The sequence below is a fragment of the Mirounga angustirostris genome, unplaced genomic scaffold (assembly GCF_029215605.1).
Source record: "Mirounga angustirostris isolate CCGP_5_RB_7025 unplaced genomic scaffold, mMirAng1.0.hap1 SCAF_5, whole genome shotgun sequence".
Classification (NCBI taxonomy): Eukaryota; Metazoa; Chordata; class Mammalia; order Carnivora; family Phocidae; genus Mirounga; species Mirounga angustirostris.
Window position 1 is genome coordinate 178,148,797 of NW_026991713.1, and position 141,884 is coordinate 178,290,680.

The window sequence follows — 141,884 nt, forward strand, 5'->3', positions numbered from 1 at the left end:
CTTCCTTCCTTCTTTCCTTCCATCCATCTATCCAACAAGCAGTGATTAAGTTCCTACCATGTGCAGGTGCAGGGCTCCAGCCCTACATAGATAGATTGCCTCATGGATACAGCTGGGGAGACGTTCAACATATAACAACACAAATAATTTTAAGTGTGATAAATGCTGGAAGTGGAAAGCATGGGGTACTAGGAGAGCAGACAATGGGAACTGGGCCTAGTTTGGTGGGGTATGTCAGGGGGGGAAGTTTGGGGTCAGGAAAGGCTTCCTGAGAAAGTATGGTTTGAGCTCAGCCCAAAGGGGTGAACGCCTGGGAGAGAACTGAGGGCAGGACAGTTTGGGGAGCTGAGGGAGTAACAGGAGGGAGGTCCTGAGGCAGGAGCAATCTCCAGAATATGAGCCAGAGTCGCTAGATTCTCCAGAGTGGACGGGCTTGAGGGGGGCAAGGGGAGGAAGGAATGGTGACTCTATTCCTAGTCCCACAAAGGGGGAGACGCATGATGCCATAAAGGGGGCACAGGGTGCCAAGGGAGTTGGAAAGACAGGGGTGAAATTCTGGCTTTGCCACTTCCTTGGTGTGTGATTTTGGGGGAGAGACTTTACATTGCCAAGTGTCAGTGTATAGAATATGAAGGTAATGATAGTAATAATAATTAACATTTACAGAGACCTTACTTTTTGCACGCCTTTCTTCTTAGGACTTTACAGATCTCATCTAATCTTCAATAATTTCAACTCTGTTGTACTATCACGTCATTATTGTTCTCACTTTATGGATGAAGAGAAGCAGGGCACAGTGAGATTAAGTAATTTGCTCAAGGCCACACAGCGAGTAGAGGATGGAGTCAGGATCAGAATGCAGAGCCATGCGGTGGACTATTACACTGTATCACCACCTGGTGGTTGTAGCAGTAAGGATATGCTAGGTTAGGAGGCAATAACAAACAACCCCATGATCTTTTTTTACTTCATACTGTAACAAACAAGTTTAACAAGCTGGCTGTTTGTTTAGAAGGTCTATTTCTAATTTCTAAAACTTTGGATATTATTAATGTTAACAATATCAAATTTAACTTGACACATTTTTTTTTTTAGATAGTAATATCAAATTTAACTGCAACATGGGCAGAGAATGAGATCTGGATGACACCGATCCTTGAAAATGTATTGAAACTTGCCTTCTAAGCTCCTTTGTAGTCAATTTTGAAAACGTTCCTTGTATTTGAACAGAATACTTATTCTGTAATTGTTGGGCTCGCGGTTCAACCTATCTGTAGTAGGTCAAATTTGTTCATTGTCGCTTATCTATTGGTGCATAACAAGTCAGTCCAAATCTTAGTGACTTAGCACGTCGTGTGGTCATGACTCTGCAACCTGGACTCAGCCAAGCAGCTGTGCTGGTCCTTCCCTTAGCGCAGTTCAGCTGCGGGTTGCCTGAGGGCATGGCTCAGCTGGGATGCTGGGGTGGCTGGAGCAGTCTCCCTTTGCAGGTAGTCCTGGGGTCTTCACCTTTTCCCACAGTCTCTCCAGCTCAGCAGCTGGACTTGTCAAGGCAGCACAGGGTTCTGAATGCACAAAAACAGAAGCTATCAGGGTTCCTTAAAGCTCAAACCTGAAACTGGCAGAAGATCACCTCTGCCACACTCTATTTGTCAACACATGCCCCACATCCAATCCAGATTCAAACCAGAAGTGGTTCTTTTGGGGGCTCCTGAGGTAACAGACTCCCACAACTGTATTTTTTTATTTCTTGAACTATTAATTACTAGCAGAGGTATGTTTAACCCACACCCTCACCCCAGCGGTGATGGTGGATTCCTCTGTTTCTCCTCAAGGTTGTGTCCACTCTTTCCTTTCAATGTTTGAGGCTGTTATTAGGTGCATACAAGTTTAGAATTGTTATATGTAGCAGTGACATAAACCTTTTATTGTATAAAATGACTCTTCATCACTAGCAATGCTTTCAGAATTAAAATCTACTTTGTCACCTATTAATATAGATATGCCAGACTTCTTTTGTTGGGTATTTGCCTGGCAAATCTTCCTTCACTCTTTTACTTTGATCTTTTCTGGGTCATCAGGTACGTCCTTTAGGAGTAGGCAGCTGGACCTTGTTTTTATTTCATCCAGTCTGACAGATTTTGTCTTTGAACTATTTTAGTCTGTTCACATTTACTTTTATGAGCCATATATTTGGATGTATTTACACCTTATTCTGTCCCATTCGTCCTGCTTTTATTCCTGTGTTTCTTTCTTCTTCGTTCTTCACATTCTTTTGTCTTGGTTGATTTTTGCTTCCTCATTCCATTTTTCCCCTCTGCTTGTGTGGAATTTATACACTCTATTTCTCTTCTTTTTGTGTTTACCCTAAAATTTTCAGCATGAATATTTAACTTGACAAAGTTTAGCATTAATCAAAATGTTTATTCTCCTCTCAAACAATTAAAAGATCTTAGGACACTTTATGATCGTCCCCTCCCTATATATATATATATATGCCTTTGGTGTCCGGTGTTTTAGTCCTATTTTTTCCTTAACTCCACAAGTTAAAATTATTATTGTTATTTCATATAATCAGCGATAAGAATTACCTGTGTGTTCACAAACTGTCCACTCTTTCTTTCTGTATGGCAGACCTTCCTTCTGAGATTATTTTTCCTCCTTCTTGGTGCACATTATAGTAGATTGCCCATGCTGCCATAGCAAAAATACTACAGACTCGATGGTTTCACATCGAAATTAAATTTCTTACATTTGTGGAGGCTAGAAGTCCAAAATCAAGGTGTTGGCGAGTTTGGTTTCTTCTATGGCTTCTCTCCTTGGCTTATAAACTGGCCATCTTCTTCCTATGTCTTCACATGGTCTTCCCTCTGTGTGCATCTGTGTCCAAATTTCCTTTTCTTATGAGGACACCAGTCATGGGGTCGCAGCCCCACCTAATGACCTTGTAACTTAATTACCTTTTTAAAGACCCTATGCCCCAATAGAGTTACATTCTGAGGTCCAGGGGATTAGGAGTGCAACATATGAATTTTGGGAAGAAGGCACAGTTATGTGCCCATAATGCACATTATATAAAGTAATCATCTGTTTTTACTTGTTTGAAATGCCCTCATATCCTCCATTTTCTTGAAATATATGTTTACTGGGTTTACCATTCTAAGTTAATGGTTATATCCCCTCAATGCTTTTAGATATTAATTCCAGTCTAGCTTCTACCTTCACCATTGAGAGATCAGTTCTCTGTTCCTGTGGTTGCTTCGTGGGTTGTGTGAGCTAGTACATGCAAAATGCTTAGAACAGTGCCTGGCCCCTAGTAACGATCATATAAATAGTAGTATGATTGCTTTCTCTCTGGCTGTTTTTAAGGTCTTCTCTTGTCTTTGATGTCCTTCAAGGTCATGATGGTGTATCTCCATCTAGATTTCATATATCAAGCTGAGCATTTTGTGTCATTTGTCAACTTAAAATTCTAAGCTGTGATTTCTTCAGATATTGCCTCTTCTTCTCCCTAGCCCCTCTGGAACTCTGGTTAGATATATATTCAGTAGGTCTTTCCTGTCTCTTACTCTCCATATTTTTGTGTTGTATTCAAGGTGATGTTTTTAGGTCTGCATTCCAGTTTCCTCTCTTGATCTGCGTCTTAGTCTACAACTTAATATACCCATTACATTTCTATTTCAATATAGTTTTCATTTTTAGATGAATTATTTGGTTCTTGTTCACATCTTCCCAAACATTTTTTATATTCTCTTATTCCTTATTCATACTTTCAATACCTTCTTTTATTTCTTTTTTTTTTAAGATTCATTTATTTATTTTAGAGAGATAGAGCATGTATGCACGAGGGAGCAGGGGGAGGGGCAGAGAGAGAGAATCCCAAGCAGACTCCCCACTGAGCACAGAACCCAACACAGGGCTTGATCCAAAGACTGTGAGATCACAACCTGAGCCGAAACCAAGAGTCAGATGCTCAACTGACTGAGCCGTCAAGGCGTCCTTCCCTCTTTTATTTCTTTAGAGATATTAAGCATATTTATTCTATCATCTGTATTTGACAAGTCCAATATCCCACATTTTTTAGTCTATAGTTTGGGCTGTTGTCTATAGTTTGGGCTGGTTTTCATTCATGATGCCTTATTTTCTTCTGTGTTCACTGGCTGTTAAAAAAATGTACACTCACTTCCCTTGGAACTTAATCTGTTGATAAATGATTGACATCCATACTGTTGATTTTACCAGCTCTTTCACTGAATATGTAGTCCTTGCTGGTCCTCGGTTTACGCAGGTGTCTTCTATCAGACTCTCTACCTTTAACGATCTTTAGGTTTTTATCTCTTGCAGCCAGGAAAATAGAACCCTAAACTTCAGGGGTTCAGCAGATGTTGTCAGGGAAGCTGGTGGCTTCACCACTAATATGCTTAACTTTGAATTTTTTTTTTAAGATTTTATTTATTTATTTGAGAGAGAGAATGAGATAGAGAGAGCATGAGAATGGGGAGGGTCAGAGGGAGAAGCAGACTCCCCGCTGAGCAGGGAGCCCAATGCGGAACTCGATCCTGGGACTCCAGGATCATGACCTGAGCCAAAGGCAGTCGCTTAACCAACTGAGCCACCCAGGCGCCCTTAACTTTGAATTTTTGTTTCCACTTTGATTTTGGCCCCTGAGCCTTCCTTAATCAGATCAGTGACTCTTAAAAAAAGTTTTGAATAGTTTATAAGGCATTTTTAATTGTTGTTGCAGAACAGTTGGTCTGAGTATTTGGTCTACAATACTGTCAGAAAAAGAAGTGTCTTTATTGCTTCTCTCTTCCATCTCTTTCCCTCGTCCTTCTAGAACTCTTAGCATTCCCATGTAACTCTCCCTTCCTTCCTCTCATGATTTCCGTCTCTTTATACTTGTCCTCTGGGTTTTGAGATATTTCTTTTACTTTATCTTCCAGTTCTCTCATCTTGTTTTCAACATTTCTCAATGGTTACCATTATCATTTGCTGTTGTACAATGCCATTTTATTATTATTATTTTTTTAAAGATTTATTTATTTGAGAGAGAGAGTGTGTGAGCAGAGGGGAGAGGGAGAGGCAGAGGGAGAGAGAGTCTCAAACAGATTCTGCATTGAGCACAGAGCCTGATGCAGGGCTTGATCTCATGACCCTGAGATCACGACCTGAGCTAAAACCAAAAGTCAGATGCTCAACCAACCATGCCACCCAGTTGCCCCTACAATGCCATTTTACACCATGAACAGCTCTCCTAAAGTGGAATGATGATGGTGGTGATGGTGATGATGATGATGGTGATGATGGTGATGATGATGGTGATCGTGATGATGATGGTGATGGTGATGATGATGGTGATCGTGATGATGATGGTGATGGTGATGATGGTGGTGATGATGATGGTGATGATGATGGTGGTGATGATGATGGTGGTGATGGTGGTGATGGTGATGATGATGGTGGTGATGATGATGGTGATCGTGATGATGATGGTGATGGTGATGATGGTGGTGATGATGATGGTGATGATGATGGTAGTGGTGTGATGGTGATGATGGTGATGGTGGTGATGATGATGGTGGTGATGATGATGGTGATGATGGTGATGGTGGTGATGATGATGGTGGTGATGGTGGTGATGGTGATGATGATGATGGTGGTGATGATGGTAGTGGTGTGATGGTGATGATGGTGGTGGTAATGGTGATGATGGTGGTGGGATGGCGATGGTGATGATGGTGGTGGTGATGGCGATGGTGTTGATGATGGTGGTGGTGATAATATTAATGGTGATGATGGTGATGATGATGGTGATCGTGATGATGATGGTGGTGGTGATGATGATAGTGGTAGTGGTGGTAATGGTGATGATGATGGTGGTGGTGATGGCGATGGTGTTGATGATGGTGATGATGGTGGTGGTGATAATATTAATGGTGATGATGGTGATGATGATGGTGATCGTGATGATGATGGTGATGGTGATGATGGTGATGGTGGTGATGATATTAATGGTGATGATGGTGATGATGATGGTGATGGTGATGATGGTGATGGTGGTGATGATGATGGTAGTGGTGGTGGTAATGGTGATGATGTAAAGCTTTCATCCATTTACCATTAGTTGAGATGTTTGTTTCTTCTCTCTAGCACCTCGGTCCCCTTAAGCTCATTCAGACTTCCTTTTTCCCGCTCAGAACCCTTTGGCTTTCAGGGAAAGCTCTGAGAGTCTCTTTATAGTGATGAAATATGAGGTAACAGGCAAGATGTTGCTTCTCTGTGAGCACAGAGAGGAAGCTCCCACGTTTCAGCAGTTGTGGCTGTTGGCAAGCTCCCATTCTCAGAGACGGGAAATCTTTCAGCCCCTTTGCCCATGCAGCTCTCCCACACTCTCCCCAGGCCAGAGAAGACATCACACGGAGACTACATTCAGAGGAGTAAAGGGGAGTTTATTCCTTTTGGGAACCCCAGATTCCTGGGCCTTATCCCAGACCTTGGAGCTGCTAATCTCCTCACTCCCACCCAGCTGGAGACTGAGAGTCCTGTGGCTGTTCTCTTTTCTAGAGATTCCGGAGAAGCTCACTCTTCTACATATGCATTCCAGGCCCTGCCATTGGACCCTCCCTCCTGGCTGCTGCTTAGCTCAGGAGGTGGAATTGAACACAAGTTGGGAAGAACATTCAGGCCACCCCTCCCATCCCTCGACCAATCTTTAAGCACATGGTGGCCATCTGTTTACAAATTTTGGTCTTGCTTATTTTTAGGAACTGTATGTTATTTCACCTATATGGCTGTACCTTAATTTATTTAACCTGATCTTTCCCCAAGCTTTAGATTTTAATATCATACAGTGTATTGTCCTTATGGATTCTTCATCATCATGCCAGTATTATTGTTCTAAATTTCTAGCACTGGATCCCTAAAGCTCCATGATAATGATAATAAAGTTAGAAATTACTGAATGTCCCTTACATGTTAGGGCCTTCTTTATATATGTTAGCTTATTCAACATTTATCACAGCCCTATTTTTCCTGATTTTACATATAAGGAAACTAAGTCTCAGAGAGGTTAAGCGACTTGTTCAAGGTCACATAGCTAGTAGGCGGTAGAGCCAAGCTTCAAAGTTCTCATGCTTTCAGCCATTTCATACTGCACGTGGGAAATACACTGGGTCAGGTTTCCAACTGTATTTCCCCTGACATGCGGCATGAGCTTCCTGGGACCCAGATTCTTCTGTTACAATAATCTCTGCCTTGCCTCCCTCCCAGCAGGTTTCAGAGGACAAATGAGATCATGTATGTGGAAGCACTTCAAAAACTATAATGTGTCATACAAATATAAGGGATAATTAAGAGACTATTATTAAGTACAAGATAAGCTTGTTTACTTCAAGCACCTGAGCCCTTTGACAAATGTAAAAGATATGTCCAGAGACCTTATCAAATCCCCAAATTGGATGCTACATAATAATTAGATAAACACAGACACAAAGTTATTTATAAAGATGTAAAGTTATTTGTAGCTTGCTCAGAGTGCTTTGTGAATCACCTTTTCATAATTTCTTTTAACTGAACGAAGAGCTAACTCTGGTCCACTGCTGAAGTCTACATTTTCCTCTTTATTTGTTCAAAATTCCTATTTTCTGTTTAAGAAACATTGCTTTCTGAGGTTCCAGCAAGTTCTTTCCGCTTCTGTCCTAACACACGTGTTTTGTCTTTCTGCGGAAGGCCATTTTCACAAAGAAACAAGACTTTCTTTTTCATCATTTTTGAAGGATGACAGAGTACTAGATAATATGTTGACTCATAGGTGATACAAATTCATGCCTCTGTAAATGACATTGCCACACATCATTAGTACTTAGGATCACTGGGGAGTTGAGATCCTTGAATACCCTGATTCTGGGGCAGAAACTAGAGGTTCCTGTAGTCTCCACTCTGCTCTGTGCCTTGAGCAGCCTGGCTCCCTAACTAACGTGGAAGTTTCTTGACACAAAGAATGCATCTTTTCCACCTTCAGCTTCCTCTCCTAAAGCCCCAGTGCCTGACGTTTTCATGAGTACGCAAACATTATTTGTAGAACGGGATGACATAACACTCACAAATCACTTTTTCTATCACTCTCCCCTCTCTAGTCAGAGACACTGACACAGTGAGAGAGCAGGGCTCCAGTTGATCCTGTGTGGAACCTGGAGACTTGGGTCAGTCGTTTGCAAGCTGGTTTTTATTTTATCCACCTGGTGAGAAGGGCGGTTTGGGGACGGGATCATCTTTAAGACTTGGTAAAATAATTCAACAAGGAGGCCATTAGACTAAAGCGGCTTTAATGCAGTGATGGTTTAGGAAAACAAACCAAAATTGAAACCTGTAAATGCTTCAAGGTTACAAAATCAAAACGCTAAAGACAACCAATCACAAACAGCCAACTAGCCTTTAAGCAATAGCCAATCAATTTCCTTTCTTTGCTCCTGGCAAGTTCTCTATGTAAGTCTTTCCCCTGGCCCACTTCGAGGAGCATTCTTAACCACTTCTGGTTTGACGCCTCCGGATTTGAATCAATTTTCGCTCAAATACTGCAAACTCTTAAAAATTTTAATATGTTTCAGTTTATTTTTTATCGGACCATGGTTCCCAAGTCTGGCCAGTCACCTGGAGATTAAGAGATATCTGAGCTCCTTCCAAGAGGTTCTGACTCACGCTTCATCTGGGACAGGTACGAATCTGTAATAAGGTCAGCTAACTCTTTGCAAGAACCTCCTTGGGTCTCGGCAGCGTGCGAAGTGTTTTTACAAATCCATGTTCTCAGTTTATGTCTTCATAGCCATGTGAAGTAGTTGCTATAATCGCCCCCATTTTGCAGAGGAGATTGAAGCTAAAAACAGGGTTGGAGGGGTGGGAGCTGCTTTTAAGGTTCTGCAACCAGTTAAGGGATTGAGGGGAGATTCCAACTAAGACCCAGCAAATGCAGACACCAATCACTGTGCTACATAAGACTTTTTCGGGGGGAGGAGGGGGTGCTTCTGGTGATCTGGATGCTTAGCCAGCTTTTAGAGAAGGCAGATGCCCAGAGGCCATGCCACTCTCAAAGTGTGCATTTGTTTGAAAATGTGTGTCCCCTTGCCCCGTGTTTCTGGAAGGAAAATGGTTCAGGAACAGCTCTCTCTGCAAGCCTAAAACGAGCAGCTGCATCTCCTGTCGGCATTTTCGGGCAACGCGAAGTGCACTCGCGAGCCTCCTGGTCTCACAGGTTGACCCAATCTGGGAACCCAGGGCGAATCTTTCTGTACACCTGGCACTTCTGGTCCCGCCCGGTTTCGCCAATGCCCCAGTCCCAAGACCGTTCGCTGTGATTGATGTGAGCCCAGAGCAATCATAATTGGCCATGGCGGAGGCCGCTCCGCCTCCCCAGCGACCCCTCCTCCCTTTCATTCTGAAAGAAAGAACCTCATCCCGGGCGCCCAATGGGAAGCGCCCCCACCCCAAAGATCCCGCCTCTTTCGGCTCCGGCCCCTCCCCGAGGGCCGAGGGACGCCCGCCTCCCGGCGCGGCGCGGGCCAATCGGAAGGCGCGTTCTCCCGGACGGACGACAGCAGGCCCAATCGCCGGGCTGCAGCGGCGCGCGCCCCGCCCCTCCGCCGCGGCCGAGCGGCGGGCGAGAGCGGGCCTCGGGGCGGCGGCGGCGGCGGCGGACGGACGCGGCCTGAGGGAGCGGCCGGCTGCCGCGCGGGGCTCGCCTCGCCCGCGGCGGGGTCCATGGCCTGAGCGGCCATGTCCGGCGTGGTGCGGACCCTCAGCCGCTGCCTGCTGCCGGCCGAGGCCGGCGGGGCCCGCGAGCGCAGGGCGGGCGGCGGCGGGGCCCGCGACGCGGAGCGCGAGGCGCGGCGGCGCAGCCGGGACATCGACGCGGGGCTGGCCCGCGAGCGGCGCGCCGTGCGGCGCCTCGTCAAGATCCTGCTGCTGGGCGCGGGCGAGAGCGGCAAGTCCACCTTCCTCAAGCAGATGCGCATCATCCACGGCCGCGAGTTCGACCAGAAGGCGCTGCTCGAGTTCCGCGACACCATCTTCGACAACATCCTCAAGGTGCGCACGCCTCCGCGTCCCCGCCCGCGCACCTGCGCCCAGGTGCGCCCAGGTGCGCGCAGGTGCGGCCGCAGCTGCCGGCGGCGGCGGCGTGGGAGGGCGCTGGCCGGGGGAGGGGCGCTCACCCCGTCCCCGCGGCAGCCCGAGCGTGGCCTCCGCCGCCGCCGCCGCCTTCTCGGGGCCTGGGCGACGCAGAAGCGGAAAAGCCGGCCGGCTTCGGGGCAGTGGGACGCCGGGTCGGGGACGCGCCCTTGCAGGATGGCTTCTGCGCGCTTCCCACGGCCAGCCCCCTGGGGCCGGGGAGCCCTCCTTTTCCTGCCTCCCAGTAAGTGCGGACGAGCGGTGTGACCGGAGGGGAAACCGGCCCAAGCCTCTCGGTGGAACTAACTGCTTATTTGGAAAATCTCAGACCTACCCAAAGTCCGGAGAAGAGAACGAGCCGTAGCACCCACGCCCCCTCCCCCACCGTCGGCGCTGCGCTGTTCCCTGCCGCTGGGTTCACCTAGACCCCTGCCCGTGGCTTGTAGCAAATCCCAGGCATCGGGTAGCTTCGTTAGAAAGTCTTCAGCGTATGTCGCCAGAAGATAAGACATCATTTTCAAAAACGGCCGCGGTACCCTTGTCAGACCTGCGGATTAGTAACTCCTTAATATTCTCAGCTGTCCAGCCTGTGCTCACATTGCCTCCCCAGCCCTGTAGTTGTTTTGTCTGTCTGCATCTGGATACAAATTAATTCCTTGCTTTGCAACTTTCATGTATCTCTTAATGGTGTGTAATCTTCTGGCTCTCCTATTGCTTGCTCCTCTTATTCTTGGCAGTTTGGGGGGGAAAAAAAAAACAAAAAAACCTGTAGAGTTGAGAAAGTCTGGGTTCTAGTCTCTCTCTACTGTGAGTCAGTGCCGAAGGGCCCCAAAGAAAGGGAATCTGGAGAAAACTGACCATGAGCAGCAGAAAGTAGATTCTCTCCTGCACCCAGGGTCATTTCGGGGGTTTTGTTTTGTTTGTTACTCCTCTCCCTGTCCTCTCACCTACTCTTTCCCCGGGCCCATTTTGGGGAAAGTAAATTACAGGTATGTCTCAAAGCAGAGGTAGAGGAGTTTGTCATACCAGACAGCTGTCTGGAGACTAGATTTTATGGTGCCCCAAGGGACTTTAAATTTAGCAAGAGGGCTGTAGAAACGCATCTGGCATCTGGTACGTTTCTTTCGCTTCACCCATGAGGAAGAAGCTCCAGGCCTTGGGGGAAAGTGCCTCCTCGTTGGGACCTGGATGCTGGAACCCTGGGTCTGGTCTCCCAGGCCTTCCTCCCTCCAGGCGCTTTCACTGGGATTCCCACTTTCTGTATTTGTTATTAAAATAATTTATTTTAATAAAAATAGCTCCTTTAGAATCTTGCCGGGAATGAAAGGAAGAGAATAATTTGAATGATAAAACACTCCTTCCCTTTTCACCTCTTTCAAAAGCCTCTCTGTGAGTCAGCTCTGGCCAGTACTTACTTCATCAACTTTAAGGCTAGGAGCCCAGTGTGATTCAAGGGGATCCACTGTGTGCTTAAAATTCCCCTCATCTTCTGGGGTAAAGTGCATGTCATTGTCTTTCTCTATCACAGAGCCAGATTGTATTTTTGCTGCTTTTCTGAACCTCCAAAGCAAGCAGGTATAAAAGTATAAGGATTTCGCTGACTCCCTCCACTTTCTTTTAACTCCGGAGGTGGAGAAAATGTTTAGAAACAGAATCTTAAATCTAAGTCATCGTGTTGAGTGCATTTTAGAAAACTCCGTCTTAACCTTTTCCCATTGCACAAAAACCTTTAACTTTTATTGACTTCCTAATCAACAGAAATAAGATATGTTAACCAGTATCTTATTTTCCTTCCCAACTTTTTACTAACTGTAGTTCCATTTTAAACCATTTTATCTGTTGTGACTGTTTCAATGACTAGTTAGAAATTTATCTTCTGATTTTTTTAAAACCAGAAATTCTTCCCCTCGCCACACCAGTTTTAGACTGATCAGTTTGGGAAGAGACCTTTTAAATTAATTGCTTTGTAATGGCTTTAGCAGTGGACCTTTGAATGATACTGTTTAGAATAATAGAATAATAATTTGTGTCTACATCGAGATTTGGTGTTAATGGGCTATTTTTGAAGTGCTCAGTATGTGCTGTGCACATTACCCTGTCCTTCATAAATGACATTTAGTTTTTATCATGCTTCAGATGGTATTGTCCCATTTAACCAATGAGAAAATTGAGGATAGAGAGTTTAAAATCTACTCAAGGTCAGCTTCTAATAACCAGGTGGCAGCGCTGGGAACCAAACCTAGTCCTTTTTTTTTTTTAAACTTTAATTTGGGGATAATTGTGGAGTCCCATCCAGTTGTAAGAAATAATACAGAAAGGCCATGTACCCTTTACTCACTTACCTTCCACGGTAATAGCTTGCTAAACTGGGATAAAGTATCACAACCAGGATACTGACAATGTGAACATCAAGATACAGAACATTCCCATCACCATTAAGGATCCCTTATGTTGCCTTTTATAGCCCCTCCTTTCTGCCCTTCCCTGACCCTGGCAGTAACTAATCAGTTATCCAATTCTATAACTTTTATTCATTCCAGATTATTATGTAAATGAAGCCATGCAGAATATGACCTCTTTTATCATTCTGCATAATTCCCTGGAGAATCACCCAAGTTGTGTGTATCAAAAATCAATAGTTTATTTCTTCTGTTTGCTGAGTGGTATCCACGGTACGGATTTACCACAGCACACCATGTAACCCTTCAAGGCCTCTGGGTTGTTCCAGTTTTCTGCCTATTATGAATAAATCTGTGAACATTCGTGTACATGTATTTGCATGTACACACATCTTCATGCATCTGGGATATGTGCCTAGGAATACAGTTGCTCAGTTGTATGGCAGTTGCGTGGTTAATAGAGTGTTTATAGAGTGCCTGTATCATTTTGCATCCCCACCAGCCATGTCTGAGTGATCCAGTTTCCCCCGCATCCTCGCCAGCATTGGATGGCCCTTTTTTATTTCAGCCATTCTGATAGGTGTGCAAGGGCTAGCTCATTGCTGTTTTAATTTTGATTTCCCTAACAGCTAATGATGTAGAACATCTTTTCTTGTGCTTATTTGCCATCCGTATATCCTCTTTGGTGCAATATCTCTTCATGTTTTTTATCTATTTTCTAGTTAGGTTGCTTGTTTTTTACTGTTTGTTGTTTATTGTGCTTTATTGTTGGTTAAATGTTTTGAGAGGTGTTTTTATACTAGATACTGGTCGTTTGTCACATATTATGTTCTGCAAATATTTTCTCCTGGTCTGTAACTTTCCTTTTCATCCTCTTAAGGTCTTTACCAGAGCAAACCTTTTTTTGATGAAGTCAGTTTATCAATTTTTTCCCCTTTATAGGTAATGCTTTTGGTATCAAAGCTAGGAACTCTTTGCCTAGCCCTAGATCCCAAGATTTTTTTTTTTTTCCTAGAAGTTTGGTAGTTTTACATTTAAGTCCCTGATCCATTTTGAGTTAATTATCCCATGAAAATGTACGAGGTTTAGGTGGAAGTGTATGGGTTTTTTGTTTTTTTGTTTTGTTTTGTTTTTTGCCTTGAGTGCTCAATTGTTCCAACACCACGTGTTGAAAAGACTGTGCTTCCTCCATTGAATTGCTTTTGCTCCTTTGTCAAAAATCACTTGGCATATTTGTATGGACCTATTTCTGGGTTCTCTATCCAGTCCCACTGATCTGTATGTCTCTCCTGCCATTATCACATTCCGTTGATTACTGTAGCTATACAGTAGGCCTTAATATCAGATAGAGTGCTTTCTCCCACTTCCATTTTCTATTTTCAAGATTGGCTTAGCTCTTCTAGGGCCTCTGCCTTTCCATATGTATCTTAGAATAAGCTTGTCTGTGTCTATTAAAAAAAGAAAACCTTGCTGGGACTTTGATAGCAATTGCATTAAACCTATAGATCATTTTGGGGAGAATTGACATCTCTATATATCGAGTCTTCCAGTCCATGAACATGGTATGTCTTTATTTCCATATTCTTTGATTTCTTTATCAGCATTTTGCATTTCTCAGCAGACAGATCTGGTATGTGTTTTGAGCTTATACTAAGTATCTTGTTTTCCTTAGAGCACTTGTAAATGATACTGTGGTTTGTTGTTTTTTCAGTTTCCACATGCTCCTTGTTCATACACAGCAATGCAATTGATATTTCTGTCTTGATTTTGTGTCCTGTAACCTTGCCGAATACACTTAATGGTTCTAAGGGCTTTCCTGTAGATTTCTTGGGATTTTCTACACAGATCATCATGTTCCTTGCAAATAGGGACAGTTTTATTTCTTCTTGAGGCATACTTTTTATTTCTTTTTCTTGCCTTACCACAGTAACTAGAACTTCTGGTATTATGTTGAATGAGAATGGTGAGAGGCATATCTTCTGTTTCTTTCCTGTGTTGGTGATTTGTGTCTTTTATTTTTGTCAGTCTTCTTAGAGGTTTATCACTTTTATTTTTTTTCCCCCTGAAGAACCAGCTTTTTATTTCGTTATCTTTTTTTTTTTAAAGATTTTATTTATTTATTTGAGAGAAAGAGAGAGAGAGAGAGAGACCACATGAGAGGGGGGAGGGTCAGAGGGAGAAGCAGACTCCCTGCCGAGGAGGGAGCCCGATGTGGGACCTGATCCCAGGACTCTGGGATCATGACCTGAGCCGAAGGCAGTCACTTAACCAACTGAGCCACCCAGGCGCCCTATTTCGTTATCTTTATAGCTTTCCTCTTTTCAATATCATATATTTCTGTTCTTATTTCCTTCTTCCTTTGGGTTTATTTTGCTCTTTCTTCCCCTAGTTTCTTGAGGTAGAGCTTTGGATTATTTATTTGAGACCTTTCCTCTTTTCTAATGTAAGCATTTTAAGTGCTATAAATTTCCCACACAGGACTGTTTTAGCTGTGTCCATATATTTTGATATGTTTTAACTTTTATTCAGTGTCATGTGTATTTTTATTTCTTTTCAGATATTTTCTTTGACCCATGGATTATTTAGAAGTGTGTTGTAGGTTCCAAGAGCTTAGAGATTTTCTTACTATATTTCTGTTGATTTCTATGACTTTATTAAGGTCAGAGAACATATTTTATATGATTTTAATTCCTTTACATACTTAAGGTTTGTTTTATGGCCCAGAATATGGTCCATCATGGTATATATTCTGTGGGCCTTTGTTGGTGAATGTTCACAAGACACTTGAACAAAATGTGTATCCGTTGTTTGGTGGAGTTTTCTACACGTGACAGCTACTGGTGTCGATGGTGGTGTTGAGTTCTGTATTCTTACTGATTTTCTGTTTAGTATTTCTGTCAGTTGCTGAGAGTGAGGTGTTGAAGTCTCCCAACTATAACTGTGGATTTGTCTATTTCTCGTATCAATTTTTGCTTCATGCATTTTGAGACTCTGTTGTGTGGTGTATAAACATCTAGGATTATTATGACTTCCTGGTGGATTGATCCTTTTGTCATTATGTAATGCCCTTCTTTGTCTCCAGTAATTTTCTTTGCTCTGAAGTCTACTTTATCAGATATTTTAACCTTTTTTTAAAAAAATGAATGTTTTCATGCTGTATATTTTCCAATCCCTTAAACCTACCCACATTGTTGCTGTGAAATGAGTTTCTTGGAGATAGCATATTGTTACATCATATTTTTTTTTTGTCAGTCCTTATTAATATGCGTATTTAGGCCATTTACATTTAAGATAAGGTAATTAATATGTTAGGGCCTAAGTTTCCCATTTTGTTATTTTTCTGTTTCTTTTATTTTACTTTACTGTGGGTTATTTAAACATGTTTTAGGATTCCGTCTTGATCAATTGGTGGTTGATTTTTGAGTATATCAATTAAAGCTTTGTTTCCTTTTCTCGGTTGCTTTGGGTTTATGATATACATGCATAGCTTACTGGCATCAGGGTTTTACGGCTGTGAGTGAAGTGTGGGAACTTCCATGTAGACCCCTTTACCCTCCCCACTTCTTAAATGTGCAGTTTTAAGTATTTATTATTATACTTTGAGTCCCACATCAGATGGTTTTATGTCAGTCATCAAATATGATTTAAGAAACTTGTGAGAAGTGGGATGGTTTTTTATATTTATCCCTATTTTTACCTGCTCTGATGGTCTTTTTTTTTTTCCTGAGGTTCTGCGCCTTCTGTTACCCTTTCCTTTCTGTTCAGAGAACTTCCTTTAGCCATTCTTAAGGGTGGCCTTGCTTAAAACAAATTCAGCTTTCCTACATCCAAGAATGTCTTTATATCCCCTTCGTCATTGAGATCTCTTTGCCGGTTATAGAATTCACAGTTGACACATTCTTGTAGTAGTTGCAAAATGTGCATTTTTCTTGCCTCCCTGGTTTCAGATGAGAAATCCACTGTCATTTGAATTGTTCTTTCTCTGTAAGTAAATGTGTCCTGTCTCGCTAGTTGCTTTTAAGATTGCTCACTTGTCCTTTAGTTTCCAAAACTATGATTTGTCTGTATATAGGTTTTTTCAGTTTATTATGTTTAGGGTTTGCTTAGCTTCTCAAATCTGTACATTTATGTCTTTTGCCAAACTTGGGAAGTTTCTGGCCATTATTTCTTCAAATACCTTTCAGCCCCACTCTTTGTCCCCTCCCTCTGAGACTCTGGTGATAGGAGGGTCAGTGGCTCTTATTACTGACCTCTAGGTCCCTGAGCCTCTTTTGCCTTGTTGAGTGGGATGTGACCTCAGTTCCCCCTGGCCTGGCTGATCCCGGGGAGTGTTAGGAGCAGCAGAGTGGCAACCAGCCCAGCCTCTCAACTCCTTTTCCTGCCCTCTGGGACTGAGTCAGGGTGGAGGCTCCTCTCCCCACTGACGCCACCCTGGTCGGGGAATTGGAGCACCTCCTGCATTTCCAGGCGGGAATAGAAGAAGAGAGCCTTGCTTGGCCCTGCCAACATTACCTAGGCCATTTGATGCTTCTTGGTTCTGCCGGGCAGGAAAGGGAACTAGGAGATCACCTCAGTGGGTGATGTGTGCAGTTTTTCTGTTGGTATTTGGCTAGAATAGGATAGGTGTTGCCCAAACAGTTTTCTATTGTTAAGACCACCCTTTTCCCAGCCCTTCTGCTAGGAAGCTTTTCTCAGAGCTCTTTCCATCTGCACCTTTTGGTTGTTGCAGCTTGGAGGCTGTGCAGCGCCCTGTCCCGGACAGGTAGGCAGTGAGGATACCTTGGACTCCCCGTCACGTGGTTCCTCAGGTCCTGAAGTCCCAGGCAGCCTGCCTTCTTGTTGCCACTGTCTTTCCTACGCTTGCTTGTTGTGTTCTGTCCAGAGCGTCCTTAGTAGTAAGGGAGAGGACCCAGGAGGAATGGGGCTACTCCACCTTGGCAGAACCAGAAGTTTCCATCATCCCGGTCTTTTGATTCCAGGTCCAGGACTCCTCCTTCAGGACCACAGTTGTGCCTGAATTTGAACCTGTCGTTTCTCTAACTTCATCACCTCATGCTACCCTCTGCAGGGATTATTTGAATCTATTCGTTGCTTTGACCTCCTGTAAATATTCCCACTTAGACTGCTTATTCATTCTTTTCATTTATATAATCTTAAAGATGCTAGTCTCTCCCTCCCTGTGTGGGCTGTCCCTAAAGTTTGTGTATGTGGCGTTTCGGAACCTGTGTGATAATGCCTCTATGATGGCAGGGGCCTCGGCATTTGTGTGGAAAAGGCTTTAGACCAGCTTGGCTGTATCTCCCAGGGTCTCCCCCCCCCCCGCCCCGCATCCGTACTCTGAGGAGCCGATTGTGAGGACCGAATCCCACATCCCGTTGGAAGTAGATACGATGTAAGCCATTTGAAAGGTTAGCATCTGTTCCATGGACAGGAAATCCCAGTACCATACACACAGTTGTGTGAGTGTATCCTTTAACCACCCAGAGCTGGACACGGATTCTGAATCATTGTTCTGGTGGCTTCGTTTCTGCTCAACTCAGTTTCAGGAGCTGACTCCCTAAGGCCTCCCACTGGCCCTCCTAGTGTATGTTTGTGGGGATGATTTAGAAACCTTGTGAAGAGTGGGATTGTTAGAATTAGTGGTCTCCTGTTGACACTGAAACAAAAAAATTCAACAAATGCTTTTGAACCGTATACCCAAGGTGATATGCTCAGTGCTGGTGGGGAAGGGGTTAGTTAATGGTGTATCCTGCCCAGTGTCTACCCTTCAGGTGGTCTGGCTAGCTGGGAGGACAGTTGCACTCTTTAATATAAAGTCTGAATGTAGATCGTGTTAAATGCCGTTGTAAAAGGAGACAGGTGGCTTGGTGAGAATAGGGAAGATTAATTCTGGCTGAGCTACCTGGAAAAGCCTATGAAGGAAGTGTGATTTGAGCCAGCCCCTGAAGGCACCATGGCTTTTTAGCAGGTGGAGAGGAACATACACATGAGACTATCTCAGTGCCCACTGTTTCTACCAGTTAGGTCAGAGAATTCTAATAGTATGGCGTAGTAATTCTAATAGTATGTAGAAGCCAGACGGAACTTTCTAGTGCAGAGGGACCGGTCATCATGCAATGGCCGGCTAGAGACCTTGGTCAGGATGCTCTTTATCTGAAAGCCATGGACCTTCTCCTTAGAAAGTTCACACACATGCACATAGTTTAAAAGGGTCCCTTGCCATCCTAAGCCTCAAAGTGGCCTACTTACGCTGTATGGACTGCAGGTTAAGAAATTTTGTGGTGGTAAGTTTCTGTAAATAAACTTTTTTAGGATTGTTTGCTGTGTCATTACTTTTTGCAAAGGCAAATAGGACTTTGAAGAAGCCTCCACTGCTGTTCTGTATTTTTTTTTTAAGATTTTATTTATTTGACACAGAGAGAGTGACAGCGAGAGAGGGAACACAAGCAGGGGGAGTGGGAGAGGGAGAAGCAGACTTCCTGCGTAGCAGGAGCCCGATGCGGGGCTCGATCCCAGGACCCTGGGATCATGACCTGAGCTGAAGGCAGACGCTTAATGACTGAGCCACCCAGGCGTCCTACTGTTCTGTATTTTTAAGCACTTTGAAACCCCTGGCCTGCAAAGTCTTTGTTTCTTGGGTTCAGAACCCCTTTGTGCGTGATGCTACAGTGGGTTTGTGTGAGAGCAGAAGCGTAAATGCACTTCCGTGGTCTGGGAGAACAGTTGGGATTTTACTGCCTTGTTGGCTAATTGCATTTAAGTAAGCAAATTACTTTTACACCTGGACACACATGGTTGGTCCTTTAATAATACCAAGAAACAAAAATCTCTCTTTCCATCGGTTAACAAAATCCAGAGGCCCCTCTGGCCCTTGTTGAGGATTCATGGCACGTGGACGGTTGGTGTTCCTCTCCAGCTTGCAGGCTGACATGTTGGTTATTTTAACCGAACCGATTTTAGGGGAGTAGTTTTGACCCTCAGTTATCTGTCATGTGAAATCTGAAATATAGCTGTGCTTGATGTTAGATGGTGTTCTGTTGACAGCTCATAATTATTTTCTGTTATTATGTAGTCGAGGACATGGATCTTATCGCTTGTAAATGGAACTGAAGATTCATACTTAAGGCTTATCTGGAGATGTAATTACAGGGCGATCTTCAAACCAACAAAGGTAATGTGTGATGGACCTGGCGTTTGACTTGCGTCACCCGGAGGGTGGTGCCCTCCCTTCAAGACACGCGGCTTTATTTCCTGTGCTAACTCTTGTAGTTTGTATTTCAATAAAAGCAGTGGTCCTCTTCGCCTCTTCTGCCCAGTGGGCTGGACGGAGCAGCTGCTTAGTTTTACCTGATGGCCCTTCGAGTGAGCAGAATGTGAAGAATAGTTGCTGACCACGTGGTTAGTTTTTTTGAATGATTTTTTTTTAAAGATTTTATTTATTTATTTGAGAGAGAGAATGAGAGACAGAGAGCACGAGAGGGAAGAGGGTCAGAGGGAGAAGCAGACCCCCCGCCGAGCAGGGAGCCCGATGTGGGACTCGATCCCGGGACTCCAGGATCATGACCTGAGCCGAAGCCGAAGTCGCTTAACCAACTGAGCCACCCAAGCGCCCCTTGAATGATTCTTTTGTGCATGAAGAGGTTTGTCTGTGTCCATTGGGGTACACGTTCAGGTGGGCCCAGGCACATTGGGGTATGGAGAGGAAACCCGGTTAGCATTCTGCCGTATGTGTCGGGAAGCCAATACTTTTGCGTTGGTTCGGCGTGCTGGGTCCATCTGGAACTTGTGGTCTGGAAGTGCCGTTGTCCGTAGGACAGAAAAGGAACAGGTAACTCTTGGGAGTATTTGGAAGTGGGTAGAAAGGAGCTGGAGAGCAGCCCTGCAGTTGTCCGGGATGCCAAGAAAGTGTTCCCCACCCCTGCTCTCTTCAGCAGAGGCTAAGTAGACAGCACCTCTCTCTGAACTTGGGCATCTGTTTTACTGTCTAGCCTAAAACCATGGCACCAGCTTTGCCTAATGGCTCCATTACATCAAGACTCAGCAGGAAGACTGATCTTAATGAATATTGACTGGTGTTAGCCAGTGAACCCAGGCCTTAGGGAGTCAGCTCCTGAAACTGAGTTGAGCAGAAACGAAGCCACCAGAACAATGATTCAGAATCCGTGTCCTGTGCAGTGTTAATATTGTCATTGCCTTGGTGGAAGGTTCTGGGGATTGTGCGTGGTATGTGTTCCATCCAGCCCTTGAGTGCGTGTCTGGGGCAGTCAAAGGGAGGTTCCCTTTGCTGTACCCAGGGAAGGCCAGGACAGATGTCAGGGCCGCAGCAAGACCTGCTCCTGACTTTCAGAGCCAGGCCCTTTGCTGTGCTGTGCACACGGCGGTGAGTCCTTTTACAGTGCTTACCTACCTAGTTGGCTTGTGGGGGCAGGAAACACAGGAGGGCAGGGCAGGAGAGGCGACATCACTGGTTAAGTCACTGGAAGGGTGGGAGTCCCAGCCGAGCTGAAGGAGGCCATCACAATTGTCTGCAGGATGTGTGATGAGATTCCCTGGGACTCGTGTCTGGGACAGATCAACCGGGCTGCTGAGCAACCTGTAACAGGCAGTTCAGTGCTGGCCACTGGTCCAGGGACACTGGTCCACAGCAGCTGTGGAGCCCCACATGGTGCCGAGTACCGGCCTTTTCAGGATAAGATGGTGCGCATCTTTGTGGACAAGTTACACAGCATTCCGGGCAAAAGACTTGACATTTACCAAGGAGGGAGAGGGAGTGATTATTCAAACTCTCACCTTGTGGCTGGTTTCTGTTACAGGTGAAAGGGAGTAGCTGCTTCAGAAGTTTGTTTTTGGAGTTTTTATTTTTAAGATTTTTTTTTATTTGAGAGAGTGAAAGAGCAAGAACAAGAGCAAGAGAGTGAGCGCATGAACGGGCGAGGGGCAGAGGGAGAGGGGGAAGCAGACTCCCCGCTGAGCAGGGAGCCCGATGCAGGGCTCGATCCTGGGACCCTGGGATCATGACCTGAGCTGAAGGCAGACGTTTAACCGACTGAGCCACCCAGGCACCCCTCTTTTTGGAATTTTTATAACACGCGATGTTTAATCTGTGTTTTCCATCGATACCAGTTCTGTATCTGCAGTTGTTGGCACAGCTGGGATGACCCCAAACTCTGTATTTGCGGCCACTTACATGTTTTCTCAAGGAAATGAAGCTCCATAATTCTTGTTTCTGGATGGGGAAGGGAAGGGTTTTCCCCTAGGACTCTGACAACTCGATTAGAGACCTGTAGGTTGAAAAGTCTGGGTGTGGAGCCATGTGGGAAAGGAGACCCTCCCTGAGAGGTTAGCTGGTCAGGATTGAGAGATGGAAGATTGGCGTTTTACCTTCTTATCAGTACATATTGATAGAATTATAAAGAAGTACGATTGTGTTTTTAAACAAACATGCCAGCACCACCAGAATGTCCTACTTCAAGCAGATGTCTTGTTAAAAGTAATCATCTTGGAAGCGGAGCCGACAGATCCTGATGAAGTGTGTGTTTATGCGGGAGATGCTGCAGAAGCCGTGAGGATGGGCCCTAGAAGGAAGAATACCTTCTCTTTGAATCGGGAGCTTTGGTTTTTGTGTTTGAGGCCCCTTCTCTCTTACCTCCTTTGGTCCTCAGTAACCCTATAAAGTCAGGTTGGGGGTTTTACTTTGGTTTGGGGGCATTTCAGCTCCAGTACTTTCTTGCCTTCCCTCCCCAGCCTCCTGTGCTGATGGGAGGAGGAGGGAGCGGCTGGACCAGTGAGTTTTGGGGAAGGGAGGACGTGCTGGTCTCTGGCCCTCAAGGCTCCCTCCCCTGGAGCCCCCCTGCTCACAGGGAGCTAGCATTCCTGTTTCGGGGGCTTAGCCGTAGGGGCGGTCCCCCCTGTGCGTCCAGCCATGCCAGAGAGTGCTAACTGCTCACCGGTTTGTGGAAACATTAGGGGCTTGACAGAACCTCGGAGTCCCTAAGTTTCTACCCTCCCCACTGTGTCCCTCAGGGCACTTCAGCCCTTCCTTAAGCAGCTCCTATGCCGAGGAGATCACCCGGGCTGCCCCCCCTTCTGGCCCTGCTTCTTGACACTGAGTTGTTACAGGTGGCCCTGAAACGCGTGGACCCGTTTGACATAATGGGTCTGTGTGGAACAGCACAAGCAACAAACCCTCCTTCTGCGTGACAGCTTTCGACTTCTTGTATTTATTCAACAGAGTCCCTGCATACTTCGGAAATAGCTAAGAACAAAACCAGGTTCTCCTTCCCCTATGGGTGGAGCTGCCATTAGCCCCGCACTGTGTCTTCATAATCCATGTACTTTGAGTTGGGGATTCTGTGACTTGAAGCTGGAAGCACTTGAATCTGGAAGGCAGGAAGGCACCAGCTCTGTAGTGAGCTGGAAGAAAAGAATTCAGGCAGAGGAATTAAAGAGCACGAGAGCAGATGCCCTGAAGCAGGAAGGCAGGAAAGAAGCTGGCTGCCGAAAGAAAGCGCTCTCGAAGTGCTGGATGCAAGGTGGAAGAGAGGACCTGATCAGATCTGGCCGGGCCACCTTGGCCAAGGTGATTCTGGTGGGAGTGGGCAGCGGTTGCAGAGTCGGTGAGCAGGAGCTTGCCTTGACTCTCTTGGTAAATGACCCATCTGCGGCAGGATGTGAGGTTGGAGCAGGTTCACAGGACCTTCTCCCATTACCTGATGGGATGCATGTGTACATATACACATATGTGTGTATCTATTTAAAATCTTACATGTGAATATGAAAAAATTCACCAGGAGTAATCATGAAAGGGAAAGAGGCCTTATTACACATGTAGGTTGAACTGTATGAAATTCTGATTTTTGACCTACAAAAATGGCAGTTTCCTATGGTCCAACCTAATGTTTCAAAAACACTGCAGCCAAAGGCAAAAAGATGATTCTCGGGCCATGTAGTTCATCTCTTGGCCTCAGCCCCAACCCCCAACAGTAATGTTGAGGGACGAAGGTGGGTCAGTGCAACCCCAAACATCCTCACTAGTCCCCTCCAGTTGGGAGAGAAGCAGACCCGCGGTCTGGAATGGAGCCCTGGGAGAAGTTAGGGAAAGCACCAAGAAGCAAAGGGACCTTGGCAAAGGCAGAATCTGTGTTGAGCCAAAGCTCAGGAGATGGGAAGTGAGCTTGAGGAACAGGACATTTCGTAGGATTTCAGAAGAAAGCCCCCTGTGCCCCAGACAGGGTTCCAGCTTCCTTCCCCTCCCTTCTCTCGGACACAGATTAAAAGCAGCATCTGTCTGCAACACTCAGCTCTGGTCTGGGAAGACAGATGAGGTAGAAATGCCATCTGGGAAACTGCCCCAGAGTCCTTCTGCGAAGAACAGGTTGGTGGAGAGACTCGGCCTGGCCACTCTCCATCCTGTATCCAAAGGGGGGTGGGAGTCGCAGGCAAAAGGCAGGTGAAAACCCGAGTCTGGAAAAGAAGGTGTGCTGTGAAAGCATTTATTGTAGAAGACCAGAGCTCAGGGGTCTGATAAACAATAACATGAGAAAAAAGGAACAACTACAGGGTTGGCGAGACCCTGAAAAGTCACACATGCCATTCTAGTCTCCTAAGTCAGATGTAGGAAGGGCCTGCGTGGAAACGTCAGGAGGCGGGGACAGGTCCAGTCCCGCCACCACTGATCTCCCCCAGTTGGGGAAGGGGCATTGGAGCGCCAGCCAGAGCGCTGCAGGCGTCTGCAGGGAGACATGCCCCTAAACCCCACGTCCAAGGAGGCCTTCCTGCTCTTGTCCCTGTGCCCCCTGTGCCCGCAGAGGTGGACAAAGGCCACGCTGTTCTCGTCGCTCTGACTGAACCATTCCGGGCAAGGACTGCCAGTGGACTCTGCTCCTACCCGACTCTGTCCCCTGTGAGCCCTTCAGACTCCGCAGCAGAGAGCGGGCCGTTCGGGTGTGGGTCTGTGCACTGAAGAAGGATCTGAGCAGAGGGAGACTTACTTCTTAGGGCACCTGCTAAGCTGAGGTCCTCGAGAGCAGGAATAGCTGCATTCGTGTTGCTTTCCTGGCATTGAATCTAGTGCGCACGCCTAACGGGAGCGGGAGGACTCGGGGGCAGGTGCCCATAGAGCTTGGTAACGACTCTGGCCCTTCTCCACCTGCCTCCGCGGTGCCATACAACGGTACTGACTACTTCTGCATGTGTGTGGCCTCACGGTCCTTAGACCTCCTGTCACACAGCTCTCTCGTTCGTTAACTGGCAGCTTCCTAATCACAGGTGGAGGGCGGGGTGGGGGCCACACTTCCGGTGAGAAAACTGCTGCTTGGCCCTTTGTAACACATGACTTTGCCTGTGGGAGTTGGTGAGCGTGGACTGTGTTGACCTACAAACGGGCGTGTTGCCGAAGCCGTGTAGTGTGTAGTTCCCTGTACGAGGACAGTAGTAGTAGGTCTGCAGACTCCAGCACAGTGTGACAGCTGTCACAGGTGAGCGTAAGCACCCCCGGATCTCACGTGGGACACCGCGCGAAACTCGGGCGCACGCACCCACCACAGCGCTTCGTGCACTATGATCTCTGTACGCATCTGTGTAACCGAACCAGGAACAAATACCAGGAGGGTAACAAAATGCCGCCTGTTTATTTCTGTGAAGCAATTATGAATTTATTTTTTAAAACATGTTTTCTACAGGAAACATTATTTTAGAGCGTGCCTTATAATAGCAATTTTATAGTATGTGTCCTTAGGAATATATCCTATGTGATTAATGTAATTAATATAACTATAATAAATATAGTTTATGTAACAAATAATCCAGCAGTGATTAAAGTCCTTTTTCCCCTATGTCAACTCTCTACACCTACAAGGACGTTTCCATTTTTAATTGTAGGTGTTTTAATTTGTGGTTTGAATCTTCCTTTAGAATTTTTGTAATCTTGAATATTTTCAGAATGTGTAAATATTTACCAAGGAGACCACAGCATCTTTAGCATTTTTTTTCAACTTTTTTTTTTAATTGGGAACTTGTCTTGTTTCTTAATGCTCAGTAACTTCAAGAAAAGAGCCACCACGGTGCCTGAGCTCTCTTTTCTCTATCTGGTACAAAGTAAAACTCTCTGACAACGTAAATGCCTTTTTCTAGCCTTCCATTAATTTTTAAAATCAATAACATTCTTAAAGTATTGGATGTAAGTTTTAAATGTAGGTGTTTTTGAAGTAGACTAAAAGACAAGTCTTGAGCCTTCTAAAAACAAAAAACTGTCCACTGTTTTTATGGGTAATCGGTGATACCTGTGAATATTTTCTTTTGTACTGTTTTTATAATTAATACTCAGGTAATTGTTTCCTTGATTATGACTTTTTCCCCCAAGTAGTTTTGACATTAATCCGTCATCTAACCTATTTTATATAAACAACATGATCCAAGAGGAGACCATTGAGTGCTCAATAGATAGAATCACAGATAGGTCACGATTAGAGAGTCTGTAGGGGTGTTGTCTGAAGGAAAGATCTTCCCTGCACAGAAACATTCTTATTGCAGACTGGAACAAGTCAAGGGTGCCAGGTGCTAATCTAATTCAGAGATGTTGTGGAGTTTCTAGTTCGTTAAATAAAAAAAATTACGTGTATCGACTAGAAAGGAAGGGACAAATTAGCATTATAAGTGGTAAATATCACCCAGAATGTTGTTGGAATTAAACAGTTCCAGAAGTGGCTGGACACAAAATAAATGTTTGTGTTTGAACATGTGTGCCCATGTACTTTCCTATAATAGAAAAATATCCTGGGGAAGGGAGGGAAAAATAAAATAAGACGAAATCAGAGAGGGAGACAAACCATAAGAGACTCAACTCTAGGAAACAAACAGGGTTGCTGGAGGGGGAGGGGGGTGGGGGTCTGGGGTCACTGGGTGATGTCCTCCTTAAGGAGGATACATGATGGAATGAGCACTGGGTGTGATAAGCAACTGATGAATCATTGAACTCTACCTCAGAAACTAATAATACACTATATGTTAATTGAATTAAAATTTAAAAAAACACATCCCATTCATAACAGCAAGTTAGGATAAAATACTAGGAATAAGCAAAAAGTGAGTAAAACCTATATGATGAAAGCCATAAAACTGTACTGAAGAAAATAAAGACTGGGAAAAATTATTTTTTCTGAGTAGAAATTCTTGATATTGTAATAATGCCAGATTATGAATTGAACACAATACCAGTCAAACCCCAATTTATTTTTCTTAGAACTTGACAGAATGATTCTGAGATTTGCATGATGAATAAATTCTGGGGGGAAAAAACGCTGTGTGTTTGGAGTAGTTACCATGAGAAATGTTGAAGTGGGGTAAAGCCGCCGTGATTAAAGCAGGGTTGTGCTGGCTCAGGAATAGGCAGTGGACTGGTGAGGTAGACTCGAATCCCAGACCGACCCACCTGTACCAGGGCCTTTAGAATATCGTGAAGAGGGCGCCTGGGTGGCTCAGTCGGTTAAGCGACTGCCTTCGGCTCAGGTCATGATCCTGGAGTCCCAGGATCGAGTCCCGCATTGGGCTCCTTGCTCGGCGGGGAGTCTGCTTCTCCCTCTGACCCTCCCCCCTCTCATGTGCTCTCTCTCTCTCATTCTCTTTCTCAAATAAATAAATAAAATCTTAAAAAAAAATAAAAATATCGTGAGGGAAGGCTTTCAGAACAGTGGGGAACGAGGGATGGTTGAAGAAATGGTGCTGTGGAAATGGCTAATCATTTGGAAAACAAGAAAGGTCCTTTTCTAATACCCTAATTCTATATGATTAAAGGCAAAAACATTAAAATCAAAATACTAGAATAAAATGGAGATGGGTAGGAAGGCCTTTCAGATTATGACACCAAAGACAGGATAAAAAGGACGGGGGATGGATCTTTTTGACTCCATAACAATTTCTTAAATTCTGCTTGGCAGAAAAGAGAATAAAGTTGAACAAACTGAGAAGTAGTATTTACAGGATATGATAAAAACGGATGTCCTTAGTCCTATGATATTCTTCCATCTGCTGGTAATTTCCAAGTTTACAAATATAGCCCTAACTGTACCCTTGGTTTCTGGACCCTCTTATACCACTGCCTTGACGTCTCCACCTGAGTGTGCGATGGGCATCTCGAACGTGACTTGCAGAACCTAACTCCTGACCTCTTGTTCCACTGTCCTCTGCCTGGTTCTGCAGTCGTGCCCTGGGTGGCCTCTGATGGAGTCCATCTGCTGGCTATGCTCTCAGTCTGGGTGCTTTAAATCAGGACAGCAGTGTTTGAATTTTGGTCAGACGTCGAAAACTTGACCGGCAAAGTTGCTTTGACATGACCTTTTTATTTTTGCTCTGCTTTTTTCATGATCGAGGTCAAAATCACATAACATAAAATTAACATTTTAAAGTGAACAGTTCAGGGGCGTCTGGGTGGCTCAGTTGTTAAGTGTCTGCCTTTGGCTCAGGTCATGATCCCAGGATCCTGGGATCGAGCCCCGCATCGGGCTCCCTGCTCAGCGGGAAGCCTGCTTCTCCCTCTCCCACTCCCCCTGCTTGTGTTCCCTCTCCTGCTGTCTCTCTCTCTCTGTCAAATAAATAAAATCTTGAAGAAGTAAAAATAAAGTGAACAGTTCAGTGGCATTTAGTACATTCACTGTGTTGTACAACCATCCTCTCTGCCCAGTTCCAGGATATTTTCATCACCCCAAAGGGAAACCTGGACTCAGTAAGCCATTGCTCCCTGTTACCCCCTCCCCCAGCACCCACTAATCTGTGTTCTCTCTCTCTTTCTCTCTCTCTTTGCATTTACCTGTTCTGAGTATTTTATATAAATGTGTAGTCTTTTATGTCTAGTTTTTTTCACTTAATACTTTTTTTTAAGTTAATAAGCCTTTTTTTTTTTAAGTATTTATTAGAGAGAGGGAGATCACAAGCTGGGGGGAGGGGTAGAGAGAGAGAAGCAGACTCCCCACAGAGCAGGGAGCCCAATGTGGGACTTGATCCCAGGACCCTGGGATCATGACCTGAGCCAAAGGCAGATTCTTAACCAACTGAGCCACCCAGGCGCCCCAATAAGCCTTGTTAAGAACAGTTTTAGGCTTACAGAAAAACTGAGTGGAAGGTACAGACTTCCCACACATCTCATCCCTCCCCTCCTCAGAGTCTCCCTGTTGTTAACATTCTGCGTCAGTATGGTACATTGTTAATATTGATGAACCAGTATCAATACCTTATTATTAACTAAAGTCCATAGTTACATTCAGGCTCACTCTTGTTGGCTACAGGTTTGTGGATTGTGACAAATTTTATCCACCATCACAGAATCACACAGAATAGTTTTGCTACCCTAAAAATCCCGTGTCCTACCTATTCATCCTCACTCCCTTCCCCCCAACCCCTGGTGACCACTGATTTTTTTTTTTTTTTAAGATTTTATTTGAGAGCGAGAGCATGAGAGAGAGAGCATGAGCAGGGGGAAGGGTTAGAGGGAGAGGGAGAAGCAGACTGCCCGCCGAGCAGGGAGCCCAATATGGGGATCTATCCCAGGACCCTGGGATCATGACCTGAGCCGAAGGCAGACGCTTAACCAACTGAGCCACCCAGGTGCCCCATGTGACCACTGATCTTTCACCATAGTTTTGCCCTTTCCAGAACATCATATAGTATGAAGCCTTTTCAGGTTGGCTTCTACCATTTAGCAATACACATTTAACATTCCTCCATGTCTTTTCATGGCTTGATAGCTCATTTCTTTTTAGTGCTGAGTAATATTCCACTGTCTGGGTGGACCACGGTTTGTTTATCTATTTACCTGTTGAAGGATATCTTAGCTGCTCCCAAGTTTTGGCCATTATGGAGGAAGCTGCTATAAACACTTGGGTGCAGGTTTTTGTGTAGATAAAAAATTTTCAATTCATTTGCATAAGTGCCGAGGAATGTGATTGCTGGTCAGTTCAATTTTGTAAAAAAAAAAATTACCCAAACGGTCTTCTAGAGCGGCTGTATCATTATGCGTTTCCAGCAGGCATGTCTGAAAGTTCCTCTTGCTCCTTACCCTCACCAGCCTCTGGTGTTGTCAGTGTCCTGGATTTTAGCCATTCTAACAGGTGCAAGGGGGCATCTTGTTGTTTTAATTTGCAGTTCCCTGATGACGTAAGATGTGGAGTATTTGTCATGGGCTCGTTTGCCATCTCTCTGGTGAGGTTCCGATCTTTTGCCCATTATTTGGGTTGTTTTCTGATTCTGGAATTTTAAGAGGTCTTTGTATATTTTGAACACCGGTCCATTATCAGATGTGCATTGCCATGATTTTCTCCCAGCCTGTGACTGTCTTCTCATTCCCTTCCACATAACGGCAGCGGGCCCATCCACAGGGCGAGTAGACCACATTCCGCTCCTCCAGTCCTCAGCGCGCGGACATGTGGGTCATTTCCCACTCTGGGCTCCTGTGGATGACACTGCTGTGGACGTTCACGTGTGGGCATGTTTTGTGTGAACGTGTTTTTGTTTCGGGTATGTACCGAGGAGTGGGATCGCTGAAACACGTACATCAGCGCTTGGAGGACCAGCGGCTGCGCTCTTTTACGTTCCGTCCCGTGCACCAGGGCTCCGGCTTCTCCTCACCAGGGCCGCTGGTGTCCGCCTTGTGCATGACACCACTTGGGGTTTTGGTTTGCGTTTCTCCGTGGCACTGAGGATCTTTTCATGTGTTTGTTTTGCTCTGCTTTTAAGACTCTTCTTTGTAACTTCTTGACTTTCACTTCCTACTTAAACCTATGGGAGGAGTCATCGTATTTTTATAATCATCATATATATATGTATATTCGAAAGTTACTGACTATTTTTGCCATTCTGATGCCAAAGAATTGGAAATAGGAAGAGACTTCAAAGAGTTTTTTTTAATTATTATTGTTATTTTAAAGAGAATGTTGAGGACCTAAAATTGGGACAAAAATACTTCCGAGGCGTGTTCTTCTCCGCTGGCTTGATTGCCTTGTGCCTGCATTTCCCCCAACGGCCATTTTCAGTTCGTCTGCTTTGTATACCTCTTCTCTCATACCCTTCACATGACTGTCAGCGTGAGCCTTCTCAGCCGGTTTTCAGAAGGCTGTGTTTCTGCTTCAGAAATTATGGTAGTCCTTAATCTCCGTTTAGACCCCGCAACTTCTAAGCCAGAACTGCTTGGCTTCTGTATATTTCCCTATAAAAGGAGGACACGCTGATTCTGGGAAAAGGGAAAGGCTTCCTCTGAGCTGCAGGTGGGAGTTCACATCTGGCAGCTTCTCTGGGCCCCTCCACCCTTTCGGCTCAGCTCTCTGCCCTGCGGAGCTGACCTGCACAGGTTTGGTGCTCCCTGGCTTCTGCTTGTCCAAGAGCCATTCTCCCACAGCCTTAGGTTTGTATTTCAGGTTCACATAGACCACCTGGTGGTACATGACCTCTCAAGCCAAGATTTTGGTCTGTGGTGATCTGGCCGCAGATGAGGGGTGGGGAGGGAACAGCATGAGATCAGGGCATTTGCTCCCCCCACGTTTTTTTCCAATGCCCCTCACACCTTTGTAATTAATCCCCAGTCTGAGTATGCTGTTTGTTTCCTGCTGGTAACCCGGATTGATTTAGGGCATACAGTAACCTCTCTTTGGAGGGCTGGCCCATGATTAAAGATGGTCATGGGCTTGTGTACCACCCGAGGCCAGGGCGTCACTCTGTGTGACCTGAGACAGGAGCCTCCCTCTGGGGTGCACTCTGGGTGCCTGCTTACCTCCCCTTGTCTGGACCCTTCCCTGTGCATGCAGCCACCGGCTGTCTTGTGAAAATGCAGAGTCCCATTCAGTAGGCCCGGGAGAGAGAGGGCCTGTAACGCGGCCTTTCTGGTAAGCTCCCAGGTGGGGTCCAGGCTGCTGCTGGTCCTCAGCACACTTTGAACAGTGAGGGTCTGCGCCGCAGTGGTGATTCATAACACTAACACCCCAGAACACCTACCTGCCAGCAGTACGGGGTACTTGGTTCAGTGGTAGCATGCACTGGGTACCACACAGCCATTGTGAAGTCATTTCACTCCTATTTATTGAACGTCCCTATGTGTTAGGTGCTCAGGACGCATCAGTGGAAAGAATCCCCGTCCTCTAGAGCTTCTCCTCTCGTTTGGGAAATAGGCGGCCAACATAATCAGTGTTAACTTCTCTAGAACATTAGAAGGTGTGAGGTGCCATGGGGAGAGGAAGAAGAGCAGAGGGAGGGAGGAGGAGAGTGGCCTGGAGAGAGCCTGCTGTCAGAGGTGACATTTGGGCAGTGGGAGGAGGCCGGGAGCTAGCAGGGGGATGTGGGGAGAGCGCTTCCCACAGAGAATATGCCTAGAGGCTGGAGCCTGGAAACTGGGTGTCAACTTGGAACCTGGGGGAACCCCCCACCCTGCCCCAGAAAGGGGAAGGGAGCTGAGAAGGGGCACAGATCCAGTGGGGCCTTGCAGGCCCTCGGAGGGACCCTGGCTTTATGTCTGAGGGACACGAGCTCCATGTGACAGTTTTCCCCAGAGGAGTGACCCGATCGATCGGAGTTGGATATTCAGGGTCACTGTCACTTGGGAGGGGGAGGCCGGGATGTGACGGGTAGAAATGGTGAGAAATGACCAGGTTCTGGGAATGGTTTGAAGGTACTGATATTGAAAATAATATATTTGAGACATGAAAACATGCTTGTGATATGTTTAACCGAAAAAGGAGTGAGCTATTATTCTTCAAGGTCCAAAGTTTTTTGTTTTATTTAAAGATATTTATTTATTTAACAGAGACAGAGAGCACAAGCAGGCAGAGCGGCAGACAGAGGGAGAGGGAGAAGCAGGCCTCCCGCTGAGCAGGGAGCCCGATGCAGGGCTCGATCCCAGGACCCGGGGATCATGACCTGAGCCGAAGGCAGCCGCTTAACTGACTGAGCCACCCAGGCGCCCCCAAGGTCCCAAGTTTGAGTGTAAAAAATAAATAAATAAATGCTGGGGGAGGGGGCATGATTCACCAAAATGTAGTGAGTAGTTACCTCTCATTAAGGGGGATTTATTGGGGCGCCTGGTTGGCTCGGTCAGTTAAGCGTCTGCCTCTGTCTCATGTCATGATTGCAGGTCCTGGGATCAAGTCCCCCATCGGGCTCCCTGCTCTGCAGGAAGCCTGCTTCTCCCTCTCCACTCCCCCTGCTTGTGTTCTCGCTTTCACTGTCTCTCTTTCTCTCTGTCAAATAAATAAATAAAATCTTTTAAAAAATAATAAAAAAATAAAGGCAATTTATTCTTATTTTCGCTTACTTATGTAAGCACATGTAGTAGTTTTATCAAAAACAAAAAACGTTAAACTGTTTAACTGTCTTTTTCTATGCAGTTTTACTGCAAGCCCTTTATTCCATCAAGATCATGCATTTGCATTGCTCTTTATAGATATTAACCTGTATTTTGCACTTCATTGTGTCTACAACATGCTTTTTAAGTTTTTTATCTTTTTAATTTTGTGTGTCTGTCCAACTAGAATTCAAGATCCTTTGAGGTTCAGGATGTCCTTTTGATTTTCTCTGTACTCCACCTTGTAGCAGATTCTTCATCCTATTGGATGAGTTGTTCCAGTTCTTTTGAGGAAGGACTGGACCCCTTCCAAAATGGCTTTCTTTTTCTAAATCTGCAGAGGTTTGTTATCGGTGTGATTGAAAGACCAAGAATGTTTAATTCTTTCCTGCTCTCCTCTCCTCCTCACATTCTCCATTCCTGTTACCCTCCCACGGTGCTCATTCTGTCCCATCAGAAAGTACTCCCTTTTGAGCTCACAGAAATTGTAGATCCGGGACACAGTTTGCCCTTCCTGCTATCGATACTTCAGTTAGATCAGTAGCCCGTTCTATAAATAGTCTTGTCCCTGCAGTTGCAGAAAAACAGGGCCCTTGGGTTTAATGGTGGGTGTGATCTGTGCTGGGGGCTGGCTCTGGACTGTTCAAACCAGCAAGTGTAGAAGAGCCCTTCCCGCAAAGCCTGCCACAGATGCCTCAGACCGGACTTTTTATCGTTACAAATATGTACGAAGAGTCACGGAGAATTAAAATTACTTGTTTCAAGGCATAGTGTAGTGGTGGTTGGTCACTGTAGTGTTCCTGAAAGGCTTATTGTTGCTAATCTCTTAAACCATATTGAATTCTGGTAAGCGTGAGGTCAGGGAACGGGCATGAGGAACTCTGATGATAAATCCAGTGCTTTTAGAAGTGGTTTTAGCAAACCATCTTGGGGGGGTGGGGGGTCAAGGATGTTAATTTTGTCCAGCTCCTTTGCAAGTCACTGTCTTTATCTTGAGTAGGGCTTGAGAAAGGGACTCCCTTAAGATAGGTCTTAGGTTTGGGAGGTACGAGTGTGCAGATCTAAGGTCCCCATTATTCAGAATTACCACTCCTGGTTATGGGACACGCACAGATGCTGGCTCAGACGGGAGGGTTGTCTTTGAGTTCTGAGACGCATGGGAGGTGATACAGACAAAAAGCATGCAGAATAGAACATCTCAGAGAAAAAGTAGTGTCCAGCAGCGGCTTCAGAATTTGCAAATTTAGCTAAAAAGTTATAAAAACAGAACATAGGAAAGCCGAGTAGGTAACATGCTAACGTTTTTTAAGCTAGATTTATTAAGAAATGGTCATGTCAATCTGAATTTTTTCCGTTTGTGTGCCTGTATATCTTTTGACCTGATTCTAGTGGGCGCGTCCTGGAATGCCCGTCCTGGGGCATGTGCAGGGACCTGACTTCACGCACCACATATCCCCGAGGCCCAGCACGGTGCAGGCATATAGTAGGCATCATATATTTGTTGGACGGACAAGTAAGTGCTTCTAGAGGAAAGAAGTCTGAGAGAACACGAAAATCAAATTTTAATTTTGATAATCTCCTAAAATATTTTTCATGTTTTAGTAACACGAAGGTTAGGACTATCCATGTATTTCCTGGAACTAGCCCTGTGCTGGCAGGGAAGGAAAGGGAAGAAGAACCACCTGCCTGGTCTTGCGTCGAGCTCTCTTGCTAAGGCGTAGTGGAAGTGGGACAGGACGCACAGGGTAGGATGGCCGGAGGCGCCACCATTACCCACTGGGGAGTGTTCAGTGGTGAGTCGCCTTGCTTTGGGCCACCCAGTGAGTTCGCGGGGAGTTTCAGCCTTGTTTCCTTATATAGAGTCCTGCCCACAGATTGGGAGTTGCAGGAGTAGCCGATAAAGGCGATTCTCTATTCATTATTCCACGTAACTGAAAACACGTGGGTCTAGTTTCTCTCTGCAGTCAGTTGGGGGCTGACATCCATTTTCTCACAGTTGTATTTACTACTGAAAGGAATGCTAGTGGATTAGTTCATTCACGTGATCTTTCTGCAGGGGGGCGGGGGAAGGGGAAAGCCTTTGAGCACCTGAGCACAGGAAGCAGCAGGTTTCCCACTGTTGAAAGAAGGAGTCTCCCGAAATAAAGCCAAAGTGATCCGGCTGCTTTGCTTTCTCAGCCTGTCTTTGTAGAACGTCGATAATCTAAGAATCTTCACAAAAAATTTTAAGCCTACAATAAGCAGAACATTAATCAGAAAATCATTGGTTCGCATCTTTCACTTAAATAACATTTTGTAGAATGTGCGGGACTCCCATGGAGTTTTGTCTGTGTTAATTAGAATGTGGCCGCAGTGGCATCTTTGTAAGTTATAAGGCTGAAGCCACAGTGGTCCGTTAACCAGGCGAGCATAACTGATTTGTGGGCACAGGTCTGGATGCCACACAGCTGACAAAGATAGAGGAAGCCAGCCCTGCTGACGTCTGTGGGGAGAGTGCTCCAGGGAGGGGGAACAGTGACTGCAGAAGCCCAGAGGCTGGGGTGTGCCCTGGGATTGGAGAGACAGGTCAGTGTGGGTGGAGTGGAGTCAGCAGTGGCAGGGATGGGGAACACCGTCTTGGAGGCCGCACTAAGGATTTCCCACTTAAAACCAAGTGTGATGGGAAGCTCCTGGAAAGTTTTCAGTAGAGAACCGAAATGATCTGACTTCTGTTTGTAAAAGGATCACTCTGTGTACTAAACAGGAGTGTGATCCAGAGTACAGGCGGGGAGATCACTTGGAGGACCTCAGGAGTCCCTGCATATCCACACCGGTAGTTCAGTTAGGCTGGGAGCAGATGTGGGGTTTTGTCATCTTGCTTGCCTCAGTATTTCCATCTGTGAAATGGGAATGATAATAGTAGCTCTCTCCTGGTTTCCCTAAGAATCAAGTGAGTTAATGCCTGCCAGACTGGCCCCCTGGACCTAGTTGGGGTTCAGTGAGTGCCGGCTTCATTCTGAGCATTACTACTGCCTGCTGCTCCCTTTCTCCCCAGACGCCGTCACTAGCACAAGTTTGGTTGTATTCAGGGTTTTGATACTTTTCGTCCCTGTTATAAAGGGCGGGGCGCCTGGGTGGCTCAGTCATTAAATGTCTGCCTTCGGCTCAGGTCACGGTCTCAGGGTCCTGGGATTGAGCCCCACATCGGGCTCCCTGCTTGGTGGGAAGCCTGCTTCTCCCTCCCCCACTCCCCTGGCTTGTGTTCCCTCTCACGCTGTGTCTCTCTCTGTCAAATAAATAAAATCTTTAAAAAAAAATGAATTTATAAAAGGGCACCTGGGTGGCTCAGTTGATTAAGCAATTCTTGATTTCGGCTCAGGTCACAATCTCAGGGTCGTGGGATCGAGCCCCACATTGGGCTCCACACTCAGCTCAGAGTCTGCTTGGGATTCTCTCCCTTTGCCTCTGCCCCTCTCCCTCACACGCATGTGCATATGTATGCGCACATGCCTGTGCACGCACTCTAAAATAAATCTTAAAGAATTTATATATATAGCATCTTGAATATATTTTAAAAATTGGTTTGCTCAGCAATAGGTTTGCATTCCGTCCATGTTGGTACATACAGATCTAGTTTGTTACTTTAACCATCATGTTAAGTCCTGCATGTCCTCGTCCACGTCTGCCGTGCACTGTGGCCACAGTTTCTCTAGAGCATGTGCTTAGACATGGACTTGACAGGTCAGTTCGGTGCACCGGCAGCTTTATGGAGTTGTCAAATGCCGCCTCTCATGGAAAGTCTTAGCGAAGCTATTAAATGAAGTGGAAAACTATGCCTTATTTCAGATAAGTGAAAAATTCCCTGTGTATGTGTTTGAGTGGACAAAGTATTAGGACTTGTCAAGTACATGAGCTGGAGGAGCCATAAAAAATCACCCAGATTTGTTTTAATCGGAAATGGTAAGACACATGGACACGGAGATAACGGTTGTGAAGGAAGAAGTTCGTACTGACAGATCTTCAGCAAAGGGGCACTGCCCACCACTCAGGGCCCCCAGGAAGAACCAGGGTCAGTCAGGAAGCAGAGGGAGAAGGAAAAGCATGGCCCGGAGCCTCAGTGGTACTTTCATGGGAAAGAGTGAGCAGAGCAGGGTGAGCAGCTGATGGGGAGATGGTTGACAGGGATGGTCCCTGCTTGTCCAGGACCTGGCCCTGGGAGTTTGGGGCAGAGGGGTCTTGCCTCCTGGGCTCTGCACTGGTTGGTTTGCCTATGAAAGGGAGTTAGCCAGCCCTGGGAGGGGCCGTCCCTCCAGGATTACAAGCCCCAGAGATGTAAGGGCATCGTGAATACAGAAAATAGAGAATGCGATTAATACAAGAAGAATCGATTCAAAGATAGTCATGACCTAGATTAGGAATGCCAGAAACATGAAATCGCTCTTTTTCTTCCCCCTGCAAGCCTGTTTCCCCTCCTAGTTCAGGTCTGCAGAGGTCACAGTGGTAGGAGGCCCTTCCGGAAGTGCCCACCTCAGACTCCACTGCCAGACTCCGATTCCTTGGGTCTGGGGTTCAGTCTGGGCACCAGGATGTTTAAAACTCCCTAGGTGACTCTCCCAGCAGCCAGGCCTGCAAAGTACTGGTCTGTAGAGAGAGAACCCTGAAAATCCATTCATGGGGGTTTGTAACATCAGCTACACCCACCTTGCAGGCAAGAAGGAAAAGTCCTAGGAGTCAACAAATGTTCTCTGTAAAGAGAGTAAATATTTTAGGTTTTGTGAGCCAGGAGTCCATATCAAGTCTATTATGAAGATATCCATGTAATAAGAAAGAAAATAAATTTCAGTAATTTTTTTGCTGATAAAATCCAATATGTAATAAGAATTGTCATGTAGAGTCCAGTGTTATGTAATACACAATATATACAAATAGAATTCTTTTGGGGGGGAATAACATTGCATTTAATTGCGGTTCAAAGTTAGTGTTCCTACCATCGAATCAAATGCAGATACTCATGTCTAAGAACCATTCTTAGCTCAGAGGCCAGAAAAGTCAGAAGACAGGATGGATTTGGCCTGCAAGCCTCAGTCTGCAGACCTGCCCCACCCCACATGAGTGGGCTGAGAGCTTGTAGTTCTGAACTAGGACCAGGAGTCCCTGCCGCTCCCTGTTTCTGCTCGCAGGCGGGACAGCGTTCCCTTGGCTCTGGGTGGTGCTCAGACCAGGGTGGCCTAGGGAAGAACATTCTTTATATTCTTTGGTATCATGATAGTGCAATATAAACCCATTTGTGGTGCCTCGAGGCTTGTGTTTTCCCCTGAGATTCAGACAACTATAGGCTGCTCACCAAAGCTCAGCTCCAGAGAATATGGAGCCTCAGATGCCGCAGAATAAAGGTGGTGCTAGAGCTTTCAGTTTGCCAGCAAATACAAGAAAACAGTTCCCTAAAGTCTCTGTTCTGCCCCGATCCACTGCTGTGTAATGAGGGTGTATAGAGAAGAACCCTCTGTTCTGTTGTCTTCTTGACCGATTGTGGGAAAATCTGAAAGTGCCTCTGTGCATGTGGATGGATAAACTGATAGCCCGAAGAGCCAAGCTCCCAAATGGGCTATTTCTGAACCCATCTTGGCATATTTTTAAGATTGTTTGGTGAAATGACACTATCGTTAACATTTCTCCTCGTTCTAAGTTACAGTTTGTAATATTTGCAAACCATAGTCCAGGAAAAGTGCCAGCACCCCGCACCTCGGCTGCCTGCGGATTCCCGCACCTACCAGGCTCCACTGCGTTCTCCCACCCCCTCCTTGCCGGCCACGCTCCAGCCCCTTGGGTGTTTGGTTTCAGTTTTTCAAAACTGCTAAGCTCAGGGCCTTGCTTCCCTTCCAGTAGGAAAGCTCAGCCTGCCACTTACTGCATGGCTGGCTCCTTTCTGTCCTCAGGGTCAGCTCGTCACCTCAGTGGCCTTCCCCGACAACCCTCCTGACAGTGGCCTCCTTCCCCATTCTCTCTGCAGATCCATCACTGCCTGGAGAGCATGCGTCCCCCCCATCTGAAGGAGGGGCTGGGATGCAGGGATTGCTTCTGTCTCTGTTGCCTTGTGATTCGTCTCTCCCCTTGCCCTCAGCATGAGCTGCAGGAGGGCAGTGGCCCGTCTGTCTCGTCTCTGCTGTGTCCCGGGGGTACCTGCCACGGTGCTGGCACCTGGTGGCGTTGAAGATGACCAGCACTGGACGGAAGGGGCTGCCCGCAGCAGGATAGAAGTGAATTCCTCGTCACCCGCGTGTGGTGTCGCGTGCCTACTGTGTGCCCGGCGGTAGAAATCAAACGGCAGGTGCCTCACAGGCGCCGGCTGAGAATACGTGGCCTAGTGGGTGCGCACAAGTCGTTGCAGGGCACCGTGGCGAGGGCGCTGGCGGGGGGGGGGTGGATGCGCACAGCACAGGAAGGTGCTTGCGGGGTTTGTGAGATAACTCAGGAACCCCTTTTCTCTCATAGGCTGATAGCTATTTACGGATAGAAAGCTGATACTTATAAGGAGTTCCTAGCTGGAGGGTGACTTGTTGCAGCACCTCTTAGAGGTCCTTCTAACTTCGAAATGCTGTGAAATTCTGTGCCATGAAAAAAGCAGGAAAGGGAAATAAGGAACTTTGTGGTGGGGCTTGTGGTTTTAAATAGGAGAGTTGGGTAAGGCCTCACTGAGAAGGTGACTCTGGAATAGACTTTATGTTTGCAAAAGAGCTCCCCTGAGAGTCTTGGTCTGTGACCCTGACTAGGTTCGTGAGCCAGCCTTGAGAGGGGCTTTATTCTAGTGTCTTGAGCTGTCCTTAGGTGAGGTTACGGGATTCGTAGAGACAGAAGTTGACTTGACGTCAGCTTGCGTCCGCCGCTGGGCCGGGCACACACACGCCGAGTGCCACCACGGCCCGGGGCTGCGCCTGCCCCCGTGCGGCGCCCAGCCAGAGCCGCTGGAGCCAGGCGCTGCTTCCGAGCTGCTCCCAGCTTGTCCGCGAGGCTGCGGACGGGCAGACGCAGCCGTGGCCTCAAAGCCCAGTCTTGTGACTAATCCCAGCGTCTCCTGCTTTTCCAGTTCTGCGCTTACACCTCACCGTGCTCAGTTGCCTGCCTTTTCATCGTGTTTTTCCCTGGCGCCCTGCTCTGCCCCACCTTCCGGGCCTGGTCAGTTTTTCCCATCTTCGTGCTCTCCCGGAATGACTGTCCTCGCGGCCCCAGCGTCTTCCTCTCGAGGGGCCGCCGATACGGTCGGTCTCTTGGTGCGAGGGGTGCTTCTCTTGCAGGGACAGCGAGTGTCTGTCCTCAGTGGCTGTAACCCCTGTAGCAGGTGGCACCCGATGGGCACTCTGAGTCCTCTGCAGGGGGGAGGGGGCCGAGGCAGCAGGGCGGGTGGGAGGGGCTAGAAGGGGCTGAAGGAGTTGGCACTGCGAGCGTTGTCCTCATGTCAAAAACCTCATCCTGCTGAGAAAGAGTGTTCTGTTTCATCAAAGCTGATGTATATTTACAATTTTGAAACTGTAGGGCACCTGGGTGGCTCAGTTGGTTAAGCGACTGCCTTCGGCTCAGGTCATGATCCTGGAGTCCCGGGGTCGAGTCCCGCATCGGGCTCCCTGCTCGGCAGGGAGTTTGCTTCTCCCTCTGACCCTCCTCCCTCTCATGCTCGCTCTATCTCATTCTCTCTCTCAAATAAATAAAATCTTAAAAAAAAAAAAAGAAAAGAAACTGTAACCTCTTCTCATTGGACATGAAGTAATTATATTTTAAAAGTCACTCGCTTCTTTTGATGTTGTGTATGTGCAGTTGACCCTTGAATAACACAGGTTTAGGCTACACGGGTCCACTTATACATGGTTTTGTGGGGTTTTTTTTAATAAATACAACAATGTACATGTATTTTTCCTTCTTTATGATTTTCTTAATATTTTCTGCAGCTCACTGTATTGTAAGAATACAGCATGGAATACACAGAACATGAAAAATATGTGATAACTGTTCATGTTCTCCCTAAGGCTTCTGGTCAAACAGTAGGCTGTTAGTAGTCAAGTTTAGGGGGAGTCAAGGTTACACAGGGGTTTTCAGCTGTGTAGGGGGACAGGGTCGACACCCCTAACCCGAACTTTGTGTAGGAGCCAACTGTATTTATCCTTGAATCCATCTACAGATGCTGAATAACTGTGATTGTTTACCAGCTTTATCCTTCGTGGAAGGTGCAGGTTTTGTGGTGGGTTGCCTTTCTTTTTCTGTGCTCCCCACCCCGCGTGTTATCTAGATGGACTTGGAAGGTCACCATGAACATTTATGCGTTCATGTGGCTTCAGCTGTGCAGTCAGGGCAATCTGCTATGTCCGAAGGGGAGCGTGAAGTCACCCAGTTTTAGCAAATTACGGACGTCTAAAGCCTCTGTTGGTGTCTTAGCAGCTTTAAAAGAAAAAGAAAGCTCAAGAAAACACTGCCTGAATGATTGATCATGATTTTGAGGAAAAGCAGATGTGTGTCCTTAAGGAGATATTCTTACTTACTTGAAAACTAAAAATAGTTTTGTTTTGTTTTTTTCATGGAATTAGTAACACAAGGATTAACTTAGTCTGCAGGTTTCTGGTGAAGAACGGTCTGAAATGCTGGTTGTGTTTAACACTTGGAAACCTCTGGGACTACCTCTCCCATGGCTGTAGTGTGTGGCATTTCTAGGGAATCTTTCTGGGAGTTTCCCTCCAACCGCTGAATAACTAATGCTTTCTGTGCTAAATGTCTGATTTCCTTTGGTTTTATATGAAAGCAGTATGTGACTTTTTACCTGGTTCTTTATGGAGGGTGCTTTTTTTTTTTTTTTTTAAGATTTATTTATTTGAGAGAAAGAATGAGTGTGAGCGGGGGGTGGGGGGCAGAGGGAGAGGGGAAGCAGACCCACGTCTGAGCACAGAACCTGATGTGGGGGGTGCGGGGGCTTGATCCCAGGACCCTGAGATCACAACCTGAGCCGAAACCAAGAGTCAGACGCTTAACCAACTGAGCCACCCAGGCGCCCCCTGGATGGTGCTTTTTAAGAACTGGACATGGGCGCTTGCTGTGGCCTGTGGGGCTGTGTTTAAATAGTCCGCGGAACCTCTTTGGGGGGAGCCCCTGCTTCCCACGTGTGCTGCAGGAACACTTGGCTGAGCGTCCGAAGCCAGCACGACGCCCAGTGCTGGCCCAGCAGGCCCTCCCTTAGGGCTGCCCAATGGAAGGGGGTCAAGTGTTGCTCATGGGGAGCTCGCTGTTCGGTAGAAATAATCCTCGTTTTACCGCCCTTCTTCACATCTCTCCGGCCTGTGGGTTTGGGCAGTCTTCTTCCAGGTACACTGATTTTACTTTGTGGTTTCTTCTCTGAGTTACTTTACTGGTCATTAACAAAAGCAGTCTGAGTAACAAGCAGCAAGCGTATTCTCCGATCCCTCTTAAACATGCTAACGATTTCGTCTGCCTTGGGGTTCCCTGTGCCGCCGTGGGTTCACCAGAGTTCCGGTAGCTTTGTTGCTCGTTGTCTTCCGAGCAAACTGGCCTGACGCCTGCAGCTGCACCTCCGGTCCAGTCGCCGTGCTTCGGGGCTGGTGTGACGGAGAGCGCTCCCTGCCAGCTGCAGAGCTGGGTCAGCAGCTGTAACCCCAAGTAGGAGCCGGGACTTCCTTTCTGGGTCTGACATCGCTGCCCGGCCCGGGCACCTCAGGCTGGGGCTTCCGCCAGCTCTTTGTTCCTGGCCACATTCTCAGCTCCTTTGCTGTTGGAAGAGGAAGTCTCCTCACCTGACTATGCGAACGTCTTCATTGCTTCTGGTCCTCTGTGCGTACTGTCTGAAAGGGCTGAGCTGCTGGCTTCAGTATCCCCTGTTGAAGGGCATCTTCCCTGGAGCCCTGCTTCCCTGTTTGTTCTTACCATCTTTCCAGGGACCGCTGGGCTGGGTCTGCTGGTCAGGAGTAGGTCTGACCCTGCAAGACTGCTCCAAGTGCATTATGCTTTTAAATAATTATTTGTATCTTATTAATCATAAAGCATTTGCATATTTGGGACAGAAGTGATACACAGATGGGGGGCATTTCTTCGACTTAAACTTTGTCATGCTGCAGTTTTAATTTACTTGCTACAGTAAATTAAGCTGTCTCTTTGGTTGAACTTTTCCTGTAAACTGGCTTTTTATCTTGGATGTGTAGAAAGGAGAGAGTTTTTAAAGGAATTTCCAGGCCCATTACACAACTAAATTACTCTCAGGTAATATATGAGCCAATATTAACTTATCAATCTCAATAATGATTCCTCATGTGGGGTAAGTTTTCCAGTGAGAAGTAAATTGATTGATGACATTTGGTTTGTGTGCTATTTGATCCGTTTAGGTACAAGACAGATCTAGTTAGTATACAGATAAATTACTTCAGGTATTCCTCGCTGTACCCTCAGAGTTATCCTTCTTTAGCAGATGAGGAACCTGAAATTCAGACATTTGTCCTCTCAACAAATAGACCACCTACTGTGCGCTGGGCCCGGAAATGGGAATATGGGAGTGAACAAAACAGACCAAGGATCCTGCCCTCAGGGGCATTCCAGTCCAGTGGGAGGAGAAAGATAATACACAAGATGAATGAGTAAACCATAGGGTCCATTAGCCAGCTACTGGTCAGTGCTTAAGAGAGCGAGAAAGTGGGGAAGGGGCAGGAGAGGTGGGCTTGGGGCGGCAGAAGGTCACAGTCATAGATAAGATGGCCAATGGAAGGCCTTGCTAAGAGGCTGATCTTTGAATAAAGAATCAAAGGAGCTGAGGGAGTGCATTATTTAAGGCAGTCTAGGGATATCTGGGGCCAAAGGGTTTCAAGCATCAGGAACCGGAAGTGCAAAGGCCCTGAGGCAGAAGCAGAGAGGCCAAGTGATTGTAGTGGAGCCAAAAGGAGAGAGGAGGAGGAAGTGAGGTTGGAGAAACAACAGGGTCAGGTCATGTGGGACCTTCTAGGCCTTTATAAGGACCTGGGCTCTTACTCTGATGAGACAGGGGTTCTTGTAGGGTTTGAACAAAGTGCCATGAACTGACTTATTTTGAAGATAGACTGGAAGGGACGCATGCAGATGTGACCTGCAGAGGGCCCTGAGGGAGCTTCCCCGTGGGCGGAAGGGTTGCCGAAAGCACGTGCTGCCAAACGAGCAGCTGAGCTATGCTGCTCTGTGTGCGGTGCCAGACCCCACTGCACGTTAGTGCCACTTCTGTATCTGAAGAAGGAAGTGGTGGGGTGTGAGTCCGTAGGAAACGCATGCACAGATTCACGAAATACATAGTGAAAATCGTGGAGGCCCCAAGAGCAGGGCCTCCATGTAGCAGCTAGAGCACCAGACTGCAGGAAGGGGCCTGACTAATAATAGGGCTCGAAGGTGCTTTGACTTTGTTTAACCGCAGCTCCTCCGTGGGGCCGGGAAGCCGGGTCTGCGATGTTGCAGGAGCTCCTGATGCGCCAGGAGCTGCCTCCCCCTGTCGCTCCTCTGCCCAGGTGTGTGTACGCCTGAGACTTGACCCAAAAGGGTCTCAGCGGTTTAGCGGGAGTCTGCCTCATGCTGGTCTTGGATTTATTGACAGGCCCACATGCATTTTTGGTGCTGTTTATGTTCTGCAGTAGTAATTTTACTGTCTTTTCTCTTTTCTCCAGTTAGTCTTGTAACCAGCCTCAGACTTGCCATCGGATAGCTTTGGAGACAGGAATGAAAACCGTCAGCGGGCCGGTGTGCTGTCCAGGCGATTTTTCTGCCCTTTGCACTTTATCTTAATGCCTCACTATTTCAAGGGATTTCTGTCTGTACAGATAAGAATTGACCTTAACTCTCCCATCAAATTCAAGGCTCTCCTGATGGGGAAACTTCTAAGATCTCAGGCTAAAGGTTTACATCTTCTCTCTGCCTTCATGCAAGATGCTTTACGGGAAGTACTGGCTGATCTTCCTTCTCTGACTGGAAGCGAGAGATTTTAGAAATTCACGCATGTTTATTAACGGTTACTTCATGATTTTATCTCTTTTTTAATTAACTCACTTTTACTCATCATTTATTTGGCTTATTATTCGTGTTTTATTATTAATAGGACTTAGAGGAAAAATGCTTCTGTAAAAGCTTATTCGAACTATAGAAGCCAAATACTTATTAATTTTCTATTTTTTCCTGACTTTGGGTTGTGCACACACACACACACACTAAATTTGCTTCATTTTTTTTTTAAGATTTATTTACTGTAGAGATCATGAGTGGGTGGAGGGGCACAGGGGGAGAGAGAATCTCAAGCAGACTGTGCTCAGCACACAGCCCAACGTGCGGCTTGGATCTCATGACCCTAAGATCATGTCCTGAGTTGAAATCAAGAGCCAGATGCTCAACCAATTGAGCCACTCAGGCACCCCATAAATTTGCTTCATCTTCAGTTGGTAATGTTTGGGATTTTCCTTGGAGCTATGGTTTGAGGATGTGACTGGTTAAATATTATTGTAGGACAATTTTAGCAAAGCCAAACAGACCAATTAAAAAAACAATTTTAGGAAAATGAAAAGTTAACCAGCTATAAATGTGTACTTTGGTACAGCCTTTCTGGAGAGCAGTTTAGTAATACTTATCAGAAGCCTCAAAAATGTGCGCATACTTTTTGACCCAGCAATTTCATCATGCAACTTTGAGGAATCTGTCACAAGACAGTAGTCAGATACGTGCAGATGTGCCCGTCCGGGGAACTTCCGGCCTTGTTGTTCATACTTTCCATGCTTTGGAAACAACTTAGATGTTCAGCAGCAGAGGATCAGTTTAATTACAGCTCTCCCCATAGGTGGGATTACTACACAGCAGTTACAAGTCCTGAGGTTTTGAAATAGTTAATGACATGGGGAAATGTTTGTGATATATTGCTAGAAATGTTTTTGAAGATTTATAAGATGTTTATACATACATACACAAGGAGAATTCTATAAAGAACGAGACCGATAACATTCTGCATTAACAACAGTAATATTCTTGAGGACTTAATTTTCTTCTTAGTGCATTTCTGTGTTTCCTCTGTTCTCCACGCTCAAAATATTTTTGTAATCAGAAAGAAACAAATTCCATCTTAAGAAATGTTCCCATATAGTGATTCCGTCCAAGAGTGTACTTTAAATTAGCCACACTAAGAAAGGTAAAGCAAAATTAATATATTTTGATAACCCAAAATATCAAAACATTATCATTTCAACATGTGATCAGTACTAAAAACTAAAAGATATTTACATTTATTTTTCATAAGTCTTTGAGAGCCAGTATGTGTTTAGAACGCATCTCAATTCGGACTGGCCACTCGTCCACCGCTCAGTAGTCACTGGTGCTAAGGACCTCTGTGTTGGATGGAGCAGCTGTTGAATGTTCTAATTCTGCGCTGCTAAGGTCGTTTACATGAGTGAAAGGTTTTTACTGTTCGGAGATTAAAGTATGATCTGAACTCACGAAATTTTCTCTAACTTAGCCAGGTGTAAGCATATCCCATGCTTCTAGATTTTAATAACTGTTTTTTAAAAAATCTTATAGGGAATACCAGAAATGTCGGGTCCTCAAAGGTCAGCTCAGATCTGATTGTAGTCTTGGGCCTGCTGTCAGCTGTGTGAAAGACAGGAAGCAGACAGCTTCTGCCTCCTGCCTTTCTTTGTGCCTTCACTTCCCTGATAAACCCATAAAGGAATAGAATATAGATAAAAAAAACCCACCAGCGGTAGGACCACAGAATCACATTTAACTGGCTGTGTGATTGAGCTTCAGTTTTTCTCATCTGTAAAATGGGCACAGTACTGCTCACCTTACAGTGTTAACAAAGTGGAAATGAGCTAGTGGATGTTAAGCACTTGACACAGTATTGTTCACATGGCAAGTACTTTAGTATGAGCAATGGTAACATGTTATTGTAGCGTCCCTGAGACGACGTCTGGATTGCTGAGAGAGCATGACTTTTGTGCATGTCTGCATCTGCTCGTTGGACACCCTGATAAGAATGGAAAGGATTTGTGGAAAGGATAGCATTTTTGTGACCTCTGTGCTGTTGTTTCCCACAATATGCAAGGCCCTGAGCTTGACCAGGCTGGACGCAGAGACTTATTCAAGGACTGGTTTCTGTGTGTGCGTCAGACACCCGACCTCAGGACAAGTCAAGAGGTGGTCTTTCTGCAGCCCATGTTAACTGCTTGTCCTGACCAATGTCTGCAGGGTCGAAAATATCATGAGATGTGTTCCTGGACCTCACCTTGCTGCTCAGGATGACCCTGAGAGATCGGCCAAGGTTGTGTTTCCTCAAATGCAATCTAGTGGCCTGATTTTTCTCACACCACTTTCCTCAACCTCTTTCCACTCTGTTATCCATTCTTCCCCAAGCCCAGCTCATTATTGTTTGGAGTTCTGAGCCTCAGCTCAGTCCTGTTAGCTCTGAAGTGGCAGAGGCACAAGAGAGGGCCCACCCTAGAGCAGACCCTGCAAGAATCTGGCCCAGTGGCTCTCTGAGCATGGTGCACGGTAGAAAATACATTTTACCCAGTGTAGCTGCATGTGTGGGCGCCTGGAAATACACAGACACATCCGTCTGTGTACTCAGATCTTGCTTGAAAGCATAATTTTTTTTTTTTTAAGTAGGCTCCACACCCAGCATGGAGCCCCACGTGGGGCCTGAACGCTTAACCGACTGAGCCACCCAGGCGCCCCTAACACAGAATTTCTATAAATCACTTGCTGCTACTATTTACAGATTATTCCGATATTTACCATTATGTTCTATTTCATTTTTTAAAAGCTCACTACATGATTTCACTGTGTGGATCCTGACTTGAATTTTGAAAACACTGAATTAGCACATTGAGCTGTGTTATCTGTGTGTAGTGTTTATGGGATGTTTCCCCCCTTGGAATGATATTTAGTATTTATTCTCGAATGTCTTTGTTATTTACTGTACTTCAACAGGAAGGCTTCATTCCCCCTTGCGCCAGTGTTTGTCTTTAGAACATTTAGTGGATGTTTAGTCCAAGCGGACTCCAGGGTTTAGAGCCTGCCACTTGAAAGAGAAGAGGAAAAGTTGCTCCCTGCGTGGCTCCAGGAGGTGACTTCAGAAGTCTGCAGCCTGCCGGCTCTTGAGTTCTGACATTCAGCATGGATTTTCACATTACATTTGAGGAGATCTGAGGAATTCTGAACTGATGTTGAATTCCTTGTCTATTTATTTTAGCTTTAAGGAGCACCAGCCTTTCCTGGGTACCCGGAAAAAGCTCAGGATTGACAGTTCACTTCTCCTGTACATTTCCTGAACCCAGAGTTTTTCTTACAGTTCTATTTCCTCGAAGTGTTGCCTTGGATTTCCTGCTGTCCGGTTAAATTTAATTTGTCTTAAACCTCCCCAGATCTCCCCCCCTCCCAAGCCAAACAGTCCTCTGGACTCAGCTCTGGAGAGCTGGTTGGTGGTCTGGTTGTGCACTCTATCTGCTTGCCCCGCTATCCACGTTCGGTGACTTCTTTCTCTTGCTATTACCTTTCATCTTCCTTGGGGGGGGGAGCTTCTGACTGCTCCCCCCACACCTGCACTGGTGCCCTCCCACCCCTGAGTCTGGAGGCAGCTGCTCCTTTCCAGACCCCCATCCTTTCCTGCTCCCTCGGAGTAAATCCCCCCTTCGCAGCTCGCCCCCTTGCCGCCCGCTGGCTTCCGCTGGCTCCTCTCCCGGCTAGTGGGTCGTGCCCACCATTCTCCCCTGCCTCTGATTATAGCCCGCGCACTCCGTGCTCTGCGCTGCTTCTGTGTCCTGAGAGCTCTTGGAGCAGGCGCCACGTTTGCCACCTTTGTGGTCCCCCCACCGCCTCCCCTGGCACTGGTCTTTGCCTGAGGGGCGTCTCAGTGTAGAACTCCGGAGGTGGCCTTCCCGGAGCCTGTTCTGGTAGTGGGGAGGCGCCGTGGGGGAGGGGACTGGCCCAGGAGGCCGGCGGTCCTGTCCTGAAAGTAGCGGTGCTCTGAGGACCGGGCTGTCTGCTTGCTGCTTCCCCTTCTCACTTGTCCTCTGACCTCTCAATTAGAAGCTCTCTTCCACTTCGGTTTCAGAGAAAAACTAAGAGGAGCCATCTGCCTTTGCTTGCTGGACTCATTAACTTAAAGAAATGTATCCTGTTTACATTTCTGGCAGCATTTCTTTTATTTGGATGGTGGCCAAAGGCAAACAAGTCGGCCCTAGTGGGTTTAAAAAAATAATAATATATATATAAAAAAAAAAGAGCTTTCCAATAGATACGCTGTTATCTGATTGGGCGAACACTCTAAACCTTAACATTTTCTTAATGTCACTGTTTCATTCTGTAGAAAAAGTTAATTTGATCTACTAGCATTTTAGATCTATCTCGGCTTTAGTATTTACTGTGGGAAGATTTTAGTAAGGAATGACTGAAAAGATTTGGTTTGATTAGGGGCTAAACTAACAACATTTATTTTGAAATGAGATAACAGGATTTGCAAGTTTTGGTCTCCATCCAGTAAAACCAAACCCCCCCCCCAATCTACATCCCCAGCAGACAGGGAATCTCTTCTTTGACTGGAAGTTTAAATTGCTGGATTTATAAATTGTCTTAAAAATGTGCTCTTTGAACAGTCTAAAGTGTTACATAGTATCGAGATGAAGTCACCAAACTGCATACGACTTAAACTGTTCATATTTGGGTAACTGAATAAGATGTATGGTTCTGAAAAAATTAATACTTCCGTAACATTGTTACTGAAAGAAGAGCTCTCCTTAAAGCCATTAGTGAGACAAGCAAATTGTCTTCTGCCCTAATTTTTTTTCTTTGTCTTCTGAGTGTATATGGATTTTAGGATTTTCTGGGCTTTGTGTTCTGGGAAATAGGTCTTTCATTACAAAAGAATGAGGCAAGGTGTTTTGTAAAATGCCTACTGTGTAGTATTATCTTTCCTCTAAGACAGCAGCAGCTCTGTATAACGGTGGTTCAGTGAACCCATGTAGTGTCAGTTCTGCCAAAGTATAGTAAATAGAACATTTCCAAAGACTTCATGCTCTCTCGAGAAAGCAAGAAAAAGAAGACTCCAATTTTAGGCAGAAACCTCTCCTTTATCTCGATTTTTTGGGTGTTCAGAACAAAGTTGGCAGAGAGTAGTTTTTCACTAGGATAAATTGTAAAAAGCAAGAGGGACCTCTTTTTTCCTGATGCTTTTTTTCTTCCAAATGAAGGGACTAGGGTACAGAAAACAGACCATAGCTAACTGGTATAATTCAAAGTTCATCGGCAGTTTTGTCAATTTCCCTGGATTTTTAAAAAGAGAAATAAGGAGCCTTTTCTTCGTGTTTGGGAGCAGTTAATTTGGGCCGGTTCCAAGCTTGCCTGGGTGGCAGCGTGTGCAGGGAACACAGGCTGCTTTTGGATAGACTAGGGTTTTTTAAGCCAAACCTGTGTTCACCCCAATAATTAGGGAAGGCCTGGTCTGTGCAGTGTTGAAAGCAGGCTTGGAAATGATCACTCAGTCTTCCAAGTCCGTTTTGATTCCCTGCCTTCATCTCCAACATATAAAAACGAAATTCCCCAGGGGGCAGAGGTTCAATTTCCCTTGTGAGGGAGGAGGTGCTCCTTGTGAGGCTGAACTTTCTTCGTGCGTGAAAAGGGCACTGACGAGATACCTGGTGTGTCAGACCGAATTTGCTGAGTGTGACTTGTGCAGACTGGGCCATCAGGAATGGTAGGTGGGTTGGTTACCTGACTTGGGGCTGGGGCTGGGGGTGGGCTGAGATCCTGACCCAGCTCTTTTGCCGGGCGAGGCACTTCATGTGCCAGGACGGCTTTGTCTGATTTGCACAAAGGTGCTGTGACCCTGTGCCAAGAATCTTACCGGAGAGATCTCTTCTACCTTCTCTGTATGCAGATATTTTTTGTTGTTGTGCAGCATGTGGAGAATATGAAACATCTTTGTTTTCTTGGGTTCTTGTCCTTTTGGGCAGATGGGAGTTTGGTGTGAAGTTGTCAGAGAAAGTAGGGAGATGTGAAGGACCCAGAGGCAGGAATGGGGTGCTTGGAGCCCAGAAGCAGGAGAGCTAAAGATTTATTCAAGTCCTGTTTCCCCACTGGGTGGGTTCTAACCCACTGTTGCCACTTGCTGACATTGACCTGCACTTCAAAAGCTCACTTGGAGACCCATCCATCTCGCTTTTCCTACTGGCCCCTCGTAAACCTTCCCTTTCCACGCCACGAAATTGGAGCATTTATTGTCTCGGCTGCTGGTTAACTTTTTTTTTTTTTTTTAAGATTTTATTTATTTATTTGAGAGAGAGAGAATGAGAGAGAGCACATGAGAGGGGGGAGGGTCAGAGGGAGAAGCAGACTCCCTGCCGAGCAGGGAGCCTGATGCGGGACTCGATCCTGGGACTCCAGGATCATGACCTGAGCCGAAGGCAGTCGCTTAACCAACTGAGCCACCCAGGCGCCCTGCTGGTTAACTTCTTAAAAAACTTTTTATTTTGAAATAATTATAGGTTCTCAGGAACTTGCAAAGATGATGGGGAGAGGTATCACACAGTTTCCCCTAGAGGTTACGTTTTCTAGAACTGCAGTGCGAGCTCACCACTAGGAAATTGATGCTGGTGCTGTGTGTGCGTGTGTGTGTGTGTGTGTATGTGTGGGGGGGGGAGGGAGGGAGAGATTCTGTGACGAGCTCTCCCACGTGAGGGTCTGTAGCCAACACAGCTCAGCTCCATCACCTCCAAGACCCTATCACTGCCCTGGCACAGTCACCTGCCCCCCTGCTTCCCCTGCCATCCCCAGTCCCTGACAGCGACTAATTTGTATCCTATCTTTATAACTTTGCCACTTCAAGAATATTCTATAAATGGAACCACATAGTATGTGACCTTTTGAGATTGCCTTTTTTACTCTGCATAATTTTGAGATCCACCCGGGTTGTTGCATGAATCAAGTGTGTTCGTTCCCTTTTACTGCCAAGTCCTATTCTGTAGTACAGAGGCCCCCACAGAGTGTAACCATTTCTCTGTTGAGGGACTTCAGGGTTGTTGCGAATAAAGCTGCTCTGGGCATTCTTGCACAGGATTTTGTGAGGACCTAAATTCCCATTCCTCTGGGTTCAACGCCCAGGAGTGAGATTTCTGGATTGTATGATAAGTATATGTTTACTTGTTTAAGAAACTAGAAAACCGTTTTCCAGAGTGGCTGTGCCCTCTCGCAGCCCCATCAACGATGCATGAGACAGCAAATATCTTTGTGTCCTCACCCCCATTTGGTGTCCTCACTGGTTTTGTTTTAGATGTTTTAATAGTGGGTGGTGATACCTTGCCGAAGTCTTAACCTGCTTCGCCCTCACCTGCTTACTTGCTGTCTGTGTGTGCTTTCTGGTGAAACATCTCTTCATACCTTCTGCCCATTTTCTAACTGGATTGTTTTTCCAGCTGTTGAGTTTTGAGTGTTCTTTATATATTCTAGATAGAAGTCCTTGGTTAGAGATGTGGTGGGTTGTTTTTTGTTTTTTTTTTCCAGCCTCTTAAGAGTCTTTTGCAGAACAGAGTTTTGAGTTTTATGAAATCCAGTTTATTCATATCTTTCTTTTATAAATCAGACATTTCGTGTTCTAAAAACTATTTACCAAGCTGTATATGCTGACCATTTTCTCCTATGCTGTAGTTTTATGTTTTTTGTTTTTTGTTTTTTTTTTTAAGATTCTATCTATTCATTTGACAGAGGGAGACACAGCGAGAGAGGGAACACAAGCGGGGGAGTGGGAGAGGGAGAAGCAGGCTTCCCGCTGAGCAGGGAGCCTGATGTGGGGCTCGATCCCAGGACCCTGAGATCATGACCTGAGCCGAAGGCAGATGCTTAACGACTGAGCCACCCAGGCGCCCCTATAGTTTTATGTTTTGAGTTAATTCTCCAGTGTCATTTGTTGAAAAGGGTATTCTTTGGGCACCTGGGTGGCTCAGTTGGTTAAGCGACTGCCTTCGGCTCAGGTCATGATCCTGGAGTCCCAGGATCGAGTCCCGCATCGGGCTCCCTGCTCGGCAGGGAGTCTGTTTCTCCCTCTGACCCTCCCCCCTCTCATGTGCTCTCTCTCATTCTCTCTCTCTCAAATAAATAAATAAAATCTTTAAAAAAAAAAAGAAAGAAAGAAAGAAAAGGGTATTCTTCCTCTGTGTAATTGCTTTTGGATCTTTATAAAAATCAGCGGGCCATGCTTGTGTGGGAGCATCGTTGGGTTCTCGCCTATGTTCAGTTGACCTAGGTGTCTGTTCCTTCACTAAATCCACACAGTCTTGATTATTATAGCTGTATAGTAAGTGTTGAAATTGAGTGATTCCTTTCACTTAGTTTCTGTAAATTGTTTTAGCTAATCTAGCACCTTTCCATAAATTTTAGAATAACTGTAACTACACACACACATACACACACACACACATAGAACACACACCATATCCATACCTATAAAAGATCTTGCTGGGATTTTATAGAAATTGTGTTAAACTTGTATATCAATTTGGAGAGAATTGATGTCATTACTGTTTTAAAGCTTCCAATCCATGAACATGGTATGTTCCTCCATTTAATTGGTTTACTTTGATTTCTTTCATCATTTTGTTTTCAGCATACAAGTCCTGTACATGTTTTATAAGATTTATACTCTTTTAGTGATTGCTAATAATATTGCATTTTAAATTTCAGTTTCTACATGTTCATTGCTAGTAGACAGTTGACTTCTGTGGGTTGATTTTTATGTCCAGTGACCTTGCTGAATGAGTTCACTTGAATTCTAGGAGGCTTTTTTGGTAGGTTCCTTGGGATTTTCTACATAGATATCATTTCATTTCTTCTGAAGGTAGGCTTAGTTTTATTTTCTCTCTCTCTCTCTGATCTTTACACCTTATATTTCTATTCTTTATCTTACCGTACTGGCTAGAACTCCCAATACCATGTTGATTGGCACTGCTGAGAGTGGGCATCCTTGTCTTGTTCCCAGTTTTGGAGGAAAGGATTCAGCTGTAGGTTTTTGTCAGTGTTTGTTAAGTTAAGGAAGTTCTCCTCTATTCCTAGTTTTCTGGGTGTTTTTATCATGAATGGGTGTTAATTTTTTTTAATTCCTAGGTCTTTCTCTCTAGCTAGATTCTGAGTTTCTGGAGATCAGACTCTGCTTCATAAACACTTTATTTACCTGCAGTGCCTAGCTTGTGCTTTTCCCAGAGTAAGCATTGAACTCATGTTTGTGGATCAGTACAAACGGGCCTGGTTACTGATGGCACATGCGTGTGGGTCCTAAGGAGGGAACTCACAGGAACACCTCTCACCAGCAGTCCCGATCTGCTAGGCCTGGAGGAGAGATCCTAGCTATTCTTTCTGGTCCCCGTTACCATTTGACTCGGTGGTTTCAGGCAGAAATGGAAGTTGTAGGCACCAGACTGATGCTGCAGTAGAGATACAAGGAAAGCAGAGACCTGAGGAGTCCTCTTTGACCCAAGTGTTGGAAGTGAAACTTTTTAGGGTAACTGCCAACTAAAAACCACTGAGTTGTACACTTTAAATGGGGGAATTGTATGTTATGTGACTTATATCCAATAAAGATGTTATTTTTTTTTTTTAAAGCAAGTGCCAAGTGGGCAGTGAGGTCTGGGATTTTCTGTGCCAGGGGGTGAGTTACTGCTCCCAGTCGTTTGGGGTCTGAGCCCGTGAAGGCTTTTTCAGACAGGCCCCCTGCTGCTCTTCGCCCACTGCAGTATTCACTGGGTCCCCTCAGAACTTAGAAACTGGCTTAGGTACAGTATTGCTAATTCGGAAGCACTAGCCTAAGAGCGATGAACTGGACCTACTTCCCAGTGGGACCAGATCTCCCACAGTCTGGACGCTTCTGCTCCTGTACTTAAGGCGAGTCTGTGAGGTAAGAACGGGGCCGGAAGTACTTTTAACAGTGAGGAACTAAGAAAAAATGAAAACAGGCGCCTGGGGGGCTCAGTTGGTGAAGTATCTGCCTTCAGCTCAGGTCATGATCTCAGCGTCCTGGGATGGGGTCCCGCATTGGACTCCCTGCTCAGCGGGAAGCCTGCTTCTCCCTCTCCATCTGCTGCTCCCACTGCTCCTGTTCTCTCTCTCTCACTCATGTTCTCTCTCAAAATAAATAAATAAAATCTTTTAAAAAATAATGAAGTTTCTCATTATCACTAGCAGTGGTGGCATTAAATCGAGGATGTGCCCCCCCAGCTCCTGTTTTAGGGGGACGGGCAGGCCGCTCGGCTTGTGGTGCATTTCGGTTTTGTCCTGTTTCCCGACTGCTGGCCACTCTTTAAGCTGAAAGAGGCACTGTGTCCTCCTGGTGTGGAGCAGCTGCCAGGTTTCAGCGAGTTGAGACCTGGGTGCCTTGATGAAGCGAACCAAGAGACCGATCCTGGTGGATGGCCTGGGAGTTTTCTGCTTGATGACAGTCGATGCCCATGCAGAGGCTCTCTGTTGTGATGTTGTCTTGGAAGCACAATTAAACCCTTTCTGTGTCTTTTATCTCGCAGGGCTCAAGGGTTCTTGTTGATGCACGAGACAAGCTTGGCATTCCGTGGCAGTATTCGGAAAATGAGAAGCACGGCATGTTCCTCCTGGCCTTTGAGAACAAGGCGGGGCTGCCTGTGGAGCCCGCCACCTTCCAGCTGTACGTCCCCGCGCTGAGCGCTCTCTGGAGGGACTCCGGCATCAGGGAGGCTTTCAGCCGGAGGAGCGAGTTCCAGCTGGTGAGTGGTGCGCAGGCCCCAGGGCGGCACAGTTGTGTTTTACGTGGCTGATTGGACCTTCAGTAGAAGTTCCTTAAAAACTGTCAAAGTACCGGCCAGCTGCGCGTTGCTGTAAATCCTAACATTCAACAACAAAAACACATAACGGAAGCAAATCAAGCTATTAAATGGTTTAAGGGGGCAACGTGAATTCAGTCTGGCTGAGTCAATGTTTTGTTCAAAGAGTACGAAGGATTCTTAAAATACTAAAATTCAGTGTAACTCACGGAACTCAAAGCGTTTAGGCCTTATTCATAGTAGGAAACTACTGTCTCCTGAGAGCTGCTTTCCAGCTTGTACCATGTGGGTCCTGGCCAGTCGTGACTGTGTCCAGATCAGCACCTTGGGAGCGAACCTGAACCTTCCCAGTTGCTCTTCTTGGATTCTTTCCTTTGATTTTAAAGTCTGAAAGTTTCGAAATGCCTGGTCGTCTCTGTCATTTAGATTCGTCTAAGACATGCCTGTTGGCATTTTGGCTTTTTCCTCAATGTCCTTCATTCGCCGTAGACGGAGTATCTGGTTTCTGCTGTCACTGGCACAGTGGTTCCCGCCCGTGCCATCCACGCCCGTCCATGCCCAGGGGCTCCGAGCACCTCGGACTCCCATGCCGTCTGCCCCTGGGAGCTGGGACCCCAAGTTCGGAGCCATCAGTCCCCTCCTTTCCTAGAGTTTTGCCATAATATGTACTTTTCAAGTTTTCTCTATTTTCAAACTTGATATAAACCGTATATATTCTCCTGTGACCTGCAGGTTTGAGATTGGTTCATGTTGCTGGTGTGGCTGGGGTTCCTTCATTTTCACTGCAGGAATAAATCAGGGGGGCCCGTTCTCTCTGTGCTGTGGCCTTTCTTGTGTGTCTCCCGACATACGTGTGCAGGGGTTTCTTCGGGACATGTCCCCTGTGAGCAAGACTGCCTGGTCATTGGGCACATAGACCTCCGAATAGACAAGATCTGTCCGATCATTTTCCAGAGTGGTTGTAGAGAGTCCCTGTTGCTCTCATCCTTGCTGATACTGAGGGTTACCCAACTTTAAAAATTGTATTAGTATCTCCTTATGGTTTCATTGAAATCTCCCTGATGATATTCATCGGCTACATGTGTTTTCTGGGCTGTGCCTATTCATGATTTTCCCAGTTTTTTTTAATGAGTGATTTGTATTGGAGGGTCCTGCGGATGGTCTGCCTGGTCATTTTTTCCGTCCAGTTTTCATATGCTCTTCACCCTGTCTCTGCTGAGGCTGACCTCTTAAAGAGACGGAGTAGGGCCGTCAGTGCCAGGAGATGGGTGTGGAGCTGCATGGTGAATGAAGCTACAGACCCCAATCTGGTTCCACCGTTTTCCCTCGAGGAGCTTTCCCAAGTCCCCAGATCCTGCTCGGGACCCCACACAGCCTCAGTCGTCACTCTCCTTAGTCTCCAATCTGTGACCGACCTCCGTCTTGTCTTGGTTTCCATGACCTCGACACTTCGGGAGCACTGGCCAGTTATTTTGTGGTGTCTCTATTTGGGTTTCTCTGGTATTTCCTCATTGTTAGAATGAGGTGATGCGTTTTTTGGCAGGAAAACCGCAGAAGGGATGATGTACCCACTCAGAGCATCCTTTCAGGGGTTCAGCTCCTGGTGACATGAGGCTGGGCTTGCAGGGTCTCTGCTGTAGAGTTACTCTCGTTCTCGTTACTGTTAAGTATTTGGAGACAATGCAGATATCCTGTTTCTCCTCAAGCTTTGGCCCACTCATTTTAATATCCACTGGTGGATCTTACAGGTGACATTTTTATAACCCTTTCTCATCTTTGCAGTCTTTTTCAAGTTAACTTTTAAAAATTAAGGTGGGAGAGTCAAAAGAATGAGAGGGTGTGGCTGTCCTGGAAAAAAAATCTTAACCTTCTAAAGGGGGCAATGTCAAAAACAACCAGGGAATACAACATCTAAGTGTGAATTTGGGGTTTAAGTCTTTCTCCCTGTAAACGGATATGTTCTAGGAGAGAAGGCGGAAATCGCTACCACCGATTGAGAATTTACTGAAGAAGCCAGTGTAAACCTCCAGAGCCGATTATTTACAACTCGTGTTGAATAAGCATTCGGCCTGGGAGGGTGGTGTGCTGGGGCAGTTTTGCCAGACTTCTGTGTGCTGGTTCCGTTGCACGCTGTGTCCTCAAGCTGGAAGGGACCTCCCAGCTGAGTACCAAAGCCTCGTGTTGGTACAGACCGGGAAATAAGCTGGAGAGGTTATGGTTTGCTCAAGGCCGTGTCCTCTTAATTATCACCATGATGAACTCGAGCCTCAAAGCCAGTCTGCTTGTTTCTCCATTCATTTATTCATCCAGCGTTTATGGAGCACCTTCTGTGTGCTGGACACTGTGTAGTATGCTGGGGATACAGCAGCGATGAGACCAACCATGAGTCTGTCCCCGAGAGCCTTTAATCTAGACCTAACCTTGGTGTGGGGTTCAGGTAAGGCTGCCAGAAGGTGGATATCGGTGTCTCTGTTTCTGTCTTGTGCCCCCACAGCCGAGCTCTCTGAAGACCCGGTGCCTGGGAGGTGTACGTTCCAGGGAGCTGGCTACCCTTCAGGACTGTCCTCACCAAGGGCAACAGTGACAGTGGGTTTGGTTCATTGGGTAGTTAGGTGTTTGTTACTCTCATACTTGATACTTTTCTATAGGTTTCCTTTTATTTTAAAAAATTAGAGCATTTTCTTAAGAGAGGTGGGCAGTAGGCCTTCCTAGCCCTCGTGGCCGAGGAGTGCAGTTACGGCCAGCCATGAGGGGTCTGAGCATCGTCGTGCGGCATGATCAGCCCTCCCCTGCCCCGTCTGCAGCCCATCCCTCACCTCTCTTCTCTGTGGATCTTCCTCTTAGTGTCAGAACCTTTCCAGGGTGATGCTTCATCAACTTGTTTTTTGCTTTTTCTCTCCTCCCCTGGTGACCAGCCTTTGACCGTCTCTCAGTGGAGAGATCCAGCAGCTTTGAGAATTGCTGTCAGCCAGGTGTGAGATTTTTTTTCCTGTTCCCTCTGCCCTCTGAGTTTTACTTTACCATTCCAGGCAGAGGCAGAAACAAAAAGGGGAGGAAGAAAGGCCAAGTCTGGTGACTGCCTTGTGAGGGCCCTTTCTCCTTGTCGTGAGTAGGGGTGGGTGTGCAGGGCGGGAGTCTTCCTGCTCTGGAGCAGAGACGGCTGTGCCCTTCTGTGTGTTCGCGGCCGTCGGCTGCCATTCATGTGCAGAATTCGGTACAACCTCCTGCAGCTCAGAAAAGAGGAAGAAAGATAACCGACTACGTTAGACCTCGTCTTTCAACCACGTTTGAGGAAGACACAGCAAGACACCAAACCGAAAGGTTGTTCTCGTAGGTGTAACGAATATGAATATTGTCTACTTCTATGGCCTTTCTCTAATAAAAGAGAAGTTTGGATTTTTAAGCGTGTCTTGCAGATTATGAACTAATTAATCTGCTTGTAATATTGAATATGGATAATATTTCCACAGTTGGTCTGCTTTCTGTTACACCTTTGAATTTAGGGTCTCATTCATCAGAACAGTACAGCGTAGGTGTGCCCGCGGTCGTCTGTGCATAAGTCCTGGCACGGATAGGGCCCATGGGTTTGCACGTCGTAGTCCTCCTCGCTGGGCGTGCGGCCGGTGGACTTTCAGCCCTTTCTGCGTGCCAGGCCCTTTGCTGAAGTCAAGTCCCATTTATTCTGAAAGCTTGTATGCAAACAAATGATAGCAGTAAAATGTGCCGAGAAATATAAATGAGGCTACATTAGGGTTAAAGGGAGAAAATGGGCAATTCTAACCTGGCAGGTAGCAGTCAGGGGAGATGTTTTGGAGGAGATTTGTAAAAATGAGGTAGAATGAACCACTGGGGACGGTTGGCAGTGAGGTGGCAGAGGGGGCGCTGCAGATGACGTGCGGGGCCATGAGGGTGGCAGGGAGACGCTCTGTGCCTTCCGTGGCTCTGCCCCCTTCTCTGTGCTCGGGCCATTCGGGCCTAGCTTCCCTACCAGCTTTACTGTGGGGGGTTGGGGGGGCATCTTTTGCACAACTCTGTTAAATAGTTCATGCTCATCTTCATCTTCATTGTCGGACATTTACAACTTGGTGTTACTCTTAGGTCAGGTGTACCCTTTCCTGGCTCAGAGGACTGGGCATTAGTCCTGGGAGCTGGGTGCCTCACGTGCCTTCTCGTGGCATCTGTGCAGAGGCTGGGGCGACCACACAGTAGGTATGCTGCACACACAGGACAGTTCACATGGATTGTGAGTCACTTTTACAGCCTTTTGGTTCTTATTTCCAAGGCGCAGGGCCTTGTGCTTTCTTGAGACTGCCTTCCTTCCTTTGCTTTGGAAGATGGGACCGAAGGCTCAGTTCAGAGGAGCAAGTTTCTGTGGACTGCGCAGGGTTTCTTGATTCCTGGGAATCAGATGATTCTGCTTATTACACAGAATGACTTTTGTTTCCCCGTTACGTTTCAAGGAATCGCATCCCTGTAGCCTTACCAGAGATTGCTAGGAAAGGCTGGGTGTTCGGGCTGAATTTTAGGTGTGGAGGACGGTGGTTCATCACAGCTGTGTGGGTGGATGCTGTCTCCTTAGAAGCCGCTGAGTGTGACGTCTTAAGAGGGGAAATGACCCTGTGGCTTAGGGAGTAGCATGCTGACTATAAAAAGAACCACTGGAATCGTCAGCCTAGCACCTGACATAAAATCCACATGTGTCAGACTCCAATTTGGTGGCGCCTGGGGCTGCAGAATTATTCCAGCTTGATTGCTAGACACAGTCTGGGTTGGCTTTGCCTGGTCGCCTGCCCTTCCCGTCCCTCACCCCAGTGGTGCGCGCTGATTAAGGGCCACAAGAACATGGCTTACAAGCTCTCGGGCTTGGAATGCCTCATTGGGAAAGCTCCGAGATAAAGTAGTGCCCCAGTTCTCCTTTGCATTTCCGAAACAAACGTCCGTTGGGCCGGGTGGTAGTTATATCATCTGAGAAAAGAATGAACCAGTCCCTTTTCAAAAGGCTGGACGCCACAGGTTCATGTTCCTGAGCTTTCTTAGTGGGCCTCTGAGACTCCCGAGAGCGAGGCTAAGCGGAAGATGAGGCCATCTGTAGCTGAAGTCACTTTTTGTAGCTCTCCTTGAGCGCACGTGAATCAAAGGGCCTGATCCCAGCAGCACAGTTTTCTGCACCCAGCTCCGTCCTTCTGGGAACAAATGCCCTCCGTGATGGCGTGGCTGTTGTTTTGAGCCATATGGGAAGGGTTCCCTGGAAACTGGTGGATTAGGAATAAGACCTGAGGTCGCAGCATGCCCGGCAGGTGACAGGTTGCATCTGTGGGCTGTTTGGGGAGAACACAGGCGTTTTCCACTGAGTCTGGGGAGGCTCCGTTGCTCGTCTGGCTGTGTCTCGGCCTGCCTGAGTGCCGCCCAGGCACCTGCCGTTCACTGGACTCCTTCGCTCTGTCCTCTTCTCTCTGTCATCAGGATGCCCTGTAGTCGTGATTTTTCTAAATGCTGTAATCGGAGGTTTTAGACTAGAGGGAGACCGGAAACCCCCAGCAGGTGCGGTGAGCACGGTGCCTTTAGAGCGAGGTGTTTCTCGTGGTGCAGGTGGGGCATTTCAGACTCTTCCTGCTTCCCAGCGATGCCGGTGCTCCTGGGCATCCGCTGCTGCTGTGACGTGCGGTGGCAGAAAACCCCGAACGGGAGGGCCTCTCTCCCCTTCTCTGGTGAACAAGTCCCGGGACAGCCAGTCCAGCCATGGGGGGTGGGCCTCTCTCCAGGCCCTTCGCAGGGTCCTGCTGTGGGGCTCCTTTCCTCGGCTTGAGCCCCAGCCAGACAGCAGGAGGAGGGTGCAAAGGAGCGGCCCACCCTCTTCCTTTCAGGGCGACTTCCTGCAAGCACCACCAGCCGCGTCCTCGTAAATCTCTGGGAGCTGAGTCCCATGGCCACACCTACAGGGGAGGCTGTTGCCTGTGGGCCCTCCTGGCCTGGTGTTACTGAGGCAGAAGCCCAGAAGGGCCCCAGGCCGAGCCGGTAGCCAGCAGCCCCTGCCAGAGTCCCTCTGGGACCTCTCTGCCTCTAAGACGATTGGGGGCGGGGGTTAGTGCTCAGTGGGGAGCCCCAGGGAGGGAGAGTTGGGTCTCTAAGTTATTTTCACTTTCCTTTGTTGGGTGAGGAGATGGTCGTAATAGCACATAATAGGACACTCTAAAGTATCCTCTGCTGGCTAATGGAGATACCGCGCAACTGCGTTTTCCATCCTGTGTGTCCTTCTGAATTCTACGGAATTCATTCCTTCAGCAAATATTTGTGGAGCAGCCACCCTGTGTCCTGGGGAAGTAGCAGCAAACAAACAACATAAGGAGCTGACTTTCTGATAAGAGGAGCCAGTCGATAAATTAGCAGGCGTGCGTGTGTGTGTGCACATGTGCCCGAGGGCGTGTATTGTGTGTGTTAGAGGAAAACATCAGGGAACTGGGAGGGGGGCAGGGGGGAGTCTGCTTCGATGAATAGGGTGATCACAGGGTGGGGGTTCTGTAGCATAGTCTTGGTGCACCCACATTTGTGCTCCCTTCCATCGTGGTATCAAGTTGAGAGTACTGCCCCAGAGCCAGGCTACGTATTCTACTCTCTCCATGGTCTGGTGTAGCCTTGGGACTCTGTTCTGCGTCTTGCTCTTGAAATGACTGGGCAGGTCTGCCCCAGCCCCTCCATCTCCCTGTGGGCTGCTGACCCGTGCCAAGAGCCTGGGTGGTCAGCACAAGCCCACAGTGGAAGTGATCATACAGAACACAGCCAGAGGCACCTGGGCCATATTGTTGAAGCGTCTGTGTCTGGGCTGGAGCCCGGACTCCTGTAGCTTCCCCGAGTGGCATTTGAGAACCCTGAAGGAGGTGGGAGAGCAGGCCTTGTAGGTGTCAGGGGAAGGGGGAGGTTTCCTCGCTGGGAGAGTGACCAGTGCAAAGGCCCTGGGGTGGGGTCAAGTTTTGTGTTCCAGAGCCCAGTGAGCAGGTAGGGTAAGAGGGGACAGGTTCCCAGAGCAGAGGTGTTTATGTGGTTTGATTTACATTTTAACAGGATTGTTTTGGCAGCTGTTTCGATAATAGAAACAGGGAGGCCTGTTTGGAGGCTTTTACAATAATCTAGGTGACAGGATGGTGGCTCAGATCAGCATGATCATGGTGGAAGCGATGAGAAGTGGTCAGGTCTGTGTCTTAGAACTGGAGAGGAATTTGGAAGTCCTCTGGTCTCACTGCCCATCCAGCTTAAGGATTCCCTCGGCATTAGCCCTGTGGCTGATACTGAGCCCAGTATTTTATTTTATATGTTAAATTGAGACCACTGTTGGAGAGTCCCTTTCTCTTTGTGAGTGACTTCCGGGCCACCTGTGTGTCTGGAACGGCCCCTGGAGCCCACACAAGTAAACCCTGTGCTCGTGGTGTCTGTGTCCAAACACGTCCCGCCGTCCGTGCTCACTGCCAGGGACACGCGTCAGACTGCACGTCCCGGTCTTTCTGTGAAGGTCAGTCACCCTTCATTTCCTGAGGTCTCAAGATCGGGAGTGCCAAGAGTGAAGATCTCCGGCAGTGGAGGGCAGGTTACAGCAGCTTAGAGAGCCACACGCCCCCCAGGTGAAGCATCAGCCCCTCCTGTCCTGCTGGGGGAGCAGCGGGGTTCCCACGTGTTCCATTAGTGTGGAATTGGGCTCTAATTAGCAAACACTGAAGTCAGCCAACAGCCCCTTTCTCATGTTCCTACCGTGCGTACCTTCTCATGCTGTGCAGCAGAGGACCTCCCCGTCCCCTCTGCAGTCCTGGGTTTATCTCCAGCCATGCTAGTTTTAATCCTCTTAAATTTTTACCAGCTGAAAAGTGGAACAATTCCATGATTATTAGTTCTTTTCTTGCATGCATTAGCCATTTATAGTAATTCTGTGAGTTGCCAGTGATACCCTTTACTTCCTTTCCTCTTTTGGGAACAAGTTTCTATTGATTAATATTAGTCTCTTACTAGGTGCTCATTTTGGTATCACACCTTTTTTTTTTTTAACTTTATATTTTGAAATAATCATAAATTCACGGGAAGTTGCAAAGATAGTACAGAGAGGTCCTTACGTCCTTGGCCCATTTTCCCCTGTGGGTAGATCTTACATGACTCCAATATAATAAGAAAACCATGAAATTGACATTGGTGCAGCGTGTGTGTGTGCATGCGTGTGCAGCTCTGTGTCCCGGGTAACCGCCCCTGGAGTCAAGACACGGAATGAACTGCTCCATCACCGCAGAGATCACCCTCGTGCTGCTCCTTCTTAGTCACACACCTCCCTTCCTCCACCACCCCTGCCCCTGGCAACCGCTGATTTGTTCTCCATCCCTAAAGTTTATCAGCTTGCATGAATGCAGTCATAGTACGTGGGAACCTTTGGAGGCTGACCTCTCGAGATGCCCATTTATTTCTGGGTAGCTCTTCCTGGTCTGGAGGTGTCACAGGAACTACACATGCGGCCAGATACGCAGTTACAGACACGTCTGTACGTACACATATATGAAGAATCATCATCTGTATCTTAGAAGAATAGCTCAGGAATGGTAGAGATTAGTGAATAATTTCTAGAGAAAGTGGAGTACTATTTCAGGTCCTAGGAGACTAGAAATTAGTTTCGGTTTGGTACCGTGTGCGTGTGTGTGTGTGTGTCTAACCTTTCAAACTAAGTTAACTTTTTTTTTTTAAGATTTTATTCATGTATTTGTCAGAGAGAGCACAAGCAGGGGGAGCGGCAGAGGGAGAGAGAGAAGCAAGCTCCCCACTGAGCAGGGAGCCTGACGTGGGGCTCGATGCCAGGACCCTGGGATCATGACTTGAGCCTAAGGCAGACGCTTAACCGACTGAGCCACCCAGGCGTCCCCTAAGTTAACTTTAATAGTGTGATTCGTAGGGGAAAATTCAGTCTTCTTAAAACCAACTGTTCATGTCAAAGGGACTTGAAATTCTCTAACCAAATCCTCCTATTTGATACTGAGACGGTTGGAGGCCTGGGTGTTGAAGAAATTGGCCTGTGGTGACGCAGCTAATGAACAGCCTGGCCGGGATTACAGTGCAGAGAACCCCAAGGAGCTCCAGCCTTTGAAGGCCCGTCTGAGTCCCGATCCCAGTGCTGGAGGGGGCGGGGCACGCTGAGCTCTCCTCCAGGTGGCTCTTGCCCGAGGACACAGAAGCAGGAAACAGAGCTGTGCTATTCTTGGATCGGGGGCCAGTGAGAAACTTACGTGTTCCTGCTCAGGGTGTTGGCCTTTCCCCTTCGTTTCATTGATCATGACTAGTATTATATACTTACCTCTACAACCTGCTCCCTTGGGGGAAAGATACGAAGTGTTAAGCATTTTAACATAGATCCCTGTGAATACCGTCGCTCTAAAGGCCTGCCTCTGGAGGGTTTGTAAGCTGCTGACATAATGGTCCAGGTGGAAATGCGGTATCTGCAGGCACACTTCGTTTTGTTGCGCTCTGCAGGTAGTGTGTTCTTTACAAATTAGAAGTTCATGGAACTAGCAGGAGACCCAGAAGTGGAGCCTGAAGATGGGACTGAATTGCACCACTTGAAATAATGAGGAGTTGCTTCTTATGGATGAGCAAAGAAAGTGGTTTCTTGAGACAGCATCTACTCCTGATAAAGATGCTCTGAGGATTCTTGAAATGACAACAGAGGATTTAGAATATTGCATAAACTTAATTGATAAAGCAGCAGCAGGGTTGGAGAGGATTGACTCCAGTTTTGAAAGTTCTGTGGGTAGAACGCAATCCAACAGCATCCCACGCTACAGAGAAATCCCTCATGAGAGGAAGCGTCCATCAGTGCCGCAAACGTCAGTGCTGTCGATTTTAAGAACTTGGCATGGCCACCCCAGCCTTCAGCAGCCACCAGCCTGATCAGTCAGCAGCCATCGATGACGAGGCAGACCCTCCACCAGCAAAAAAGACTGTGAGTCCCTGAAAGCTCAGGTGGTGTTAGCATTTCTTAGCCGTCAAGCATTTCTTACTTAAGGCGTTCATAGACATAACGCTGCCGCACACTTACCAGACTACGGTATAGCTTAAACATAGTTTCTGTGTGTAGTGGGAAACCAAAAAATTCATTTGACCGGCTTTATTCTGTTGTGCACTTTATTGCAGTGGTCTGGAACCGAACCTGCAACGTCTCTGAGATGTGACTGTGATGGAATTAATAATAGAATATTTTGTGTGATAACAAGGCCAGAAACCCCAAGAGAAAGAATAATGGATTTCACTGAGTAAACATTTTTCAGTTTAGTGTGGCAGACGTCAGCACAAAGAAAGTTAAAAGGGAAATGACAAATTAGGAAAAAATCGCAACATCTAGCAAAGATGTTTTTTTAATATGTTGAGAGTGTATGAAACAACTACAACATGAGCTCTTATGAACCGGCACATGAAGACTCAGCAGAAGAAGTAAAACTGCTGTCCTCACTGCTGACTGTGCAAATGCAAATTAAAGCGGTAATGAAGTAATTTTTCTTTTTAAGATTATTTGAGAGAGAGAGAGCACACATGTGCAGGGGGGCGGGCAGAGGGAGAGGGATCTCAAGCTGACTCCCCACTGAGCGCGGGGCCTGACGCGGGCTGGCTCCCATGACCCCAAGATCATGACCTGAGTCGAAACCAAGAGTTGGGTGCTTCACCGACTGAGCCTCCCAGGCGCCCCATGAAGTAACTTCTTGTCAGTCAGACTGGTGGTGATTCTGAAGAATTCCTTGGGCTGATTGAGGTCCTGGGAAATAGGTACTGTCGTCTGTAGGTGGCAAGAGAGCAAGTGGTTTGGTTTCTCTGTGTGTCAGTGTCACATCCTCTGCAGTAATTCATCTTCCAAGGAATTTACTCTGAAGCAGGAACTGTGAGATTTCCGGCTTCTAATCACTGCAGACTAGTTATCCAGAGACTTCTGCCGAAGATAACTTAAAATGCCAGATAGGATGTTGAAAACAACTTTATGGAAGCCTCTAAGTGCCGAGAAGATCGTAAGGACTCCAGGCCAACCCCTGAGAGCGTGGGACCTGCAGAGGTGAGCGGAGCCCTGGCAGCTGTAGTCCTGAGACGTTCGGTGATCTAAACCAGGAGCCTGAACTGTTTCATAGACTTTTCAGGGTCTCAGAAGGAGGTAGAGACTCAAGATTGACAGAGTTGAGGAATCTGACAGGAAACTCCTCTGTAGTGAGCTGGGATCTCGGGGGGGCAGGGGGTGAGCCAAAAGCAAACCCAAAAAATGGGGAGAGTGGAGAGCATTACCTGGCTACTGAGCCAGGGCAGGGAGGGGAGAGGCAAAGGAAACTGTCTGTAGGCAAGCTCCCTTGAAGACTTGGTGCTCGGCTCCGTAAGGCGGTCCAGGAAGCCCCAGTGCTGTGAGTTTACTTTAAAGTGATACTAGACAGGGTGGTGTGCCTCAGTACCTGGTAGAAGCAAAAGGGGACCTCTCTGGAAAAGACCCTCTCATCCTAACCCTTGGAATTCCCCAGAAATATTTCTAAGGACAGGGGTTGGGGGGAGCATCCCAGAGATAGCCAGAATCACAAGGAAACAAGGCACAGTACCTAGAACCGGAAGAGAGGACAGCAGAATCTGACCGACAGTGTTTAGGTATTGGGCTTACCAAATGCAGATTTTAAAACAACTATACTCGGGGCGCCTGGGGGCTCAGTCAGTAAAACATCTGGCTCTTGGTCTCAGCTCAGGTCTTGATCTCAGGGTTGTGAGTTCAAGTCCCGTGTTGGCCTCCACACTGGGTGTGGAGCCTACTTAAAAAAAATAAAGTAAAACAACGATAGTTAATATGTTTAAGAAAATAAAAGTCAGAAAATATCTTCAGGAAAAAAACCTGGAAACTATTGAAAGTGACTTAACATATTTTAAAAGAACTTCTAGAATTGGACAATACAAACACCAAAATTAAAACTCAATGGATGTGTTAGGCAGTAGTTTGAGCCCAATAAAAGAGAATATTAATAAAGTAGAAGAAATACAGGAAGCAAATTTCAAGAACATAGAACAGAAAGACAGAAACAGGGAAAATAAGAAAGCTCAGTTGAGAGGCATGGAGCCTGGTGGGAGAAGGTCTAATGTACATTTCAGCAAGAGTTACAGAAAGAAGGCTGGAGCAAAGGCACTATCTGAAGAGATAATGGCTGGTAAAACATCATATCACAGTGAAGAGTCCCAATGAGTCCCAAGCAAGATTAATTAAAAAAAAAAAACAAAAAACCCACACACCTATAACTAGACCTATCACAACAAAACTGTAGAAGCCAAAGACAGAAAAATCTTAAAAGCAGCTACAGAAAATGGTAGAGATGAACTTTCAAGGAGGGACAGTTTGGCAGCTTTCTTCCCAAAAGCTACAACAGAAACCATGAAGAGTGAATGATGCTTTGAGGTGGTGGTGGTGTGTGAGAGAGTGTAACCACTAATCTAGAAATCTGTAAAATGAAGGTAGAACAGAGACATTTTCAGATAGAGAAAGAGTTTATTATCCCCAATACCAAAGACTCCACTTCAAGCAGAAGGCAAGGGATTCCAGATGGAGGGTTTGAAACATAACAAAGAGTGAAGATTAATTTATCTATTATTTTTTCTTTTGTTGGTCATGCTTTTGGTGTCAAATCTTAAGAAATCATGACCAAACCCAAGATTAGAAAGATTTGCCCCTATGTTTTCTTTTTATATTTAGGTTGTCCTCTTACATTTTGATTGTTGATCCATTTTTGAGTTAATTTTTGTATATGGAGTGAGGTAGGGGTCCACCTTCATTCTTTTGCACATGGACATCCAGTGGTCCCTGTTGAACATCTGTCCTTTCCCCATTGAGCGGTCTCCGCCCCCTGGATGAAAATCAGTTGGTCATACATGTTGGGTTTATTTCTTATTCTATTGGTCTGTATGTTTATCCTATGCCAGTAACACACTATTTTGATTACCATAACTTTGTAGTAAGTTTTGAAATTAGGAAGTGTCGGTCTTCCAGCTTTCTTTTCTTTTTCTCATTGTGGTTTTGACTCGCACTCCCCTGAGGACTAATTATGTCAAGCTACTTTTAAGGAAAAATAAAGTAGGAGGGACTTGCTCTTCATGAAGGTCATCAAACTACGGCCCACAGGCTCTTTCATGTGGTGTGTTTTTGTTTGGACCCCCAGCTAAGAATGTTTTTTACATTTTTTAAAACTTAGAGAAAAAGAAGAATATGCAATAAAACGACTATATGTGGTTCACAAAGCCTAAAATATTTACCATCTGGACCTCTACAGGAAAAAAAAAAAAAGTTTGCTAACCCCTTCTCTAATAAATCTAACACTGAGATTTGTAGTTTAAAAAAAAAAAAAAAAAGTTAATAACCAATACAGTGGGGAATTGGTTCAGCAGAATAAGATGAGTAAATTGGTGGAACTACGGGGAGAACAATGAAATTGGATCCTGTGCACACACCCATTTTCAAATGGATTAGAGACCTAAATATGAAAAGCAAAACTACATATTTTTTAGGAGATAGTATAGAACAATCTGTATGATCTTGGTACAGGGAAGAATTTAACTGATTAAAAGTGCAAATGCAGGGGTGCCTGGGTGACTAGGTCGGTTAAGTGTCTGACTTGATTTTGGCTCAGGTCATGATCCTCAGTGTTGTGAGATTGAGCCCTGTGTCAGGCTCCATGCTGAGCCAGGGAGTCTACTTGAGATTCTCCCTCTCTCTCTCTCTCCCCCTCCTAACCACCCCCCCCCCCGCCCCGGCTCACATGCATGCTCTCTTTAAAAAAAATAAAATAAATAAATGCAAAAGAAAAGACTAGTAATTTGACTACCATCAGATTAAGAACTTCTTCTCATCCAAAGACCCCACCAGCTGTGGGAGTGGAGAACATGTTCGTCATCTATAACTGACAAAGGAAAAGTGTCCAGAATGCTTAAAGAACTTCCACAAATCCACAAGAAATAGGCAATTTAATAGAAAAAGGTTAAAGGCTTAACAGACATTTTTTTAAAGGACTTTATTTATTTATTTATTTTAAAGATTTTATTTATTTGACAGAGAGACACAGCAAGAGAGGGAACACAAGCAGGGGGAGTGGGAGAGGGAGAAGCAGGCTCCCCGCCGAGCAGGGAACCCGATGCGGGGCTCAATCCCAGGACCCTGATATCATGACCTGAGCCGAAGGCAGACGCCTAACCGACTGAGCCACCCAGGCACACCGATTTTATTAATTTATTAGAGAGAGTGCACACACAAGCGGGGGAGGGGGGAGGGACCAAGGGAGAGGGAGAAGCAGACTCCCTGAGAGAGAGCCCGAAGTGGTGCTCGATCCCAGAACCTTGGGATCATGACCCGAGCCGAAGGCAGATGCTTCACTGACTGAGACACCCAGGCGGCCCTTAATTTTTAAAACAATGAAATGATATTATATGCTCACCAGATTTGCAAAATTAAAACATTTGACGATCCCAAGAATTGGCAAGGATGTAGAGTAATAGGAACTCTCATTAGCCCTGGTGCTGGTGAGTATATAAATTGTATACCTTGTTTAGAAAACAGATTGGTATTATTAGCTCAAGTTTAAGATCTACATTCCCTGTGGCTCAGTAGTCCCACTCCTGCGTATACAGAGGGTGTGTGTGTACATGTTCATATGGCAGTATTATTCATAATTGGAACAGTCCATATGCTCCTCAGCAGTCAAATGGGTAAATATATTATTTTTTTATTCCTGAGTACTGCAGCAAAAATGGACAGAGGACCGCCCCTGTCAATAGGTATCGTGATGTTGAACCAAAGAAGGCCAACAGGAAGGCGTATTACCGTAGGATTACAGTGCGATGCAGCCCCCTTGTTGAGTGCCCATGCAGGTGACAAAACTACAGGGAGGGGTTAGGAAATGTCACCAGCATCCGGACGGTGGTCAGTTTACAGGTCAGGGTGGGCGCTGTACGAGGGCCCTTCTGGAGTGCTGTTCCTGGTTCACACTGACCACGGTGGTCACGGTGTTTGAGTTCAGCTGGACATTTCTCTTATGCACTAGTCTTATGGCCTGCCATAGTTCACAGTAATAAGGATTTGAAAGGGAAAATATACTTAGATGAATATGCACAGATTATGTGTAGAGAATGTTGAATGTATTGCTCCTAAATGCTAAAACAAAGAGGAAATAGCCCGAATACTCTCCAGGAGGGATTGGCTGACCACCAGTGAGGCTGCTGACCATGGATCAGATGCTGTACAGCTGGTAGAGAAGCTAAAAGAGAGGCTTGTACACCAGCATGGAAACAGGTCCCTGACACAGCAAGTGAAAACAGACCAAGCAGCAGGACATGTATAAGAAAGAAAAAAAGTACACACACACACACAGGAATATACTCATTAGTGCATGTGTATATATACTAATGCACAGAAAATTAAAACCTCAAGTAAATATATCCACTGAACTACTCCAGCTGTTACTTTTTATTTTATGTCTATAATTGCAAAAATACGTATTTTAAAAATTATTTTTAATCATTGTAGAAAAACATTTTTATAATCAGAAAAAGCCATGAAAACATTTTAAAACGAATTGTAAAAATTAATGACTGCAGACAACAGTTTCATAAATCTTTTGCATTGTTCCTAAAAGAAGGTTTAAGGTCTGAATAATTCTGGTTAACTGAAACGTGCTGTTAATCTGAAAGTTTCAAAGGATGGCTCCTCCCCTTCTCGTCCCCCACTTCCTTTGAGCAGATTTCAAGAAATGTGGTCCACTGGAGCGCGTGCTGAGTGAGCCTGAGGACTGGGGAGAGCCCTGGGCTCTCGGACCCCCGCCTGGTGCAGGAGCTTCGGTTCCGCAACTGTCAGAGAGGGCAGCACGCCTCCTTTTAGATCAGCTCAGCGGTGAAAACACCTAGCATCGTGTTGGCAAGACACGTCTGTCCGGGAAACCAATTTGCCGATTTAGGATTTCTTCTGTACTCAGTACTGGGCCGTGGGCTGTGAACGGAGGCTTCTCCTCGTCCTTCCTCCGAGCACCAGGGCTCAGATGCCTGCAGCAGGCACCTGCATCTCCCCATGTGCGGAGACATGCACGGATGCCTGTTGGTCGGTGTCACAGAGACAGACCTGCACCAGGTGGGTTTCTAACGAAAGCCGTCATTCAAGGACACGGGAGGAAAGAGGCCGCTGCCATGATAAGTAGTCATGAGACTGACGAACTCGGTTGCTGTAGTGAAAGAGGCATCTAGAAAAGCAAGGTTGCCCTGTTCTTGCTGTCCTTGGGGAGCTTTCCTGAGAATTTTGCATTAAAGCCAGATGAAATGGTGGATTTATTCACTTGTTATGCCTTTTTTTTCTTTCTTCCTTTTTTTCTTAATGGTGGTAAAACACGCCTTTCCTTTGTTATAAGCCACTAAGGCTTTCTAGCGGGTCAGTATTAACAGCTGAGCAGATGTATCGAGGCGAGTCTTGGGCAAGTCTAGTTTGTGTGTGAGCAGTTCCTCGGGGATTCCTTGTGGGTGGGGACGGCCGACCATTTAACAAATAGGTCAAGAGATTGGATGCGGCCCTCATCTTCTGATACTGGAAAACACCTTTTCTGGGGCCACCAGGAGCGCCCCACAAGCTTGTATAGCAGCACTTGCTGCTCGTAAGTTCAAGGTTTAGAAATAAAGCCAAGGTGCTATCTGTGAGCCTTTCAGACCAGGGCAGGCAGATTGCACAGCTGTCCATCTTAGCTCGAGCTGCTGTAACTGAATACCACACGCGGGGTGGCACAAATAGCCAGCGTCTCTTTCTCATGGTTCTGCAGGCTGGGGGTCCAAAATCGGGGTGCCTACAGATCTGGTTCTTGGCGAGGGCCCTCATCTTGTGTGTGCTCAGAGCAAGCTCTGGACTCTTTCCTCTTAGGAGGGAGAGCACTAATCCCATCATGAGGCTCCTCCCTCAAGACCTCCGGGTAAGCCCGTTTACCTCCCAAAGGCCCCACTTCACAGTCCCGTCACACTGGGGGGTCGGCGGGGAGACACAAACATTCAGCCCACAGCGGTGACCCTGCCCTTGCTCCCTCTTCCCTACTTCCTTTCCCAAAGGTAGTTAACCAACCTCTCTTCCTCAGTTCACTTAAGTCCTCTGTGTTTCTGCATTTCTATAAGAAGACATGTTTTATGTGTTTGGCTGCATGGCTAGATCTGTGTTATTTTTATGCATTGGAAAAAGGATGCCTTTCTAATTAAAATAGGATTGTCTTCCTCCCTTTCCAAGAGTTTTGAGCCCAGAGTATTAGATGGCATTAAAATTTTTATTTTCAAGGAGACCCCAGCCCCCTGAATTTTGAGGAAAGCAGAATTCAGGGAGAGAAAGGAGGGACCAAGGTTCGCGTTTGCTCAGGGAATCAAATGTAGGACATTTAGAATGCGGATGTGTTCATGGGAAGGTAGCTCTGAGATGCACTCACCCCTGAGGAGCCCAAGACAATGGATCTCTTGCTTTTGCCTTGCTCCTCTGCCCTTACTCTGGTGTGGTGGTAGCAAAACTGACTACCGAAACCTCTGCTCAGTAAATGGGGTTTCAGTTCTTGAAGCCAAGTTAGTTTCTATTCCCAGTTTGGCGTATGCTCTTTCCCTGAGCCAGCTTGATTATGAAGTTCCCGAAGACCAAGCTGGTGGTGGGGATGGTGCCGTGACACGGTACCCCGGGATGGGCAGCTCTGGTTGGAACTCGTCTCACGAGGCTTTGATTTCATCCCTTGTATGATATTTGACATAAAAGGAACTCGGTTTGGCCGAGGCCCACTGCATGGGTATCTTGCATCATTCTGGGCATTTTAGCAAATTCTCCAGAGCCTCTTTCTGCATTTGTACTTCCCAGGAGATATGATGTGATGCCCAGTGTGACTGTCCTTGGAGTTCTGGTGTCAGTCCTGGTTTTGCCTGAGCACAGGAAATCGGTGACTCGACAGTGACCCATGTTCCCGAAGTGTCGACAACCCACAGCCCCCCTCTTCTCCCACCTGGTTGTGCTCCTGATGTGAGTGTTGGATACTGGTGTCCAACCCTGGCTTTGTTGTCACCTTGCTCATCATTGACCACCTTTCTCTCCTCTCTCCTTTTCATGCTGATCTCAGATTTCAGGTATCTTCTCCTGTAGCTCCCCTTGCAGGATAGCCTCGTGCACCCCGTTTTAGTCCATGGGTGACCTGTCCCTTCCCTTTGCTGCCGTCATGGGCACTACAGGATTGCAGAAGGATGCTGTAGCCAGAGAAAGACTGGGGGGTGGCCAGCACTGCCCCACGTGATTCTGCTGCATTTATTAATGGCAGAGACACGGGGCACAGTGGTCCTCCTGAGTTCTGACTAAAATGGGGGAGTGGGAATCAGGCTTCATTTCCAGGTTATTTTCCCTTTTCTCTGTTATTCTTGACCTGCTGCTCTTTTTCGTCCAGAACTTCATACTGAAATCCTAGTCTCCCAAGACCATTCTGGCTGGCTGATCGCTCATTCCAGCCAACTTATATCGTGGTGTTTAACCCAAAACAAGGTTGTAAAATAAGGAAAAAGCAGTGTCTCAACTCCAGGAAAGGGATAACTTGATCAAGCCTAAGACCTTAGTAGCTGGGAGACGTATTTCTCCAGGGCTCCCCCAACCCTGTTTTTTTAAACTTTGTGAATTTTGTACTATATGCGTTTATTATCTATTCAAAAACTTTAAAAATGTTAAGTAATTCATAATACAGTGAAAAGTTCAAATTCTATAAGGAAAGTATGTTACTGGGGCGCCTGGGTGGCTCAGTCGTTAAGCGTCTGCCTTCGGCTCAGCTCATGATCCTGGGGTCCTGGGATCGAGCCCCTCATCGGGCTCCCTGCTCAGCTGGAAGCCTGCTTCTCCCTCTCCCACTCCCCCTGCTTGTGTTCCCTCTCTCGCTGTGTCTCTGTCAAATAAATAAAAATAAAATCTTAAAAAAAGAAAAATGTTACCAGCAAACTTGAAAGAAGGATGTCAGTAAACTGAATTATACAATTCACACTGTTTTTAGAATATTATTATTATTGATTGTGATATTAATAGTGATTCCCATATAATGGGTGCTTAACTGTGCCGGCCACTATGCATGAACCTATCATAAACCAAACCCCAAGTGATAAGTTGGCTCTTCAAACACACATTTTGTTTCATAAGTATGTGCAACATTGTCTTTTTTTTTTTTTTTAAGGAAACAACTAATAGATGAGGCTTTATGCATATTTTTGTTTTATAGTTGTTTGGTTTTATTCATCTTTGAAAGTGGTTTGTGTAAAAAGGAAGACAAATTTAAGTCTGAAAGAAATATTCAGTAACAGATGTTGACTTACATTCTTAAACTTTGTGCTTTAGCTGCACCTTATATAATTAAGACGTTTGATGAATTAATGATGTGGAGTCCCGTTTCCCCACACTCCCACCTCCTGCTCCTTCTCATTCATTCTGCTCCAAGCATAAAGGTCTTCTTGCTATTCCTTCAACATTCTGAGCACAGTCTGGTCTCAGGGACTTTGCACTTGGTGTTCTCTCTGCCTGGCATACTCTTCCTCCTACATCTTAGAAAGGTTGATTCAAATGTTACCTTCTTAGTGAAGTTTTCCCTGATTTTCTTGATTAACAGCACGATTCCACCCACCGCTGCCTGTTATTTTTCCCTGCTTCATTTTTAAAATACTTTTGTTGGAGAATTTGTTGTACATGTATATATACATGCATGCATGTGTATATACACACATCTTTGCATATACATTATATATAAAAAGTATGTGTATATAAACTCAGTTTTCACAAACTAAACACATCCATGTAACCAACACCCAAATCAGGGTACAAAATTACCAGCACTCCAAGATCTCTTTTCTTGACTCACTACCTTCCACTCTCCAGAAATAACCTGACGTTCAAGAGCGTAGAAGAGTTTTGGCTGGTTTTGTATTTAGTGCGTATAGCACCATGCAGCATTTACTCTTCTGTAACTGGCTCCTTTCCTTTAGCATCATGTTTCATGAGATTCATCTGCGTTGTGGCGTGGGTCGTAAATCCCCCATTCTCATTGGTGTCCAGGATCCTCCTATGTGAATATAGCGCAATTTAATACGCACTCTCCTGTTGATGGGCACTTGGGATTTTGACAGAGCGCGTTACTATGAATATTCTAGCACATGTCTTCTGATGAAGAGATGTAGGCATTGCTGTCAGGTATATCTGGGAAGTGGAGTCGCTGGGACAAAGGACATGCATATGTTCAGTTGTAGTAGCTTTTTCACAGCATTTGTATCAATTTCTATTCCACCAGCAGAGTTCAAATGCAGCCACTTCCCTTCCTTACCAGCCCTTGGTATTCTTTGTCCTTTTCATGTACTTATTCTAGTGACCATGTAGAGGTCTCTCGCTTGCTTACTGACTGAAAAATAATTGATGTATGTAAATGAAGAAATCTTAAGTGTATACAGCTCAATGAATTTTACCTGTGTATATACTCCTATAACCACCACCTCGTCTAAAATAAAAAAAAAACATTTTCAGCGTCCCAGAAAGTTCCTCCTGCTTCTTCCCAGTTGATACCACTCCTCCCAGTGAAAGCACTGGGATTTTTATCACCATAGTGTTTTACCTGTTTTTGAAGTCCATTTAACTGGAATAATTTATGCCCTTAAATCTGACTTAATTGTTCAGTGTAATGACCAAGATTTATCTGTATGGTTACATTATTGGTAGTTTATTCTTTTTTATACATAAAGGGAAATGAGAAAGGAATTTAAATTTTCACTACTTTCACGGCGCCTGGGTGGTTCAGTTGGTTAAGCATCCAACTCTTGATTTCGGCTCAGGTCATGATCTCAGGGTCATGAGATCAGGCCCCACACTGGGCTCCACACTCAGCAGGGAGTCTGCTTGAGATTCTCTCTTTCTCCCCTGCCCCTCTCCCTGCTCACACACGTGTGCGCTCTCTCTCAAATTTTTAAAAAATCACTACTTTCAACTAAACACAAAAGAAAATAGTAATGCAGGAAATGAATATAAAAGCTACAAGGTGTATAGAAAACAAATAGCAAAATGACAAAGGTAGGGCCCTCCCTACCAGTAATTATTTTAAGCTCACATTGATTAGACGCCACAATCAAATGACAGAGACTGGAAGAATGGATGAAAACACATGGCCCAACTATTTCCTGCCTGCAAAAGATTCACTTTAAACCCAAAGACACAGATAGATTGAAAGTGAAAGGATGGAAAAAGTTAGAAGAGAGTAATGTGGCTATACTAATATCCAACAGAATCGACTTTAAAATCAAAAAAAGGTTGCAAGAAACAAAGCCTTGTATATTAATAAAAGATTCAATACAGCAAGAAGATACAAGTTATTAACATGTATGTACCTAATGACAGACCATCTAATATATGAAGCAAAAAGTGACAAAGGGAGAAGTAGACAGTTGTACGATAACAGCCATAGACTTCAACGCCCCACTCTCAATAATGAACAGAAGAACTGGACAGAAGATAAGGATGGAAATAAAGGAAGTAAACAGCACAATGAACAATCAGATCTAACAGACCTGTACCAGCCACCCAATAACGACAGACCACACACTCTTCTCAAGTGCACATGGGACATTTTCCAGGAGAGACCACTAACTTAGACTGCAAATAAATCCCAGTAGTATTAAAAAGATATCATAAAAATAATCTTTAATCACAACAGGATGAAGTTAGGAATCAATAATAGAAGTAAAACTGAAAAATTCACCAATCTGTGGAGATTGAACAGCATACTCTTAACCAGTGGGTCAAAGAAGAAATCACAAGGGAAATTAGAAAATACTTAGAAATGAATGAAAACAAAACCACAACATACCAAGATTTACAGGGTGTGGTAAAACCCACACTAAAGGGGAAATTTATAGCCATAAATGCTGACATTATAAAAACAAGAAAGATCTCAAATCAACCTGATTTTACAACTGAAGGAACTAGAAAAAGAAGAACAAACTAAACCCAAAGCTAGCAGAAGGGGAGAAATAAAAGATTAGAGCAGAGATAGATGAAATAGAGAACAGAAAAACAATAAAGAAAATCAGTGAAAGCAAAAGGTGGCTCTTCAAAAAGATCAACACAGTCAACAAACTTTTAGTGAGATGGGCTAAGACAAAAAGATTCAAGTTCTAAAATCAGAAATGAGGGGCACCTGGGTGTCTCAGTCGTTAAGCATCTGCCTTCGGCTCAGGTCATGATCTCAGGGTCCTGGGATCGAGCCCTGCATCGGGCTCCTCCCTGCTCAGCAGGGAGTCTGCTTCTCCCTCTCCTGCTCCCCCTCCTTGTGCTCGCTCTCCTGCTGTATCTCGCTCTGTCAAATAAATAAATAAATAAATTTTAAAATAAATAAAATCAGAAATGAAAATGGGGACTTATCACCGATTCTACAGAAATAGAAGGGGTTATAAGGGAGAACTGTGAATAGTTGTATGCTAACAAATTTGACAACCTAGACAAATTCCTAGAAACACAAAACCTATCCAGACTAAATTATGTAGAAATAGAAAATCTGAATGGACCTATGACCAGTAAGGATATTGAATCCGTAATCAGAAATCTAACAGAGAAAAGCACTGGGCCTGATACCTTCACCAGTGAATTCTACCAAACATTTTAAAAAGAACTAATACCAATCCTTCTCAGACTTTTCCCCCAAAAATGAGAGGAGAGGGGAACACTTCCTAACTCATTCTGTGAAGCCATCATTACCCTGATACTAAAGTCAAAGACTAAGAAAACCGGTATCCTTTACAAATATAAATGCAAAAATCCTCAACAAAACACTAGCAAACCGAATTCAGTGGCATAGTAAAAGGATTGTATACCATGACCAGTGCAATTTATTCTGGGAATGGAAGGATGGTTCAACATATGAAAACCGATCATTGTAATACCCCATGTTAACAGAATGAAGGATGAAAGAACCCAGGGTATTCTCAATGTGGTAAAAGCATTTGATAACATTTAATACCCTTGGGTAAACACAGTCAGCAAGTTATGAATGAATGGAAATTACTTCCATATGATAAGCCATATGAAAAACCCACCACTAACATCATACTAAGTGTTGAGAGACTTGAAAGCCTCTCCTCTAAGATCAGGAACAAGACAAGGCTGCCTACTTTCACTACTTCTGTTCAATGAAGTACCAGAAGTTGTAGCCAGAGCAGTAGGCAAGAAAAAGGAAAGGCATCCAAACTGGAAAGGAAGAGTAAAATTATCTCTGTTCATAGATGACATAATTTTATATATAGAAAACCCTAAAGATGCCACAAAAATCCTGTTAGAGCTAATTAATCCAGCAAAGTAGCAAGATACAAAGTGAACATATAAAAATCATTTGCGTTTTTATACACTAACATTGAACAATCTGAAAAGAAAATTATGAAAACAATTCCATTTACAGTAGCATCAAAAAAAAAATAGAATTATCCAAGAAAGGAAAAGACTTATGAAAACTACAAATAATGCTGAAAGAAATTAAAGAAGACATAAATGGAAACATATCTCATGTTCATGGATTGGAAAATTTCATATTTTAAAATGTCAATACAGGACTCAGTCGGTGAAGCGTCTGCCTTCAGCTCAGGTCATGATCCTGTGGTCCTGGGATCGAGCCCTACATCGGGCTCCCTGCATAAGTAGAGAGTCTGCTTCTCTTTCTCCCTCTGCCCTTCCCTCCTCTCATGCTTTCTCTCTCTCTCAAATAAATCAATAGAATCTTAAAAAAAAAATGTCAGTACTACCCAAAGAGATCTACAGTTTCAGTACAATCCCTGTCAAAATCCTAATGATGTTTTTCTATTAATAATAAAAGAGAGGGGGCATCTAGCTGGCTTAGTCAGTAGAGCATGTGACTTAGTCTCAGGGTTGTGAGTTCAAGCCCCATGTTGGGCAGGGAGCTTACTTAAAAAAAATAATAATAATATGGGCGCCTGGGTGGCTCAGTTGGTTAAGCGACTGCCTTCGGCTCAGGTCATGATCCTGGAGTCCCTGGATCGAGTCCCGCATCAGGCTCCCTGCTCGGCGGGGAGTCTGCTTCTCCCTCTGACCCTCCCCCCTCTCATGTGCTCACTCTCATTCTCTCTCTCTCAAATAAATAAATAAAATATTAAAAAAAAAAAAAAAAAAATAATAATAATAAAAGAGAGGGGGCATCTAGCTGGCTTAGTCAGTAGAGCATGTGACTTAGTCTCAGGGTTGTGAGTTCAAGCCCCATGTTGGGCAGGGAGCTTACTTAAAAAAAATAATAATAATATGGGCGCCTGGGTGGCTCAGTTGGTTAAGCGACTGCCTTCGGCTCAGGTCATGATCCTGGAGTCCCAGGATCAAGTCCCGCATCGGGCTCCCTGCTCGGCGGGGAGTCTGCTTCTCCCTCTCCCACTCCCCGTTTGTGTTCCCTCTCTCGCTGTGTCTTTCTCTGTCAAATAAATAAATAAAATCTTTAAAAATAAATAAAATAATAATAATAATAAATAAATACTCCTTGGGAAACTCATGAAATCTCAAGGGACCTGAAATAGCTAAAATAGTCTTGAAAAAGAACCAATGGAATACTCACGCTTCCTGATTTTAGAACTTGCTACAAAGTTATACTAATCAAAATCGTGGGGTACCTGCATAAAGACAGACATATCAATCAATGGGATACAATAGAAAACCCAGAAGTAAATCCTTGTGCTGTGTTCAAATGATTTTTGACAGGGGTGCCAGTAACACTCATTAGGGAAAGGACAGTCTTTTCTTTTTTTTCTTTTTTTTAAAGATTTTATTTATTTATTTGAGAGAGAGTGAGAGACAGAGAGCATGAGAGGGAGGAGGGTCAGAGGGAGAAGCAGACTCCCCGCCGCGCAGGGAGCCCGATGCGGGACTTGATCCCGGGACTCCAGGATCATGACCTGAGCCGAAGGCAGTCGCCTAACCAACTGAGCCACCCAGGCGCCCAAGGACAGTCTTTTCAACGAATGGTTCTGGAAAAACTGGAAAACCACATGTGAAAGAATGAAGTTGGACCCTTACCTAACACTGCATACAAAAGTTAAAATGTATCATAGACCTAAATGTAAGGCCTAACACTATAAAATCTTAGGAGAAAATATAAGGCAAAACTTTATGACATGAGATTTGGCAGTCATTTCTGGGATGTGACACCAAAGGTAGAGGCAACAAAAGAAAAAATAGACAATTTGAATTCTACATGAAAAATGTAAAATTTTGTGCATCAAAGGACATCAGCATAATAAGAGAGCAACCCACAGAATGGGAGAAAATATTTGTAAGTTATATATGTGGTAAGAGAGGTTAATATCCAGACTATACTGAGAATTCTCAAAACTCAACCACAAAAAAACAACTACCCAATTCAAAAAATGGGTATTAGACTTGAATGGACATTTCTCCAAAGAAGATGTACAAATGGACAATAAGCATAAGAGAAGATGCTCAACATCACTGATTATTAGAGAAATGCAAATCAAAACTACAGTTAAGATACCGCCAAATAACCATTAGGGTTACTACAATAAAAATAATAGAAAAGAACAAGTTCTGGCAAGGATGTGGAGAAATTGAAATCCTTGTGCACTGTTGGGATTGGGATTGTAAATGGTGTGGCTACTGTGGAAAACAGTATGGCAGTTCATCAAAAAAATAAAAATAGGATTATCATATCCAGCAATTCCATTTCTGGGTATACACAAAAGAATTAAAAGCAAGGTCTTGAAGAGATATTTGCACACCTATGTTCATAGCAGCTTATTTACAAGAGCTAAAACATGAAAGCAACCCAGGGGTCCTCTAAGGTTAAATGAATAAGGAAAATGTAATATATACATACAGTGGAATATTATTCAGCCTGGAAAAGGAAGGAAGCCCTGTCACATGTGATAGCATGGATGTACCTTGAAGATACTACACTAAGTGAAATAAGCCAGTCCACAAAAAGAGAAAAACTATATGATTCTCCTTATATGAGATACTTAGAGTATTTAAAATCATATAGAAAAAGTAAATGGTGGTTGCCAGGGGCTGGGAGCAGGGAAAAATGGGGAGTTATTGTTAATGGCCATAGAGTTTCTGCTTTATGAGATTAAAAGTTATGGACAATGATGGTGATGGTTGTACAACATTATGAACATATTTAATACTGCTGAAGTGTATCCTTAAAAATGGTTAAGAGGATAAATTTTATGTGTGTTCTACCACAATAAAAATTGAAGGGAAAAAAAACAGTTTATGCAAAAAGCAGAAAATGGAGTGGAAAACAAAAATAGGAACAATGAACAAAGGTAACAAGTAGAAAACAGTAACTAATAGTTATCAATCCACCTATACTGATAATAACTCTGAATGTCAGTGGTCTAAATGCACCAATTAAGAGACAGAAATTTTCAGAGTGAATCAAAAAACAACCCAACTAGAGTACCCACCCCCCCAAAACCCACTTTAAATATAAAGGCACATAGTGAATAAAAGTAAATAGATGGAAAAATATATATACCATGCTAACACTAGTGTAAAGAAAGCAGGGATAGCTACATTAATTTCACACAAAGCAGACTTCAGAGTAAGGAAAGTTATTAGAATAAAGAAGAGCATTACATTAAGATAAAGGGGTCAGCTCTCCAAGAAGACATAAGAATTCTTAACATGATGCTCGTAACAGCATAGCATCAAACCACATGAGACAAAAACTGATAAAATTGCAAGGAAAAATAGATGAGTCTATTATCATGGAGACTTCAACACTCCCTCTCAGAAATGGACAGATTGAGCTGGCAGAAAATCAGTAAGGACACAGCTGAATTTAACACTGTCAGTCAGCTGGGTGATAATGACATCGAAGACTACCTCATCCAACAACAGCAGAATTCACATTCTTCCCAAGCTCACATGGAACATTAGGCAAGATAGACTGCATTCTGGACCATAAAACACAGAAAACAATCCACCTTACAGTGTCTGTTCTCAGGGCACAATGGAATTAAACTAGAAGTCAGTAACAGAAAAATTACTGAGAAATCCCAAAATACTTGGAGATTAAACAACACACTTCTAAATAACACTTGAGTCAAAGAAGAAATTTCAAGAGAAATTTTCTTAAATTTTGAACTAAATGAAAACACAACTTAATCAAAATTTGTGAGATGCAGCAAAAGCAGTGCTTATAGGGAAATTTATGGCATCGAATGCATTTTTAGTAAAGAAAAAAAGATCTAAAATCAATAGTCTAAATTTCCACCTTAAGAAACTAGAAAAAGAAAAACGAAGTAAGTCCAAAGTGATCAGAAGAATTACAGCAGAAATTAATGAAATTGAAAACAGGAAATCAGTAGACAAAATCAACAAAACTAAAAGCTGTTTCTTTGAAAAGATCAATTAAAATCGATAATCCTCTAACCAGGCCATCTAAGAAAAAGAGTGGACACAAGTTACTAATGTCAGAAATGGAAGTGAGGACATCACTACAGATCCCATGGAAACTGAGTGGATAATAAAGGAATACTATGAACAACTGTATTTCAACAGATATGATAATCTAGATGAAATGACCCAATTCCTTGAAAGACACAATCTGCCAAAACTCACACACAAAGAAGTAGATGATCTGCATAGGCTTATATCTATTAAAGAAATTGAATCAATAATTAATAACATTTCCAAATCAAAAGCACCGGGCCCAGATGGGTTCACTGCTGAATTCTATCAAACATTCAAGAAAGAAATTTACCAGTTCTCCACAATTTCTTTCAGAGGATAGAAGCAGAAGGGATATTTCCTAATTCATTCCATTAGACCTGCATTACACTAATACCAAAACCAGATGAAGACATTCCAAGAAAAGAAAACTAGAGAGAACAGTATCTCTCATGAATATAGGTACAAAAATCCCCAACAAAATAGCAAATCAAATCCAGAAAAAGTATAAAAAGATGACCAAGTGGGATGTATACCAAGTGTGCAAGGCTGGTTCAACATTCAAAAATCAATTAATGTAATCCATCATATCAACAGACTAAAGAATAAAAATCACATGATCATATCAATAACTACGGAAAAGGGATTTGACAAAATTAATACCCATTCCAATACCAATAAAAACCCTCAGTAAACTAGGAATAGAAGGGAACTTTCCCAACTTGATAAGGACTATCTTCAAAAAACCTATAGCTAACATCACATTTAATAGTGAGAAACTAAGCTTTCCCATAAAGATCAAGTACAAAGCGTGAATGCCCCTTCGCCACTCCTTACCAACATCATACCAGAAGTCCATGCTATTGCAGTAGGCAAGGAAGGGAAATAAAAAGAATACATATTAGGAAAGAGGACCTAAAACTGTCTTTGTTTGCAGATGACATGATCATCTGTGTAGAAAATCCAAAAGAATTGACAAAAAAATCCCAGAACTACTAAGCAATTATAACATGGTTGTAAGATGCAAGGTTAATATGCTAAAGTCCATCACTTTCCTAGATGCCAACAATGAACAAACGGACTTTTTTTTTTCAAGATTTTACTTATTTTTTTGACAGAGACAACGAGAGAGGGAACACAAGCAGGGGGAGTGGCAGAGGGAGAAGCAGGCTTCCCACTGAGCAGGGAGCCCAATGCGGGGCTCGATCCCAGGACCCTGGGATCATGACCTGAGCCGAAGGCAGACGCTTAATGACTGAGCCACCCAGGCGCCCCGAACAAATGGAATTTTAAATTTAAAAAACAGTATCACTTACCTTAGCACCCTAAAAATGAAATACTTAGGTATAATCCTGATAACAAAATATGTACAAGATGTGTATGAGGAAAACTACAAAATGTAGATGAACAAGATCAAAGAGCTAAGTAGATATTCCGTGTCTATGGATAGGAAGACTTAATATTTTCAAGATGTGAGTTCTTCCCAGTTTGATGTACAGCTTCATTGTAATCCCAGTAAAAATCCCGCCACATTATTTTATGGATATTGATGAACTGATCCTAATGTTTATATGGAGAGGCAGGAGACCCAGAATAGCCAACCCAATATTCAAGGAGAATAAAAAATTTCGAAGTGTGATGCTACCCACTTTGATACTTACTATAAAGCTACAGTAATCAAGACAGTGTGGTATTGGCAAAAGAACAGAGAAATAGATCAATAGAACAGAATAGAGAGCCCAGAAATAGACCCACATAAATACAGTCAACTGCTCTTTGACAGAAGAGCAAAGGCGGTACAGTGGAGCAAAGATAGTCTTTTCAGGAAACAGTGCTTGAACAACTGGACATTCACAGGCCAAAAAAAAAAAAAAAACAAAAGAAGAAGAAAGAAAGAATCTAGACACAGACCTTACTCCCATCACAAACTCAGAAATGATCACAAACCTGAATGTAAATGCAAAACTGTAAAACTCCTGGAAGATCATAGGAGAAAACCTAGATGACTTTGGGTGTGGTGGTGATGCCTTTTAGTGACGACACCAAAGACCTGATCCATGAAAGAAAGAATAGCTATGCTGGACTTCATTAAAATTAAAAACTTACACTACAAAACACAATGTCAAGTGAATAAGAAGATGAACCACACAGACTGTTAGAAAATATTTGCAGAATACATACCTGATAAAGGCATGTTATCTTAAACACAAAGAACTCTTAAAACTCAACAGTAAGAAAACAGCCTGATTAAAAAATGGGCCAGCGACCTTAACAGACAAGATAAACAGATGGCAAGTACGCACATGGAAAGATGTTCCACATTGTATGTCATCAGGGAAATGAAAGTTAAAACAGTGAGCTACCACCACGCACCTACGAGAATGGCCCAAATCCAGAATGCTGACAGCACTAAATGCTGTTAAGGATGTGGAGCAACAGGAATTCTCAAACATTGCTGGTGGGAATGCAAAATGCTACAGCCATTCTGGAAGACACTTTGGTGGTTTCTTACAAAATCAGACATAATCTTAGCATGTGATTCAGCAGTCATGCTCTGAGGTGTTTACCCAGGGAACTGAAAATGTACATCCACACAAAAACCTGCACATGCATATTTATAGCAGCTCTTTTCATAAGTGCCCAAACTTAGAAACAACTAAGATGTCCTTCTGTAGGCGGATGCATTAATAAACTCTAGTCCGTTCAGACAGTGGAATATTATTCTGCTCTAGAAAGAAGCTTCTGAGCCTTCCAGGAAAGAGGGAGGGAGGAAAAGGGGAGAAAAGAACCCAGTGTCCAAGGCAAGCTTGGCACTTACCGTGCCCACAGCTGGCGCAAAAAAATTTTTTAAATAATAAAAGAAATAAAAAGAAATGAGCTATGAAGCCATGATAAGACATGGAAGAACCTTAAATGCATACTACTAAGTGAAAGAAGCCAATCTGAACAGGTTCCCTCCTGCAGGATTCCATCTATTATGACATTCTGGAAAAGGCAAAAATAGGAAACAGATCAGTGGTTGGGGCTGGCACAGGGTAGGGGGTGATGAATGCATAGGCCAGAGGATTTTGTAAAACAGTAGAAACATCTCATTATACTTTTGTCCAAACCCATCCGACGTGCACCACCAAGAGTGAACCCCCAGGTAAACTATGGACTTTGGGTGATTATGATGTGTCAGTGCAGGCTCATTTTTGGTTTAAAAAAAAAAAAGTTCCATTCTGGTGAATGATGTTGATCAGGGAGGTTGTACATGGTGGGGGCTGGAGGTTTTTGGGAAATCTCTGTACCTTCTTCTCAATTTCAGTCTTTTTGAAAAATAATTGTATTTTTATGTATTAGCAATGAATAATCAAAAATTGGCATAAAAATAGCCTTTATAGTAGCATAAAATCTATGACATACTTTGCATTAAATTTAATAAAAGATGTGTAGAATCTTGCAGTCTACTGAAAAATTACAAAAACACAGCTGAGATCTAAATAAATAGATGTGTAGATAAATAATAAATAAAAGATCTAAATATATAGACAGATATACCATGTACAGGAGTCAGAAGACTTGAAATGTCAATATATCTATTCTCCCCTAATTGATCTATAGGTTCAACAAAATCGCAGTGGGCTTTTTGTAGAAATTGACAATTTGATTCTGAAATTTATATGGAAATGCAAAGAACCTAGAGTAGCCACAACTTTGAAAAAGAATAACAAAGAATACCACACTACCTGATTCCAAGACTCACTATAAATCTACGTAATTAAGATAGCATAGGATTGGCATAATGATAGACAAGTGGGTCCCTGGAATGGAATAGAGAATCCAAAATTTATATTTTGTTTATTTTTTACCATAACATGTTTAACTAAAATCAAATCAAGGTCCAACAATTAAAATCTGCATTTGCAAGACACTTTTAAGAGAATGAAAGTTAATTATTTGCAGTTATCTATCTGGTAAAAGATTTGTATCTAGAATATCTACAGAACTCTTTAAAACTCAGTAATAAGGGGCGCCTGGGTGGCTCAGTCATTAAGCGTGAAAAGATTGAGTCAGTATCCCTTCCGTGCGTACATGCAGGTCCCGCTGCACCGTTAGGAGGGCTGACCCTACGGAGGGGTGATGTGGAGGAGTTGGAGTTCTCCAAGGCTGCTGGCGGGAACATAAAACGGAACTGCTGCCTTGGAAAAGCGTGAGGCACTTTATTAAAAGTTCAACCTACACTTCTGTGAGCGAGCCGTTCTACTTCTAGGTATTTATTGAACAGAAATGCAAATATATGTCCCCACAAAGACTCGTACACAGATGTTGAGAGCGGCTTTATTTGCAGTAGCTGCAAACTGCTAACTTGCCCGTCAACAAATGAAGGGGTAACAGATGAAGGGCCTACCCATCTACGCGGCTGCCACTCAGTAAAAGGAACAGACAGTGCAAACCCGCAACAGTGTGGGCAGATTATGCTGCATGAAGGAGCCAGACAAACATGGATGCACGCTATCTGATTTTATTGATGTAGAATTCTAGAAGGTACAGGCTAGTACACAGTGTCAGAAGCAGGTCAGTGTTGCCTGGGGCCAGGAAGGGAGTGCGGGAAAGAAGGGACACTCGGAGCTGCCACAACAGTCCCAAGTATGCACATGCCACAGGCTAGCACGTTGCACACTTGGTGTATGTGCGGTTCTGAGCTTGTCAGTTATACCTCAGGCCCTTTTAAAGGAAAAAAAAAGATAATGCTCTTCATTCACCGGGTCAGATTTTAAGTGGGTTCTTTTCCTGGTGCCTTATGAAAGTCACTCATTGAACAGAGCCTTCTTTGAACGTCACTGTCTTTGTTTACATACTCAGTTCAGCAAGGCCTGGGATCTCTCTGCCTTGATGGTTGGGGAGGGGAAGGAAGAGACCGCCTTTCTTTAAGAGCTCCCAGGACAGAGCAATCTCACTTCATCTGTGCTGTCGTTCCAGAAGTTTCTTCCTTTCACCACAGGGTCGGGGTCATCTGAGGGCCCTAAGTGCCCCCCTCGGCCGGCCTCTCCTCCATAGACTAGACTGATCCTGATAACTGGCCCCGGAAGGCGGCTGTGTCGTAGCTGGTGATTTAAATAGAACATTTAAGTGTAATTGTTTGAAGACTGGGATTTATTTAGTACTTTCCGAGTTTATGTCTGTTGTAGAAAATATGCCAGTGAGCGTAGTCGGCCGGATGTGTTTCCCAGGCAAGCTGCTTTAACGCTTCTTCTCCTGGACCGATGTGACATCACAACAGCCGCCATGGAACGTGTGTCCTTCAAGTGGAAAGTGCGGTGCAGAAGTTGAAACTATGGGCACCCATTAGAAAAGTTTAATTATCTGGACTTTTTTTTTCTTTTCCTTTTATGGAAAAGAAAGACAAACCATGTGTCCCAAATGTGGAAGGCAGAAATATTTTATTAGGAGAGATGACAGGATAAGGGAGGGATAGAGAAACAGTAGATGATAAAGCAGTATGCCTACCTTGTGCAATTCAGTCTATCCACAGTCAACAGTAGACTTGGTTGTAGTTCTGCAACTTCAGGCACACGGGATGTTGTTTTTTGTTTGTCTGGAGAGCTGAATGAAGTGCAGTTTGCGTGTTGGAGATTCCTGAGCTCTGTACGTCAGGCTCTTTCCTTCGATTTTAATAATTTCATTCCCTAATTTTATTCCTCCTGAGATTGCTGTGACAGGAAGTCATCAGAGCCTAATGCTCACAAGATCCGTGTTCATACGATCTTAAAACACTGCCAAAATGCTACATAACAGCTTGGCATTTAAGTAGAGAACAGTGCCGGAGCAAATGGGTGTCGTAATTCTGATTTGTAATAATTCTGCATGGAGAAACAGTTAGAGGCACATTTCCCATTAGCTTTCAGGAACTTAGCGAGGTCTCAAACTAACAAGTGAGGCCGACTCCAGGGGACCCGCATTGCCCTATAACCAGCCTTGCTGAGTGATGTCACACCTGAACTCTTTCAAACCTGATGGGGTTCTAGTGACTACTGAGCCACAGTGTATCTACATGTAAAATTTATGCGAGCATGGAATTTGATGACCCAAATCAGGGCATGTTGTGAGTGGGGAAAAAAAAAAACAAAACCAACCCTGCTAATAATTTTACCAGGACAGTAAGCTTGAAATGGGGTGCTCCAGGGCAAACTGGGGCATATGGTTATCCTATTTATAATGTGGCAGTGACCTTGAGTAAAGTCATGCATTTTAGATTTATGCATGGCTATCTGTGCATCTTAATGTCGAGCATATAGTCCATTTTCCTCATAATGCTAAGTCAGTCTATAGTCGGAACTGGATCCTACCTCTGCATGTTACAACGGTCTATTTTTATGACATTTTACTATAAAGTGTTTGCTTTTTATAAGTATGAAAAGTGCTTAATCCTCCCTTCCCCAAAAAAACCCAGACTTAAAAAGTAATGAAAGATCACTTTTCACCCACAAATTGTGGGTAGGGGAAAGAAAAGAAGAAATTAGATTGCTAATGTCCAGTGTGGCGAGGCCATGGGAAAATAGATACCTTCAGCCTTTGTTCACTGGGATATAAATTGGTAGAACCTTTTGGCAGGACAACTTGCCAGAGCTGTTACAAATGTAGATGGCTCTGGGTCGGCAGTTGTGTGTGCAGGAACGGAGCTTATGGTCACACGTGTCCCAGGAGGGCACTATGGGGACAGTTGCTGTGGCATTGATGGTGATAGCAGAGACTTTAACTGTAGAAACATCCCCCAGTAGCCCTAAGTCAGTACATGGCCTGTGTCAGCCTTCAGGATCCTGGGTGGTGCTTAGAAGGAGTGAAGGTTCACATCACTCTAAGACATGATAGAATCTTAGTTGAAAAATGATATGTAGCATTTGATCCCGTTTATGGAAAGCTAAACAAAGACTAAAACTATAAATTTCTATGCCTACATCTGCACATTGAATTTAGAGACAAAGGTCTGGAAGAGTATGTACCAAACTGATAATAGTAGTTAACTTGTGGGATGAGTATGAATGCTCTTTTATCCGTGTTTAAAAATTTTTTACCTGTATGTGTTCATTGGTTACCTAGTTTTATAAATGAATGAATTTTTTTAAGATTTTATTTATTTGACAAAGGGAGAGAGAGAGCACAAGCAAGGGGAACAGGAGAGGGAGAAGCAGGCCCCCCGCTGAGCAGAGAGCCCAACTGGGGCTCCGTCCTAGGACCCTGAGATCATGACCTGAGCCGAAGGCAGATGCTTAACTGACTGAGCCACTCAGGTGCCCCATAAATGAATGAATTTTTTTTAATGTCTATAATTGCAGTATAACAATTGTGGAAGAGAAAAGAAATGATCACTATTAGCATTTGGCTTCATTCTAATAATTATTTTTTTCCCTGTGTCTTCTGTCCATGATTTTTAAGGGCAGATCTCAGAGGACTTTTGGATATTTCCATTCTGAGCAGTCCTCAGTGTAGTTAGTGTTTCACTGAGTTCCCTGCACCAGAGAAATAACAGGAAAACCTTAGCCTGCTAAGGCAGGACCTAAAATGGAAGGTTCCTCACCTTCATTAGGTTAAACTCAATGACAGTGAAGCTGAAAGATACAGAATCGAATTAGCAATTCCTTAGCCACTAAGTGTAGCAAAACCCAATTTGACCTGACCTGCACTTGCTTGTTGGCAAAGCCTAATCTCACTTACTTTCAGGCATTTATAGTCTACCTCCCCACTGGTCTTAAATATTCCTCTGTGTGTGTGTGTGTGTGTGTGTTACATATATATATGTATGTTACTACACGAGTATTAGCATATTTGATTATAAGGTGCTCCCCGAGGTCCCAACTGGGGACATTTTGTAATGTAGAGCATATGAACCATATTACTTCTCCCAAATCTGAAAATTTCTGAATTCCAGAATACATCTATCTAGTCCAGATGTTTTCAAGGTAAGGGATTGGCAATACCCATGAAGTAGTGAAGAGGTAAAACATGAAATTTGAAATAAGCTGGCCAAAAGTTAATTTTAACTCCTAAAAAACTAGGAGATATTTGCTCTCGTGTGTGAGGGGCTTCAGGTAAAGGACATTTGTGTCGCCATGGTTTGCAATAGCAAAACAGTGGAAATATGCCAAATGGCTGTTGATAGGGTCAGATTTTTACACATTTATTCAGTGGAATGCTATATAAAAAATTCTATTTTTAAAAATATGGGCCCTTATACCACATACAAAAATTAGCTCCAAGGGACACCTGGGAGGCTCAGTCGGTTAAGCGTCTGCCTTCGGCTCAGGTCATGATCCCAGGGTCCTGGGATCGAGCCCCGCATCGGACTCCTTGCTCAGCGGGGAGCCTGCTTCTCCCTCTCCCTCTGCCTGCCGCTCCCCGCTTGTACTCGCGCTCTCTCTCTCTGACAAATAAATAAATAAGATCTTAAAAAAAAAAAAAAAATAGCTCCAAATGGATTGCAGACCTAACCCTAAGACTAGAACTATAAAACTCTTAGAAGAAAATTAGGGGAAAACTTCATGACACTGGACTTGGCAGTGACTTCTTGAATAAGACACCGATAGCACAAGCAGCCGAAGCAAGAACAGACCAAGAGAACTACATCAAACTTAAAAAGCTTTGTGCATCAAAGGACATAACAGAACGAAAAGACAACCGATGGAATGGGAGAAAATGTTTACAAGTCACATATCTGATGAGGAGTTCATATCCAGAATATATTTTTAAAAAACTACAACTCAACAACAACAAAATCACCCTATTAAAAAACAGACAAAGGATTCAAATGGATCTTTCATACAAAAATGGCCAACACTGTATGAAAAGATGCTCAACATCAGTAATCATCAAAGAAATAATAAAACCATAATGAGATATCACCTCACACCCATTAGGATGGCTACTATCAAAAACCCAGGGCGCCTGGGTGGCTCAGTTGGTTAAGCGACTGCCTTCAGCTCAGGTCATGATCCTGGAGTCCCAGGATCGAGTCCCGCATCAGGCTCCCTGCTCGGCAGGGAGCCTGCTTCTGCCTCTGACCATATCCCCTCTCATGTGTTCTCTCTCTCTCATTCTCTCTGTCTCAAATAAATAAATAAAATCTTTAAAAAAAAAAAAAAAAACCCAGGAGTTAACAGGTGTTGGTGAGGACTGGGAGAATTTGGAACTCTTATACCTTCACTGTGGGTGCGATTGTAAAAACAGTCCAACTGCGATAGAAAAGAGCATCGAGGTTCACCAAAGGTATGTAAGGTAGATTCATAAAGCCAGAGCGTGGAATAGCGGTCCCGGGGGTGGGGGCTGGGGAGCAGCATGGCAGGGAGCTGTGGGTGGTAGTGAAGAGTTTCAGATTTTCACGATGAAAACATTCTGGAGATCTGTTTCACGACTGTGTGAATAGACTGAACACTCCTGAACTGTACACTTAGAAACAGTTAGGATGGCTTATTTTATGTGTTTTCACCACAATTCTAAAAAAAAAAAAAAAAAAGGTAGATGTGTGTGTGGTAATATGCAACATACAACAAGATATGTTGCTGGGGATAAACACCGGATGCAGACCTCCCTGCTTGTAAGTGGTGATTTTCTTCACCTTTAACTGAATATTTGAGTCACGAAATCCAGAAGTGAGTTCTTGAGTTTAGAGAGTACCCACTATTCATTCCTTGCCCATTCATTCATTCGACAAAGTTTTCCTGTTTTGACTTTTGCCATCAGCCTGGCAAAATTAATGTTACTTTCCCCAAAAGTGATTATAAATGTCAAGGGTGAAAATTTGGGGAGAACTTAATTGGGGCCCCAGGGGTTGGGCTTCGCTTCCCTTTAGGAAGGATCCCCATTTTCTTCAGGATACAGATTGTTCCTTTGTCACCATACAAAATGCAGTAGACCTACCTCAACACTTCCTGCCCTCAGCCTGAACAGAAAGCATTTTAAATAATGAATGCTTCCTTAAATCTCCAGGGCCTCCATTCACTAAGAGGATTGGGCAAAGCAAGTCCAGCTGTAATTAATCTCTGCATTCCTGTCAGGATTCATTGGCACGTGCTGTGAGAAATGAGAGGTACTTCAGATGCTGCCTGGTACCCAGCTGGGGCGAAAAAACCAGCTCCCCTCAGGCTTACAGAGGAGCCAAGAGATGGGGACACATTCATGTGCAGCCCCAGCTCAGAGGGCGGACCCTGGCTTTGATTAAACTAGCTGATAGGCTCTGCATTAGAAATGTTTTGGGTTTCTTTCCCTCAACTAAGAATATTAGAATTAAAGTCTTATACGTTTGGGGGGAACTTTTTTTTAAAGTTACGATTTTAGCAAAATATTTGAATGAGAGGAAATTCTTTAGCATTAAGTCAAGTAAAAGCATGATTGTGGATCCCTAAACTATGGTAGAGAAAGTAACTAATTGATATGTTAGAAACAAAGGACAACCTGATACCCAGCGGCAACAGAGAGAAGCCTGAAGTCTAAATAAAGGCGGAGCTCCACTGTGGTTTGGAGGATTCAGATAATTGACCGAATAAACTTCATACAGAATCTTAACTGTGATCTGGTCAGCAGATCTCCAGGAACGTCAGATGCACATCTCAGTGAATAATAAACCGGTGAAGAGGCCAGTGCAGCAGCCTTGGGAGACTTCTAGAAAAGGCACAGCGACCTTTGCAGGAGAGCTCCGGACTCCTTCTCCGACAGCATCTTTATGCGACAGTTAAATACATGACCTGCAGACACGATTTGTTTTATCTGGGAGTCCCTAAGGCAGCGCTTCTGCAGACACGGCACTGTCTTCATATCGATGAGAGAATTTCTTGAAACAGACTGAGTAGGCATTGACTTGGCTGGCTTTTTGAATATTGTTAGCCACCTTCCTCCGACACATCCACGCTCGTGTTCTCACAAGTACCAAAGATCTACGGTTCTATTTCTTTTAACTCTTGGAGATCATTTCGAACTCACAGAAAAGTCACAAGAGGTATTCTGAGAACTGCCCTCTGCCTCACCGGCCGCAGAATGGCTCCCTCCCTCCCTCTCTCCTTCTCTCCCTCTCTCCTCCCCCCTCTCCTTCCCCCCTCCCCCCTCTCCTTCCCCCCTCCCTCTCTCCTTCCCCCTCCCTCTCTCCTTCCCCCCTCCCTCTCTCCTTCCCCCCTCCCTCTCTCCTCCCCCCTCTCCTTCCCCTCTCCTTCCCTCCCTCTCTCCTTCCCACTCCCTCTCTCCTTCCCTCCCTCCCTCCCTCTCTCCTTCCCTCCCTCTCTCCCCTCCTCTCTCCCCCCTCCCCCACCTTCTTTCTCATACAGTTTTTTTCTGAATGCTTTTTTTTTTTTAATCTTTGCCATCTCTCTACCTCAAAGTTGTAAGACACATGTGTCCTGACATAGTTCCCATCAGGTGCCAAAATGGTTTTAGTGAATTATAAAGGTAATGATTTTGCCCCCTTTTTTTGCAAGGACATACTGTAAAAAGGGCTTTCTTCCCCCCTCATATTTAAAAGAAGTTACAGTTTTCGTCTCACAGGAAAAAGGAGTCTGACAGTAAATAAATGTGAGAAGAATGTGTAAAACACAGGCCGCCAGGCTCCTGGGCCGTGTGTGGCCGCACCTGTCCTTCAGGAGGAGGGTTGCCCCCCGTGCAGACACTCGGACGTGGACGAGAGTGCTGTCAGAGACGATGCACTTTGGGAAGGAATCCCCAGACTAGCAGCTATACCGAACCAAAAACCCTGGCTCCTGCCTTTCTCTTTCAGGGGGTTCTACGAGGCCAAAACTGTATGAGCACAGGGAGACGCTGTGCCCGCGGCCCACTTCCCGGGCCCGGCACGGCCCTTTGAGGGGAACAGACAGAAGCCTGTCACTCCGTGTAGGGTTACTAACTGGAGATCCTTTTCGTTGACATTCAGGGTCTGTTTAACATCCTGCTGCTGTTTTGTTAAATAACGGTGGTTTAATAAAGATGAAAACGGCCCCATAGCCGACTTTGTAATTGGAGCTTTACCTGCCACGAAAATTTTGAGCCACTGAAATAGTTCTCAGACTTGAACTACTTAGGAGTTATTATTAAATGGAGATGATTAATTCTCAGTATGAGCAGAACAGGAGCATTCTTGAGTTAATAACTTGGTTTTATGGAAACTTAGGCAGCTTTTTCTAAGTGTACTATTCAGTGACTTAGCAGATTTAACTACCGTGAGATGTCGGACGTTTCCCTCACCCAGTGAGGTCCCTCGCACCTGTGTCCTCATAACCCCAGCCCAGAGCCCTAGGCAGCCCCCCATCCACCCTGCCTCTGTCGATTGTCTGGATATTTCATATGAATGGAGTCATGCAGTATTTGGCCTTTAGTGTCCGGCTTCCTTCCTTCCTTCTGCATGATGTGTTTGAGGTTCCTTCCTGCTGCAGCCTGGGTCGGCACTTTCTTCATTTTCATCACTGACTAGTATTCCATGATGTGGATAAACCACGTTTTATCTCTTCACCCATGTGTGATGGACATGTGAGCTGTTTTACATTCTCTGGCTGCTAAGAAGGATGCTGTTATGAACATCCTTAGCTTTTTAAAAGAAAATCGGTATTAAAGGTGCCACCAAGAGAGATGAAGTTTTGCTCTTTGGAGGTGATTTTTACAGTAAGAATTCAGGATCTCTTAAGGAGGGTGAGTTTGATCCTTTTAGTGAAAGAAAGGAGTGAGTTAGCCTTCCCAAGTAAGCTCAGCGGAGGGCGGGGGTCAGTATCAAACAGTAAGGTTTCCCCTTACCCCGTCATTAATGCTCCTGTCAGCCTCAGGTGAGGCTGATCACCAAAACTGCTTTTCTGGTTTGGGGGGGGGGGGAGTTTTTTTTTTTTTAATCTATACTTTGTCTTCTCCATGAATGTTCTATGGTTTGTTTGTTTTTTTTAAAGATTTTATTTATTTATTTGATAGAGAGCACAAGTAGGCAGAGTGGCAGGCAGAGGGAGAGGGAGAAGCAGGCTCTCCGCTGAGCAGGGAGCCGGACGTGGGGCTCGATCCCAGGACCCCAGGATCATGACCTGAGCCGAAGGCAGCCACTTAACCGACTGAGCCACCCAGGCGCCCCTGAATGTTCTATGTTTAAAAGGAACATCGTTCACTAGTTTCAGTGCAGAATGTGATAAAATAGTGTGTCTTCCCTGAGCTTTAAGAAGCAATATTTTGTGAAATAACCCTACAATTCACTCCTTTATTTACTGAGTTTAAAAACATTTTTTGGAAATATCAAGCAAAATTCTCCATTTGAGGTGGAAAACATGTTGCTTTGAGAAGCAATTTATTGACACCTTTCAAATGTCCCCTTTGTCCAGGAGGTTCCTGCTGCTCAGGCTGTGGGTGGCTTGTGTTTCCTTTGGCTCTGTTCCTGGACAAATCCCTGATGTTGTTCTAAGGAGGTACCCCAAAAGTAGCCTGAATTGGGGTTTATGCACATTTGTGGATGTTCCATGAAGAGCACACTCCGGTAGGTGGCACTTTGCTCGTGAGGTCCAAATTCTAATTGCCCTCTGGCTGGCACTGATTTTTTTTTTTTTTTTTTTTTTTGAGAGTGTGTGTGAGAGGGAGAGAGAGAGATGCAGAGAGAGAAGCAGATTCCCCGCTGAGCAGGGAGCCCGATGCAGGACTCCATCCCAGGACCCTGAGATGATCGTGACCGGAGCTGAAGGCAGATGCTTAACCCACTGAGCCACCCAGGCGCCCCTAGCTGGTGCTGATCCTTGAAGGCAGAAAGTGGACTGGATGTTTATTTCACATCCAATTTTCCACTGCAGAGGGGAAAAAAAAAAAAGGAATTGATCAGGACCTTTAGTTAGTGACTGTGGTCTAATCTCCAGATTGCTGAGCAGATCAATTCCACAAAAGTAATTATGTAAACTTTCTTTTGCCTTGACCTGAACGTTGCTTTTACGGTGGTTTTGACAGACGCATCTTGTACTGAACTCTCTCCCTTAGTGACAAACCAGAACCTAAATAAAGATCATTTTGCTCATTTTGTTTTGTGAGGTAATCTTTTCTAGGGTAGAGGTTCACTAATGTGATTTTTTTTTTAAGTTAATTAAGAGCAGTTAGTGAAGGTTCCAGATGTTTAAGCACCCTGGCATGATCTGATAGTTAACACAATAACCAGTAGGTTCCTGCTTCCAGAATCTTCTTTATGATGCGTTATCTAGAAAATGTAAATCTTTGCGTGGCTCTCTCCAGGTATTTTGGGCCTTGGAATAATTATTTTTTGTTTTCAGCTAGCTTTAGATCATAGGACTATGCAGAGTCAAAAAAACGTTTGTGCACATGTATGAGAGCTTCGTCCCCTCGACAGAACTGCCCTGTTGCCGGGGTGAGGGAGTTCGGGGAGCTTTTTCTGACCAAGTGTTTACTCAGACAGCTGGCGCGGCCAAAGGAAGAAACCCTTTGTGGGCTACCTGTGCCGGAGGTTTGAGCGTCATCCGCCAGATGAAGCATGTAAACTGTGCCGAGCGCACGCCAGTATTCGCGCCACAAGACGCGGTCTGTCTGGGTCTCCCTCAGCTCCCCCCACATGCTGTGGGGCATCAGGTCTCCTGTGAGTCACCTTTGGCGTTTACACTTCTCTGTGTGCTTCCTGGGGCTTTTGTGGTGGGGAAGGGGTCTCGTGAACCCTGCGGACTTTGTCAGCAGAGACTTTTTCAGTGATTCTGGAAGGAGAGAGGACTTCAGGGTATTTGCGCAGGGGTGGGTGCTGAGTCCGTGGTCCTGTGGTCCGAGAGCACCGGAACCCTCAGCCTTCAGCCCTGGTGGCGAGGACATCAAGCACAAGGGCTCTTTATGAGGAGCTGGACACTGGCTCAGCGGCCAGAGCGTCTGGGGCATCCCTGCCTCTGGCCTCCTGCCCCTGGCCCCCTCCCCTCCCGGCCTGCCACAGCTCTGGTTGGTTCCACGAGCAGAGCCGGCCTTTTGCTCCAGAGAGCTAGGCTGGAGCATTGCAGATGAGTCAGTTTTTGGCAGAGGGAAGGCTGCTTTGAGCACTTCTCTTTCCCTTTTGTTCAGCCCGAGGTGGGGGAGGATAAGGCTGGGTAAACATCCCGCTGAAGAGCACCCTGACCCCTTGGCTTTGGCTCTCCTCCACTGTCGAGGGGGAAGCGGTTGGCTTCAGAGCTCTGCCCAGTCCAGATGGTTTATCCTCTCATTGTCTTGCCGCTCTGAGCTCTGTCTTCCTGACAGGTCATATGACGGATGAGATTACTGTCCTCGTTCCGATTTTTTAATTCAATTTTTCGGAAGCACATTCGGACTTAACTCTTAAATACAGAGCTTGGCGTGTGGTCCTTGGTGGTCAGTTACACTGCTCGCACGTTATACCCTCCTGCGCTCGTGGGCTGCTTACGACCTTGACCTTTGGGGCTGAGCAGCTGTTTCGACCTTGGGCAAGTGAACTTCTAAGCTTTGGTTTCTCCAAGTAGGAAAATGGGAATGACTAGACTGTGTTTGGATTAAATGAGATAATGCCCATCAGGTGCCTGGCCCCGAGGAGCTGCTGGTGGTGCCGTTATGGGGCTGAGCGAGGGGTGTGGTGACGCAACCACGTACCCCATCAGCCATCTTTCATACCTTGAGGGTCTGTGCAGCATCTCCTAGCCCGGCACCTGCTAGACCCTTGTATCTCCTCCTAGAGAGGAAACCCGTGTCAACCTCCTCAACCCCAGAGGCAGAGCTTTTGGTGTTTAGAGTCCATATTTATGGCATGTCTTATTTCACAAATTTCTCTGCTGTCAAACATTTTGTTGGGGACTGACGGGAGAGGTGGTCGTTGTGGAGGAATGAGGACAAGGCTGTGGCGTTTGTGATGTTTGTGAAGGGTCGTTTGCAGGCTCTGGTCACAGCTAGACTGCTAGGCAGCTGGACAGGCTGCATTGTTCTTAGGCTCTGGCGCTGGTTGGTACCACCAACGGGACAACGTGGCTGGGAGCCGAATTCAGAGTCGTGATCTAAAGAGCTGTTTGGCACTAAGCACGACCGAAAGTACGAAGGCAACATTTTTAGTTGCTGTTGGTTTACTTTTTTATTACAGCAGTGCCGATCATCTTTGTTTCCCAGTAGCCCATTTTGGCAGCTATTCATGAGATTGTTTTGTTTTGTTAGCAAATTCAAGTATATGTGAGAGAAGGACCAAGAGTTGCCAGATTGTACATCAAGTGAAAATGTATTTGAGTTTAGTGGGGAGAGGCTGGTTTTGGAAGCACATACACTGTGAAGTGGGGGCTGTTTCTATCTTAGAGATTACATAGATTAGCTAACAGTGGTTCTGGAGGGTGATGAAGTCAGTTCCAGTGGCTACAGAAGATTCCTTTCAGTTTCCTCTTTCAAAAAGCATGGAGCCCGGGGCGCCTGGGTGGCTCAGATGGTTAAGCGTCTGCCTTCGGCTCGGGTCATGATCCCAGGGTCCTGGGATCGAGTCCCGCATCGGGCTCCCTGCTCCGCGGGGAGCCTGCTTCTCCCTCTGCCTCTCTCTCTCTCTCTCTCTCTCTCTCTCTCTGTCTCTCTCATGAATAAATAAATAAAAATCTAAAAAAAAAACAAAACAAAACATGGAGCCCAGATCACATCTGGTTAATAATGTTTACTGGGGGCCTGGCCAGCTCAGTGCGTGGAGCCAGCAACGCTTGGTCTGGGGGTTGTGAGTTCAAGCCCTGTGTTGGGTGTAGAGATTGCTTAAAAATAAAATCTTAAAAAAAAAATGTTTCCTGGGTTTTCTTTACTCTTCTTTTCCCTCTGTAGTTTCTTAAATTCTGTCTCCGCATCAGCCATCCTTGGAACCGTGTGTGTCTTGCGCTCCCTTCGGAGCCCCTGCCCAATGTGCTTCTGCCCCGGCCCGGAGAAAGGTCTGGGTCGGGGTTCTGGTTCTGAGTGGAGGTGACAGGGGGCGCAGCAGGCTGGGACGTGAACCTCCCATGAACTCCTGTGCATACTGGGTTTTCTTCCGTGAGCCTGAGTCATGAAGGACTCCGCGGCCGAGGTCCAGGTGACAGAGGAAATGGGTCGGGGTTTGTGAGGTGCGCATTGTATGGTGGCTCTGTTTAGATTTTCTTGTTTCGGGCCCAAAACAAGCTGGCCCCAAATGAGTCACTGACTGTGAGGATTGACCAGGCCACCCTTGTCCCGACTGAGGAGGATAAAATGCACTGGGGGGAGGGAGAGTCCGGGCAGAAGAGTGCCACCCCCAGCGCCCGAAACGGTGGTATGTGGGGGTCCCCTGTCCTCCCGGGGGCCGGGCTGCTCTTCTTCTACAGGCCCCTCAATGCTTCCAACGAAGCAAGCGTCTGGGCCTCCGGAAAGCAGTGCTGCTGGGGCGGCCCCACCAGCAGAGGATGTCCCTGGAGGGAAGACTGGAAGTGGTGGGAGCTAAACTTAGCTCCCTGGATGAGCTGCCTGCAGAAGGAGGGGAGAGGGACGTGGGGGCAGGGTGGGAGGCTTAAAGGGACAGCCACAGGCTTTCCGAGGGGTTCTCGTGGGACTCGCGGGCTGTGCGATGGTGCCCGGGGGACCTGCACGGCTCTGGGAGGAGGCGTCCTGAGAGCTCAGCTGGCCCTGCATCCCGGGGGCCCTGCGTCCCGGGGTTTGGGATAGAGAATGCCCCGTGCCCCAAGGGGAGGAGAACCTCGGTGTCGTCCGGATGGCTGGAAGGGCACTGCAGGCTCTGGTGTGCTTGCCCTCATGTCTGGGAAGGGGCAGCAGGATTGGCGACTTGGATCGGCCCGTGACCAGTGATGGGCCCACCCGGCATTCCAGGGCTGGTCAAACCTTTGGGAGAAGAAGGGGCATGGACTCACAAAGGCAGCACTGCTTAGAAGCAGGCCTGAGTAATTGGTTTGCTAAAAGTGATCTCTCCCGTACTTGGAAGTCCTGAATAATTCCCCAAGACTACCTTTTTAGTCCTCCGTCAACATTTCCATTTCTTCCCCGAGGCAGAGGACGGAGCGGGCAGCCGGTCAGGAACACACTCTGCCTCGCCCAGTGCCTCTTACTTCCTCAACCTTGAAGTGCCAGGTGCTTGTCTAGTCTGTTTAGTACTTTTTTTTTTTTTTTGATTTATTCATTTGACAGAGACAGCGAGAGAGGGAACACAAGCAGGGGGAGTGGGAGAGGGAGAAGCAGGCTTCCCACTGAGCAGGGAGCCCGATGTGGGGCTCGATCCCAGGACCCTGGGATCATGACCTGAGCCGAAGGCAGACGCTTCACGACTGAGCCACCCAGGCGCCCCTGTTTAGTACTTTTTAAATGGAGTATTTATGTTGCTTTTGTGTGTTCATAGTCCCATGACAGCCTGGTGGCAGGAGAAGGGGCGGGTGGGAAGCAAGCAGCCTCCACCGGGGGATCTGGGAAAAGTGCTACAGGACGGCCCCACTGAGATGCTCGCACTCTCCTGAGAGCTGTATTGAAGGGAGACACCGGCCCAGGGGTGGTTCTGGGACGCCCTTCACTACGTTTCTCTCTCTCTCCCCCTCCCCCCTCCTTTTTTTAAAATTGTAAAATATGTAAGTATTTCTCCTATCCTGTATGAATACAGAAGAGGGTCTGAAAACATATACACAGTTTAAATATAATAAGCCAAATGCCTGTACCTGCTGCTCAGATGAAGAACATTGGTGGTAATTTACTGTCCACCGTGCGCTCTCTTGCCGTTGAATACACCGCTGCACCGGCCATAACTGCTGCTCAGATTTGGGCTCATCATTCCTTTTATCTATATATTTACCACCGAAGTATCCCTAAGCAGTCCTAAGGAACCTTATAACTTGCCCGGTTTTAACCCCTCTGTGCCTCAGCTTTATCATCTGTGAAATGGGGATAAGAGTAATGCCTTCCACAAGCATTGTTTTGAGGATTGAGTTAGTATGTATACAGCACTTAGATCAGCGCCGGGCACATAGTCAGCACTTTATGTGTATTAAGCTACTGTAATTATTGTTAGGTTTAGTTTTGCCAGTTTTTAAGCATCATGTAAATCAAACTATTTTACTGTGGCTTGGGATTTTTCATTCACCATAATATTTTGAGATTCATCATGGTGATGCTCATGGTAGTAGTTCCCTCTTGTTCATTCTCCTGTGCTGTTCTAGAAGATGCTGCCAGTTAGTATCCATTCAACTTGGGGCGCACTTTGGGTTTTTCCAGCTTTGGCTTTGATGATCCTGCCGCTGGGAGCATTCTGGTGCACGTACGGAGGTCTCTAGGGCAGTGGTTCTCAGTGTGGTCTGGCGGTCCTGAGACCTTGTCAGGGGCTCCTCAAGACCAATACAACTTTCAGAATAATACTGAATAATCTTGTGTCTTTTTCACTCTCATTCACTCAGGAGTGGCCAGTGGACTTTTCCAGAAACCACATGGCATGTGACAGTGTCCTCACTCTGATGGCTAACTAGACTTATGCTTGTCTGTTCCTGTATTTTTAAATTCTGTCGCGGTGGCACCTGGGTGGCTCAGTCGTTAAGCGTCTGCCTTTGGCTCAGGTCATGATCCCAGGGTCCTGGGATCGAGCCCCGCATCGGGCTTCCTGCTCTGCAGGAGGCCTGCTTCTCCCTCTTCCACTCCCCCTGCTTGTGTTCTCTCTCGCTGTGTATCTCGCTCTGTCAAATAAATAAAATCTTTAAAAAAAAAAAAAATCTGTCAGGTTCTAATTTCTAATACGGTAAATAGTGATAGATTGGGAGATACTGCGTTTGGGGGAGGGGTTTCCTTTGTTTGACTTGAATAAGTCAGTAAAAGTACTGGGGCTTTCCATAAAGAACCTGAAGAAACAAGATTCTGACTCATCCCCTTTGTTTTGAGTTAACAAATGACTAATGCCTAAGCAAGAGATTTTTCAGACACTAGGCTTTAGAGCTTCTATGTTTGGAATCAGGCAGCTCCATTATAAGGAGGAGGATAAATCATTCCTTATTGCCGTTCCAGTGTAGGGGCACTGGTTTCTCTAGATCGATCCTAGACACCAAACACGAGTCAGCAATCCACCGAGTTATCTGAGGAAATAATGTCTAAGCTAGCACTAGAAGAAGGCTGCTTAGAAAAAAAGGCCGTATCTTCGTTCACCCACGAGCGTTCAGTACCAGAGTGCCAAGAGACTGTTGGTAAGCTAAGGACATACAAGTGAAGGTGACCCTTTCTTTCCTAGTCCTGTTGCCAGGTACCTAATTGTTACGATGTAGCCAGGTAGAACCACCACACCGATGGACGGGCTCCCAGTGCATGCGGGTCAGGAGTCCTGGTGCCTGGAGTTCACTGGGTCCGCTCTCGCAGTCTCGAGGCTGAGATCAAGGGGTCCGGGGGCTGTGGTCTCACCGACGGCCTTTTCCAGCTCCCCTGTCATTGGCAGAACTCATTTCCTTGCAGCTGGGTGACAGAGCACCGTTCCGTGTCGTCAGCCGGTAGCCGCTCTGCTCTCCCAGGCGCAGCCCTGGGTTCCGTGCCACGGGGCCCCTCCGCTCACAACCTGGTGCCTCTTGGGAAAGGCTCGCCTGATTCGATCAGGCCCACCCAGGATCATCGCCCCGGCTCAGCTCCAAGTAGCCCCGTCCCGGAGTGCTGCCGTCTGCTCTCCACGGGCTCTGCCTCTGCTCGAGGGAAAGAGCTTGTACGTGGGCACAAGTGGTTGAGGCGCATCTGAACGTTCGGCCAGCACAGGCATCTTCTCCTAACCCAGCAGTGCAGAGATTCTCACCTATGTGGTGGTTTTTTTGTTTGTTTGAAGTCTGTAGTTTTAATTGTTTTTACATTTAGGTCCGTGAACACATTTTAAGTTAATTTTCGTGTCTGATGTAGATAAGGATCTGTGTTCCTTTTTCTGCCCCATACAGATGTCTTTCTAGCACCATTTTTTGAAACAATGTTCCTTTCCCCCACTTGAGTTGCCTTGACAACTGTCAAAACCCACTTGGCATCTGCGGGACGTCCTGTTCCCGGATTCTCATTTCTGCTCAGTTGTCTGTCTGCCTTTCCTTTCACCAATCCCACTCTTACTCCCACTTCAGAGAAAAGTCTTGAAATCAGGCATTGTAAAGACGTTTTCCCTTTCATAAAATTAAGTTACTCTAGGTCACTTTTTAGAAATATGTTTTTAAAATGAGCTTGTCATTTTCTGCCAAAAAAAAAAACAAAAAACAAAAACCTGTTAGGATTTTAATTGGCATTGTACCAAGTCTCTAGATCAATTTGAGGAGAACTGGCATCTTAACAATATTGAGGCTTCTGAAATTCATGAACATGGCACACCTCTCCAGTTACTTAGGTCTTGAATTTTTGCGCCAATGTTCTACAATTTCCAAAGAAGAGGTTTTTAACCTTTTTTTAAAAATCCATTTTAGCTACTGCAATAAGGCAGCAAATATAAGAAAGGAAGCCTGGGGCACACATATCCAAAAAGTTCCTATTGGTAGATGATACAGAAAATGCCAAGGAACCACCCAAAAAGTCACAGAACTAGTTAAGTCAATTCAGCAAGGCTACGGGATACATGTAAAAAGTGAACGTTATTTCTGTATGCTAGCAATGAGCACATGGAAACGTAAATTTAAAACGCCAGTGCCATTAACAAGTGTTCAAAAAAAGGGGAAATACTCTGATGGAAATTTAGCAAAAACGTACAGGACTTGTAGGATTAAAAATGACAAGATACTCATTAAAGAAACAGAAGATCTGAACAGATGGAGAAGACGGATCATGCTCCTGGATTAGGAGACTCACCAGAGGGACAGTGTCCATTCTCCCCACATTCATATACAGATTTCTGTTCCTACTAAAATCTCAGCCAGACCGTCTGTAAATATAAATATGATTATTCCAAAATTTGTATGGAGAGGCACGAGCCTAGTGGTATGTGGTAATCCCCACAGTGATTGGCAGAGAGAGGGGCACCTGGGTCAGCAGAACAGACCCAAAGCTACCGCCTCGCCAAGTACACCCAGCCGATTTTGGCACAGGGGCAGAAGCAGTCCAACAAAGGAAGGCTGGCCTCTCACGTGTGGTGCTGGAGCAGATGGGTATCCATAGACCAAAAAAGAAAGGAAAAGAGCCATGACTAAATCTCATGATCTTAGGCGCGACAGAGACTGGAGCATAGACTTAAACATAAAATAGAAAGTTTTGAGAACATAGTAGCAACTCTGGGACCTGAGGCTGGGTGAAGTATTCTTAGATATGACCCCGAATGCAAAACCCATAAGAGAAAAAAATCATTTTTGAAAAAAAGTCAATTTTGATTTTCTCAAAATGACAACTTTTGCTCTGCAAAAAGACCCCCTTAAAAGGCTACAGACAGAAAATATTTGCCAACCACACATCCAACCAAGGACCCTTCTCTAGAATACATAAAGAATTCTTGAAACTCAGCAATAATGAAACAATCGAACTAGAAAGTGGGCAAAAGATATCAAGGGATCGGGGTGCCTGGGTGGCTCAGTCGTTGAGCGTCTGCCTTCGGCTCAGGTCATGATCCCAGGGTCCTGGGATCGAGCCCCGCATCGGGCTCCCTGCTCTGCGGGAAGCCTGCTTCTCCCTCTCCCACTCCCCTTGCTTGTGTTCCCTCTCTCACTTTGTCTCTCTCTGTCAAATAAATAAAATCTTTAAAAAAAAAAAAAGGTATCAAGAGATCTCCCCCAAGAGGATGTGCACATGGCAAATAAGCACATGGAAAGATGCTCAGCATCACCAGCCACTGGGTCATTGCAGACTAGGGGAAATGCAAAACCATGCTGAGATACATAATAGAAGTCAGAAAAGCAGCATAGCCATAGCAGACAAAGGTGGTGAGGATGCGGAGAAAGCAGGTCTCTCCCACGTTGCTGGCGGGAATGTAAAATGGCACAGCCATCCCGGCTGACAGCCTGGGAGTTTCTTCTAAACCCTAAATATGTACTTAACTATGTGACCCAGCCATCTCCTAAGCACTTATCCCAGAGAAATGGAAACTGTGTCCACACAGCACCCATACGTGACTGTTGACGGCAGCTTTACTTGTAAGAGCCACAGCCGCCCGGTCTCCAAACGGGTGAGTGGTGGAAGAAGCCACAGTGCATCCCCGTCACTGGAGACTACTCAGCAGTAAAAAGGAACAAACTGTTGATACCCACAACTGGTTGGATCTCAAGGCATTTCTGCTGACTGAAAAAGCCAGTTTCAAAAGGTCACTTGCTGTATGATTCCATTTAAGGTACATTCTAGAAAAGGTGAAACTACACAGACAGCAGTCGGATCAGTGACTGACCAAAGAGTGGCAGTGAGGTTAGCGGCTGCCAGGGGTTAGGGATGGCAGGAAGGAGGGTGGGTGACTGTAGGGGTGTCTGGGGGGAGATCTCTGTGCTCACAGATCACGTCTCTCTCTCAGTTGTGGAAGGGACGGTAGTTAAACAAATTTACAGATGTGATGAAGTGCGTAGAACTGAACACACACATTGTACCCACGTCAGTTCCCTGGTTTTGATATGGTACTGTGCTAACATGAGATGTAATCATCGAGGGCAGTGGGGTGATGTACGCAGATCTCTACTATCTTTACAACTTTCTGTGCATCTATAATTATTTGTCAAACTACAAAATCTGTAGCAAAACAAAACAAAAAAAACTATTCCTAAATATATTGTGTTCCTTAGTGCTAAGTGGAATTGCTTTTTTTCAAATTTTATATTCCAGTTGCTTACTTAATAGATTACCTGTTTATTACAAAGGATATTAAAGGATACAAATGAACAGCTGGACAAAGAGATACACAGGGCAGTGCCATTCCAGAAGGTCCTGAGCACAGGAGCTTTTGTCCTTGTGGAGTTTGGGGCGCACCACCCCCCAAAAATGGAGACATTTTTGTTGAGCAACCTAGAAGCTCTCCAAATCCTATAGTTTAGGGATTTTTATGGAGGCTTCATTACATAGGCATGATTGATTAGTCACTGGCCATTGGTGATTGATTCAACTTCCAGCCTCTCACCCCTCCCCAGTGGTCAGGGGTGGGGCTGAAAGGTCCAACCTTCTAATCACGGTTGGTTCCTCTGGGGACCAGCCCCTATCCTTGAGAGCTTTCCAAAAGTCGCCTCATTAATGTAAACACAGGTGAGGTTGAAAGGGGTTTGGTATGAGTTATAAAAGATACCTTTATCTCTTTATCATTTAGGAAAATCCCAAGGCTTTTAGGAGCTCTGCCTGCCAGGGAATGAAGACCAAATACACATTTCTTACCATAAATCACAATACCACAACTTGCTGAGCTTTTGTGAAGAATACTGTGTCTGTACAAGAAGGCTTTGGTCTTTAGTTTTGCTTTTTGGTAAAGCTTGTCAGTTCTAGTATTGGGGTTGTGCTGCCCTCATAAAAGACATTAGCAAGTATTCTTCCTCTTTGGTTTTCTTTAAAAGTTTGCATAAGATTAGTGTTACCTCTTTTTGAGTGTTTGATTCACCAAATCAGTGAAATTCACCAATGAAACCATGGGCCTCGGGTTTTCTTTTGGGGAACATTTGTTATAACAAATTCATGTTTGTTTTAACATTCATGTTTTTTAAAAGTAAACATAGGTCTGTTCAGGTTTCACTGTTGGTAAATTGAAATCTTGAAAGTTTTGTCCATTTCATCGAAGAAATCCAGTTTGTTAGCATGAAGTTATTCATAATGTTCTCTTAATATCTCTGTAATGTCTGTAGGGTCTGCAGAGTAACTCCTCTTTCATTGCCGGTGCTGGTGATTCCCCTTGTTCTTACTGGCTAAGACGTTATACATTTTGTTGGCCTTTTTGAAGAGCCAACTTTTGGCCCCATTAAATTTTTTCATTGTGCATCCTATTTCAGTGATATGTGGTCTTTTTTATTTCCTTCCTTCTACTCCCCTTGGGTTTTCTTTGCTCTTCCTTTTTAGGCTTTTTGAGAAAGAAACTTAAATGATTTTGGATCATTTTTCTTTTCTAATATAAATATTTTTTACTTTAATTGCAGTATAGTTAACATACAGTTTTATATTAATTTCAGGTGTACCGTGTAGTGATTCAGCACTTCATACATCACTAAATTTAGAGGTACAGATTTCTCCCCTAAATAATACATTAACTACATCTGAAAGTATTTTTTTTAAGATTTTGTTTGTTCATTTGAGAGAACACAGGGGTATGGACAAAGGGAGAGGGAGAATCCTCAAGTAGACTCCCCGCTGAGCACAGACCCCAATGCAGGGCCCTATCACAGGACCCTGAGATCATGATCTGAGCCGAAGTCAGACACTTAACCTACTGAGCCACCCAGGGGCCCCCCCCAAATATTTTCTAACGTACTTTGTGATCTCTTCTTGGTTTCTAGTATTATTTCCATGTGCTTCATGGAGTTTCCCTCTCCCTGCTTGCATTTCCCATCTGTTCTTGCATGTTGTGCACTTTTCCCACTAGAATCCTTAGCATATAAATCATAATTATTTTAAATTCCTAGTCTGTTAATTCCAAAACCTCTGCCATATCAGAGTCTGGCTCCAATGCTTGCTTCATCTCTTCAGGCTGTGATTTTTGCCTTTTAGCGGGCACTGTCATTTTCTGGTGAAAGTCAGGCATAATGTATCAGTTGCTGGCTCCAGCCGCGTCTTCCATCCCCAGTAAGCTGTAAGTCTCTGTATTCACCTGCCTCTCCAAGGTGGGGGGCAGTGGCTTGCCCTGTAACATCAAATCTGGGACGGATCTAAGAAGGGTTGTTGGTTTTCATTCAGCTTCTTCAGCTTTTGTCTTGTTGTGAGGACCGGAGTGACAACTTGGAGGTTCTTTACGTGTGGGATCAAAAAGGTGGGATTCTGCAGTGGAAACCTTTAGGAACTTGCTCAGCCCTCTCCCTTCCCACCCCTACTCCCAGCCTCCCTCACCCTCTGATGTCGGTGCTTTCTTATCTGGAGGAAGAGAATGTCTAAAACCATGCTCTGGAATTTCTTTCTAGCTCATTTTCTGTGGCGGTCCCTATGATAGAAATGGAGAATCTAAATCTGTGGTTGTCAAGGCTGAGTCTATAATTCGTACTGCTAACCTTGCGGAACTGTTTCAGGGATGAGCCTAGCAGCTCTTCATACACCTGCAGAGTTCCTCATGTGCAGACAGCACCGCCTTAAACCCAGACAGGATCCCAGTGAAACGCCACTTCACATACACTAGTGTGGTCACAGGCTAGCGAGGGCCAGCGGGGACGGGAAGCCTTCTTACCTTTGCTGGTGTAGATGCAAACGGGGGTGGTCGCTGTGGAACACGATGGTGGTTCCTCAAAAAATTAAACCTAGAATTGCCGTATGACCCAGAAATTCCACTACTAGGTGGAATATGTGCCCAAAAGGATTGAAAACAGGTGTTCAAATGAAAACTTCTGTGTGAATGTTCCTAGCAGTAGCCAAGGGCTGGAGGCCGCCCAGATGCCCGTCTACTGAGCAGTGGGTGAACGCTGGATGGTGTGCCCATGCAGGGTGTTCAGCTAGAGAATGGAGGGCACCCACAGCTGCTACGACATGGGTGAACCGTGAGCGTGCAATGCCGAGCAGAACGGGGGGGTACCTGCTGCCTTCGGGGGTGACAGCAGCGTCTTCAGACGAGGTAGAGCTGACGGTGGCACATCACCGCGAAGACGCTACATGCCACTGTGTTACAGGCACTTGCTTTCAGGATTTTGGTTTTTTATGTTTTATTGATTTCAGTAATCTCTACACCCAGTGTGGGGCTCGAACCCACAACCCCGAGATCAAGAGTCGCACGCTCCACTGACTGAGCCAGCCAGGCGCCCTATACACACACGCCTTTAAATGGTTAATTTTATGTGACATGAATTTGGCCTCAGTTGAAGAAAAAGAGAAATCCCAGATGAGAGGGGCTTGGCACTTTAAGACGCTCATGGTGGACCTTTTCCTGGGGTCTTAATGACAGATGGGAAGGAGCAGCTGTCCCTGGGAACGGGGGTGGGGGACTTGACAAGCACGGCGACATCCCGTAAGACAAGGACCACCAGCGTGAGCCAGCCTCGGGCCAGCTTCCTCCACACCTGCACGTTCGGGGCTCTGCCCCACCAGTGTCCTGGGCTCTGCCCCCCTGGACATGCTGTTAGGTTCACTTGTTGTAGTTTGGTTTCCATTTTGAGGGGTTGATATTTTAAATAAATTTTGTTCTTAATTATGCAAGATACCTGCATGGTTCCAAAGGCAAAATGCATTCTGAGACATCTAGCTTCTGCCCTTGTGTCTCCTCCCCTGTCCTCCTCTTCCCCGTACCTCATCATTTTTATCTGTTGCTGGTTTATCTTTCTGTGTCTCCTTTCTTAAATATACGCAAATAGCAACTGCTTTAATTTCCCCACCAATTCTTACACACAAGGAGACTTTGTTGTGCCCCTTGCTTCTTTCACACAGCCGTGTGTCAACCATCCGCTCTCCACAGCTGCGTCCGACCCCCCGCGTGAAGATAACGTGCTTTGTCCAGCCAGCCTTCCTTCTGTCTGTGGACACGTGGGTTCTTCCCGGGCTTTTGATATTCTAGAGGTGCTACAGTGAATCTTATACCTAATATTTTAGGATTGCCAATTAGCAACAATTTATAGGCACCCAGATTAAAATTTGAGAATCTCTATTTCTATGATGTATATTAATATGATGCTTTATCTTTTTCCAGAATACTTTCACAGCTGTGATATCATTTACTCTCTCAAGACCCCAGTGAAATGTCATGGGTATTGGCAAAGCCTGAATTCAAGTGAAGGGTTTCCTGTGGGGAGTTAGATAATTTTTTTTTTAAGTGTTTGTAGTTCTCTATTCAAACATTGTTTGGTTAGCATCTCTATAAAGCCAAAGTTGTCTTAAATATGATATTTGTAAGTAATAAAAATGAAATTCTGACCTTTGGAATACTTTGTTGTTGTTTCTAATATACAGCAGTTTTAAAATTTGTCTTCGTAATATGTTTAAACGAGTGAAGTAAACTTCTGAGTCCTCTAGCTCACCATTGACAAGCCCTGTGTCTCCGTCCCATGTGACTGACCCCATTTTAGAATACCAAAATCAACCTCACTGGGTCCAGGAACTATAGGAACAGCTCATGTGTGCAGAGATAGGATTCCAAACTGAAAACGCACCGGCCCCAAGTGCAGATTCCTGTTTCTCTTTGTAACCGCCGTCCCTGCACACCCGTCAGCCCGCGGCACTGGCAGGAAGTACTAGGAACTGAACTGAGGGTGTGGGAGAATGGGTCTCATCGCCGGCAGGAAAACGGGTGTGACCAGTCAACCTGGAATATTGATCCTTTTTTTTTTTAAGATTTTATTTTTATTTATTTGACAGAGACACAGAGAGAGAGGGAACACAAGCAGGGGGAGTGGGAGAGGGAGAAGCAGGCTTCCTGCGGAGCAGGGAGCCCGATGCGGCACTCGATCCCAGGACCCTGGGATCATGACCCGAGCCGAAGGCAGACGCTTAACGACTGAGCCACCCAGGCGCCCCTGGAGTATTGATCTTGATGGCCTGGTCTTATGTGGTGTTGAAAGAGCCGAGTCTGTTCACTCGCAGTCTTGAATTAGCTGGATGAAGTGTACAAGGTCAGCCGATGTCCACTGACGGGGCTGGTTCATAATGCAGGGACCGCCAACACACGGACAGACGGGTGTGCAGGGGTGTGTCTGGTGATGGGGACAGAAGCTTCAAAGCAGCAGCGAGCCCGCTGTGTGATTCGTCTGCAGCAGGTGTGGGTGATGGGTGCTCCCAGGGAAGATGTCATGAAGAATAGAGTCCATTTGCCAAAAAGCTCATTCTCTTTATGGGTGTGATATGTCCAGGCCCTGCCCACTGTCTTCCGGCCACATTTGCCCATCTGTGGCACAATTGTAAGCACCCCAAAAAGACCCGCTGCTGCTTGAGACTGATCAGCCCCCCTTCTCCACCACAAGCACCCCCCAGACTCGTCCCGCTGCTGGTCATAAAAATGCACATTTTGCTGGGAATTGGGTCAGGAAAGCAGTCTGATGTCAAGCCTGTGCCTAGTAGTCTCTGAGCACATCCTAACAAGCTTTCGTCTACTCCGTGGATCCATGGTGTTATTAAAGAAGTGACTTAGATCTTCCGACCAAGGAGGGTTATAAAAAGCCCATTTCTCATGTACTCTTTCTCGTTAGACCATGAGACTGCAGTGGCCATCAGGAGGACCCCGGGACTGTTTGGCCACACGTGATCCTCTTTTTGTAAAGGTGCCATCTTTGTCCGTTTGGTCTGCTGATAAACATACCTAACCTGTGATTTTGAGAAATATTCTGGAAGCTGGAAAGCCCAAGGTCAAGGTGCCCGCAGACTCGGGGTGTGGTGAGAGCCCCCTCCTGGTTCATGGATGGTGTCTTCTTGCTGTGTCCTCACGAGACAGGAGGCAGGGGCCAGAGCGCTGGGGTCTCTTTTATTAGGGCGCTGACCCTGTCCATGGGGGCTCCACCCTGCAAAGCCGCGATGCCATGGCCCTGGGGGCTAGGTTTCAGCACATGATGGGGGCGGTGGCACAGTCTGCAGCGGGTGCTACATGGTTCACTCTGTGGTGGCCCCTTAGTTCCTGCCACTTGCCATTTCTCCCAAGACGTGACTCCTTCCCCCAGTGTCGGAAATCTGTCAGAATTTAAACCTGGACGTTTTAAGGAACTGGTGCTCTGGGAACCGTGAAGCCCGTGCAAATGATTGTTCTGTAGGCTGCATGTCGAATCTGATGGCGTACCCCTCAGTCCCTGACGGTAAACCACAGCATCCAGACCATGGTTCCCACTCAGCCTGGCGGGGCCACGGAGTATGGAGCTCAGTGACTCCTTGCTGGTCCGAACGAGCTGATTCTCTTCCCTCCTTGCCTTGATGGGGGAGCTCTGTGGACGGACAGCCCCAGGGCAGCTGCCGCAGGGACCCGCAAGTTAGTGCCGAGAAGAGGCAGGCCTGGCCTGAAACTGGGTTCCCCCTCCTTGTGCACCCACCCCGAGCACGCAGGTGGTGGCAGAGAGCCCCAGATAAATCTTGTACCTCTGAAGGAGTGAAAGGATGCTAACATTTGGAGTGCAGGTGGGGTGACCCTGACTTCAAGCTCACTAGGGATCTTTCCATTCAAACTGGAACATACCGCTTTCTCGCTTTTTTAATACTTTATACTTAGCTCATCCTTCATTGTGTCCTCTGGGGCACTTTTCCTTTCACACCTTCACCGTTGGGTGAGCACGCATGTGTCACCGTTTCCCCAGGACAGTTGTCAGGCCATGGTGACGGGACGTTGGCCGTGACTTTATGCCCAACCACACCAAAGCCCGCTTTCTTTTCGCCCGGTGCCACCGCATGCCTCAGAGTGACCCAGGGTGGCCCGGGCTGTGAGGGGCCGCCGCCAGCTGGCCTCCAGGTGTACAGACACCACCAGCATCCACCAGCTCTCCCTGCACCTCCAGAGTCCCTGAGTGGGAGGCAGGGGGGCTGAGAGAGACGTGGTTGTGGGGGAAGTCACGGATCAGGTGGGTTTCTCTGTGGCCCCTTCTTGGACCAGCTGCCCCACCCTGTGGAGATGGCTGTCCCCACACCCAAGCTGGTGTCAGAAGGGGACAGACACCGAAGGGCGCGGCTGGCAGAATGGCAGAGGCGGGGTGCCAGGGAGTGGGGTGTCCGTCCTGGAGCCCCAGGTGCCATCCCTCCTGCCTGTGTGTCCCTAGAGCAGAGAGCAGACTGCGCCCACCGCACGCTGACGTTCGGGAGAACTGCATGTGCGAATCCTCTGTGCTAGAGTGTGTGTGATGCGTGTTTCTGTCCCCCTTAAAACTGCTGTCTTGTCAATCCTCCAAAAGGCTGGAGGGACGTAAAACGGGACAGCTGACTCCCACTGAAGCAAATTGACTCCTTACTGTCTTCCTTGGGGCCTGTTGGAGGCTGACTGGGGCAGAACTCCAGGGGTCAGGGCGCTGCTCCTGTCATTTTCATCGGTTTCCTTTACTGTTTTATATAAAGTCATAGGCTCGAGCCATAATCCCACACCTTTCCGATGGTGTCTCCTCCGTGACGGCCTAGGGTGTCAGCCTGCCACCTGCATGCTTCTGTGTGAACGCAGGCAGACGTGGGCTTCCCCGGCGGGACTGTCCCCGGGCCCACGTGAGGGAGCCCGAGCCACCGAGCGCCATCCGGTGGTGCCTGTGGGAAGCCATGTCCTCCGTGTGCGTGGGGCACCGTGACTCGTCTGCCTTCTGCTTCTTGAGGGAAAACCGCAGCTATGCGCTCACCCCGTCCTCTGTCCCGCTCCCTTCAGTGTTTGAACACCCTCTAAACGCCTCTCCTGAAACGGGGCCCAGGGTGACCATAAGGTGCACGTTCGCTGGAGAACGGTCTCTGTATGGGCGTTCAGGGCAGAGAACGTCCAGGCCGTGACGGGTTCGCTGTTCCACCGCAGGAACCCAGACTGAAGGTTCTCGTTCGAGGCTGCGAATCAGGTCGTACAGACGTGGGGGGCAGCAGTGGAATGTTGGGCCCGTTTCCGGAAACTGGAAAGTGTGCGGTCACAGGCCTGTCGTTGAAGATTTGCCCTCTCTAGAGACCACATCCACAGTGCCCTGGGCCATCTCTGTCCAAGCAGGACTGCTCACAGGGCCCTAACGTAAGCTTCTGGCTCTGGAGCAGGCCAGTGTGCATGTCTGGAAAGGAAGGGTTAGCCCGGCCAGAGGGGCCAGCGCCCTGCCCGTCACCAGACTCAGCCGGGGTGCTTTGAAAACAGTCTGAATTTGAATTCTAGAGAAACTGCATTTAAAAATGTTTTCAACTGTGTTTTTAATTTTTAAAAATGCTTGTATGCTCTTAGTCTCTTTGCCTTCCCATTTATACAGAGGGGAAACAACACTCATGTGATTCTGTTATCATCTCCTAGTGGCCAAATCAGGGTTCTCCACCAAGACTGAGTCGTGTGTGTTTTTCCTCTGTGACAGGGTGAATCGGTGAAGTACTTTCTGGATAACTTGGACCGGATCGGCCAGCTGGTGAGTACAGACCCCACCCCCCACCCCCGAGAACTGTGAGCCAGGGTTAGGAAGCGTGTGCTTGGAGGCCAGAGCAGCCCCCGGCCCGCGGGTGTGCGCACCATCCTTGGGCGCCCTGCGCCCCGCATCCGATGACTGTGGACGGGGCTGTCATGTCTTGCCCTCACTCAGCTCCCGACTCTGGGTCAGCGTGGAGGGAACGTCCGTGCGTGGCGTGAGCATTCCCTCCTCACGTTCTCGCTCGGACTACCACAGAGGACTCAGGGATTCTTTAGTGAACGGAGGATTTCCTTTAACGTTTCATGATGGGAAACGCACACAGACACACGAGGACAACTCGTCGGATGAGCCTCCGGGCCTCCCTCCGCCAGGAGCACACACATCCTCGCATCGTTCCACGGTAACGGGATCCTGAATCCTGCCCACGACGCCACTGTTGCTCCTAGGACATCCGCAGCATTCCTCGATACCGACCGCCATCCGGTCTGCTCGGGGATCTGCCCGCATGTCCCATCCGTGTTTTCCCGTGTGCGCTGCGTGTTTGGCAGTTGGAATCCGCGCCCTCGTAAGGCCCGCCCTTCACAGTTGGGCCGCGTCACTCACATGTCTTCTACTCCGTAGGTTTCTCCCCCGTCTTCCCTTTTCTCCCCGTTTATGTGGTGAAGTAGCTGGATCGTTCCTGCGGGGGGCCTCTCGCGCCGGTCGCTGTCTCCCCTGCAGTGTTGGCTCTCTGCCCCTGCTCCCGTGTGAGCCGGCTCTGGGCCCAGAGGCCTCATCGCCCCTGTTCGGTTTCTGGCGGGGCCGCTGCCCGCGTGATTGTGCGCAGTGGTCGTGGAGGGTTTTAACGGCAGCGCCACGGCTGCGGAAGACTTCCCAGAATGACGTATTACATAGATGGCGGACTAGATCTAACTAGCATCGCAAACCTAGATTAAATTAGTTCACAGTAAGGTTTGGGAGCGCGCATGCTTTAGAATTCAGGAGAGGACAGAGGTGGCCGTGGGCAGAAGCAGACCCGGGGGTTCCGGCCACCTGCCTCGGGCCAGGGGGCCCCTGCTCGCTTGAAACAAGCCCTTCTTGCCTTCGCCCCTGTTCCGGGGCCAGTGTCTGATGAAAGTGCCTTTTGGTGTTCGGTCCAACTTCTCGCCCAAGTGCGTCGGGCTCTTGATCCTCCTTTTCCCGTGTTCTTCTTCTGCTGCTAAACTTTTCCCTTCTCCTGTGTTTTACAGAACTACTTTCCTAGCAAGCAGGACATCCTGCTGGCACGGAAGGCCACCAAGGGCATTGTGGAACATGACTTCGTTATTAAAAAAATCCCTTTTAAGATGGTGGACGTGGGCGGCCAGCGGTCCCAGCGCCAGAAGTGGTTCCAGTGCTTTGACGGGATCACGTCGATCCTGTTCATGGTGTCCTCCAGCGAGTACGACCAGGTGCTCATGGAGGACAGGCGCACCAACCGGCTGGTAGAGTCCATGAACATCTTTGAGACCATCGTCAACAACAAGCTCTTCTTCAACGTCTCCATAATCCTCTTCCTCAACAAGATGGACCTCCTGGTGGAGAAGGTCAAGACCGTGAGCATCAAGAAGCACTTCCCCGACTTCAAGGGCGACCCGCACAGGCTGGAGGACGTGCAGCGCTACCTGGTGCAGAGCTTCGACCGGAAGAGACGGAACCGCAGTAAGCCACTCTTTCACCACTTCACCACCGCCATAGACACGGAGAACATCCGCTTCGTGTTCCATGCTGTGAAGGACACCATCCTGCAGGAGAATCTGAAGGACATCATGCTGCAGTGAGGGAGGACGCCCCTCGCCCTCGCCCACGGCAGCCGGGCCCGCGGGGGCTCCCCGGATCCGTGCCACCCACGCCCGGCCCCAGAGTGCCGCCGCACCGGCCACGCCGGCCCCGCTCCAGGCCCGGGGACACGGACACTCGGACGTTAGCTACTGAACCCGGGGCGTAGTCAAACTACTGAGAATCCAAGGGGTCCCTTTGGTATTCATGCGTAATACCTAGTAACACAGCTTTCCCTCTCTCTCCAGAAACTGTATTCCTTCTCTGACACACTTTAATCGAGGGTGGAGAGTCGGCGGTGGGCGTGCCCGCACACGCACACTCAGTAACGACAGCACAAACAGCTGGCCTTGCAGACGGCTTTTCCCGCTAACTTGCGAGTCTTCCGTGAGACAGACGAGCCCGAGAGCTTTGCCTCACGGTGGTCTGCGGGAGATCAGGCGTCTCTGCGCCCCTCCCAAAGCGCACGCGTTGCCTTGGAAAACCCTAGTGCCGGTTCCTTGAAAGACCCTGGTCCAGGCACCATGATCTGGCCAGGGGCCCCCAGCTTTAGAGGGTGGGCGTGGGCTTGCCTTAACACCCCACGGCCGGTGCGCCGGCGGTGGGCACGCCTGTTACACGCACCCGCCCTCCCTCCCCCTGGCCTCGCAGGTGACTCTTCTTTCAAGTCCTGACACCTGCAGTGGGCTGTATCCGCCTTCCCTTCTTTCGGAAGGTGCTAGAGCGCTTCCTCTTCCCCTCGGGGCTTCTGAACACTGGCAGGATCCTAGCACAGCCTCTCTGAATGCCGCAGCTGACCTTTCAGAAAGCCCAGGCTCTCAGAGTTTCTGCAGACTGCCCCCACCCGATGCCTTCGGACGGCCGGTCCCCGCTTGCAGCTCTGCTGGGGGTCTTGATTCTTACCAAGGTCTCTTGCTTCCATTCGTGTACACATGTCACCAGCAAACACTGCCAGACGTAGCTCTCATCCGGGAGAAGCTGCCCAAGCCCGTGAGTGTGGACACGGGAGGACAAATGTCCCTCTCTGTGCCCTTGCCCACCTACCTATGTGCAGGCGTCGCTCCCTGGCTGTCAGCACACTGCATCCCAAGCTGGTCCCGCTGTGCGTTCCTCTCCTAGGACGGTCTGTCTGGTGTGTTGGGACTTTCCCCAGCATTGAAAAGGGAACAAAAAGAGCTTCGTCTAACCGGCACCAGACCATTACTGTGGCCCCCGTCCCAAGGCCGCCCTCTTCCCGATCCTGTGTCCCTTTCGCATCTCCCTCCTGGCTCCTTTCCAGCAAGCAAGATAAACAAGAATCTTGTGGCAGATGCTGATCCAGAAGGAAAGGGCGCACAACCTGCTTCTGAGTCATCCTTGTTATCAGTGTTCATAATGAGGCGACAACATGAAATTCTTTCTCTTTTGGTGCTCGAGGCTTTGTGTCCGTGTATGTTAGAGTTCTGGTTTTTTTGGCTGGGAAAAAAACATTGCTGTTTGTGTACTGCTTCTGGGGCTCCTCATAAACTGAAGGATGTGACCCAGGGTCAGTGCCGATGACTGGGGCTTAAAGGAAAAGGAGCACTCTTGGCAGGCTCCCTCAGGGTGGTCTGGGGTCCTTCCAGCCCTGTCCCCAGGGCAGCGGGCCCCCCTTCACGAGTCACTCACTGTCAGGGCCTCACCAGCTGCCACTTACTGATGGAGGAGCCGTCACCCTGGCCCCGGCCGCTGCCGCTGGCACTCGGGGCGCCTTGGGCTGGGCTCCGCCCGCCACGTGCACCACGCTCCGGCCCCTTTAACACCGCGGGCAGGAGAGGCGGGGCTGCGCGCTGAGCTGCGTGGGGGGCCGGGCAGGCGCCGCGGCCTGGGTCCCTGGGCAGACGGGGTTGGGGGGGTGGTCTCTGAAGGCCCTGGCTCGAAGTTCTGGGCTTCATCGGAATCGGGGAAAGAAACTTTTTGCAAGGCTCAACTAAAACCATTCACAGCTTCCCCACACGTAGACTGTAGTTGTTTTTTGTCTCCAAAACCTTCGGCTTTTGTATTTTTTTTTATTTTAATTTCACTGTTATCCTTGATTATTGTCTTTTTTATTGAGTTGTTGGAGAAGCAGGAGATAGTCGTGCCTCATCTATTATTGCAAAAATGTAACAATAAACTTCCTCAAAATAAGATCTTTCTTCATAGTTCTACTGTTTACATAGAAGGACACATGTAGGCTTTTCCCTGAAATACTCTTCTATTTGTAGAGAAATGGTCTCAAAGACTTTGCGTTCAGCCTTATGATGTACAGAGATCTCCAGGATCTGTGTTCTTGTAACGTTTTTTACTTCTTGGATAAAAGAAAAATAAGTCCGGTTATTTTAACTCCGAGATCCAAAAGTACTCTCAACACAAGATCGTTAGTTAGGACTGCCTCGCTTGGGCGTCCTGGGGACAGCGCACACGGACTCAGTGGGACTCGTGGGATGAAGGCGCCCCCCAGGATGCGCGCGGCCCACGCAGCTGGTTCACGGCTCCCACTTCACACCCCGCGGGCCTTGGCTGGAGGGCCCAGTGTGGTGGCGACCACCTTTGCTCTGGGTGTTCATTAAGCTCTATCCTCCGCATTCGAGCCCAGCCACTAAGTCAGATTTTCAGTCCCCAAATTCAGAGCCCGACACCATCAATCCTGACTGTACTTGAAGGTTCGCTACCCGATCATCGGACTTTAATCCCGAAAGTGTGCTGCATGGAGCCCGACACACACAACTGTCTCAAGTACTGCTTTCCGTGAAAGCACCGGAAACACAACTTCAAAGCCAATAAAAGTGTCTTGCACAGAGACGGGTGTGTGCATGCGTGTGTGAGTGCGTGTGCATGTGCGTGTGCGGCCCTCACGTAGCGTGAGGGAGGGAGGCCCCGAGTGCGGCTCTGAGGTCTGAGAGCTCGAGAAGGACCTGCTGCGGGACCCTTGACGCGGCCTGAGCCCCGCCACCAGAGGGCGCCAGAGGGAGGGGGGCAGGTGGGGAGTCCGCTGTCCTGACCCCCGAGGTTCTCGTCACACTGCAGTCTTTTCCGAAGGAGGCACGTGGGTGCTGTCCAGCGGCCGTGGCCTGGGTGGGGCACCGCGGCGTACCCGTCCAGAGAAACACCAGTGGTGGGCGTGCTGCGTGCTCTGCGTTACCCCAGGGCTGTGGGCTGAGCTCTGTGGGTTCCCGTTTCAACGCGTGTCAGTGCCAGACAGGATGGTGATTCTCCACGCTGGCGCCGCAGTCCGATCCCCCCCCAAGGAGCTTTGCGGAGGCCCCGGGCCGAGCCGCCCGGGCAGGGCCCTCCAGCAGGAACATGGTCTAAGCGGATTCCTGGCCTCCTGGCGACCTCACCGTGCAGCCAGGGCAGAGGGGCCACCGAAGCAGTGGAGCTCCTGGGGGGTTTCTCGCCGGCTGGAGTGTGTGCTCAGCTCGGTGAGAAGGCTGCTTCACCGTCTCCCTCAAGGCCGCCAGCTCTGCCCCTTGCCGGGACCAGCAGCCCGCCTCCAGGGAACAGAGGTGGTTCCTGTGGAGGGAGCTCTGGCCGAGCCTTTCCAGCGTGGGGCAGGCTCCAGTCCTTGGGTCCCGTCCTCTCCAGGACGTGTGTCGGGTGCGCCTTGGCGGCCTCGTTCTGGAACGTCCCCGGAAGCTCGGGGAGCTGGCGTGTGCGGTTCTGTGTGTTGCTGACTCGGCATCGGAGCTGCCAGTCCTGGCTGGGGGTGGTGCTGGGCCTGCCCCTCAGGGGCCTGGCAGCCCTGGTTGGGGACACTGGGCTCCAGTGTCATTCACAAGGCAGTGCTGGGCCCTGACAAGAAAGCTGTCGGGTCCCCCGAGGAAAGGAGCTTGCTCGGTCCACGAAGACGGTTCCCCAGCTGCATGTGCTGCGTCCCCGTGCTCACGGGCACCCAATGTGCTGGTTGGCGCCCGAGCCTGGGGGGAGGGTGCGGGCCGAAGCTCAGGCGGTGGCTGTGGGTGGAGGGGGGCCTGGGCCGCGAAGAAGCCCCTGCTGTCTCCGCAGTCCCCCTGCACGGTCTGACCCCCACCTTCTGCTGGGGAAGGACAGGGCTCTCGAACTTGGAGGCTGCTTACTCCGTGGTGTTCGGATGGGGTGTTAAAACAGCTGGATTTGATCTCCGCGCAGCGGCTGTTCTCTTCAGGTGACTCCCGGGGGCTCCTTCTCTCGCCGGGCTTCCCTCCTTGGAGGAGAGCGCGTGTCTGCAGCCCGTCTGACAGCCCTGGCGGTGGTGACGCCTCCAAGCCAGGCCTGGAGCTGCCGGGCCTGGAGCTGCGCTTTGTAAGCTCTGGGCTTTGCCTGATCAGAGATCGCGGAGCTGGCCCCCGGGAGGTTCTGAGCCGTCCGGAGGCCGTAATCCCACATCCAACAGGAAAAGCAGGATGCCAGCAGGAGCAAGCGGGTTCTCAAGTATCTGGGCACGTGGACGTTCCCAGGGGCTGGTGTCCCTGTATGGCGGGGTGGGAATGGGGTGGGCCCTTGGGGCTGTGGGTTTCCAGCCCAGAAGGACAGCACAGAGGGCGGCAGGCTCTCCTTGCCGATTGGAGGACGGGACGGCTGGGACGCCGGGAGGCAGGGGGCACCCTGCAGTCTGACCCTGCCCTGTGGCGGCTCACCCTCCTCGGATCTTACCACTAGGCAGCAGAACATCTTAAAATGTCATTTTGGGCATCTTAGCAGGAGGGACCTGAAGACCTTGCCCCTGGCTGACCGTGAATGTGGCTCAACTGGAAAAAGGTTCTCCATTTTCAAGCTGCGTATAGAAGGTAGTTTTTCTCTTCAGAGGGCTTTCTGTTTTATGTCTTTGTACCGTGAACCAAAGTGAAACGCTAGAGCAGAGACTCGACGGTTCCTGAATGAGCCCGAATTTGCTATCAGGCCTGGGCACGGGCTCGCCAGTGTGCCGATGAGCTGGACGCGCCGTGCCGGGGGGCAGCCCTTCTCCGGCGGCTCCTGTTCTGTGACAACAAGGGGCCATTGTTCAGGCCTGTCACTTCGAGGCCTTTTTATTAACCGTGAATTTACTTTATTTTGTGTTTTTAAAAGCTGACGTATTTCCCCCAAGTGAACATAATCCCAGCCGTCCACAGCCACGGTGGAGTTTCCCTGTGGGAACAGCATTCCCCGAGGGCCTGCGTGGACCACGCACCGTCCAGTAAGGCTGCCCTGATGTCCGCTGCAGGGTGGGGAAGAGCTTGATGTCCTCCTCCCCCAGGGGACCTGGGACCTGCCCTGAGCGTCGGCCACGCGGTGTGGGTGAGCCAGGACACTTTTCCCAGGCCCACCACAGACGGGTGAGCAGAGCCCTGGCTGTAGTCTGGGGGCGGCGGGTGGGGGCGTGCTTCCGGGAGCACTCACGAGCAGCCCATGCAAATTTGGCTGTTTCCCCACCATCTGTCCTGTTTGGAGCTGAGTCTTGCTAGACTCTTCAACAAGCCTGCTTACGAAGGAATTTAAAACTGATTTTTCGGGGGCACCTGGGTGGCTCAGTCGTTAAGCGTCTGCCTTCGGCTCAGGTCATGATCCCGGGGTCCTGGGATCGAGCCCCGCATCGGGCTCCCTGCTCGGCGGGAAGCCTGCTTCTCCCTCTCCCACTCCCCCTGCTTGTGTTCCTGCTCTTGCTGTCTCTCTCTCTGACAAATAAATAAATAAAATCTTTAAAAAAAAAAAAAACACTGATCTTTCTGTGCATCTCTAGAATCAAAGCATCACCTCTGAACCTCTTCCAAATATCCTTTTTCTAAACTCCATTCAAACGACTAAAATTGGCAGGTTATCCTCTGACCCAATACGGCGTTCCACGCCCAACCTGCGCCCTGCGTGCGCCTTTCCTGCCCCACCATGTGGCCCCCATGCTGCAGCCTTGCCCAGGGCTGGGCGCGCGGAGGACCCCGTGAAGGGTAGGGCTGCCGTGGCGTCACGCTTCAGTGTTCTCTGTGGAAACCGAGCTCGGAGCCCGCTCCGCCACGGGCAGTGCCCTGGAAGTTCGCGCAGAGCCGAGCCTGGCCACGGGGCTGCCGGGAAGCCTCTGTTTATGAATGCCATGTACCAGGTGAGAATCTCTACCGGGAAGGGTAAAAACATGCCGTATGGCCACAGTGGTGGGTGATTTTGATGAATTACTATGGTTCGCCTTAAATTGCCCTTGCTTTCCCAGCGTGTTGCATCCCGTCAAACACCAGCTCCCGCAGCCACGGCGTGTGACGTCCCTAAGATGGGAGAACACAGGTGACCGTGGATCCTGGAGTGCACGGTTCGTGGGGCGGACGCCGTTCCAGAAGCCAAGGCCTCCCGCCGGGTCTCGTGTGCGTGTGGCCGCCAGCAGGAAGGTGAGGTGAGTAGGTGCTCGCAGCCTCGGATCTGGACCCTTGCTGTCCTCTGCCTCTGTAAGCCTGTCCCTGCTTGCCTTTCACCCCCTCCATGCCGCACCCGGCAGGTGCGCCCCATCCTGTCGGTAATGCTCCACGCAGCCTTACAAGTGTGGACCCGCAGCGTAGATCAAAGGTGAGCACGCGGCCGGGCGACAGTGTGGAGCCCCCGGCCTCGAGTCGGAAAAATGCCATTGGTAGTATTAGTATGAATAGAAATAACAGCCACCCACCGTGTCCCTTGAGAGGTACAACCTTGACCCCAGAACGCATGGAAACGGGGAATGAGCCGGTGTGATAAGTAGGATTCTAACCCTCCGGGCAGGGACGTGAAAGGAGCGGTGCCTCGGGGACATGCGCCACGTGGCTGTGTGCGCGGGTGAGGGGCCAGAGCGCTCCCCCGCCCAGTGCCCTGTGCACCTGCAAGCCCAGCGGGTCCGGCGGGCACCTGCGTCCCAGCAGGAAGGAGCACCTGCTCGGTTCAGAGGGTAGAAGCTCTTGTTTGCAGCTGGGTATCTCCCCCTCCCTCCAGGCTTTTTCTTCACGTGCATTGACAGCATTTATTAACTTTAAGAACGAAAACGTAATGCATAAGCGGTCCAGAAAATTTGAACTGTGCAGAACTTACTCTGCACGTCAAAGTCCTCAGGAATCTTGGTACCAAGATGCCTACGCTTGGGCAAATTCCCCCTTGGCTGTGGGACTTTTATAAATACGGACGATGCCGATCTAGTAGTTTAATCTGGTTGTGCTGGCAGCTCCTGGGATCAGGACGCAGCGGGGGCCACGAGCGAGGCCTGCAGGGGGGCAGGGACAGGCTGCAGAGGGCAGGCCCCAGGGCAGAGGGGATGGGAGGTAGCTGGGCGGGGCCCCCAGTGGTGCCGGACTGACGGCCAGGATGCCGCTGTCCCCGCCTCCCCTGAACCGCCTCTCCAGGGGGACCTTCGGGGGAAGCACCCAGCTCATTCCTGAGGGACGTGGCTGGAGTGGGGCTGAGGCCTGATTCCAGAGGAAAGAGCTGCTGCGGTGATGTTTACCCCTCCCTGTCTCTTTTGTGCTTCACACTTCGGGCAGGCAGACGGAGCTCCTGTGGGTCCTACTGGTGACGCTCGCTGGCTTCTCTCAGAAAAGGCCCTTTCTGCACATTCGGGCCCTGCACGGTGCTCTCACTCTCCTCCCGGGACCCCCGTGCTCCCAGCCCTGTCCCCCGGCTTGTGACTCGCGTGCCTGTCCTGTGCAGCCCCCAGGAGCATTCCCCAGGCGGGCCGAGGGAGGAAGGCACCAAGCCGGTCTGAGGGCTCACGGTGGAGGCCTGGCCACGCGGAAGGGTCAGGCACGCTCCCTCTGACGTTCTGCCCTTACTCGAGCCGGTGTGGCGAGAAACAGCGAATCAGCGTTCATGGCTAAAAGTCCGAATGAGGGAAAGGAAAGTGATGTCAGCCCTGGACGGGATCCTGCAGCCCGGAAGCCCTCTGCTCTGTCGGCCACCTGTTCCAGGGGCAGGTGAGTGCATCCCCACACGTGCCGCGTGGACTGGGAGCTGGTGGCGAGCAGACCTCAGGCCAGTGAGAGACCCGCGACCCAGCCTTACAAGCGTGGGGGGGGCCGAGTGCCGGGAGGAACGTGACGCGGTGCTCAGCATGCCGGTGGGACCTAGATGTCCCGCATTGGCCGCGGCTGAGAGGTGACGTTTGGGCTGCAGTGTAGCCAGAGAGCTGGCCTGGAGGGAGGGGACAGCGCCAGAGCGGGGGACACCGGGCCTGGCCCAGTTTCAGCGCCTCACAAGTGTGTTAAGATGCTCAGGTAGCGGCCACTTGGGTCGGCCTCACGGGGAACCTGATTGATTGCGTTTCTGGTTCGTTCTTTGGGCGCCTGGGGTCATTTCAGAGGCGGGAGGTGGAGGCCGGTTGCAGATCCCACTGGGGCGCGGGCTACGGCTTTCAGCCACCTCCGATGAGCGAGTCCGCGGGTCACCCTGGTCATCACGGGTGGGGGGAGGGGGACTGAGTGCATCGTGGCCCCAGGGTGTTTCTTGGAAATTGCTTTTTTAAATAAACCCCTGACTAGCTTGTTTTCATTTGCTTCTGTGCCCGAGAAGTTCAAAAATAGACAGCAGTTATTTTGGGTTCCCGTGGACCCAGGTGCTGCTGGGCGGTGCTGGGAAGGGCTGCGCGAGCCGTCTCGGCCAGTCCTGCCCGGTGACCCGGCAGCTCTCCAGGCCTCGCTTCTGGATGGTGGCGTGGCCCGCGACTCCCAGTTACCCTGCAGCGTTAGCTTTCTCTCTGAGGGCTTCACGTTTGCTCTTTCCTCAGGCGTCCGTGAAACCGGGTTCCTGTCCGCGTATGGCTGCCCCACCGTGACCTGGAGTCGTCCAGGGCTGTGGTGGCCTCCGTGGCCCCAGCTCTGGGTTGGGAGTCGCCGGGTGAAGCCCTGGCACCCCCCCCCGGTCTTCCCAGAGGTACACCCACTCCGCTGGGGACTCGCTCGCTCTGGACAAACAACCCGTGGAGCCCCAGGGACTCGGGCTCTGTGTAAGCTGGCCCTCGCCCCAGCGTGCCAGCCCCCCACTCACGCTGCACCCCGACCTCCAGGGAGTCCGTCCAGCAACGTGCTGCAGCTGCCAGGGCCTCCCGGGAACCTTGGAACCGGGGCCCCGACTCCCTTTCCTGCTCAGACTTACCTGCGTGCTTCCTCAGAGAGAGCCGCGGGGACGAGGGACGTGAGCAGGTCCCCGGTGCCTAGACAGATTCATTCGAAGGGCCTGTCCCTTCCCAGGTGGATTTGGGTCTTGCCGCCGCCCCTGCCTGTTGGGTCTGAGAGTAGCTTCTCGAGGCCGCAGCTTGGACCCTGGGTGTGGGTGCGTGTGTGCACCCCTGGAATGGTGTAGCCCCTCTTTTGGCCTTGATGGGATCTAAATTTGGACTCTCCGCTTCAACATTAGCTGCTTGGCTAAGGCAGGGCATGTTTGGGGTTATTTTTAAGCCCTTCTGGGGAGTTCGCTCCTCCGGGAGGGGCTGAATCTGCTGTCCCATGAGACTGTGTGAACAGGCCCCCCCCCATGCCCTGGCCCTGTGGGGGCCGCAGCGGGGCTGCCAGGGGAGGGGCTGCCCTGCACCAGCCTTCAGCAGGACCGTTGGGATGGGTGTTGAGCTGCTTTGGAAGGTGCGTAGGTTCCTGCCCCCCCACACACACACACGCCACGGTACACGTGATGTCGTGACCCCAGAGTAGCTGTAGCTCCGTTCACGCCCTTAGGGCCACGTGGGACTCACGGGGCCCGGTGACCGATACGGAGCTCGAAGGCGATACAGTCCACCGTGTATGTTTATTAACAAAAGCCCGGGCCCGTCGCTTCTCGGAAACCATGACGTGGGGTTACCCGGTTCCGCTTGGGTGAGGTGTGTGGCCGTGCAGGGCCCGGGAGCGCGCTGGGGCAGACGGCGTGCGTTCCAGCCTCCGCCAGAGCCGCCGTCCCTGGGGACCGCCCCCCCCCAGCCTGTTTGATGCCAGAAAGAACCTCTCTTCCTCAAAGTTTGAGTCTCAAAACATTCCCCCAGCAGCTTTCAAACCGCTGTCCGTGTGCAGCCGGGAGGCAGAGTGGACGGGGAGGCAGAGTGGACGGGGCGGCTCCACCCCACGGCATGGGCTCCGCCTGAGCGCCCCCTCCCCGCTCCTGAGCCAGGGCGTCCTAGCTTCTCCTCCGTCGCCTGGGGACCCACCTTTTGCAGAAGACGGAAGGAAACTGGGACACAGGTAACCTGACGGAGGTGGCAAGATGGCCGATCCAAGCCACGCTCACAGACCGGGCAGGTTTCCCCTCACCCCTGCTTTGGCTGGAAGGGGGCACCCAGGGCCCCTCCCCGTGGACCCTGGTGACAGCCGTGCTGGGGTACGGTGGCAGCGAGGCTCTGGGGCGTTCCTGGGGGTCCTGCCGCCTTCCTGGCCGTGCTGCCCCAGCCCCGGCAGCCAGCTCTCCGTGAGGCCGACCTTCCTGCTGGCTCTGGCCCCAGGCCAAACGCCTGAGCTGAGCTCGGAGCAGAAGGTCAGGGCTCTAAGGCGCGAAGGGTGGGGGCTGTGTTCGCAGCGACAGATCCCCAGGTGCAGGCCTCCCTCTGTCGGCTTCCCCCCCTCCCTCCATGACCTCCTGGTCACGGTGATGCTCGCGGAAGCCAGGACCCAGCCCTGGAGCCCGCACCCGCGCCCTGCGGGCCTGGGACCCTGCCCCCCGCCTGGTGTCCGCCTACAGGAAGCCTCAGGCCTGCTTGCGGGGGGAGGCGGGGGGGACCCTAAATCTGGAGTATGTTTTGCACTCTTCTCCTTAGAAAGCCCCCAAACTGTAAGCTAGCCCCGGAGTGTACGAGCACCCGTTCCTGCCTCTTCCCGGGAGGGAGAAGCAGCCGTGACCACACTCGATGCTGCAAGAACGCTGCCGTTGGCAGCCACAGCTTCTCTCCCTGCAGCCGCGGGGGACGTTCGAGAACAAGGACGGAGCAGGCAGATGAGCCTGCACGCCAGAGCTTCAGCTGCAGGAAACACGAGGTGACAGAATCGAAGGGACACACACACCCCGGGCAGGCTGGCCGCCTTAGCGTGGCCCGCATTGGACGGAGTCGGAAAAGTCCGTGACGACCCAGAGGTCATGAACGATGCCATAAGTGCCAGGACCGGGGACCCCACAGGCCGCCCTTGTCCGCAAACCGCACTGTTCTCACCTCTGCGGGGGACACGGAGGGCCTGTCACCGTGCCCCTGCCCGCGCAGGGTCGACAGAACCGCCAGCCCCTCGCTTTCCCCGGGTGTGTAGACAGGCTCCAGCCCCAGGCAGCCCCTGCCCCCAGCAGCCTCCATTCCAGCCATGCAGGCGAGGGACGTCCGGGCCCAGAACCCCTCGTGCCATCCAGGCAGGGCCTGAGGACCCTCTGCTGGGCCCCAGGGGTAGGATGCAGGCCCGCAGCTGACCTTCCTCTGCTGCCCTGGAGAGCACCCCTCCGGGCACCCAGGGTACATGGCACTGGACAGATGGGCTCCCGCGTTAATTCTCCTCTGCCCTCCAGCGACCGGGGGACGATCCTGCCTTGGACAGTTTGCATGTGCTCAGTTTCCTCCGCAGGGAGGAGAACGTGCCCCCCAGGACCCTGCGCAGCCGCATGCCGTCTCGGCTGCAGGGCAGGTCCAGTCTGGGGGCTGGGAGCTGCCCCGTGAACATCTCCCACCCGGCCAGGGCGTCCACGGCCCCGTCCACCTGCACCAGTTCGTCCTCCGTCACCTCGCGCTCCAGGGCCTGGATGCACAGCGCCAGCCACCGCCCGTGCTCCTCGATGGCCTCCCGCGGGGGTCCGAGCGGCAGCGGGCTCTCAGGGACGGCCAGCGAGCCCAGCCCCTCCTCGGGCTCCAGCTCCGGCCCCCCGGAGAAGCTGCGGCTCCACGCATCGGGGGTCAGGGGCTCCGACAGGCTGCTGCCCGGCTCCGACGTGCTCCCGCAGCTCAGGCCTGAGTCGGCGCTGCCGGGGAGGGTGTCCTCCACCACCGAGGGCAGCCCTGCGTCCGGGCTGGGCCGCGCCCGTGTCCCGGCTTGCGTCCAGGCGTGAAGTCTCTGGGAGGGAGAGACAAGGCTGGGTTTTCTGGGTGCCGTCACTTTAGCCCGGGCACTGTCCCCAGACCCTCCCAGGCTCGGCGCCACCCGGGCCCACGTGCACATAGGAGCGGTGCACGCCCAAACTTCAATTTAACTCAAACTGTATTAAGCAATAAATACTCGAAAGTCCTCCCTCTCTACCTGTTTTACTCCTTTTCCCTCTGATCTCTGCTCTCAGGTCTCTGGCGTCTGCACCATGGACACGCCTGTGACCACACACTCGGATGCCCCTTCCCAGCGCTGCCCCCAGCGTCCCCCCCGCGCCCCGCTGACCAGGACAAAGGGACAGCAGGGGCCATCCCTGGTCTTCCATCAGTGCTCGGTCACTGCCGCAGCATCCAGGGACTGGCTGGGGACAGACCTGGGCTCCGGGGCCCCCCTCCTCCGAGCCCCTCCAGTCACGTGGGTGAGGTTCTGGGACAGGCTCCATTCCTGGTCAGGGGCGTGAGTGGAAGGTGGGAGCAGAGAAGCCACGAAAGTTGGGGCAGGTGAACACAAGCCCAGGAGGAACGCAAGTGAGGATGCTCGTGCTTTTCACAGGCCGGAGCCGGCCCCCTTCCTGTACACCTCCCAGCACGTCCCAGCTCCCCTCTTCCCGCGGACAGCCATCAGCCGCTCCCCCCACGCCCTCCACGGGGCAGCATGTGGGGTCCCCCCTCCAGCTAGGCTGCCCCCTTCCTCAATAGCCCATTCCCCAGAGTCACTCAGAAAGGATCCGCACAAGGCGGCAGCTCTGGGACCTGCACACGCCCAGCCCGCTAGCTCAGCGGTCCTCAAAGTGGGGTCCCTGCCCAGCAGCACCCCCCGGGAGCCTGTGAGACATGCAGGCCCTCCCCTCCCGAGGGGCCGGGTCAGAACCTGTCCCCCACGGAGTCTGCCACCCTGACCTTCACCAGAACGCCACCGCTTACGGCCCAGGCTGCCGGCCTCCAAGAGCAACGGGGGGCTTCCCAGAGCCTCAAACATGGCTTTGGGCTGGAAACTAAAATTCAGCCAGAGTGATTGTGTTGATAGGCCTTAATACACACCCCCCTGCCTTTGGACTTGGACTCAGAATGAAGTTTGAGTTTGCCAAGCCCTCCTCCCCGAGGAGGAGGTTCCTTCCCCCGGGCAGCTGCTGGCCCGTCTCCCTGGGCCTCGGGGCGGCCTGGGGACCCTGCTGCAGGCAGCACCTCAAGGTGACAGCAGAGGGCAGCATCGCCCCGCGAGCTCAGCCTGGCCACCTCCCAGCGTGTGCGTGAGCCTCCTCGCCAGGGCCGGCGCTTCCTCTGGGCGGGGGAGGGGGGGGAGGAGGGAGGAGGGGGGAGGAGGGAGGAGGGGGGGAGGAGGGAGGAGGGAGGGCAGGGCAGAGCCTGCGGCAGGACGCAGGAGGGCGTCTGAGCAGATGCCGGAAGCGCTAGGACAGGCCCAGCACCTGACCGGCGCTCAGAGACGGTGGCCTGAGAAAAGCCATCTATCTGCCCCTTGTCCCTCCTGCACTCGTCCAACCTGATGGCCTCGGCCACCATTACGGGGTGCGGACCGTGGGCCAGGCACCCGGCTGAGGCCGTGACGTGCTGCCCAGCACCAGCAGGATGCCAAGAGGTTGGCACACGGGTCTGCTCACTCGGCCTGGGGTTCTCGCACCCGGGACCCGCCTCTCGGCCCACTGGCCTCCGACCCCCAGCGCGAGGCCGGACTGGGCGGGTGCTGGGCGGAGGGGGGCGCTGCCCCGGGAGCGCCACTCACCTTGTACCTCTCGACGAGCTTGAAGCCCAGGACGTGCTGCAGCTTCCTCAGGCAGATGGGACAGAGGTCCAGGGGCCGCCGCAGGGCCTCGTCCAGGCTGAGCGCCCCCTGCATGAGGCAGCGCAGCCAGCGGCAGTTCCCCAGGCCCAGGAGGTGGCAGAGCTCATGACACGTGACCTGAGGGAGCCCACACAGCGCCACTGCCCTCGGGCTGCGCACCCGACCGCCGGCCAAGGCCCCGGCGCCGCCCGCAGGGCCCCGGTGGCCAGAAGCGGTCCGTGTGCCCTCGGCCCCGCTCCCGACGGCACAGGGCACAGGCGGACGTCTCCGGCGCGGCGGCCCCCAGGGGCCCCCCAGCATGGGAGCCTGGGCGGCAGAAAGACCCCGGTTCCCATCCCAACGCTGCCCCTTCCCAGCTGTGTGAGCTCAGGCAAAGGTCTGGCCAGCTCTGGGCCTTGCTGTCTGCGCTCCCTGAAGCCTGACCCTCGTCGTGAGGGCTGGACGGAGCGCTCACGCCCTTCTGTCCGATCGCACATCCTCCCCAGATTCCTAGAACTCGCCCGAGCCCCCAGGCCTTCCACCCTCCTGCTGCCCCATCTTCTCCTCCCCGCCGTGCACTCACCCCACGTCCTGGCCTCCCTGCCCACCTTGCAGCACTGGACCATCCCCAGGGTGCTGAAGCCCACGCTCTGGCCTCCGACCCGCACGGGAGTCTCGGGGCTGTCTGCGGCCACCTCGGCCGGGGCTGGGTCAGCGGCGCTGGGCCCCGACTGCAGGAGATCCCCCGAGAACCGGGCAAAGCTGCAGACGCCTACTTCTGGGGGGAGGCAGACACGCCAGGGCAGCCGCTCACGGAGAGCCCAGGAGCAAAACTGCCCCGCCCTCGGGGTGCACGGGTCCTGGGGGCCCGGCCCTGCCAGCGCGCCCCCGTGAACGTGGCCGCGAGGTCCCTGCTCAAGAGGAGGCAGGACGCGGGGATGCGCGTTCAGGGCAGCGGCTTCCAGCTAGTGCGTCATCCTCCCCGGGGGGGTTGGCGCTCCCATGCGCTCGCTGGCCCAGGGCGGGGCCCCCCACAAGCGCGGGCTGAGGCAGGGGTGCCGGGGCTCTGGCTCACCGTGGCCTGGAAGGAACTTGCCAAAGGTGAAGCTCCAGGCCTCGCACGGGTACAGGTCGGACAGCGTGAGGCCCAGCACACACAGCGCGTCACCCGGCTTGCTGTTCTTCAGGAAAGACAGGATGCCGTCTGCGAGGGGAGAGGGCCCGAGGGGCGCTGAGGGGGCTGCTGGGCCCCCGTCTGCCAGCCCCAGGCTCCGGGCAGGAAATCCTGTCATCCCCTCTTCCTCTGCCCACGCTAGCCCCTCCCAAAGTCAGGTGCAAGCTCGCCACATTGCGCAAGCAGCTGGTCGTCCGAGGCCGAGAAGTCCTAGCAGCCACGTGGCACGACATGGAGCAGGGGCCACAGGCCTGGGCCTCGGGGGCAGGCAGCCGGGGTCACGTGGGCAGGACCTCAGGGTCTCCATTTCCAAAACTCAGCAGAGCTGGTTTGGACGGGGTAGTTGAAAGGCCCAGAGACATCCAAGTGGGGACGCCAAGAAGGCCACTTGACCAACGGGGCCGGTGTTCAGGGGACGGTGCCCCTGCGGCCACAGGATGGGACCCCGGCCCCAGAGACGACTGCATCCTAGTCCCCAGGGCCTGTGAATGTTCTGCCTCACAGCAGGAGGGCCGCTGTGGACGTGATTAAACTGAAGGCCTTAAAATGGGAAGTTATTCCGGATTATCCGGGTGGGCTCAATGCAATCATTAGAGTCCTTAGACGAAGAGACAGAGGGTCAGAGAGACCTGAAGGTGCTATGGTGGTGGGCAGAGACGCAGCAGTCAGGGACTGGGCCTGGAGCGGGGCCGTGTCCTGTAGGCAGGGGACAAAGGAAGGACCAGCAAGGTCTAGGACTGGGAGAGGAGGGTCTCAGTGGCCAAACCTGCAGCCTGGGACCCAGGAAGGAACCGCCGCCATCAGGATGGCATCTGCCCCAGCCAAGAGCTCCCTGTACCCCCCGAAAACTCCGTGCTATCAGCTCCCCGTGGCACATGCTGGGGACTGCGGCCAGCCCTCCTGCCGGAGATAACCAGACAAGCTGGGTGAAATACAAAAAAACTCCTTAAAGCATCCTAAATGGGGCGGCGCTGGCCACAGGGGACACTGCACATGCCTGGGGGGGGGGGGGTGAAGCAAGCTTTTCTACATCTGATTAGTGGCGACTGGGTCACCGGTGTGTTCGTCAAGGCTCACAGAGCTGTTACGAAAGGGAGGGTTTCACTACATGTGAATTATGCCTCAGTAAATGGGACTTTAAAAAAAAATCAGAATCTGATGAGAAATTAGAACCGGGGAGAGGATTGGAGCGGGCAGCTAAGGCTGAGCTGCTTCTGGGATGGGGGTGGGGGGTGGGGGCTGCAGGCTGGACTCCCAGGGCCATGGGCAGCCCAGAAAAGCTGCCTGGCAGAGGAAAACCAGAATCCTCCCTAGAACAAATCACATCACCCCCGGCCACGAGATCTTCTAAATTAAACTACCTTTCCTATTAAGATGTCCAGCTAACAGTGAAGAATGACAAGACACGCAGACAGCAAGGGCCCCCGGAAAGGGCCCCATGCCAAGTGGCAGAGCCTGCGCCCCGTGCGCTCACCCACCTGTGTGGAGCTGGAGTCTGTCCGAGTCCTGGCTGGGACGCGAGGAGCAGTGGATGGACGCGGCCGCCACCGAGGGCAGGCACCTGACCTGCAAGCCCAAGAAAAAGGCCTCCGTGCAGTTCCTCAGGTGTTCCAGTAGAGCGCCGCCCGCCGGCCCCTCACTCAGGTCTGGGGGCGGGGCAGCGCATCAGCTGCGTGGCCCCCACTGGCCTGCGCCCAGCGCCCCCACCCAGCGCCCCCGGCCACGCCAGCCACTGTGCCAACGAGGCTGACACGGACCTGCCTTTGCAGAGTCGGGCACACAGACATCTTTAAAAGAACAAAGGAGAAAAATGGAGGACAGGCCAACGCCCAGATGAAAGATGCAGGTGACACAAGTCTGGAGGGCGGGGAGCTCTGGGAGGGGTGGCGGGGCCTCATCAGGCACCATAGTCCCTGAGGCTGGCGGGGCAGCCGGGGCGGCGGGGGCGGGGCAGAGGGGCCCCTCCCTCGGGTTAGTGCTGCCAAGAGCCAGCCTGGCAGGAGCAGAGTGGGACACAGGGAGGGTGCAGACGAGGCCGGGGGGCGGGTGAGGTGCCCCTGGGGGGAGCCACAACCGGGCTGTGTTTTAGGACAGAGGGGCACAGACCGAGGGTGGCAGCCAGGAGGGCCTGGGACGGGCTGGTTGGAAATGCAGAGCCCCAGGCCACCTCAGAACCGAAGCCACATGTTAACGAGGTGCCCGTGATCGGCTCACGAGAGCTTGGGAAGCCCTGGGGAGCCGCCAGCGGGGGACACGGAGCAAAGTGCATGGTTTAGGGGCTGGGTGGAGGCAGCGTCTCTAGGCAGAGAGGGCGGACTGGCCGCAGGGTGATGGAAAACGAGGGCTGCCTGCAGGGGACTCACAGGTTCTGCCCCCAGCTCCGGCCGGCTCCTCCTCTGCAAAGCCACACCTGCCCCACGTCCCCTCTCTGCCGGGCCAGGACCCCCACCCTCAGCGCGCAGACCGCCCAGTGGCCGCCCTCCCCGCCAGCACCCGGCGTCCCTCACGCGCCCAGCCAGCCTCCGCGTCAAACAGGCCAGCAGCGCTCACGTCCCACCCCCACGCATCACCAGCTCCGGGTGACGGGGGTCGAGTGACCTCTCCCGGCCTGTTTCCGCGCCTGTGACATGGGCTGGTCCTAATCTCAGCCCCCACGGGGGGATCTGGTCTCTGGAAGGCACCCAGCACAGGGCCTGGGATGGCACACCTGGGCGAGGCCACACCTGCGAGCCGCGGACCGTGACACAACCACAGAGGGCCCCACGGCCCGGGGCTTTCTGACAGCTGTCTGAGCTGGGGGGGGGGGGGGGGGGCAGGGGAGGTGGAGCATCTGAGCCGAGGGGGGCTCCCTGCCCCCACCCCCACGCCCAACCCCACCAGTGCTGTCCCCGTTGCTGTCAGGGCCTGCCTGGGGCCTGGGTGGGCACAGCCTCCCTGCCTCGTACCTAGATTTGGAGTCGGGTTCCCTGCAGGGCCCTGCCGGCTCCAGGACACGCCCCCACCCACGGGCCCCCCGGCCTGGTACCTATGGGCTGCAGGTAGATGTGCTTGCGGGCAGGGCTCTGCCTCCGGGACGGCAGGGAGGCGTGGAAGGTCTGGAAGTCCTCGGGGGCCTCGGGACGGCTGAGGAGCCAGTCGAAGGCCGTGCGGATGAGCAGCGTGCAGAAGAGGGTCCTCCGGGGGTTGTAGGCCTCGGCCAGGAAAAGCCTCTCGGCAGGGGTGAAGGAGGACACATAGCGCTCCCGCAGGGCGGGGTCGGTGGAGACCAGCGCCTCCTTCAGGGCCCGCGGGCCGAAGCAGAACTCCTGGGCCGGCCTGCACTGCAGCATGGCGGGCCTGGCCTCTCCGGGGAGCCCCTGTTGTTGCCCATGAACACCCCCACCCCCGGGGACTGCCACCGGCTCTTCCGGAACCTTCCTGCAGGCCGATGGGAACAGCAGATGGCTCCCCTCCGAAGGACGCCCGGCATGGGGGGTCCTCAGCAACAGCAAGGGGTGGCAGGGACACGTCCCGGCGTGGCAGCACCCTGGGGAGGGGGGACGGGCACCACTGAGCACACAGGGCCTGTTCGCTCAGGCGGGCAGTGGACACGGCCCCCCAACCCAGCCAGGGGCAGAAGGACGGCATCTGCTCCAGCCGCCCAGCCCCCCACAGCGGGGAGCCTGGAGCCCTGGCACCCACTCCCCCACCCCGCCCGCCCTCAGATGGGGGGCACCCAGGGAAGGGCCCCCCAAGAAGGAAACCAGCTCTGTCCCTTTGTGCACCCCATGGCCTGGGGCCCCACAGCACCTCCTTGTCCCAACCACAGGCCTTCCTGGCCGGTCCCCGTGTGCCCGAGGACGGAAGCCTGCTCCCCGAGTCGCCCGGCCAGCCGGGAGCCCGCACAGCGCCGGGCCCAGAGGCTTCCCGCACACGCGAGGCACGGGCACACGTGCCAACCACGGAAAGCTATAAATAGGGCGATGTGGCCGAGCAACAAAGAGCGCTTTAAGGGCTGGAACAGACCGGGCAGGGAGAGGAGACGCTGGGGAGGACAGATGGGCCGGGAGAACGGGACAAAGTCAGTTCGCAGATTGGAGTCTTCCGAGTCGGAGCGCGGACTGGCACGTCCGTGCTCATCACAGACAACGCCCCCTCCCCGCCACACACACCCCAAAACACTACCACGCTCCCGGTGGACGAAGGGCTCCGTCTCCATGGGCAGGGGGAGCCTCGCCGAGCAGGGGGAGGTGACGAGGGAGGAAGCCAGAGAAAGACGCACGAAGAACAGAGCAGAGCACAAGGGGGATCGGGACGCGGCGGAGAGCGGCACTTGGCCGACGCTTAATTTAGAAAGTCAGGCCAGCGATGCAAAACCCCGAAACAGGAACGGGCCTTGTTTTTGTGGGAAGAATGGAGAAATGAGCCCACACCCCCTCTGGCTAACCCCGACTTAAAACATTCGTCTGGAAAACCAATTTCTAGGTACACACACATACGCACGTGTGGGCACAGACGTCTATGTAAACACACGCAAATATACACACGTATACACCAAGACGCCCTCTAGATTTCCCAGGTTTCCCTCATTATGGACGTGTAGGTACCCTGACCTATGTTCCGGAGTTACTGTTGGAGGGCGGGGGCCGGCCAGGCCGGAGTGCCCACTGAGGGCCCGTCACAGACAGAAGCACATGTACGTTTTATAGACACGAGGCCTGATTCCACGCCCAAACTTACATGCTTTTGACTTCGCATATGATGAGCATTTTCCCAAGTCCTTAGACATTCTATTAAAAAACGCCATTTTAGGGGGCACCTGGCTGGCTCAGTTGGTTAAGCACCCAACTCTTGATCTCAGGGTGGTGAGTTTGAGCCCCACATTGGGCTCCATGCTGGGCATGGAGCCTACTTAAAAAAAAAAATGCTATTTTTTTCCTGGTTGCCCCCAAAACACCGTGATGAACATCTTGGTACATAGGTCTGAGTTTCTATGTCCTCAGGAGATTCCCAGGAGACACCATGGGTTTAAGGGATCTTGATCTGTACGGCCAAAATGCTTTCCAGAACGGTCTTGCCAAGGACCCCCAGGCGCTAGGTGGTCAGCAGCAAATACAACTGGCCGCTAAATCCTGGGTGGGGCTTCTCGGCTTGAGCCCTCAGGGAGGTGGGAGAGTTGCTACCCACATTTCTAAGAGGGTGCAGCAAGTTTAAAACTGTCCCCAGAGCCACCGAGCCGGGAAGAGTCAGAGGAGGGACGGGAACGCACCTGCACGGCGTCCCGTCACCTGGAGCGGCGGGTGTCCCCGCCTTCCCCGCCAGGCTCTAGCACAGCACTGGCGATTTGCAACAGGGTACAGAACCTGGCTGTAGGAAGAAAACATCAGATGCACGAACACACGGACCAAATCACACGGCCTGCCGAAGGGCCCTCGCGGGCAGGCTCTCCACGGGGCCAGAAGGACCCGAGGGGGATCTGCCGTTCCAGAGGCAGCCGGGGAGGGCCCAGCACAGGGCACACAGGGGCGCCTGCCCTCCGTCCTTGGCTCGGTGGACAGTCCGTGAGCACCTGCCCGGCCATGGAGCTTGGCCAACTCCCCTGGACCAAACAGGCGTGGGTCCCTGGACTTCGGGAGCTTAAATTCTAGTGACGTAACACACACAGTACGAGGCAGTGAAAGTGAGCACCGAGTAGGGGGTATGGGAAGGGGAGAAAGGGCCCAGGGAAAAAAGGCAGAGCTGGTGGGGGCCCACTGAGAAGACCAGGTCCGAGCAGCCTGGAAGGGGCCACGGGAGGGTCTGGGGCAAGTGTCCCAAGTGAAGGAGCAGGTGCAAAGGCCCCGTGAGTGGCTTCAGGGGCAGCGAGGAGCCCGGCATGGCGGGAGGGGGTCGGGGAGATGGGCGCGGGTAAGGCTGTGCCTAGAGCTCTGGCCTCCCCCCCGGAGGCACAGGGTGGGGGTCCGCGTGTGCGTGTTGCCCACCTCCTCCCCGGGGCTCCAGGCACCGTGCTGGGTGGACGCTGGACCCTCCGGCCAGCTTTCCGGGTGGGCTGTGAGCTCCTGGCCGTCCAGGACCCGGGGGGCCGGGCACAGAAGGATGCTGAGGAGACCCCCGATGAGGGAGTGCCCTGAACACCAGCTGGGCTCTGGAATGAACGCGGCCCTCTGACCTTTAACCCCATTGTGCCTCAGTGTCCCCCAGGCACAGTGGGCTTGGCAGCACCTGCCCCCCTTGCTCTGCACACGGCTGGACCAAGCAGGAGGGAGGAGACGCCACCCCAGGCGGGGGACGGGGGGTGACTGCCTTGAGCACCGGACACCACGCGCACTCACAGCTTACCTGTGGACGCGGGTCCCGTGACCCTGCTCCCACGCCCTTGCCTCTCCCCAGAACTTCCGCTCGCAAGCGCCTGTCCTCGGGGCACCCAGACTGTGACGCTTGCCCACCAGCTGTTACCCCCAAATCGTACCCCCGCTGTCCCAGCCGGCTCGGGATCGTTCCGCCACTGAGCGCACCCCACAAGCTAGTTCTCGGGGCAGCCCGGCTCTTCTGGACACTCGGGAGGGGCTGTGTCACCGGTAGCTTGAACCAGCCCCAGTCGACAACCACCCCCGCCAAGCCCACTCCCCGACCCCCGCACCGGGCCTCCGTCCTGCGAACTCCAAGCTCGGCTTTTGACCCACCTCATCTGAACCCGCAACTACCCAAAACGTAGCTACCAGTGTTCACCCACCTCATAAGCCGAGGAGACTGAGGCCAGAGAGGAGAAGCCACCTGCCCAGGGACGCACAGCTCCAAGGATTCAGAGGAGGCTCTCCTGCCTCCCGCGACAGCGCCCCTCACTCTGGGCCTCATTTCCAGGCCCTCCTCCCACCCCCGAAGGGGCTTGCGTGGCCGCACGCCCTCCCGCGTGCCCCCCACACTCCGCTCTGGGCTTCACGGTCCCCGGACGCCCCTAGCTCAGGCACAGCCCCGCAAAATGAAGAATGCCTTCTTTGTACCGAACGTCCAAGGGCCCTGCCACGTCTGTCCCAGCTGTGACTCTGACCCCCACAGTGAACCTCAGGCTCATCTCCGCCGTCCCCACGGAACCGAGTCCCGTGGCGTGGGAAGGGCCCCGAGGGTGCCCGTCCAGGAGCCGCGGGCACAGACCCAGGCGTCAGAGGACGGGGAGACCAGCGGGTGAGCCCTCCTGGGGCCTCTCACGCGGACAGACCACAGGGACCCCCAGGAGCGTCGGCTCACATGGGCTACAGCTGCCGACATTTACGGCTTGTTACTCTGAATACTTGCTACTTTGTTACTCTGAATGCGCCTTGCAGAACATCCCAGCAGCTGCAAGGAGCCATTCACGAGCTGGGGGCGAGCCTTCGGGGCGTCTGGAGCAGCTCCTCGCAGAAGGGGCGGTGATGGGTTGGGGCTTCATACTGCTCAGAGGGGAACCCGGGGCTTAGACCACAGGCGCGAAGGTCCGTGTGTCAGACCGGGGTCTCCTGTCGCGGCTACCTTCACCGGCGAGCTCCGAGCCCTAGCTTGGAGTCTGGGCCCCCTTCCCTTCCCCGTGACCCTCCCTGTCCGGATGCCGGCAACACGTTTAGCTTCAGCATCTCTAAGTAACCCCACACCCCGCGTCTCTCCTGCTGCCTTGTTTTCCTGGGGGGTGTAACAGCCGGCTGAGCCTCCCTGTCCAGCAGCACGGGGGTCCCTGAGGCCCCTCCTGATGAGCGGGCAGGGGAGGAGCCCTGCGTGGGCTGAGGTTCTCGGGGTACATCCCACCCCACGGTGGGGGGCTCCATGCCCACTTTCCACCCTCGCCCTGAGCTCTGCTACTCCCCCAGGGCCGCCCTGTCCTGGGGCGCAGATGGCCCCGTCCCTCCCCAGACCCCCCGCACGTCAGGGCGTCCCCTCTGCGGGGCTGGCTGGCAAGTCCGGCCCGGGCACAGAGCACGGAGCGCAGCCCTGCACCAAACCGTCCTGGCGCACTGTCCCGGCACCCCCCACCTCCTGCCCCGGGGGACGGGGAGGGGCTCCGTTTCCCCGCGGGCCACGCGGGGTGGGGGGGTACGACTGCCGCCAGGGTGTCCTCAGGGCTTGCACGACCGGACCCACGCTGCAGTGCCACCAGGATATTCCGGCCAGGACGCTGCGCCCTGGGTCCAGTGCCACCTGCGTGGCCACCCTGAGTGGCAGTCCCCTCCTGGTCCCGCTGGGTCCCCGCACCTCCAGCCTCCCCGCCGCGCCCCCATCTCCTCCCACCCCACCCCCCACGTGCTGCCCGTGACCTTCGTGCCGCATCCCTACCTCGCAGCCCCACGCCCTCGGGAACCGGCACGAGCCGCGCGGCCGAGGGCAGCGAGGGCACTTGTCGTGGGCCCGGAAAATCGAGGAGGTCCCAGCATGACGTCAGCACCGGGGCAGGGACCCACCGAGGTGGGACGGGGTGGAAAGTGTGATGGGGCCGCCGGGCGGGAGCGGAGGCTGCTCCCTGCTGCCGTCTGACCCACGGCTCCGGCCACCAGTGGGCAGAAGGCTGGCAGGAGCTCCGGGCCCCAGGCACGGCTACTGACCTCTGCTGAGTTCTTGCAGAGCACGCCCGGGACACGGCGCCAGGTGAGGCAGGTAAGCCCGCATTATCCAGGGAAGGCCCCAGGTGAGGCAGGTAAGCCCGCATTATCCAGGGAAGGCCCCAGGTGAGGCAGGTAAGCCCGCATTATCCAGGGAAGGCCCCAGGTGAGGCAGGTAAGCCCGCATTATCCAGGGAAGGCCCCAGGTGAGGCAGGTAAGCATACACTCAGGCATTGGGTACCCCAGTAATGTGGGGGTACAACTCCAGCATATGACACACACCCAGTTCTGTCATCGCGCCCCCTGGAACTCCCCCTTCATTTGGCTGTCGCCGGTAAGAATGGAATGATTTTTCAGGACTTTTTCTGTACCGGGCACTGAGTGCTCTGCACGTATTCCCTCATTTCAGCCTCTCAATGAGCCTGAGCTCTTTTGTCCCCATTATATGGACGAAAAACTGGAGCGCAGGCAGGGAAAGTGACCGGTCCGGGTGGCGGAGCCCCGCTCGCTGCACCCCGGGGCGCTGGGTGGAGAGCGCACACACCGTGCGCTCACGTTGGGAGCGTGAGCACCATGATTCCCCGGAGACCGGCCCGCGCCTGCAGCCCAGGTGCCCTTCGTCCTTGGAGATGGAAGGGAGGGCTCCCTGGTCTCCGGCCCCGCGTGTCCCCGGGAGAGGGTCATCCTCAGCGCCGTGATCCCGCCACTCCCATGGGCCACGTCTCCCCCTCGGGAACTGGGTTTCGGCGTGCGGTTCCCGGGAGGCCACGGGCCACTCGCATGGGGCTGGGCAGGTCTTGACGCAGGTGGAGGAGAGGTCCCTTCTGTCCCTGGATGGGCGCTTGCCCGAGCTCCACTGAGTGTCTCTAGAGCAGCGTCCGCCCCTCCGGGCTGCCGAGGACTCGCTCCTCGGGCTACCAGGCCAGGAAAAGTCCTTTCGCATCTGAGCTCTTCCCTTACCTGCAAGACAGAGACGCCAAAGGTCCTGGTCCACAGGGCAGGGGTGGGGGCCGCGCCTCAGCTCTGGCCTGCAGAGCGCCGGCCAGACGGGGCCTCTGTGACGGTCCCTTGAAACTCTGCGTGCATGCCCTGCAGCATCACAGGACGCGCTAAATGTCCCTCGGGGGCGTGGGTCCTCCAGGCGCTGGGCCGGGGCCTGGATGATGCCGTCAGCCCGGGTGATGCTTATGCCAACCCAGCGGGGCAGGAAGCACTGCCATCCCATTTTACAGACGGGGAAACGGAGGCTCAGGGAGTAAGTGGTCCCGTAAGTGGTCACGGAGACGGAAACTGAGGTCCGTGTGATTCCAAAGGTGCATCACATCGTCTCGTCCCCAACCCCGGTCCTCGTCCTGACCTCACGCAGCTCCAGACGCCATCGGCGTGGTCACTGTGGTCTTCCTCCTGGGTCTCTGTGTTCTCACCTGGAACATTCTTCCCCACGTGGCCTTCGCGCCTGCTCTCTGGCTCATGCAGCCCTGCAGAGCC

The 141,884-nt window shown here is 49.0% G+C and overlaps 2 protein-coding genes and 1 long non-coding RNA gene across 5 annotated transcripts; 2 read left to right on the plus strand and 1 right to left on the minus strand.

Annotated features, from left to right (window-relative positions):
* The first annotated feature begins 9,655 nt into the window (after positions 1 to 9,655).
* GNA12 (G protein subunit alpha 12) lies at positions 9,656 to 119,057 on the plus strand. 2 transcript variants are annotated; one of them, XM_054507724.2, is made up of 5 exons: positions 9,656 to 10,080; positions 19,633 to 19,731; positions 55,398 to 55,613; positions 115,062 to 115,112; positions 116,342 to 119,057. In XM_054507724.2, exons 1-5 carry the CDS (start codon positions 9,769 to 9,771, stop codon positions 116,909 to 116,911), a joined length of 1,248 nt encoding a protein of 415 aa, XP_054363699.1. In that variant the 5' UTR covers positions 9,656 to 9,768; the 3' UTR covers positions 116,912 to 119,057. The 2 variants fall into 2 exon arrangements, with proteins under 2 accessions (XP_054363699.1, XP_045731855.1); XM_045875899.3 differs by lacking the exon at positions 19,633 to 19,731 and having other exon boundaries at positions 9,659 to 10,080.
* Positions 55,620 to 84,994, plus strand: LOC135364603 (uncharacterized). The gene is made up of 2 exons (XR_010412054.1): positions 55,620 to 66,729; positions 71,422 to 84,994. It is a non-coding gene; the product is annotated as an uncharacterized LOC135364603 (long non-coding RNA).
* An 8,976-nt stretch (positions 119,058 to 128,033) lies between the features above and the next one.
* On the minus strand, positions 128,034 to 135,181 carry AMZ1 (archaelysin family metallopeptidase 1). Of its 2 annotated transcripts, none has more exons than XM_045875901.3 (6): positions 134,878 to 135,181; positions 133,331 to 133,498; positions 131,754 to 131,882; positions 131,287 to 131,456; positions 130,640 to 130,747; positions 128,034 to 128,869 (listed from the first exon to the last, which is right to left on the minus strand). In XM_045875901.3, exons 1-6 carry the CDS (start codon positions 135,179 to 135,181, stop codon positions 128,309 to 128,311), a joined length of 1,440 nt encoding a protein of 479 aa, XP_045731857.1. In that variant the 3' UTR covers positions 128,034 to 128,308. The 2 variants fall into 2 exon arrangements, with proteins under 2 accessions (XP_045731857.1, XP_045731856.1); XM_045875900.3 differs by having other exon boundaries at positions 130,640 to 130,816.
* Between the last annotated feature and the right edge of the window lie 6,703 nt (positions 135,182 to 141,884).

What these genes read in the sequence shown, in the direction of transcription:
- GNA12 (XM_054507724.2), top strand. Translation starts at nt 9,769, where the DNA reads ATGTCCGGCGTGGTGCGGACCCTCAGCCGCTGCCTGCTGCCGGCCGAG. An exon ending in TCTTCGACAACATCCTCAAG is followed by an intron (nt 10,081 to 19,632) that starts GTGCGCACGCCT and finishes GTTATTATGTAG; the next exon opens with TCGAGGACATGGATCTTATC. An exon ending in GGAGGAGCGAGTTCCAGCTG is followed by an intron (nt 55,614 to 115,061) that starts GTGAGTGGTGCG and finishes CCTCTGTGACAG; the next exon opens with GGTGAATCGGTGAAGTACTT.
- AMZ1 (XM_045875900.3), bottom strand. Translation starts at nt 135,181, where the DNA reads ATGCTGCAGTGCAGGCCGGCCCAGGAGTTCTGCTTCGGCCCGCGGGCC. An exon ending in CATCTACCTGCAGCCCATAG is followed by an intron (nt 133,499 to 134,877) that starts GTACCAGGCCGG and finishes CCCCGCCCCCAG; the next exon opens with ACCTGAGTGAGGGGCCGGCG. An exon ending in CAAGTTCCTTCCAGGCCACG is followed by an intron (nt 131,457 to 131,753) that starts GTGAGCCAGAGC and finishes GCCTCCCCCCAG; the next exon opens with AAGTAGGCGTCTGCAGCTTT.